At 47.2% G+C, this 142,265-nt stretch overlaps 3 protein-coding genes and 1 non-coding gene across 18 annotated transcripts in view; 2 read left to right on the plus strand and 2 right to left on the minus strand.

The window, feature by feature from the left end:
• Nucleotides 1-2,271: 2,271 nt before the first annotated feature.
• Nucleotides 2,272-106,429, minus strand: RBM6 (RNA binding motif protein 6). Of its 11 annotated transcripts, none has more exons than XM_066245337.1 (24): nt 106,247-106,429; nt 105,196-105,301; nt 102,302-102,401; nt 102,010-102,157; nt 81,815-81,921; nt 75,552-76,836; nt 73,789-73,878; nt 72,150-72,219; nt 62,369-62,442; nt 26,794-26,868; nt 22,473-22,533; nt 20,472-20,753; nt 19,759-19,919; nt 18,071-18,168; nt 17,022-17,064; nt 16,797-16,878; nt 16,459-16,544; nt 14,947-15,093; nt 13,554-13,649; nt 12,163-12,420; nt 9,354-9,428; nt 7,361-7,458; nt 3,672-3,801; nt 2,272-2,510 (listed from the first exon to the last, which is right to left on the minus strand). In XM_066245337.1, the coding sequence occupies exons 5-24, from the start codon at nt 81,856-81,858 to the stop codon at nt 2,385-2,387; spliced, it is 3,381 nt and encodes a 1,126-aa protein (XP_066101434.1). In that variant the 5' UTR covers nt 81,859-81,921; nt 102,010-102,157; nt 102,302-102,401; nt 105,196-105,301; nt 106,247-106,429; the 3' UTR covers nt 2,272-2,384. The 11 variants fall into 11 exon arrangements, with proteins under 11 accessions (XP_066101434.1, XP_066101430.1, XP_066101432.1 ...); XM_066245333.1 differs by having other exon boundaries at nt 105,088-105,301; XM_066245335.1 differs by lacking the exon at nt 102,010-102,157 and having other exon boundaries at nt 105,088-105,301.
• LOC136314875 (U1 spliceosomal RNA) lies at nt 7,982-8,137 on the minus strand. The gene has a single exon (XR_010727445.1). It is a non-coding gene; the product is annotated as a U1 spliceosomal RNA (small nuclear RNA).
• A 6,285-nt stretch (nt 106,430-112,714) lies between the features above and the next one.
• On the plus strand, nt 112,715-123,332 carry MON1A (MON1 homolog A, secretory trafficking associated). Its single transcript, XM_066245110.1, has 6 exons — nt 112,715-112,991; nt 119,094-119,224; nt 120,294-120,779; nt 121,356-122,121; nt 122,830-122,977; nt 123,073-123,332. Exons 2-6 carry the CDS (start codon nt 119,107-119,109, stop codon nt 123,211-123,213), a joined length of 1,659 nt encoding a protein of 552 aa, XP_066101207.1. The 5' UTR covers nt 112,715-112,991; nt 119,094-119,106; the 3' UTR covers nt 123,214-123,332.
• A 3,305-nt stretch (nt 123,333-126,637) lies between these two features.
• MST1R (macrophage stimulating 1 receptor) overlaps nt 126,638-142,265 on the plus strand; it is a 15,894-nt gene continuing 266 nt past the window's right edge. Inside the window, exons 1-20 of one of the 5 annotated variants that reach the window (XM_066245188.1) lie at nt 126,640-129,192; nt 132,799-132,987; nt 133,067-133,195; nt 133,380-133,550; nt 133,844-134,004; nt 134,352-134,517; nt 134,631-134,767; nt 135,178-135,339; nt 135,832-135,925; nt 136,081-136,293; nt 136,390-136,536; nt 136,616-136,778; nt 136,944-137,045; nt 137,124-137,327; nt 138,380-138,460; nt 138,593-138,774; nt 138,869-138,978; nt 139,180-139,345; nt 139,745-139,881; nt 141,744-142,265. The exon at nt 141,744-142,265 is cut by the window's right edge and continues 265 nt beyond it. In XM_066245188.1, coding sequence (XP_066101285.1) covers nt 127,954-129,192; nt 132,799-132,987; nt 133,067-133,195; nt 133,380-133,550; nt 133,844-134,004; nt 134,352-134,517; nt 134,631-134,767; nt 135,178-135,339; nt 135,832-135,925; nt 136,081-136,293; nt 136,390-136,536; nt 136,616-136,778; nt 136,944-137,045; nt 137,124-137,327; nt 138,380-138,460; nt 138,593-138,774; nt 138,869-138,978; nt 139,180-139,345; nt 139,745-139,881; nt 141,744-141,999 — 4,209 coding nt within the window. In that variant the 5' untranslated portion in view covers nt 126,640-127,953 and the 3' untranslated portion in view covers nt 142,000-142,265. Of the gene's footprint in view, nt 129,193-132,798; nt 132,988-133,066; nt 133,196-133,379; nt 133,551-133,843; nt 134,005-134,351; nt 134,518-134,630; nt 134,768-135,177; nt 135,340-135,831; nt 135,926-136,080; nt 136,294-136,389; nt 136,537-136,615; nt 136,779-136,943; nt 137,328-138,379; nt 138,461-138,592; nt 138,775-138,868; nt 138,979-139,179; nt 139,346-139,744; nt 139,882-141,743 lie in introns of all 5 variants that reach the window. The other 4 variants (XM_066245187.1, XM_066245186.1, XM_066245185.1 and 1 more) reach the window with 4 other exon arrangements.

A 142,265-nucleotide genomic window follows, 5' to 3' on the forward strand; every position in this document is an offset into this window, starting at 1 on the left:
CTTAATAACTTGGTGCCTCTGCTGGGCAGCTAACAACCTGGGTCAGTTAAGTGGCCTCTATGGGCATCTTCAACAAGGAAGCATTTGAGGCCCAGCAAGACAGAGCTGGAAGGAAAACCTGGTCTGGGAAGCTCAGGACAAACTTGGACCAGCCTCCAAAGTGTTTTGAGACCCACTCAGGGAAGGTCAGACAGGAAGTACTAGTACTGACGGGTAGCGGCAGAGCACTGGTTAGACCAGAAGGGATCAGGAGCGCATCTGCCCAGGGCTGAAATACTCCAGGCGCTCTTCTGTGACGCTGGCATTAGTGGTAGCAAGGCCCCGAACCTGAGGCTCTGGATACCTAAGCCAGCGTGCTCCTGATGTTTGTTTTCCCTTTTGGAGGGATAAAAAGACTTTATTAGAGATTAAGAAAAAGGGATTATATCTAGACACAGCATGCAATTTTTAAAAATTTTTTTATTTATTAATTTTTAGAGGGAGAGGAGTGGGGAGGAGCAGGAAGCATCAACTCCCCTACATACCTTGACCAGGCAAGCCCAGGGTGTTCTAGGTCGACGCTTTACCCACTGTGCCACCACAGGTCAGGCAGCATGCAATCAATTTATATTCACATTTATCATTCCCATTGCTGGAAGTGTCTCCTCCTTGGAGTATGCCTGCCTCTCCTTACATCTCCCAGCTTTCACTGCCCACCCCCTCCAAAATGCCAAGCCCCACCTCCACCTTCCTTTTACAGAGTCCTTCTTGATCCTGCCTTACACTGGATCTGCCCTTAGACCTGGGGTTGGCAATCCACAAGCAGTGGACCAAGTTTGGCCTGCAATCTGTTTTTGTAATTCAAGTTTTTTTTTGAAACACAGCCACAATTACTTATGGATTACTGTCTGTGGTTGCTTTCTTAGTACAACAGGGATATTGCCTACGTACTGATTCTGTCTCTTTACAGCAAATGTCACAAACTACCGCCTTACATCAAGATGCTCTTCTAAACATGCAGCTCTTTTTTTTCCCTGAAGCTGGAAACGGGGAGGCAGTCAGACAGACTCCTGCATGCGCCCGACCGGGATCCACCCAGCATGCCCACCAGGGGGGCGATGCTCTGCCCATCTTGGAGCTTCGCTCTGCCACAATCAGAGCCATTCTAGCGCCTGAGGCAGAGGCCACAGAGCCATCCTCAGCTCCCGGGCCAACTTTGCTCCAATGGAGCCTCGGGTATGGGAGGGGGAGAGAGACAGAGAGGAAGGAGAGGGGAGGGGTGGAGAAGCAGATGGGCGCTTCTCCTGTGTGCCCTGGCCGGCAATCGAACCCGGGACTCCCGCACACCAGGCCGACGCTCCATCACCGAGCCAACCGGCCAGGGCCCCAGCTCCTTTCTTAAGATATATTCTTCCCTATGATGTCGGAAAAGTACAATTCTTAGTACTACGTTACCTTGAGAAATTACCTTTAGTTTCAATAGATTCATAGGACATAGTCCTTTAATTGCAAAGATATTTTAAAAACTGTGAAATGGTATGAGTGATATGGTGAGAAATTTAAGAAAGATTTGAGAAGGGCAGACACCTCTAGAGAGTTTTAGGCATGGAGGGAGGGAAAACCAAGGCAACTGCTAGAGAGATGTGGGATTCTGAATGTGCCAACTACTTGTGGTGACAACAATTTGTGAAACACTGAGTAGCCAGCAGGCCCTCAGAAAAAGAGCTGATATAACTGCCCATCCCCCCACCAATGGGAAAGTCACAAGAGGACTTTCAAAGGTCATTAGAGTAGGAAACCAACACATGGAACTAGTTCAGCCTTGGCAGTTAGCAAAGAAATAGAAACAAACAATAATGAGATAGTATTTTTTTAATTGATTCCAGAGAGAGAGAAAGAGAAAGGGAAAAAGGAAGAGAAAAGGAAGCTTCCATCTCTTGTTCCACTCAGTTATGCATTCGTTGGTTGCTTGCTATATGTGTCCTGACTGGGGATTGAACCTGCCACCTTGACATTTCAGGACAACACTTTTATCGACTAAGCTAACCGGCTGGGGCCGAGAGGGTATTTTCATTAATTAGATTAAAAAAATAATTTTTCAAGTCTGACAGTACTCACACAGGGCCGAGTTCACGGTCATTCACACAGAGATCAGGCAGTTCCTCCAGGGCTCACTCAGCATTCTCCCTTCAGCATCAGCTCACACAGGCCAGGCTGGCACCCAGGCCCGTCCTGCCTATCATGAGCGCCGCCCCACCCGGCTATGGGAGAAAAATGTAACAACCCCAAAACTCACATTGAAAAAAGTTTTATTTAAAAAAGTTCTAGCAGCAAGAGTAACAAAACAAAAGGAGAGACGGACAAACAAAACAAGGAGGTTGTGTCTTATGGGACTTCTCCCTTCTTTACTCAAGTTCTTTGTATCGTGCAAACATGACTCTTCGCACAGCATCTCGGTAAGTCTCATTGGACTGTCTCTTGCTGGTTTTCCCTGGAGCCCCCACATTGGGCCCCCTTGTTCGGCCTTCAGTCTGTAAAAGAAAGGCAAACAATGAGGCGGGCTCTGCAGCCACCCCTCTGGGCAGATCTTTGAATTAAATTAGCCTCGGCACTGGTCTTTGAATACAAGCATTTCTGAACGAGCAAGGAGCAGGACAGAGGCAAATTTGTTAGATGTTTAATAAGCAAACACCCAAGATGAGTGCGGAGGGCGATGATGCCATGATTTCAGGATACAGAATGCAGCACCAGAAATATAAGAAGTCAGTCTCCTATAGTTGGCAATTTCAGAGGGGACTAAGTCAACAAAATGGGCAGTGTTTCCTCTTATCACCTTCTTTTCTCCTCCTGAAATCTGAGGGGCAAGACTCTTCCTGGGAGTCAGGACTAACTTCATGCTTCTCAAATTTCAGCCATCAGCCCTGGCTGGTTAGCTCAGCGGTAGAGCGTCGGCCTGGCGTGCAGGAGTCCCAGGTTCGATTCCCGGCCAGGGCACACAGGAGAAGCGCCCATCTGCTTCTCCACCCCTCCCCCTCTCCTTCCTCTCTGTCTCTCTCTTCCCCTCTCACAGCCAAGGCTTCATTGGAGCAAAGATGGCCCGGGCGCTGGGGATGGCTCTGTGGCCTCTGCCTCAGGCGCTAGAATAGCTCTGGATGCAACAGAGCGACGCCCCAGAAGGGCAGAACATCGCCCCCTGGTGGGCATGCCAGGTGGATCCCGGTCAGGTGCATGCGGGAGTCTGTCTGACTGCCTCCCCGTTTCCAGCTTCGGAAAAATGAAAAAAAAAAAAAAAAATTTCAGCCATCAGAGCCCCTGATGACAGATTCTCTCAGAGACGCCTTTGTTTCTCTGACTGCAGGTTCCCCAATCTTCACCAAATGATGCTTCAGTCTCAAACTGCCTAACTCCCACAATGCCTCACCTCTTACCCCTTGTAAGAGTAAGATGAGCCCCATTCCAATCTCTCTCCCCCCTTCCCCCCCCACCAGACTGCGAACGCAAGCATGGCTAGCTACAGCCCAGTAGCCAAGCCCGAGGGCCTCCTCAGCTGCCAACAGTGGAGAAAGCCCAGCTAAAAGGCAGCGACACAGCTCGGGGCCACAGAGTGCAAGTTATGTCTATTCGGGGCCACAGAGTGCAAGTTATGTCTATTCCAGGTTCCTGCGGGCCCAACGGGATGGAAAGCATTTCACCTCTTCTGGCGAGGCCAGTCCAGGATGGCCATATCCGAGGCCCGCTCCCTTCTTCCAACCAGCAGCCTGTTGGGCACAGCCTCCTTTGCTGCTGTTGTCAATACCTTCTTTACCAACAGATTTACGATCACTGCAAAAAAGCAGACAAACTTAGATACCATCACCTTCAAAGTGACCTGTTTGTGAGCCTAATAAAAACTTGTCCTCCTGACTCAAGATTTGCCTCCTCTTATTAATATTTAATGACATCTTCAAGTGTCTGCCATCCACGTGACAGGTTCTTTCCTGGGGATACAGAGATGACCAAGAGCTGACCCTGTTCACAGGGAAGGACACGAGAATAATAATATGTCAACAGCTGCTCATGGCACACTGAAGAGCTCAGCCATGGTGGCAACAGCAGCTACCTGCTCCTGAAATACAGCAGGGGGAACACACACTGTGAAGGCCATCACCGAAGAGAACGGAAATTCCAACAGGATGGCACATCTGAACCGAGTCGGACACATGAGGAGTCTGTGAGCTAGGAAAAAAGCACGGGAGAAAAGCAACAGCAGGGAGTAGTGAAAAGAACACGGTCTGCCAGGGAGAGGGGTGGCTGGAACGGAAAAAAGGCCGTGCGGGCTGGGCTGAAAATACTTGAACATCACACGAAATCACGTGTGGACTCTGGACTTCATCCTTCAGCAAAGAAAGTCTCTGAAACCTAGGCCTCCCTCCACAAAAAAACGAGTTTTAGGAGCAGAAGTCTGCGTACAAAGGTCACTTTGGTGCTGGGTTGAGAATGGACTGAAGACTGAAGAGCAGAGGTTGAGATTAGGATTCTGGTTTGGAGGTGAGCTAGGTAGCAGACCCAGGCTTAATCAGGGACGTGGCCACTAATGCTTGGGGCATAGAGGAGGAAGACTGAGTCAGACTAGGCAGATCAGGACACAGTGATGTTACAACGCTGAAACAGGAATACAGCAGGGTGTTGTTGTTGTTTTTTTTTGTTTTTTTTTGTACTTTTCTGAAGCTGGAAACGGGGAGAGACAGTCAGACAGACTCCTGTACGCGCCTGACCGGGATCCACCCGGCATGCCCACCAGGGGCAACGCTCTGCCCACCAGGGGGCGATGCTCTGCCCCTCCGGGGCATCACCACCAGAGCCACTCTAGCGCCTGGGGCAGAGGCCAAGGAGCCATCCCCAGCGCCCGGGCCATCTTTGCTCCAATGGAGCCTTGGCTGCGGGAGGGGAAGAGAGAGACAGAGAGGAAGGAGGGGGTGGGGGCGGAGAAGCAAATGGGCGCTTCTCCTATGTGCCCTGGCCGGGAATCGAACCCGGGTCCCCCGCACGCCAGGCCGACGCTCTACCGCTGAGCCAACTGGCCAGGGCCTGTTTTTTTTTAATATATTGCTCGAGCCAGTGACCTTGGGTCCAAGCTGGTGAGCTTTTGCTCGAACCAGATGAGCCTGCGCTCAAGCTGGCGACCTTGAGGTCTCAAACCTGGGTCCTCTGCATCTTAGTCTGACGCTCTATCTACTGCGCCACTGCCTGGTCAGGCTACAGCAGGGTTTTTGTTGTTTTTTCTTCGAGAGGGGGGCGGGGAGAGGTGGGAAGCATCAACTTGTAGTAGTTGCTTCCTGTATGTGCCTTGACCAGGCATGCTTGGAATTCTGAACCGGCGACCTCAGTGTTCTAGGTTGACACTTTATCCACTGTGCCACCACAGGTCAGGCTATGGCAGGTTGAACAGAACTGGACTGGAGTATAATGTGGAATACTGTTATCAAGTAACTGTTTAGTGTGAGGGGCCTGAGAGGTGGCCAAGAGAACACACCCAGGAGTCAAGTGAAAACAGTGATTTTGAGCTCGGGAAATAGAACTGATTTAGAATGGAGACTTAGTGGTGGCTGAGGCTGTGGGTGCCTTGGATAGTGCAGGTCAACAGGGTAAGTAAGGCACTGGGGGCGGAGTCCTGGGGAAGGTCCGGAATCACGCAGAAAGGGGAGAGCAGGAAAGGAGACGGAGGAAGAGAGCGAGTATCCGGAATCACCCAGAAAGGGGAGAGCAGGAAAGGAGACGGAGGAGGAGAGAGAGTATCCGGAATCACCCAGAAAGGGGAGAGCAGGAAAGGAGACGGAGGAGGAGAGCGAGTATCCGCAATCACGCAGAAAGGGGAGAGTAGGAAAGGAGACGGAGGAGGAGGGCAAGTATCCGGAATCACCCAGAAAGGGGAGAGCAGGAAAGGAGACGGAGGAGAGCAAGAAGAACGTAGCATGGAGAGCAAGGGGAACAGAGGAGGGTCTGCTCTGCACCAAGAACAACCGACACAGGGCAAAGGTGTCCATTCTCCTCCGGGCTGTCCCCTGCACCTTTGTCCTGGTCCAGTATAGTTCAGATTGCAGAGTGGCCCAATGGGATGTTACAGTGATTAAGTGGTCCCCTTAACACTTCTTAAAAATGCAAGTAGAATAGACTAGAATATAAATATCAGTTTATTTATTGCACACAGTAAGAAAGTATTTTTTTCATGAATATTTCTTTTTCAGTTACACACACATACAGTTACAGAGACATGAATTCAAAAATGACTTCTTATGACCTGGCCAGGCGGCCCAGTGAAGCACCATCCCGGCACATCGAGGTTGCAGATTCATTCCCCAATCAGGGCATGGACAGGAAGCAATCAATGAGCACTGTATACAATTAAATGGAACAACTAAGTGAAACAAGTTTCTCTCTCTACCTCTCCTCCTTCCTCTCTCAATCAATGGAGGGGGGAAAGAGTGGAGGCAAGAAACCTCTTATTTGTGGGCTGTAAGCAGTAAGCTGAGGTGCCAGGCCGCAGCCCACAGCCCACCGGCTCTGCGCAGGGTGTTCTTCGTCCTCACCGCCCTCTACCTTCCAGGCGGTACACAAGTGACCTTGGCTTCTAGTTCTTTCACTTACTAGCACAGAGATCTGCTCAAGTCTAACTAGATCAATGCCTTGCTTATAATCATTTTATAACCTCCCCCACCCGAAGACAAGGTCTTAGCATGGCACTCAAGGACTATGAGCTTCACAAACTGGCCTCTGGCCGTTGGGCCAGCCTCATCTCCTGTCATTCAACCACAGTCCCGTGTTTAGTGCCATCGAGCTACTCAGAACTTCCCAAATGGGTCATAACTCCTCTCTTTCATTGATGGTGTATACAGTTCCCTCCAATTGAAATGCCTTCCTGTCTCCAGCACATTTCTGCATCTGGTAGGTAGCATCCCCTGAGCCTCCTTTATTCTGTGTTCACACTCAAAGATAATATACGTCCTGCCCACCTGAGTATTCCTTGCACTTAGTGCAATATCTGCAGTGCAATGGGTTAGCAACAAATTCCATGTAACTGCGCTCACGACCTGGAGACTGGCTCCCTGCAGACAAGCACAGGAAGCTAGAGATCATACATCTCTACCCACCAGCCAGTGAGTGACTCATTCGCCACGCCAGCACTGGCTCTGAGCAGCTAAGCAGCCAGCCCACCTTCTGTGCAAACACACATATTCCCTGTGGAAAGACAGGTGGTCAAAGGCTGGGTGACCCTCATGCAAGTCCACAGAGCCTGCTCTGGACATCCGGACGTCCGTGAGACAGAAAGCAGCAGCACAGGCGGAGGAGGAGGTTTCTCCATTAGGGCTCGAGGCCTATGCTGAGTCAAGAGTTCCTGGCTTACCTGTCAGTTTCTCTGGAGTATTTAATTCGTTTTCTTTCTGGAGAGTCAAAAGATTGGAGCTTTTCTCTGCGATCGTTTCCTTTTTCTTTAAACTTGCCCTGTTGGTAAGCAGAACAGATCTGAGATTTCTATCTAAGGGGTGGAGAAGGGGAGATGCTTTACTTTATTTCTGATATTTCTTCTAATGTGACAGGAGTTCAACTGGAAGGCTAAGTAAGGTCCCCGGTTTGAAGCCCTGAACTCCTGGAATCTCTAGCTCCTTCACACATCTTCCTGAGAAAGCAGTGGCTTCCCAGACGGTCAATTGGGAAGAGTAAGCTTCCCCATAGACCACTATAGGCAGATTCCAAACCATTACTTAAGACCTGTGCTGGGATGGAGCAGCCTGAGGCTGGGTAGGTGAGTCCGGTGAACTGTGTGGTCTGGGTGGCAGGCCCATTTGGCTCTCAGAGGAAGCCACCTCCCCTAGCAGCTTTAACAGTAAAAGATGTGATTTCAGCAGCCCTATCCAACATTGCTTCATGGATTTTAAAAGCTGAGCAAGAAAGATGAATGCTATTTATTTGATCTACTTGGAGACTCTTAGTACCACCTTTTATTTATTTATTTTTATTTTAATCTTGAGCAAATGCAGTCCCCCACTACCACAAATTATGCAGTCGAGTTTCCCACATTTGGGGAAATCACAGGGGTCAGCACATCCGGAGTGCAATGGATAAGCCTTGCCCTGGGAAAACCACCTTTGTGATCATGGTATCTCCCCTGCCAGGTAAGTATATTAGTACCACCTTTTAAAAATATATCAACTTTGTTAAGGTGTCATTTATAAATAAAATACACCTGTTTTATTGTCATTTGTTGAGTTTTAAGAAATGTATACATCATCTTTTAGGGCAGGGGTCGGGAACCTATGGCTCGCGAGCCAGATGTGGTTCTTTTAATGGCTGCATCTGGCTCACAGACAAATCTTTAATAAAAAAAATAACATTAGCCTGACCAGGCGGTGGTGCAGTGAATAGTGCGTTGGACTGGGATGCAGAGGACCTAGATTCGAGACCCTGAGGTAGCTAGCTTGAGCGCAGCCTCATCTGGTTTGAGCAAAGCTCACCAGCTTGGACCCAAGCTAGCTCAAGCAAGGGGTCACTTGGTCTGCTGTAGCCCCATGGTCAAGGCACATATGAGAAAGCAATCAATAAACAACTAAGGTGTCGCTGCCTGACCAGGCGGTGGCGCAGTGGATAGAGCATTGGGCTGGGATCCTGAGGACCCAGGTTCGAGACCCCGAGGTCGCCAGCTTGAGTGCGGGCTCATCTAGTTTGAGCAAAACCTCACCAGCTTGGACCCAAGGTCGCTGGCTCAAGCAAGGGGTTACACAGTCTGCTGAAGGCCCGTGGTCAAGGCACATATGAGAAAGCAATCAATGAACAATTAAGGTGTCGCAATGCGCAATGAAAAACTAATGACTGATGCTTCTCATCTCTCCGTCCCTGTCTATCTCTTTCTCTGACTTTGTCTCTGTAAATAAATTAATTAAAAAAAAACAAAACAACTAAGGTGTCGCAAAGAAAAACTGATTGATGCTTCTCATCTCTCTCCGTTCCTGTCTGTCTGTCCCTATCTATCCTTCTCTCTGACTCTCTGTCTCTGAAAAAAATAAAAATAAAAAAATAAATAACTTTAAAACTATAAAACATTCTCATGTATTACAATCCATTCATTCCCTACCGCTCATGTTCATGGTTGCGGGTGGCTGGAGCCAATCACAGCTGTCCTCCGGGACAACACCAAATTTTTATTGGATAATGTGTAATGTACACGAGTCGTTGTATGGCTCTCATGGAATTACATTTTTAAATATGTGGCGTTCATGGCTCTCTCAGCCAAAAAGGTTCCTGACCCCTGTTTTAGGGCTTTTTCATCCTCTGTTTTCAGCACACCCTAGAAATTCTCCACCAGAAAGCAGAGCCAAGGCAGTAACAGGTCTAAAGCTTACCTCACGTTCCCTCCTCTCCAGATAGGCGAGCTCCTGCTCTGACTGTTTTATCTTCCGGTGGATTTCCAGGTTTTGCTGAGAAGAGAAAGAGTTCTGAGTATAGGTCTAGAGGTCCTGGAAATGCCTTCAAGCCTCTCCTAGTAGCTGCTTCAAGATAGCAGCTCCTTTCACTGACCATCTCTCCTAAGTGAACATCTCTCCTGCAAGCAACAATCCCTAACTCATCTTACTTTAGGCTCAGCAATGGGAACCCAGGTTCTTTTTTTTTTTTTTTTTTTTTTTATTTTTCTGAAGCTGGAAACGGGGAGAGACAGTCAGACAGACTCCCGCATGTGCCCGACCGGGATCCACCCAGTACGCCCACCAGGGGCGATGCTCTGCCCCTCCGGGGTGTCGCTCTGCCGCGACCAGAGCCACTCTAGCGCCTGGGGCAGAGGCCAAGGAGCCATCCCCAGCACCTGGGCCATCTTTGCTCCAATGGAGCCTTGGCTGCGAGAGGGGAAGAGAGAGACAGAGAGGAGGGGGGGGGTGGAGAAGCAAATGGGCGCTTCTCCTATGTGCCCTGGCCGGGAATCGAAGCCGGGTCCCCCGCACGCCAGGCCGACGCTCTACTGCTGAGCCAACCGGCCAGGGCCCCTGGTTCTTTTCTATTCTCATTCATGTATTCATTCATTTTTCTTCTTCTTTTCCAAGTGAGAGAAGGGGAGACACAGAGATAGAATCCTGTATGTGCCCCAATTGGGATCTACCCAGCAATCCCCGTCTGGGGCCGATGCTCTGCCCACCTGGGGCCATGCTTGCAACTAAGCTATTTTTAACACCTGAGGTGGAGGCTTCACAGAGCCATCCTCAGTGCCCAGGGCCGATGTCCTCAAACCAACTAAGCCATGGCTCTGGGAAGGGAAGAGAGAAAGAGAGAAAGGGAGAAGGAAAGTGGAGAAGCAGATGGTTGCTTCTCCTGTGTGCCTTGACTGGGAATCAAATCTGGGACATTCACATGCTGGACGATGCTCTAATAGTGAGCCAACCAGCCAGGGCCTGGGAACCTAGGTTCTAATGCTGCCTTGTCCCACATATTAGTTACATGATATGGCACAAGAGGAAAATTTACTTCTATCTAAAAATTAAAACACACAAATCTGGTTTGTATCTCTTTACCTAAGATAAAAATTATGGAAAAGCACCTGACCAGTGGTGGCACAGTAGATGAAGTGCCAACCTGGAAGGCTAAGATCCCCAGTTTGAAGCCCTGAAGTCACTGGCTAGGGCACACCTAATGTGACAGGAGCTCAACTGGGAACTCCTGGAATCCCTTGCTTCTTTACATTTACACACTCTTCTTGAGAAAGCAGTGGCTTCTCAGACAGCTCAATTTGGGAAAAACAAATGATCCAAATCAACTTATTCTTTTATTTTTATTTTATTTTTTTCTTTAAAATTTTATTTATTCATTTTAGAGGGGAGAGAGAGAGACAGAGAGGGAGAGAGAGAGAGACAGAGAAAGAAGGTGGGGAGGAGCTGGAAGCATCAACTCCCATATGTGCCTTGACCAGGCAAGCCCAGGGTTTCAAACCGGCGACCTCAGCATTTCCAGGTCAAAGCTTTATCCACTGCGCCACCACAGGTCAGGCCATCTTATTCTTGAACAGGGAAATTGTCCACATGATCAGAAAGCTCACCAGCTTGAACCCAATGATCGCTGGCATGAAAAGCCCAAGGCCCCAGGCTCGAGCAAGGTGACAATGCCTTGGCCCTAGTCAATGCATGTATGAGAAACAATGTACAACTAAAGTAAAACTACAAGTTGATGCTTCTCACCCTCTCTCCCTTCCTGACTCTCCCTCTCCCTCTAAATAAATAAGTAAATAAAAAAAAAAGGAGTGTTGGGGGACGAGGAATCTGAGCACAGCAGTGAAGAAAACCAGATGCCCACACGCTCTGCCTACTACCACCACGACCACCACCCACCATCTTCAGATACTATTCAATTTCAAGCCCCAGAGAAACATGAAAAGGAACTCCAAGGCCCTGAAGGAAGACTGCTTGCTGTAAGAGCAGTTCCACCACACAGTGCCCTCGGGCACACAGAACACAAGAACTGTGCTGAGGAAAGAAAAAGTGCCAGTCTACTTTCTCCTGCCTCGGGGCCAGTTCAGTCAGTGGGTTACCAGACCTCCAGCTCCTCTTTCTTGACTACTTTTTATCCTTTTTGCCATTTATTGGCATTTTCATCTGCAAACTGAAACTTCAATGTTAGTCTGATGACTCAGAATTTGAAAAGGTCAGAGGGAGTCGGGAAGCAGTCGCTGCAGGGACTGTCAGGGCGCCCCAGAGTCCTAGAAGCTTCGCAGGGCCTCCAGAGGCAGCTGAGAAAAGAGGGCGCCCATCACCAAGAGCAGAGCTTCTCAGCTTTTCTCCACGTAGACTGAGTTTTCTACTGAGAGAAAGTCTAAGTCCAATCCCCTCACCTGCCCTCGCAGCATCTGCTACAGGAGTCTGAATAAGACCCAGCAAGGGGGCCTCCTACTTCACACCTCCTCCCATCCTGAGCACAGGCTCAGTGTCTGGGGCCCCAGCCACGCTGCTTGACTTGGGTCTGAGGTTTTTGAAGGTGGGCACAGCTTTAATATAAAGCAACTCCTGAACAAAACATGGAGAAGCAACTTGTTCTTAAAGAGGACTGATTTAAGTATAGGAACTAGGGATGACACAGACTGAAGAAGAAGAGAATAAGCTTTTTTATTCCCTGAAATGCTCAGCGATGGTGGAAGTCAAAAGCTTGAAAGGTCAGGGCCCCTCCCCCTAATACCTTGTGCAGGTCTGAGAGCTGCTGGTGTTTGATCAGAACTTCTTTATTGGGAAACTGCCTTCTGCAGAGCAGACAGGCCAGTTTGTTCCAGTCGGTAAGTTTGTCTTCTTCGTTCTCCTTCCTGGTCAGCTCCTCCCTCTGTGGGGGCTGCGCTGGGCGAGGCTGTGGAGGGGGCTGCTCCTCCTCGTCCTCCTCCTCATAGTCACTGTCACCTCCGTATTCCCCCAGGAGGCCAATCAGAGGGTTTACCACCTTTGGCTGGAAGAAGATCGTCAGGGATTAACACCAAACTCAACCTATATTTTGGGGCTGTCTTCTGGATATTCTGATCTGGGTATCTCATTTCTTCTTTCAGTCTGAATAATGAGCTGTGTTCAGTACCGGCGCACTGACCACACTGCTCATCTTCCAGATGGAGGCAACATGGTTAGAGTGTGACTTTTCTCCTTTGCTCATTGGGATATAAACCAAGGAAGTTCCCTTAGAAGTGACTCTAGCAACAGAATGGTGGAGAGAAGGACGACGAAGGGGAGATGAAGAAAAATGTAGAAAAAGAGTCACAAAGTTATAAGTTACAAAGAAGAGACAGCCACCATCTCCAAGTCACTGTGACCAAGGATAACAGGAAAGAGAAATTTTATAAAGCTGTAGTAACCCCTAGGGATCAGGAGACAGACTAAAAGCAACTGAAGGCCAGCACGCAGGTAAACAGATGCGGCTTCTGAGCAAGGGAAAGGGAAAGGGAGAGGGAGGCCAGCATGGATGTGTCACAATGAACTGAGTTAATAATGCAGAGCAGGCAGAGTATTCACCAGAAGCTTCTAGGAAACTAGAAAGCAATGATGCAGGGTCACCTGCTTATGAGCAACCAAAAGTAAAAAATAAAGCAGGTTACTACCATTATGTATTCGTATTTAATCTGAATCATGTGATTAGATTGAGATCATCACTTTAAGGTGTCTAAAAAATGGGTACCATTGTTAGCACTGTTCATTCTGGCCAGACAGGCAAACTAGGAAAATGACCAAGCACCCACTCTACATCTAAGAGATTCTTCTGCAGCACCAAGAAACAGGAAATATCAGGGCCAGAAAAAATGGGTTTCCTTGGTCATTTAGAAGAGAAGATTTAACAAGACTAAGATGATAATTTACAAAGGGCCAGGCATTCCCTGGTCTGGCAGAAATGGGGCAGGTTAGAGGGAAAGAGGACAGAAAACTGCCTCTGAATCTCTTTATATCCCTATTAGCAAACAGTGTATCACAGGCTTGTACTTGTTCATGAGACACAGAGAGCTGAAGGACCAACATCAAAGTGAGGCGTCAGCCTTGGAACTTCCTTTCCCACTGGGCCAGCCCCAGCCCTGGCCCAGGGCACCAGCTTAGCCTTACCGGGGAAGGACTCTCTTCCTTCTTCACGATTGGAGGCAGGGGCTTCTTAAAGACATCCTCTAGCGGGGCTATCTCCTCACTAGCATCTTCCTGAAACTGATAAAATCCAAAGTAATTCCCAGATGATACTCATAAGTTAGGTGAAGAGTTGTTATGATTTCAAAGTTAAAAACAAACAGAAAACCTTTAAACATATAACATTTAGTATATACTGAGTGATTGCTATATGCCAGGAATCAGATGAGACATTTATACACATTATCTTTTTCAGCCTTTATTATAACCCTCCTAGATAGGCATTAATATCCTCACTCTAGAAATGATTGAGAATATGGTTTGACAATTCTTTGGAAAATAAAATAATTTGATTTCATGCCAGGTGATGCAAAAATGTTCATTAGCTTTAATATTGAAATTTTATCTTAAGGTCTAGCCAGGTAACTCGGTTAGAGCAGTGGTCCCCAACCCCTGGGCCGCGGACCGGTACTGGTCTGCAGAGAAAGAATAAATAACTTACATTATTTCCATTTTATTTATATTTAAGTCTGAACGATGTTTTATTTTTAAAAAATGACCAGATTCCCTCTGTTACATCCGTCTAAGACTCACTCTTGACACTTGTCTCGGTCACGTGATACATTTATCCGTTCCACCCTAAAGGCCGGTAAGTGAAAATATTTTCTGACATTAAACCGGTCCGTGGCCCAAAAAAGGTTGGGGGCCACTGGGTCAGAGCATCATCCGATATACTCAGGTTGCGGGTTTGATCCCTAGTCATTGGCACCTACAAGAATCAACCAATGAATGCATAGGTAGCTGGAGCAACAAATTGATATTTCTCTCTCTCTCTAAAATAAAAATAAATAAATACATAAATACATAAATAAATAAGCTTAAAATATTTTATCCTAAGAAAATAATTTAAAAGGAGAAATAAAATGCTAAGTGCTGTATATTATCTATTATGACCAGTATAAGGTTAGAAAGAAAAAACAAACGACGCCAGAACGATGAACATAACAAGAGTACAGTTCTACTGTTCACTTCCACCTAAAAGGCATTAAAATAACAATTTTAAAGTATTACAGAAACATGGAAGAATACGATCAAACAGAAAGTGAATAAAGAACAGGAAATAGCGTCCTCCGCTATACTCACACCTGTAGGACTGTGGACACAGAGTCACACACTGAGAACGGAAGGGAGGAGGCAGAGCTGGGTGCTGGCGTTCGAGCTGAGTCACTGTGTCCCACCACCCATGGGTTCCGCACTGGGAAGAGGCAAAGGGACTGCCTGAACTTGACACCTCAAACCCAGACATCCTTTGCTGGGATCCCTTTATTTTTGTCTGTAATTACACACTAAATAGACAGCAGGTCACAAATTCCCTCACCCTTGTCACTCCTCGGTCTTTCTTCTCCTTGCCATCCCTTTTAGATGTTTCCTTCTTGTTACTTGACTTTCCCTGATTGGGTGGTTTCTTTTCCTTGCTCTCTTCTTCCTCGGGTGAGCCAGGGTCCTGGGGCACATAGACTTCTTGCTGCAATACAGTTGGAAACAGTTAAGTCTACAGAATATTTCTTTTTCTGTAGATCCAGGTCTAAGGAACATAGTTCCTTTCTGGGGGAAAGAACAGTTCTCGCCTGACCAGGCGGTGGCCACAGTGGATAGATCGTCGAACTGGGATGCGGAAGGACCCAGGTTCGAGACCCCAAGGTCGCCAACTTGAGCGCGGGCTCATCTGGTTTGAGCAAGGCTCACCAGCTTGAGCCCAAGGTCGCTGGCTCGAGCAAGGGGTCACTCAGTCTGCTGTAGCCCCGGTGGTCAAGGCACATATGAGAAATCAATCAATTAACAACTAAGGAACCGCAACGAAGAATCGATGTTTCTCATCTCTCTCCCTTCCTGTCTGTCTGTCCCTATCTGTCCCTCTCTCTGTCTCTGCCAAAAAAAAAAAAAAAAAAATTAAAAAACAGTTCTCTTACCCCTAAGTCTAAGAAGGACCACATCAAACAATCAAAAACCCACTCCAGGGCCCAGGACACATCCAGGCAAGTCACTGGACCTTTTTTCAAGACCAGCTCTGTTCTCACCTGTAATGTCACAAGGCATTGATTTTCCACATAGGCAACAGTTAATATAACGGTCAGCACCTTTCAAATCCACCTGAATAAATACAACTCAATAGACGATCTGGACTTTTTTTTTTTAATTATTTTTTTTCTATTTATTCATTTTAGAGAGGAGAGAGGGAGAGAGAGAGAGAGAAAGGGGGGAGGAGCAGGAAGCATCAACTCCCATATATGCCTTGACCAGACAAACCCAGGGTTTCAAACCAGCGACCTCAGCGTTCCAGGTCGATAGTTTATCCACTGTGCCACCACAGGTCAGGCTTTTTTTTTTTAAAGTAAGAGACAGAGAGAGACACACACAGAGAGAAGAAGGGAGAAAGATGAGAGGGCTCCAGCCAAGCCAGTGACCTCTTGCTCAAGCCAACGACCTTGGGCTCAAGCCAGTGACTATGGGGTCATGTCCATGATTCATGTTCAAGCCACTGACCTCACCACTCAAGCTGGTGAGCCCGCACTTAAGTCATGAGCCCGCACTCGAGCTGGCGACCTTGGGGCTTGAACCTGGGACCTTAGCATCCCAGGTCGACACCACTGTGCCATCACAGGTCAGGCAAAATCTGAACTTTTTAAAACATCAGACTAGACATGAAGTACAGATAGCCAAAGCAGCTGCCTGGAATGAAGAAATACTCAGTTTCTATAGATTTAAACTTTTCCAACTTATCATGTAATGAGCAATCAGAGAATCCAGGGGATAAAATCTTCAAAGCAACAAACAATAGGTACTCTTCTCAAAAGAATCACTGACAAAGTAAACAAAGCCAAAAACTCACCTGGGTGTTGGGGTCATAGTAAGTTCCCGCCAAGGGGTCATAATAGTAGCCAGTAGCAGAGTCATATATGTAGCAGTCAGATGATGCTACAGGGAATCAAACGAGAGGCAGTCAGTCCCTGCCAATGAAGCCCTTGCTGGGGACTCACCAAGAACAGCCCGAGATGAGGCTGGCCAACCTAAACAGCAGCAGAACCCGCAGGTGGCGCTTTCTCTGAATGAGCACTTCTCTTGCCAACATTGTGACCACAAAGATTTTAATTAATGAGTAGTCAAGCCAAACACAAAATAAAACAAAACAAAACAAAACCACACGATATAAATAAAACTTTCACTCACACTGTTGTCCTTGTCGATTTGAATCTGAAGACCAGTCTGAATTTCTGCTGCCTCCCCTCCTATCTCGGAAATATTTTTTACCCTATCACAGAAAGGCAAGTTAAGATAGTGGAACTTCCGATAGCCATTGACCTTAACAGTCACCCACTGGAAAGAATTCACAATCACTAGTCCAGTCACTTCAGGGCTTTAACAGAGCACTCCTCCCGAACCGCTGAAGCCTACCTGATGATAGTGCATGTGGTCAGAATGGTCCCCAGAATCATTTCTGCAACAAACAATACAACATGTCAGGCGCCTGCTACCAAATGTTACTTGAGAAGTGTCTAAACCTATAGATTGGCCAAGAATCTCTTTTCCCCCTATTTTTCAGGGAAGGGAACCAACCCCACAGTGAGCAGGCCTGGGGCGCAGACTCTTGAGTGGAGGAGCAGTGGGCCTTCTACAGAGCCATCTGTTGGAGCAAAACAGCAATTGAGTTGAGAGTGCAAGAAGCAAATGGTCTCCATCCCTAGAAGCTGGCCTTTCTTTCTTTCTTTTTTTGTGTGTGACAGAGACAGAGAGAGAAACAGACAGACTGGAAGGGAGAGAGATGAGAAGCATCAATTCTTCATTGTGGTACCTTAGTTTCTCAGTGACTGTTTTTTCATATGTGCCCTGACCGGGGGGGCTATAGCAGACTGAGTGACCCCCCCGCTTAAGCCAGTGACCTTGGGTTCAAGCTGGTGAGCCTTGCTCAAACCAGATGAGCCCGCGCTCAAACTGGCAACCTCAGGGTTTTGAACCTGGGTCCTCCACATCCCAGTCCGATGCTCTATCCACTGCGCCACCGCCTGTTCAGGCCTAAGCTGGCCTTTCTGATGCAGCCATTTCCCAGTTACCACTCCTGGGCCACAGTGAGTGAAGGAGTAAAGAGGAATTAGATCTCCTAGTGCTATGAGGGCCTGAAGGTCAGGAAAGTGGGAAGTCAGGACAGTATTTTCTTAGAATTGCAAGTGGCAAGGCTGTATCAAGATTTTTCTGCATATCCAAGAGTGTAGCATCACTGTGGGACCTTAAGATACCAGGCAGTCAACAAGGAAAGGACTAAAGTACCTAGTACTTACATTTAAGGGGAAAAAACCTGGAGTCAGAACAAAGCAAGCTTCAGAAAAAGAAAACACACAAGGGCAGGCATCACGTCTTACTACCTCTGCCTCTCCAACCGGGAAGAGAAGTTTCCTCCCAAAACCTTGAGTGGAGGCAGCACAAAGGACCCCGCCCCTGTGCCTTACCTTTGTTTTCCAGTGGCCAGATTCACAGCTACCATCTTCCCATCAATGCTAAATGGTGGGTCAAGGTTCTGCAAGATCTTCACTACGCGAAGAGCTTCCTGGGGAACCAAAGACACGCATGAACCCAAAAAGAGAAAAGGCCGTGTCCTCTGAAAGAGACCTGAACAAGGATTTTCCTTTCTTTTTTCTTCTTTTTTTTCGTGACAGAGACAGACAGGAAGGGAGAGAGATGAGAAGCATCAATTCTTCACTGTAGCTCCTTAGTTGTTCATTGATTGCTTTCTCATAAGTGCCTTGATCAGGAGGTTCCAGCAGAGCAAGTGACCCCTTGCTCAAGCCAGCAACCTTTGGGCACAAGCCAGCGACCTCAGGGTTTTGAACCTGGGTCCTTTATATCCCAGTCCGACACTCAATCCACTGGGCCAACGCCTGGTCAGGCTCTTTCTTTTCTTTTTAAGATTTTTATTTGTTTTAGAGAAGAAAGGGGAGAGGGAAAGTGTGGAAAGAGAGAGAAGCAGGGAGGAGCAGGAAGCATCATCTCCCATATGTGCCTTGACTCAGCAAGCCCAGGGTTTTGAACCAGTGACCTCAGCATTCCAGGTCAACACTTTATCCACTGTGCCACCACAGGTCAGGCAGATTTTCCTTTTCAAAAGAAAAAATATTACTAAATATTATGTTCTAGTCATAACTGGAATAGGACAAATAACACTGGCAAAAACAGGCACTTCTTTTTTTGTGAGAGAGAGATAGGGAGGAAGAGAGATGAGAAGCATCAACTCATTGTTGCGGCACCTTAGTTGTTCATTGATTGCTTCTCATATGTGCCTTGACAGGGGGGGTGGGAGAGCTTGAGCTGAGTCAGTGATCCCTTGCTCAAGCCAGCGACCCCATGCTCAAGCTGGTGAGCCAGAAACAACCACCTTTCAATGAAGGGTTGATCGGAGTGGTCAGAGTAGTCTCTGTTTCTTTTCTAATTGGAAAATATTTTATTGTGATAAGCATCCCTTTTTCTGAATTACACAGATTTAAGGTTTGTTTTGGAAAAGAAGACAGCATAATGAACTCAGATTCATGATTCTGCTCTTTGTTTTTGGTCAGTTTCTGGTATAAATTTCAGAGATTCAAGTCCTTTTCTTTTAGGCTTCTACTGTCCTCGCATCAGACCCAGTTTACAAAGTCCCTTGTGACTTTTCAGTGTGAAATCTAAGAAGTACCAATGATTTTTATTACTCTCTTCATGTTACTTCCATAGAAAAAGGCCCCCCAGTTAAAAAGTAAAGCCACAAAAATTAATAAAGGCAACATTCTCAGAAAAAAGAGGAAGTGTCCTGTTAACATCAAGTATAAAACCATCTATGGTTGGGCCAAACAAGTTTGAGAAATCTGAAAATTCACAAAACTCCTAAAGGGCTCAGTACTCAGACTCTTCACAAGTGACTGAGCTCTCATTATTTTAACTGTAAATTGTAAATGCCACAAGACAAAAGTAGACTTGGAAAACCACTCAAGAACTCTAATTTTTAAGGGCACTTACTTCGGTAATGAACATTAAACCCAAAGGAAAGAATAAGAGGGGTTACAATACCAGGTAGCGCGTGAATCCCATGGATAAAGAAGCCCTTCAACCTTCTGGAGGTTTCTGTAGCCAGCTGTCCCTAGGCCACTATGAGGTGGAAGAAACTCACCGCGTGGGAGTCCAGGTCAATGAAGCCATAGGTGTGGCCCATGGGGCCGGTTCTGTTCTTGATGATGCGGACGTTGGAGGTACTCAGGCGGACGTAGGGCTCCAGCACTTCCACAATCACCTCACGCGGCGTAGAACGATAGATGCGTTTGAGCATGATCGCTGAACAAACCAAGCACGGTTAATCTCTGAAGTCCCAGAGCCTGAATGTCTTTTTGTAACTGCAGATCACTGCAGATGCTACTTGCTCTAGTGAGGCTGGTTCTATAACAAAATGCTAGTCAAATAAACACCTCCTACTTTTCTTCACAATACTTAGAAATCTAAAATTAAGCCTTGCTGCACTTGAATAGCAACTTGCTATTTGGAGGACAAGGATTCCTTCAACGAGCACAGCAAGGCCCAGAAAGAGCAGAAACCTCTGAGATCGAGCTGAGCCGCCGAGCAGTTTTATGAGGGTTGGGAAGCGGCGGTCCCTAGCCACAACACGGGCCAGCTATGCTCCCATCGCAGTGGTCAGTCTGGAACATGTCCCAACAAACCACTCACTTCTTTTTTAAAACATTTTATTTATTGATTAATGAAAGAGACAGAGAGAGAGGAAGAGAGAGAAAGAGAGAGAGAGAGAGAGAAGCATTCATTTGTTGCTCTACTGAGTCGCGCATTCCCTGGTCGCTCCCGCATGTGCCCTGACCGGCAGGGCACACTACTTACTTTTACTTTTGCTCTCCCCATCCTGGCGTGTCTCCCCAGACCACGGCTCCTTTTCTCGGTCTCTTCGGAAGCTGAGCCCTTCCCTTCGAGAAGGAGGCGGATACCTTTCTGCTTCTCTCTTTTGATGCCCCAAGCATGGTTCTTGGCCTTCTTCACGCTTCTTGAGATCAGGTTCCTTATCAGTGGACCTTGGGGGCTGGTTGGGTTGTTTTTCTGATGGTGCTGATATGGATGTTTTCTGAGGCTGAGGGTAAGTTATTAATTCTTGCTTGGCCTCTGTCACTAGAAAAACAGAAACAGAATCTCTAGCAGGTTTTATACAAAAAACACTACTGCTGTGATTCCTCCTTATCTGCCATAAAATATTGACATTGCAATGCTTTTATAGTCTCAGAAGTACCTACAAAGGAGTTCCCCAACTGATTACAGGCAAAGCTAATGAGCCAGCACATGAAATAGTTCACAGAGAAAATTATCCAAGTAACTAAAAATTTTAATATTATAAGTATTCTTTCACTTCCCAAACATTTAAATATAAGAAATCCTTCACGAGACCCTGGACCTGACTATTATAACCAATAAGAACAGATTCCGGGACAAAATTACCAAAAATATGACCCTTGCTATATAAGTCATATGTCTCTAATACATGTCTAAGAGACTCACTTCTCATAGGGTGACAACACAAGGACAGTTGTCTCAAATTCTCTAAGACCACAGGCCCCCTATCTCTGGCAAAGCTAAGAAAAGAGTTATTTGCACACAGCTCATTTATACACAAATAATTATAACAGGCTCAAGTCATCCAAAACGATTCATTGCAAATCTCTTTCTACAGGAGAATAATCTGTCCAGCTAGTTACGGGCATATTTTTGTTACTAATTGTTGGGAGGGGGGGTGTTCCACAGAAAGCCAAGTGGATCAAAAGGAGACATTCTTTGAGAGCAACATAGAGATTAGTAGCAGCAACGGGCACCCTGTAAGTTCTATGCTTACAGATTATAGTCATCTCAGCCATCCTAGTGGTATGATACCCAAGGGTTTCCATAAACCATCTGTTAGACTGAGAAAGTAGTCTTTCTTGAGAGAAAATACATAATTTTGCCTAATCTGAAGTCATAAAAACCTCAGTAATTTACTCACCTTCCCATATGTTGGTTTGGTCTCTAGAGCATGCGTTCTCCAAAGATTTTCACGCCTTTCCCACAGCCTTAGCTAGAGTAGAATCCATACTACAGGCCATAAACCCAGCTAAGAAATTCTCTGTAGGCATACTACATCCCAGCCATAGAGCTGGCAGGCTGTTCGGGAGGCTCCCTGGGTCCTGCACAAGACCGCATTTCACTGTCACGCCTAGCTTTCCTCAAGGGATAACATCAGGAACACATGCATAACAGCCATTGCTACAGGACTGTGGTTATGGATGCCTTCGACAGTATCTTTAAGGATGTCTAGCTAAAGGTTCTCTGGAAAAATTTACTTCAAAGTCAAGTGACTGAGAAGCTGGTAGAGTTATTGCTCTATAAAATAACAAATGCCCTCAATCCTGATTGTTTCCTCTTGCTTATATTTTCTGTTACTTCAACAAATGTTCTTCTATTGAAGACCCCGAAATGTTTACATAGAGTGTAAATGAGAAAATAATAGTAAATGATTCCCGGCAACGTTAAAGAAGTGTGTAGGGGGGAATGTTACATGGATTAATGCCATGTAGACTCTTTCCCAACCTAAACTCCTTAGATGCATCCTAAATCACAATACTACTGACCTCGATTCAACCGCCCGTTTGGCCACCTCAGTCTGTGGAGCCCATCTCTTCCCCCTGGTGGGACTTCGAGATCCCACATCACTTACTAACACTCCACATAAGGTTAGATGCCACACTGCACTTTTAAGAACTTGACAGATGAACTTAGGGACGCCTGCTCTAAAGCCAAGGAAGGTCTGAGGTTGGTTCTGCTCAGGTCATAAGCACAAGCACGGCCCCCAGCCCCACTCACCTTCCCGGGGGCCCTTGCAGAACGAGCACGAGGAGCGGTGTCCGGCGGTGCTGGCCTTACACTGCGAGGGGAAGAAAGAATGCCGTTTGACCAGAAGGATTTCTTTTTTTTGGGGGGGGGTATTTTTCTGAAGCTGGAATGGGGGAGAGACAGTCAGACAGACTCCCGCATGTGCCCAACCGGGATCCACCCGGCACGCCCACCAGGGGGCGACGCTCTGCCCACCAGGGGGCAATGCTCTGCCCCTCTGGGGCATAGCTCTGTTGTGACCAGAGCCACTCTAGCGCCTGGGGCAGAGGCCAAGGAGCCATCCTCAGCGCCCGGGCCATCTTTTTTTTTTTTTTTTTCATTTTTCTGAAGCTGGAAACGGGGAGAGACAGACAGACTCCCGCATGCGCCCAACCGGGATCCACCTGGCACGCCCACCAGGGGCGACGCTCTGCCCACCAGGGGGCAATGCTCTGCCCATCCTGGGCGTCGCCATGCTGCGACCAGAGCCACTTTAGCGCCTGAGGCAGAGGCCACAGAGCCATCCCCAGCGCCCGGGCCATCTTTGCTCCAATGGAGCCTTGGCTGCAGGAGGGGAAGAGAGAGACAGAGAGGAAAGCGCGGCGGAGGGGTGGAGAAGCAAATGGGCGCTTCTCCTGTGTGCCCTGGCCGGGAATCGAACCCGGGTCCTCCGCACGCTAGGCTGACGCTCTACCGCTGAGCCAACCGGCCAGGGCGCGCCCGGGCCATCTTTGCTCCAATGGAGCCTCGGCTGCAGGAGGGGAAGAGAAAGAGAGGAAGGAGAGGGGGAGGGGTGGAGAAGCAGATGGGCGCTTCTCCTGTGTGCCCTGGCCGGGAATCGAACCCGGGACTTCTGCACGCCAGGCCGATGCTCTACCACTGAGCCAAACGGCCAGGGCCTTGACCAGAAGGATTTCTAAAACCCCTACGTATACCCAGCACAGTAACAACTGCCCCAAATGAAGGAAATAAGCCACATCCCAGATCACCTTCAAGTCTAAGAAGTGACCGGTAAGCTGCTGTTTGAGATCTGCCTCTGACAGGGAGTCTGGACTTGGCAGCAGCCCCACATGCCTTTGCCTCGGACAAGATTTCTACAGGAAATAAACTTCACTAAGAAAACTGAACTGTTGCCTGACCAGGCGGTGGCGCAGGGGATAGAGCGTCGGACTGGGATGCGGAGGACCCACCCAGGTTCGAGACCCTGAGGTCGCCAACTTGAGCGCAGGCTCATCTGGTTTGAGCAAAGCTCACCAGCTTGGACCCAAGGTTGCTGGCTCGAGCAAGGGGTTACTCGGTCTGTTGTAGCCCCATGGTCAAGGCACATATGAGAAAGCAATCAAAGAACAACTAAGGTGCCACAACAAAAAACTAATGATTGATGCTTCTCATCTCTCTCCGTTCCTGTCTGTCCCTATCTGTCCCTTTCTCTGACTCTCTGTCTCTGAAAAAAAGGGAAGGAAGGAAGGAAGGAAGAATTGGGCCTGACCAGGTGGTGATGCAGTGGATAGAGCATTGGACTGGGATGCGGAAGACCCAGGTTCGAGACTCCAAGGTCGCCAGCTTGAGCGCAGGCTCATCTGGTTTGAGCAAAAGCTCACCAGCTTGAGCCCAAGGTCGCTGGCTCCAGCAAGGGGTTACTCGGTCTGCTGAAGGCCTGCGGTCAAGGCACATATGAGAAAGCAGTCAATGAACAACTAAGGTATTGCAATGAGCAACGAAAAATTAATGATTGATGCTTCTCATCTCTCCGTTTCTGTCTGTCTGTCCCTGTCTATCCCTCTCTCTGACTCTCTGTCTCTGTAAAAAAAAAAAGAAAAGAAAAAGAAAAAGAAAAAAAAAAAGAAAATTGGACTGTTAAATGGTTTATAGGATATGGCTGCCCCAAAGTCATTGCCACTTGCAGTCTGCCCCCAGAATTTGGTGCTGACCTGGTTATGACAGCCCCATGCAGGCCCCATTCAGGCTGGAACTGAGAATTCAATGATCAATTCCTTTCTCAAACACTGACTTAAAAAGGAGCAAGGAAGGAGGAGGAAGATACACAGGTCGTGACTTTGGCAGCTATTCTGAGGATGTTAAAAAGAAAAGGAATGTTCACTAGCCTGGAATAAGGGAAGAAACATTTTGCAATGTGAATGTAATTCTTCTAGTCTGAACTTATGAACAAAAAGCAAGCACACTGCTCAATCCCAAAGCTCCTGAAGTCTTGTCACTAAGCTTCCAACTGCTATGATGACGGGGAGTTGACTGGCAGAAAACCAAACAGTAGGACCCATGAAGAGGATGCTATCTGAGTAGGGCTCTGCAGGGTGAGTAAGAGTATGCCAGACAGAAGACAGGTGAGAGCATTTATAGCAGCAGCTAATTAAACAGCACATGCCATGGTCCAGGCCTACATGTTGTCACTTACAGAGTCAGATGATTATTATCTCTCCATTAAAAAAAAGTTTAGTTACTTATCAAAGTTTTTTTATTTATTAGTTAGAGAGAGAAAAAGAAATATCTATTACTGCATGTACCCTGACTAGCGATTAAATCCACAACCTTTGCGTATCAGGATGACACTCTAACCAACCGAACTCTCTGGCCAGGGATGATGTAGATCAGGGGTCCCCAAACTGCGGCCCCCTGAGGCCATTTATCCGGCCCCCGTCACACTTCCAGAAGGGGCACCTCTTTCACTGGTGATCAGTGAGAGGAGCATAGTTCCCATTGAAATACTGGTCAGTTTGTTGATTTAAATTTACTTGTTCTTTATTTTAAATATTGCATTTGTTCCCGTTTTGTTTTTTTACTTTAAAATAAGATATGTGCAGTGTGCATAGGGATTTGTTCATAGTTTTTTTTATAGTTCGGCCCTCCAACGGTCTGAGGGACAGTGAACTGGCCCCCTGTGTAAAAAGTCTGGGGACCCCTGATGTAGATGATGAGTCTGAGGCCTGCAGAGGGTAAGTAACTTGAGTAGGGTCATTGTAGTCAATTATTTCATTGTTCCCTTCTCTGTAAGCGTATCATACATGTGGCCCTGCCCACTGCCAAGTGACTGTGCTGCCTTCCTGTAGAGTGAGTGCACTTCCCCTATCCACTGTCAGCCTTGGCCATGTGTCTTGCTTTGGCCAATGGAGTGCAAGTGAACATGACCTACCAGGTCTGGAAGAGGCTTTAAGAGGCACAGCTTGTGGGAATGAACCTCTTGTTCTTTCCCTTAGCCAGGAGAACACCAGTCCCACAAGAGGACTGTTGCTTCCATCTGTGTCCCAGAATGAGGTCATGGAGCAGAACTCTTAGCAATGACCCAAAACTCATGACCTGTACTTGTGGGAGTCTGGGGCCAATGCTCAAATCAACTGAATTATCCTCAGTGTCTGAGGCCAACGCTCAGACGAAATGAGCTATCCTCAGCGCCCTAGGCCGATACTCAAGCTACCAGGGAAGAGAGACAAGTGGGAGAGGGAGGGGAAGAGTAGCAGATGGTCGCTTGTCATGTGTGCCCTGATGGGGAAGCAAATCCAGGATGCTGGGCCAATGCTCTATCCACTGAGCCTACAGGCCAGGGCCCATAAATTTTTCCTTAAAAAAAGTTTTTTGATTTTAGAGAGGGAAGAAGAGAGAAAAAAAATTGATTTGTTGTTCCACACATTTATGTATTCAGTGGTTGATTCTTGCATGAGCCCCGAATGGAGATAAAACTCACAACCCTGGTGTATGGGGATTATGCTCTAACTAACTGAGCTATCCTGTCAGGGCCTATAACTTTTTCATAATTATTTTTGAAATTAAGTAGCAGCAGTGAAAAATAAATTATATTTTCATGCTCAATTCCAACCAAACTGGATTTCTAATAGGAGCATATAGCCTGAAGTCTTTGAATATGCCATTCCACAAGAATATGGCATTGAAGATAGTTAAATGCCTGTGCCCGGGTACCTGAAGTTCCATATCCTTAAAAACTCCCGCATATCCAAAAAATGCACACCTTTCACAGAACCAGCCTTTCCAAAGGCCCCTTTGCAAACACCAATCCTCTGTGACCATCCCCAGGAAGAGCACCTGGGGAGAGGTTAAAAATCAGGGACTGTTACTCCAAAAACTGTTTCCAATTGCAGGCCCAGAACCCTGCGTGTCCAGAGGCAGTAGCTGGGAAACAGGACCTATGGATGACCCTTTCCTGACCTCCAGTTCATCTGAAGTGACCGAGGAGGAAGAGCTTTGCCTTCAGCAATGCCTGCTAGCAGGCAGCACTCCTGGAGACACAGAGGAGCAGGATGCCAGAGCCTTATGCCTAAGGAACGAAACCTTTGGCACTTACCCGTTTGCAGTACCAGAACTCCGGGCCTGGTACATACTCAAGGGTGACCTCTTTGTCATGGATCATTAGAGTTCCCTGTAAAGACAAAGACAGAGGCCATCAACATCAACCCTCAGAGAACCAGAGAGACAGGAAGGCACACACAGCCCTTCCAGTCCCCAGGCTGAAACATTTTACAGAGTCAGCTCATTCATCAACAGGAGCAAATGGCTGTTGTAGCCATGGCTGAGCGAGCGTAAGCTTAAGGCAAGGGGGAGGGAGAAGGTGTTATCCATCTTCGGCCTTGGCTCTCGTGGGCTGAGGAGCTGTCCTCGGCAGGTGGGGCCCAGTCAGCTCCTCCAGCACAGGCGGTGCACCCCCACGTGCGCCCCAGCAAGCCCCCCGCCTGGTTCCGGAGCTAGCAACTACCAGAAGCCAAATCTTCCTCCCGCAGCCCAGAGGCAGCAGTTATCTTCTCTTCTGGCTAACTCAAAACTCCCTGGAGGGGGAGCAAGGGCTCGCAACCCCGGTGCCTGAAGACCTCCGCTGGTGCACAGCAGAAGCACCAGGGGAAAGACAACACAGAAGACATGGAGAGAGAAGGAAGGTGAAAGCTTCACAACAGGTCACAGCCTTTCATCAGGACACTGAATGGCTGCTGGCGGCGGCCGGGGCATCACTCTGGCATGGAGCCAACAGAGTGAGCCACCATGAGATCTGAGAATCAACCACTGGCAAATGAGCACTTTGGGAACATCTGGCACAGGAGCAGGTGGGGAAAAGGGCTCAAGCTGGCAGTCACAGAGCTCCTTTGCCTCTGCATTTTGGACAAGTCACTAAATCTATTTCATATCGAGAGAAAAATGTTTACTTAATCAACACCAACCAGCAGATGTGTGTTAAGAGGAAACAGTATCTCTGCCCAGTGACAGAGACCCTCACCCACACTTGGAAGTGAACTAGTCGAGGCCACGACTCTGGAACTAGCCCCTGTGGGGTCGTGCTCTGTCCTCAAGGGTCCCTTGTCTCCTCAGACTGGGGTCCAAGTTACACATGGCTTTTCCATGCAGCTGGACCTCAGTTTCATGCTTGAATCCATACATCTGTCCAATAATGCTTTACCTCTCTGCTTTTACACCAAGAGTCAAGAAAGATGCACAATAAAATTCTTGTTTAGTCAAAACCGAAGGAAAACTGCCTGCCTCCCTAGGTCCTAGAATCTGGTCTCTGAGAAACTGTTTCCTGGCTCACTGTCAAGGCTGGAGGGAGGTGAAACTAAGCATCTGCTAACATTTATTAAATGCTTACTCAGAGCCAGAAACTGTTAGTTTGCTATTGTACTGAACCCCCCTAAATGATCACATAAGTAACATTATCTCTACTTTATAGATGAGGAAGCATGTCAGAGGCAAGGTCTCCCAGCTAGTGAAAGGGCCAGGTTCACACCTGGGACCACAGAGAAGGGACCTCCTGCCCCACTCACCACCCCTTGGTCAGTAGGTCAGCATTAGGGGGAGGAGCCAGCCCAGAAAGAGAAAGCTCTGCAGGCAGGGAGGGTCAAGGGGATGGCACCCCACCAAGCCCAACCTCAGGATGGGACCTTTCCGCCTAGAGGCAGTATATCACAACATTTAAAAACCTGGAGGTCCCTAAATTTGAATCCTGCCTCCACTCCACCTTTGGCAAGGTCCTTAACTTTTTCACACTTCAGTTTCCTCACCTTTAAAGTAGGGAGGACAGGAACTCCTTCATAAAGTGGTTATGACGATTAAGTAAGTTAACTCGTGACAGGGTACACAGTGAAGGCTCAGTAAGCACATTTAGACCCCTCTGTCACAGACTAGGACTAGCACCAGCAGGCGACACTAGGCAGGGCCAAACAGCTCCTCTCTCCATCTCACTTGCTGGCCAGATACTAATACTTCACAGCTGCTCTCACCACTGAGGGACTACACTGTCCCAGGGAGTGGTCACTGTGTGAGAACCTGCATCTCTATGACAGTACTTAGTGTTTAGCTGTCAATTGCTGGGCCAAGTCTTAGCATCCAGGCTAAATCTTCCCGGCCTTTAATTATCAGTACCAAGCACAGTACCTGGTACTGAAGAGGACTTATTAAGTGCTTGTGAACAAAACACTGAATGGACCAGCTATTCCTGCGAGATTGGCATGCGCAGTGCACAGCGGCTCGGGAGGGAGTACTGCCGTCATAGACCCCCTTGTCCACCCAGCCCATAAAACATGTGGCCTTCCACCTGATCACTGAACAGTGCCGCTGGAACTAGTCACTACTGTGACTTACAGTCAACTGCAAATTCTCATTTCACCATTTGGCAGCATCCACAGATTCAGGAATTTCTAAGGCAAGGAGCGCTTTACACTTCTCAGGTTACGGATACACAGTCCAGGGGCTGGGGACAGCCTCCCACTGAAGGCAGAAAATTTCCCCAGCCAGAAGTACTCGTCGGCATGTCAACTGTGAGATTACCTTCACCTCACGTATTACAGAGGCAACGATTTCTCATTCCTCAGGGTCCCTGAGAACGAAGGCACCCCTTTCTTTTCAACCTGCACATGGCTAGACATAAGGCTGCCAGAGACCAATGCTAAAGAGATGAGATGGTTTCAACGTCACTGTTGTCTTAATAAGAATAAAAAGACACAGGAACAACCTGGATGAGAACAATCGGCTCATCTATGATGTCATTCCCCAGCGGCCCCGTATCCAGGCAGCCCGGGCAGCCCAGGCACAGGGTGACATTCCCGACACCCCTTCCTGTCACTGCAGTGCCCTTTCTCCAGACTTCGCAGAGCCAGGACCTGCCCGTGTCTCCCGGGGAAGCAACCTGTGGGGAGCCGGCCTAACAAACGGACAGGATGATTTCATCACTTTTTGGTCGTCCACTTTTAATTGTTGACTATCTACCATCTTCACACATTTGACTTTTTATTCACCATTTGACTTATTGGGTAATTTATTAAGCTACTAAAGTAAAGGTACCATGAAGACCACAAGTCTAATTAAGCTAGTGTGGCTTCTTCCTAAAGAGGCGCCATACATTTCAAGGTAAAACCAAAGATAACACATTCTCAGTAGAGTGAGATTAGGTTTACATCAGATTAAAACCTGCTAAAATCCTCCCAAGCCCAAAGCCCTCAGCAGGCAGTTACATACAGGTGTTCCTAAGTTCATCTCAAAGGGTCTGAATGTGAAGCCGCAGAAAGCTCAAGACAACGCGGCACAGCGGTCCTTCCTGGAAACCCCCCCCCCCCCCCCCCCCCCCCCGGCAGGGACACTGGAGAGGCGCACCCCGGGGTGTGAGGGCTGCTGCCCTAACAGCCCCATTTCCCTTTCCCTTTCCAGCTGCTGCTCCTGCAGACTTCATACCTCCACATTGTGACTGTCATCCTTGAGAAAGACTTGAGTCAGAAAACGGAGACTCTACCCTATGCTCAAGCTGGCTCATGACCAAGGCCAGGGATTCTTAAGGTGCTGGGGAGGTATAAGAGAAAACAGGACAGAACATCTCTGGCCAGGAGCTTTGCATCTTTGTTAAAGATCTCCAACACAAGCATAGTCCCAGCTAAAACTTGTACTGAGAATACGGTTGCTGTGTGATCGAACACAGCATCTCATTAAAGCATGGAGAGAAAGAGAGAGAGAGAGGCAGGGAAAAAGTATGTACGCCTTGAGAATACAACTCATACTGAAAAATCAGCACTCCCTCCTCCCAGATTTGCGCTTCTTCCAAACATAGGATGGGAGAATCAGGTTATTGGTGGCTGAGAACTGGTACTGTTTATCACAGATAGTGATCTTTCTTCACAAAGCAATTACAGTTTACAAAGGCATTCTTCACAAATGTCATCTCAGGCAGTCCTCACAAGTAGGGCATATATAGAACTTCCTTCCACATGGGAAAGTATGGCTGAGATACTCGGAGAGGCCTACCAAAGATTACAGAGCTGGTTAGCAACTTGCAGAGGACTAAAGGTCAGGTTCTTTCTTTTTTTCCACTGATTTTGAGAGAGAGAGAGAGAGCAGCAGCAGCAGCTATTGTTAAATTTAGTTGTGCACCCACTGATCAGTTCTCATGTGTGCCTTGGCCAGGGCTTGAACCAGCACCCTCAGGATTGAGGCAGCGACCCTGGGATCTCAGACGACATTATATCCACTGTGCTAAAGTCAAGTTTTTTTTCACCATATTGCTTTTGTGTTTTTAAACTTTCAGGGAGTCAGCCAACTCATAATACTTGCCACACCCGAGGTGGCTTCTGATAAAAAGACACACAAGGTAAAGTCTAAAGAAATTCACGGCCTGACCTGTGGTGGCGCAGTGGATAAAGCGTCGACCTGGAAATGCTGAGGTCGCCGGTTCGAAACCCTGGGCTTGCCTGGTCAAGGCACATATGGGAGTTGATGCTTCCAGCTCCCCCCCCCCCCCCCGTCTCTCTCTCCTCTCTCTCCCTCTCTGTCTCTCTCTCTCCTCTCTAAAAAATGAATAAATAAAAATTAAAAAAAAGAAAAAAAGAAAAAAGAATGAGAAGAAGTATGTGCTTCCCATTGCATGCCAGGCCCCAACATTAAAAAAAAAAAAGAAAGAAATTCACAAGCAATGGACACATAGGGAGTTTTTAGAGGAACCACCATAAAGCCCTGCTCCTTGATAGCTTTGCCAATCCCCAAATTGACCTGCTCAAGGCGGTCTTATGTTCTTAAAGCACCTACAATTCCTTTAGGTGCTGTGCCTATGACAAAGAGGGCTGCTAGTAAGGAACTGCTACCAGGCAGTTCAACATCATGAAAGAAAGAATAAAACAAGAGGAACAAAACAACAGACTAAAAACATGTGTCATTCTTCTTAACATAAGAGTAGTTTTCATAGAAACCTTTTGCAAAGCAACCAGGCTCATTCTTTTTGGTGCAAGGGTATGTCATATTTCAAACATTTTCTAAAACTCAGCATTCCCAAAGGCCAAATCCAAAATGAGACAAAGAGGAAAGGAGAAGGAAGATGTGGAGAAGCAGAGGCCGGAAATCATGAGGGAAGCACACAGAATGCTCTTGTGACAACTCTAGCTCTACCCACCGACCTCCGCACCCGCTACTTAGACTGGCCTTGCACCCAACAGGATCAGAGCTGCCCCCTGAGCAGCCAGGAGATCAGGTCCTGATGGGATTGCCCCTGGAAACAGAACCTCACTTCAGGGTCCAATTTTTTTTATAATTTTTTTATTTTAAGAAACAGCGACAGAGAGAGTCAGAGAGAGGGATCGATAGGGACAGACAGACAGGAATGGAGAGAGATGAGAAGCATCAATTATCAGTTTTTTGTTGCGACACCTTAGTTGTTCATTGATTGCTTTCTCATATGTGCCTTGACCATGGGGCTACAGCAGACCAAGTAGTTGGCTCGAGCTAACAACCTTGGGTCCAAGCTGGTGAGCATTTTTTTTTTTTTTTTGCTCAAACCAGATGAGCCCACACTCAAGCTGGTGACCTCGGGGTCTCGAACCTGGGTCCTCTGCATCCCAGTCCGACGCTCTATCCACTGTGCCACCGTCTGGTCAGGCCAGGGTCCAATTTAAGGTTGACGGGCAAGAAGACATTCCCTTCTTGGCTGCTACTTATCTTGAAATATCTTTTCTTGTCCAGACGAAAACACACAAACATTTTCTAACCTCCTCCTTAACATTTTTCAATATCTGACCAGTTTATTTGTCATTTCATAAGAGGACACAACCAGCATCTTGCTAAAACCTTATTTGTGCTCTTTGAAGCAATATGGCTGGCCTGTTTCACTGAGCCTCACCCACTGGCTCAGAGGGGGCCAAAGTCAGGGTATCAAGATGAACTCTGCTCCAGGAACATAATATACTCTAGACCAGGCCCTGGTCATACAGAGACTTGATTATTTTAAAGGTATCTGGTGCTGTGAATATACTCCACCCACTCTACCACTTGCCAGACTTTTGTGAATTTTTAAAAAGATTTTATTTATTGCCCTGGCCAACTGGCTCAGAGGTAGAGCCTCGGCCCAGCGTGTGGAAGTCCTGGGTTTGATTCCAGGCCAGGGCACACAGGAGAAGCGCCCATCTGCTTTTCCACCCTTCCCCCTCTCCTTCCTCTCTATCTCTCTCTTCCCTCCTGCAGCCAAGGCTCCACTGGAGCAAGTTGGCCTGGGCGCTAAGGATGGCTTCATGGCCTCTGCCTCAAGCGCTAGAATGGCTCTAGTGCAACAGAGTGGCACACCAGATGGGCAGAGCATCACCCCCTAGTGGGCACGCCAGATGGATCCCAGTTGGGCATATGCGGGAGTTTGTCTGCCTCCCCGCTTCTAACCTTGGAAAAATTCCAAAAAAACCCCAACCAAGCACACAAACACAAAAAAGATTTTATTTACTAATTTTAGAGAGAGGAAAGACAGAGAGAAAGATAGGGGAGTGGGGAGCAGGAAGCATCAACTCGCAGTATTTGCTTCTCATATGTGCCTTGACCGGGTAAGCCCGGGGTTTTGAACCTGCAACCTTAGCGTTCCAGGTCAACACTTTATCCACTGCGCCACCACAGGTCAGGCCAGCCCTTTGTGTAGGTCAAAGGAAGTGACCAGTTCCTCCAGAAAACGCCTCTTGCCATAATAAAAGAGTATCAGTGATGTGTCTTGAAGATAATCTCATTAACTTAGGTCCAGACTTAGGAAGAACAGACTTGTCTACCCAGGGATCCAGATGATTCTCCCATTCTAAGAGTCATATGAGTAAAAAACAAAGATACAAAATATAAACAGACATGTAAATAAATGAGTAAGAAGATAAGTGAATAATCAAAACAGCGAAAGGTTTCTTTCTTCTTTGAAATGTTGAGGATGCATTGCAGACTGAGACTGCCCAGGGAGAGAAGGGCTCAGTAAACTGCTTCACCACAAACATCTTCCAATAAAGAAACGATTTGCAAGCTCCAGCTAGTAGTACTTAGAATACCCAAACAACTCTGAACCACTCAAGTGCAAATATTTTTGAAACTTGCAGTTTGTTATAACTTTATATGTTTTAGAGCAGTGGTAGTCAACCTGGTCCCTACCACCCACTAGTGGGCGTTCCAGCTTTCATGGTGGGTGGTAGCAGAGCAACCAAAGTATAAATAAAAAAGATAGATTTAGCCCTGGCTGGTTGGCTCAGTGGTAGAGCGTCGGCCTGGCGTGCAGGAGTCCCAGGTTCGATTCCCAGCTGGGGCACACAGGAGAAGCGCCCATCTGCTTCTCCACCCCTCCCCCTCTCCTTCCTCTCTGTCTCTCTCTTTCCCTCCCGCAGCCAAGGCTCCATTGAAGCAAAGTTGGCCTGGACGCTGAGGATGGCTCCATGGCCTCTGCCTCAGGCGCTAGAATGGCTCTGGTTGCAACAGAGCAACGCCCCAGATGGGCAGAGCATCGCCCCCTGGTGGGCGTGCCAGGTGGATCCCGGTCGGGCGCATGCGGGAGTCTGTCTGACTGCCTCCCCGTTTCCAACTTCAGGAAAAAAAAAAAAAAAGATAGATTTAACTATAGTAAATTGTTTTACAAAGATTTATTCTGCCAAACAGCAAAAATCCGACATAAAGTACTTGGTAAGTAATTATTATTATATGCTTTAACTTGCTGTAACTCTGCTTTATAAATTTTATAACGTAAAGTTACTTCCCTACTTTATAAATCACCATTACTGTGGAATTGGTGTGTGGTTAGAAAATGTTACTACTAACAGAGATACAGAAGTGGGCGGTAGGGATAAAAAGGTTGATTATCCCTGTTTTAGAGCAATGTTTCATCCAGTGTTTATAAGGACCTCAGTCCAGTTATGACTTCCCTTGTTAATCAAAACTTTATTTCCCAACAACAATATGACCTAATTCTCAGTGGAAGTAGATTATACTTGAACATATGTTACTGATAATCCTCTGAATTCCCTTCAGAGTTCAGGTTTCTATAACCTCCATTTAATTTCATTTTCTCATTTCTCAGATGGTTTCAATCACGCCATAATGAAATCAAAGTATTCATAAATTAGAACACAGAAACAAGATACAGCTTGTTCTTTCCTAATGATTTTCGCAGATAACCCTAAAATAGCTGTGGGGTATGCAGGGCAGAGGTTTTCAATTCCAGTTAAAAGAGATGCTCCTTCCATGGCAATTAGGACAGTATCTCTCCTCCATAAAGGCAAGGCAGCCCGTATGACACCCTTTCGTATTTAGAAATGACCACTGTTCTAGCTCACCTGGCTCTCTGCTCCTGGAAAAAGTGACCTCTAAATTCAACACGTACACACATTTCATTGTCCAGGTCTAAATCAAGTCACTATGGCAGAAGGGAGTTTCTAAAGTCAGTGTGGAAAATCTAAAGCTTCTTAGTTTGCTGTGTTTACTGAATAATGTAAGCAAACCATTTCTCTGATTTCTTTTTCTTTCAGAGCTGATGGCGGGAGGTGGCAGGAACAGCCAAGGGCACTGCAAGGCCCACCAGTCCTTGTGCACCGCACAGGCCACCCTGCTGAGCCCGTCACGGAGCCCGCAGTGTGCTCCCCAGGCCTCCCCCAAAGAACCAGCAGCTCCTCTTTTGGCCTCACCAGTGAAAAAAGGTTATATCTATTGGCTCTTTACTTACTACCTCCCACCCAACAACCTTAGCTCTCTTAAAGGCTCTCTATGAACTTTGCTGGCTTCAACGTCCTTGCTTAGACATTTCAGAGAACCCTGCTGACATGTTCTCTACAGAAACAGCTCCCTAAAAAGATGAATAAAATATAGAACTACCATACCCCTGAACGCACACTGTTCAACCACCATTTCAGGGAGGTAACCACTCACCATTCTTTTCTTCTTAGGCAAAAAGCTATAGACCCAATGCCACTCTGACAGAAGCTACAAGACTAAGAACGGAAGCTTCAAGTCAGGAAAGGTCCGCTGGATGGGAGGTTAGGTCCCTAAATTCCCACTTGCAAGTAACACAGAACTATCAAATTTCAACCCCTAATAAAAATAAGTGATGGCATTTCATATTTAAGACGTGCTCAATTTATCATTTTATTTTATTATTATTTTTTGTATTTTTATGAAGCTGGAAACGGGGAGAGACAGTCAGACAGACTCCCACAGGCGCCGGACCGGGATCCACCCGGCACGCCCACCAGGGGCGATGCTCTGCCCACCAGGGGGCGATGCTCTGCCCCTCCAGGGCGTCACTCTGCCGCGACCAGAGCCACTCTAACGCCTGGGGCTGCGGCCAAGGAGCCATCCCCAGCACCCGGGCCATCTTTGCTCCAATGGAGCCTTGGCTGCGGGAGGGGAAGAGAGAGACAGAGAGGAAGGGGGGGGGGGAGTGAAGAAGCAAATGGGCACTTCTCCTATGTGCCCTGGCCGGGAATCGAACCCGGGTCCCCCGCACGCCAGGCTGACGCTCTACAGCTGAGCCAACCGGCCAGGGCCCTATCATTTTATTTTTTAAAGCTAGTATCTTTTTTTTTTTTTTGTATTTTTTTGAAGTTGGAAACGAGGAGGCAGTCAGACAGACTCCCACATGCGCCTGACCGGGATCCACCCGGCACGCCCACCAGGGGGCGATGCTCTGCCCATCTGGGGCATTGCTCTGCTGCAACCAGAGGCATTCTAGCGCCTGAGGCAGAGGCCATAGAGCCATCTTCAGCGCACGGGCCAACTTTGCTCCAATGGAGCCTTGGCTGTGGGAGGGGAAGAGAGAGACAGAGAGGAAGGAGAGGGGGAGGAGTGGAGAAGCAGATGGGCGCTTCTCCTATGTGCCCTGTCTGGGAATTGAACCTGGGACTCCTGCACGCCAGGCCGATGCTCTACCACTGAGCCATCTGGCCAGGGTCTAAAGCTAGTATCTTTTTAAAAAGATTTTATTGGCCTTGGCCAGTTGGCTCACTAACAGAGCATTGGCTTGGTGTGTGGATGTCCCAGGCTTGATTTCTGGTCAGGGCACACAGGAAAAATGACTACCTACCTGCTGCTCCACCCCACCCCTCCCCTTTCTGCCAACATGGCTTGACTGATTCATGGTTTGAATGATTTGGGTGAGTTGGTTTCGGGCGCTGAGCTGAGGATGGCTTATGCCCTCAGGCACTAAAAAGAGCTTGGTTTCAGAGCAATGGAGCAATGCCCCAGATGGGCAGAGCATCTTCCCAGGTGAATTCTGGGCACATGCAGGAGTCTCTCTGCCTCCCTGCTCTCGCTTAAAAAAAATTATTGGCCCTGGCCGGTTGGCTCAGTGGTAGAGCGTCGGCCTGGCGTGCAGAGGTCCCGGGTTTGATTCCCGGCCAGGGCACACAGGAGAAGCGCCCATCTGCCTCTCCACCCCCCCCTCCTTCCTCTCTGTCTCTCTCTTCCCCTCCAGCAGCCGAGGCTCCATTGGAGCGGAGATGGCCTGGGCGCTGGGGATGGCTCCTTGGCCTCTGCCCCAGGTGCTGGAGTGGCTCTGGTTGTGGCAGAGCGATGCCCCGGAGGGGCAGAGCATAGCCCCCTGGTGGGCGTGCCGGGTGGATCCCGGTTGGGCGCATGCGGGAGTGTCTGACTGTCTCTCCCCGTTTCCAGCTTCAGAAAAATACAATAAATAAATAAATAAATAAATAAATAAATAAATAAAATTATTGATTTCAGAGAGAGGCAGGGGAAAAAAAGAGGGAGAAGCAGTCATATGTGCCTTGATTGGACAAGCCCATGTCCCCGCACTGGCGACCTCAGCATTCCAGGCCAACAAGGTCTCATCCACTGCATCACCACAGGCCAAGTAGACATGGCCAGTTGGTTCAGTGGTAGAGCGTCAGCCTGGCATGTGGGAGTCCAGGGTTCAATTCCCGGCCAGGGCACACAGGAGAAGCGCCCATCTGCTTCTCCACTCCTCCCTCTCTCCTTCCTCTCTGTTTCTCTCTTCCTCTCCCGCAGCCAAGGCTCCACTGGAGCAAAGTTTGCCCGGGCACTGAGGATGGCTCTGTGGCCTCTGCCTCAGGCGCTAGAATGGCTCTGATTGCGGCAGAGCGAAGCCCCAAGATAGGCAGAGCATCGCCCCCTGGTGGGCATGCCGGGTGGATCCCAGTCAGGTGCATGCAGGAGTCTGTCTGACTGCCTCCCCGTTTCCAGCTTTGGAAAAATACAAAAAAATAAAATAAAATAAAATATAAAAAAATAAATAAATTAGTCCATAATAAGGAAGCAACATTTGCTGAGCTACAGTATCATGGCCGCCACTACTGCAAATATGTATAGAGAATGAGGGAATGATCTCAGCACAGGGCAGAAATCTCTGGTAATCCAGGAGTCTGGGAGAAGACAGAGCCAAGAGGTCTCTAACAATACCCCAACTGGAATCACCGCCAGTGCTACGAAGGCATAGCTCACATCTGTCCAGAAACACTCCTGATCAGACCTCAACGCCCTAGAAATCTAACACAGGTTTATCTCTTATATGCCTTTAAACACTTTTGAACCATCTGGTGTATTAAAAGGCACCCCTCGCCTAGCCTGTGGTGGGGCAGTGGATAAGGCATCGACCTGGAATGCTGAGGTCACTAGTTTGAAACCCTGGGCTTGCCCAGTCAAGGCACATAAGAGAAGCAATTACTACGAGTTGATGCTTCCTGCTCCTCTCCTTACCCCCACTAAAACCAATAAATAAAATCTTAAGAAAAAATAAAGCACCCTCATATTTGTTTGAAGGTTATCAAAGTAACAAAGTGATCACATAATTGAACATTTATCTTCTTTTAAAACTAGGAAAAACACATTTTAAAAAGTGAGAGCCTTCAGCAATGTCAAGAAGGTTCTAGAGGTTTGTGTATATAGAACAGACTGCACCTCCAGATTTTCTGTGCTAATTCCATCTCTGTATTCTGTCCTGTGTGTCAGTGCAAATCAATCTGAGGTTCTGGAAGATGGTCAACATCATAGTACAAAACTGGCTCCTCTCAAAAAGATTTCGATTCAATATGCTGACATTATTTCTTCTTGTGCAAAGACTTCTAGATCTTATGGGTTTGAAATGCCTCTACCCTTTTCCCTACCATCTCCTCACTCATCAAAGTCACTAGCCAGAAGAGGATATGTTTTCTTTACTCAACAACAAATATGTTCTCTTGGCTGACAAGGCATGGGAGGGTTTAGCAGTGTTCTCACGGAAATTGTTTTACAGCATGAGGACAAAAAACAAGTACACTTTTTTTTTTCTTTTTTCCGAAGCTGGAAACGGGGAAGCAGTCAGACAGACTCCCGCATGTGCCCGACCGGGATCCACCCGGCATGCCCACCAGGGGGCGATGCTTTGCCCCTCTGGGGCATCGCTCTGTTGCGTCCAGAGCCATTCTAGCGCCTGAGGCAGAGGCCACAGAGCCATCCCCAGCGCCCAGGCCATCCTTGCTCCAGTGGAGCCTCGCTGCGGGAGGAGAAGAGAGAGACAGAGAGGAAGGAGAGGGGGAGAGGTGGAGAAGCAGATGGGCGCTTCTCCTGTGTGCCCTGGCCGGGAATCGAACCCGGGACTCCTGCATGCTGGGCTGACGCTCTACCACTGAGCCAAACGGCCAGGGCCTGTATTTTTCTGAAGTTGGAAATGGGGAGGCAGTCAGACTACCGCATGCGCCCGACCGGGATCCACCTGGCACGCCTACAAGGGGGCGATGCTCTGCCCATTTGGGGCATTGCTCTATTGCAACCAGGGCCATTCTAGCGCCTGAGGCAGAGGCCATGGAGCCATCCTCAGCGCTCGGGCCAACCTTGCTCCAATGGAGCCTTGGCTGAGGGAGGGGAAGAGAGAGACAGAGAGGAAGGAGAGGGGGAGGGGTGGAGAAGCAGATGGGTGCTTCTCCTGTGTGCCCTGGCCGGAAATCGAACTTGGGACTCCTGCATGCCAGGCCGACGCTCTACCACTGAGCCAACCGGCCAGGGCTTACAAGTACACTTTTAAACAAATAAAAAGCATATATCTCTACCTGAAATTCTTATCAGGAAACATACAGAATGGGAAGAGTTCTTTTTTTTATTGATTGACTTTAGAGAGAGAGGAAGAGGGAGAAGAGATAGAAGGAGAGGGATAAAGAGAGAGAGAAAGCAAGAGCAACATGGGTTTGTTGTTCCAATGATTTATGCATTCACTGGTTGATTTTTGTATGTGCCCTGACCTGGGACTGACCTACAACCTTGGCAGATCAGGATGACGTTCTTACCAAATGAGCTACCTGGTCAGGGCCGGAAGAGTTCTTTAATATTGCTGTAGGTGAAGAGAGACAAAAGGAGCGAGATAGTTTATACAGAGGTCTTGAGAGTTCACTTAGTAGTTCAGATATAAAGTTCACTGTGAGTTGCATATACAGTGGACAAAGCTGGATGTGACCCAGAGAGGTGAAAATGACAAACCGCACTAAGAAATGTGACAGGGCCCTGGCTGGACGGCTCAGATGGTAAAGCATCGTCCCGAAGCACAGAGGCTGCGGGTTTGATCCCCAGTCAGGGCACATGCAGGAACAGATCGATGTTCCTCTCCCTCGCCCTCCCCATCTTCGTCTCTCACTAAAAACCAATGAATTAAAAAAAAAAAAAAAGTGAGAGAGCCCAGAAATAAGTAAGATCAAGATATATTCTTCTCCTTGCTAAGATAAGCCTGGCAGAAATGCTGGTGCTTTCAGACAGGAGGCGTTCTACTTCTGTCCTCTATAAATCTTCTATGTTTATATATAATAAGATTTAGAACAACTCATGCAGAAAAACTGCACCTAAAGCGGCCCATGTAAAACATGGTCTTCACCATTCTCTAACTTTTCCAGTTCCTGAATCTGAATCTATTGCATTGTACTTGAACTTCAGACACTGATACCAATGCTGGTCTGCCCCACAGCACGTGCTTGAGCTACTAGTCATCAGTCCACGTATCATTTTGAAAAATATAAAAACAGAAGTATTCATTTTTATTAGTAGTAGTATAGTTTGGAGAAATAAACTCTATAACCTAAAAGAATTTGGAATCTGGTTCTTTTTTTTATTTTATTTTATTTATTCATTTTTAGAGAGGAGAGAGAGACAGAGAGAGAGAAGGGGGGAGAAGCTGGAAGCATCAACTTCCATATATGCCTTGACCAGGCAAGCCCAGGGTTTCGAACCCACGACCTCAGCATTCCAGGTCGACGCTTTATCCACTGCGCCACCACAGGTCAGGCTGGAATCTGGTTCTTAATTTGGAAAAGTAAGCGACTCCTTCTGAGTAGTCTTCCAATGCCTATTGGCTTCTCTTTCCTTGGAAGCAAACCGAATTGAACTGGGTAAATGGCTGCCTGGAATAAAGGATTTTCCCAGCCCTCCCTGCAGTTAAGTGTGGCTATGATTAAATTCTTCTTCTTTTTTTTAAAGATATTTAACTGATTTTACAGAGAGCTGAGGGTGGGGGTTGGAGTGAGAAGTATCAACTCATAGTTGCCTCACTTTCTTTGGAATGAACCCAAGGTTTTGAACTGGTGCCCTTAGCAGTTCAGGTCAACGTTTTATCCACTGTGCCATCACAGGTCAAGCAAAAACCCCTGAATGGGGGAATTTTATGATATGTGAATTATACTTCAATTAAAACAAAGAAAACAAAACAAAGCAACAACAATCAAAAACCTCTCATGGCTGGAAGGCTATAGCCAGAAGACAAAGAAATTCAGTTACTTCATCCTTCCCTCTGCCGAATCCTGGCCACATACCCTGCCCCTGCATCACAGCCTCATAGTGAGCTCTCTGCCTCCAGCCTGTTCCCACGCAGACTACTGCCACCCTCATCCACCTTATCAACCCCAATTCTTGCCCAAAGCTTTGGTTCCTGGTGACCAGAAATAACTAAAAATTAGAAGACTCTAATTAGAAGGGAACATCCATTTTCCCAACAAAAAGAATGGCTGAAAAGCAGACTGACAGACTTTGAATGAATCAACTTTTAGGGATATGAATGAAATTACATTCTAAGACCCCCCAGTGGATGCCTGAAACTGTGGATACTACAAACCCTATATATATATATTTTTTTTTCCTATATATACATACCTACAAAAGTTTAATTTATAAATTAGACACAGTAAGAGATTAACAATGACTAATAAGAAAATGGATTTTAACAATATATTGTAATAGTTCCGTGAATGTCACATTATTATGTAAAATAAGGGTTACAGAAACACAAATACTTCAATACTATATCAGTTGATCTGATAACTGAGATAACTACTGAGTGACAGGAAGGGGGGGTAGCACATACAGTGTGGAGATGCTGAACAAAGGGATGACTCATCCCAGGTAGGAGAGAGCAGGATAGCATGAGACTTCATCACATTACTGAAAAGTACCAAGTTTAAAACTTATGAATTATTAATTTCTGGTATTTGTCATTTCATATTTTCAGACCATGAGTTACTGAAATTAGTGAAAGTGAAATCACAGATATAAGGGGGATCGACAGCTATTGAATGAATGCATCTAGGCAGTAAGCAATGAAAGTTTAAAAACTACTAGGTGACAGACTGAAGACACATAAAATCCAACAAGGCCATTCACAGATATATACATACAAGAGAAATAACAACTCTGAAACAGCCTCAAATGGAAAAAACCCTGACATTTCCTTTAGCAGAACTAATGTGCATATTGATAGCATAACATTGTGATACATATATTCCTATAAGGAAGATCACGCAACAATGAATGAACACATTTTAGTTATACACTAGATGAATTTAAAAAATAATACTAGGCCCTGGCCGGTTGGCTCAGTGGTAGAGCGTCGGCCTGGCGTGCGGGGGACCTGGGTTCGATTCCCGGCCAGGGCACACAGGAGAAGCACCCATTTGCTTCTCCACCCCCACCCCCTCCTTCCTCTCTGTCTCTCTCTTCCCCTCCCGCAGCCGGGGCTCCATTGGAGCAGGGATGGCCCGGGCGCTGGGGATGGCTCCTTGGCCTCTGCCCCAGGCGCTGGATTGGCTCTAGTCACAGCAAAGCGACGCCCCGGAGGGGCAGAGCTTCGCCCCCTGGTGGGCAGAGCTTCGCCCCCTGGTGGGCGTGCCGGGTGGATCCCGGTCGGGCACATGTGGGAGTCTGTCTCTCCCAGTTTCCAGCTTCAGAAAAAAACATAAAATAAAATAAAATAAAAAATAATACTAAGCATAAAAGTCAGATAGAAGAATGCATCCTGTGTGATTCCATATACATAAGACTCAAGAGCAAGTCAAAGGACTCCACAGTTTAAAATTAGGACAGTGACTACGTCTAGGAAGGGTGGAAAGAATAAAACCAAGAGAAACCGGAGGGACTTCTGCATATGAAGCAGCATTCTATTTATGACCTTGGGTGGTGGTGGAGCCCTCATGAATATTAGTGTCCTAACAGACAACTGAGAGATGATCTTTTTCTCTACCATGTGAAGATACAGCAAGAAGGCAGCCTTCTGCAAACCAAGGAGAGGATCCTCAGACAGAAACCAATTGGCTAGTACCTTGGTCTTGGACTTTCCAACCTACAGAACTGTAAGAAATAAATGTCTACTTTTTTTTTTTTTTTTTTTTTTTTACAGAGACAGAGAGAGAGTCAGAGCGAGGGATAGACAGGGACAGACAGACAGGAACGAAGAGATGAGAAGCATCAATCATCAGTTTTTTGTTGCGCATTGCAACACCTCAGTTGTTCATTGATTGCCCTCTCATATGTGCCTTGACCGCACGCCTTCAGCAGACCGAGTAACCCCTTGCTAAAGCCAGTGACCTTGGGTCCAAGCTGGTGAGCTTTTGCTCAAATCAGATGAGCCCGTGCTCAAGCTGGCAACCTCGGGGTCTTGAACCTGGTCCTCAGCATCCTAGTCCGATGCTGTATCCACTGCGCCACCGCCTGGTCAGGCAAATGTTTAAGCTACCCATTCTATGGTATAATATTTTTTTTTTCTTTTTTTTTATTTTTTTTTTATTCATTTTAAAGAGTGGGGAGAGAGAGAGAGAGAAGGGGGAGGAGCAGGAAGCATCAACTCCCATATGTGCCTTGACCAGGCAAGCCAGGGTTTTGAACCGGCAACCTCAGTGTTTCCAGGTTGACGCTTTATCCACTGCGCCACCACAGGTCAGGCTCTATGGTATAATATTTTATTATAGCAGCCCAAGCTAAGACAACAGGTATATTCAACTGTTGGTAATTCATTAAACATTACTTTACGATGTATTCTTTTCTGTATGTATGCAATAGTTCCCCCTAAAAAGGGGGGGGGGATAATGCTAAGGTCAATGGTTTGAAACCCCAGGTCTGCCAAGTCAAGGCACATACAAGAAGCAACTACTACCAGTGACGTTTCCTGATCCTCACCTCCCTTCCCTCTCCCTCCTCTCTCTCTAAAAGTCAATAAAAATCTTTTTAAAAATACACAAAATAAGCCTGACCAGGCAGTGGTGCAATACATAGTGCATCGGCGTGGGACCCACGTTCAAAAACTCAAGGTCGCCAGCTTAAGCATGGGCTCATCCATTGTAAGTATAGGCTCACCAGCTTGAGCATGGGGGTCACCAGCTTGAAACCTAAGGTTGCTGACTTGAGCCCAAGGTCACTGGCTTGAGCAAGGGGTCACTGGCTCGGGCTGGAGTCCCCTCACCCCACCCCATCAAGGCATATATGATAAATCAATCAGTGAACAACTAAGGGGCCTCAAGTATAAGGCCCTCTCATCTTTCTCCCTGCCTGTCTCTCTCTTGCTAAAAATAAAATAAAAAAGAGATTCTCTCTTTTCTGAGGGATAAATTCTTGGGAAACCCACCTCATATTCAGGTAATATGCCTGTTTTTCCCCAGTGATTTGAGAGAAAGAGAGAGAGAGAGAGAGAGAGAGAGAGAGAGAGAAGAATCAACTCGTTGTTCCACTTAGTTGTTCCATTTAGTTGTACACTCATCGACTGCTTCTCGTACATGCCCTGACCAGGGATTGAACCCACGTTCTTGGCACTGGGACACCACTTTATCCACTGAACCACCTGGCCAGCACCTAATATACTTATTTTCAATATTACAAAAAGTTTAACAGAGCCTTGGCTCAGTGGTAGAGCATCGGCCTGGCGTGCAGGAGTCCTGGGTTCGATTCCCAGCCAGGGCACACAGGAGAAGCGCCCATCTGCTTCTCCACCCCTCCCCCTCTCCTTCCTCTCTGTCTCTCTCTTCCCCTCCCGCAGCCAAGGCTCCATTGGAGCAAAGTTGGCCCGGGTGCTGAGGATGGCTCCATGGCCTCTGCCTCAGGCGCTAGAATGGCTCTGGTTGCAACAGAGTGATGCCTCAGATGGGAAGAGCACCCCCCCCCCCGTGGGTGTGCCGGGTGGATCCCGGTTGGGCGCATGCAGGAGTCTGTCTGACTGCCTCCCTGTTTCCAACTTTGGAAAAAAAAAGTTTAACAGATATTCCATAGTATCTACCTTAAGACTAGACAGGGTAGCTAAGATGTCCTGTTTTTTTTTTTTTATAATTTTATTTTTTTAATGGGGTGACATCAATAAATCAGGATACATATATTCAAAGATAACAAGTCCAGGTTATCTTGTCGTTCAATTATGTTGCATACCCACCACCCAAAGTCAGATTGTCCTCTGTCACCTAGGATGTCCTGTTTTTATTTCACTTATAGCTGAATATATATCAAGAACCAAAAATTTATAAAAGAAATACAAATAACTAGTAGTCAAATGTAAAAAATGTTCTATCTCATTAATAACCTAAGATAAAAATATTAAATCATTGCCTTCTTTGCTACACCAGCAAGTTGTTTCTAAATACTATGAAATATTTAAATACACAAGAAGTTAGAGAGTTCAGTAACAAACATCCATGTACCATCCAGTACAAGCATTCTGTTATTAACACCTGGCACTGGATGGGTTGCAGGGAAAACAGGTACTCTAAAACACCAGTGCTAAAAGAATAAGTCAAAAAATTTCTGGATGGCAATTTGACTACATTTATGAAGCCATAAAATGATTACCACTTAATCTGGCAAGTTTATATGAAGGAATTAACTTAAAGCAGTAATTAAGGATATCTATAAGGATATTCATCACAGCATTGTTATTTAAAATTTTTTTAAATTTATTTATTTATTTTAGCAAGAGAAGAAGGGAGAGAGAGAGAGAGAGAGAGAGAGAGAGAGAGAGAGAAAGGAACATAGATCTGCTCCTGTATGTGCCCTGATCAGCGATCAAACTGGCAACCTCTGCACTTCAGGATGATGCTCTAAGCAACTGAGTTATTTGGCCAGGGCCACAGCATTGTTTAATAAAGAAAAAAAGCCTCAGAATGTCAAATAAAGAACTAGTTAAATCATGGTAAAATATACTATGGAGCATTACAAATAGTTAAGAAACAACAAAATATGAATTACTAATATAAAAAATGAAACAGGGGCCATCACTACTGATTTTATGAACACTAAAAAGATAAAAATAGGCGTTGGCCGGTTGGGTCAGCGGTAGAGTGTCGGCCGGGCATATGGAAATCCCGGGTTTGATTCCTGGACACACAGAAGAAGCGTCCATCTGCTTCTCCACCCTTCCTCCTCTCCTTTTCTCTATCTCTCTCTTCCCCTCCTGCAGCCAAGGCTCCAATGGAGCAAAGTTGGCCTGGGTTCACTGAGGATGGCTCCATAGCCTCCACCTCAGGCACTAGAGTGGATCCGGCCGCAATGGAGCGACACCCCAGATGGGCAGAGCATCGTCCCCTAGTGGGCATGCCAGGTGGATCCAGGTGGGGCACATGGCAGGAGTCTATCTGCCTCCCTGCTTCTAACTTTGGAAAAATACAATCAATCAATCAATAAGATAAGAATATTAAGAACAAGTCTGTGCCCACAAATTTGATAGCCTAGATAAAAAGAATCAATTCCTAGAAAAACAATTCTGCCAAAACTCACACAAGAAGAATAAGAGAATCTGGAGAGGCCTGCATTTATTTTAAAAATTGGGTCCATAATTAATAATCCTCCAAAACTAAAAGCAACAGGCCCAGTTTGGTATACCAATTATGCCTACAAAACAATTAATGAAAAATGATACTAATTTTCTACAATCTCTTCCAGAAGATAGAAGTAGAAGGATCCATTCCTAACTTATTCTATGAGGCCAGCATCACCCTAATACTAAAACCACACAGACATTACAAGAAAAGAAAAAAACCAGTATCTACTATAAACATAGATGTAAAAATCTTCTATAAGATATTAGCAAATGGAATCTAACAATATATTAAAAGAAAAAGGATAAACCATAACCAACTGAGACTTATTCCAGGTATGCAAGGATGGTTCAACTTTCAAAAATCAATCAATTTAATCCATCATATCAATAGGCTAAAGAAAAAACACCATATGATCATACCAATTGATGCAAAAAAAGAAGCATTTGACAAATCCAACACCCATTCAGCAAATTAGGAACAGCTAGGAACCTTCCCAATTAGATAAAGAACATCAGGGGGAAAACCCTACAGCTGGCAAATAAACATATTAAAAGATTCTCCACATCATATGTCATCAGCAAAGTGCAAATTAAAATGAGATACCACTACACTCCTACCAGAATGGCCAAAATCCTAAACACTGATAACAAGAAATGCTACCGAGGATATGGACCAACAGGAACTCCCCATTCATTGTTGGTGGGAATGCTAAGTGGTATAGCCACTTTGGAAGACAGTTTGGCACTTTCTTACAAAACTAAACATACTCTTACCATGTAATCCAACAATCCTGCTCCTTGGTATTTACCCAAAGAAGTTGAAAACTTATGTCCTGACAAAAAACCACATAGATGTATTTTATAGCAGCTTTATTCATAACTGCCAAAATGTGGAAGCAACCAAGATGTCCTTCAGTAGATGAATGGATAAGTAAACTGTGGTCCATTCAGACAATGGAATATTATTCAGAGCCTAAAAGAAAGAGAAAATGGGGGGAAGGGGAAGCTACTTAGCTGTGAAAAGACATGGGGAAACATAAATGTATTTTACTAACAGAAAGAAGCCAATCACTTTTTTTTTACAGGGACAGAGAGAGAGAGTCAGAGAGAGGGACAGATAGGGACAAACAGACAGGAATGGAGAGAGATGAGAAGCATCAATCATCAGTTTTTTGTTGCGACACCTTAGTTGTTCATTGATTGCTTTCTCATATGTGCCTTGACCACAGGCCTCCAGCAGATCGAGTAACCCCTTGCTCGAGCCAGCGACCTTGGGTCCAAGCTGGTGAGCTTTTTGCTCAAACCAGATGAGCCCACGCTCAAACTGGCGACCTCGGGGTCTCAAACCTGGCTCCTTCCACGTTCCAGTCCGACGCCCTACTCCCTGCGCCACCACCTGGTCAGGCAAGAAGCCAATCACTATTAAATGCATGTGACAGAAGTCAATCTGAAAAGACTACATACTGTATGATTCCAACTATATGACATTCTGGAACAAACTATGGAAAGAGTAAAAAACTCAGTGGTTGCTAGGGGTGTGGGGGGAGGGAAAGATGAACAGGTAGAGCACAGAGGATGTTAGAGCAGTGAAACTACTCTGTATGACACCACAATCCCACTATACATTACATGTCATTAGAAATTTCTCCAAACCTGCCTGACCAGGCGGTTGTACAGTGGATAGTGTCGGAATGGGATGTGGAGGACCCAAGTTCGAAACCTCAAGGTCACTGGCTTGAGTGCGGGCTCATCCGGCTGGAATGTGTGGTTGCTGGCTTGAGTGTGGGATCACAGACATAACCCCATAGTTGCTGGCTTGAGCCCAAAGTTGCTGGCTTGAAACCCAAGGTCGCTGGCTTGAGCCCAAGGTCTCTGGCTTGAGCAAGAGGTCACTTGCTCTGCTGTAGCCAACCGGTCAAGGCACATATGAGAAAGCAATCAATGAACAACTAAGGTGCTGCAACAAAGAACTGATGCTTCTCATCTCTCTTCTTCGTGTCTGTCCCTATCTGTCCCTTTTTCTCGCTAAAAACAAACAATAAAAAACCCAGCAATGAAGAGACTACTAGAGATGTCAACTTCTTCTTTTAACCTGTGTTTTCCTTATTTTCCATAATAGAATGAATACCAATCCAGTTTTTCACAGGGATATGAATGAACAATTCTGACACTACTTTAGTCATATTCTAGGAGAAAATAAGTAAGTAAGTATACTGTGGATAATAAAAGCTAGGATTTTTCACTGTCAGCAAAAGAAGTTACAGATAAGGAATGGGATAAAGCTAGAATGAACTCTGTGACATTAGACTGAAATAGGAGTTATCATCATGTAATCATGGTTTTATACATACAAACACACACAGATATGCATGTTTGTATATACCATATATTTTTAGTTTTGCTCACTAAATAAAATAAGAAGGGATAGCTTTTCCTTACAGTAGACTTCTAATAAATAGAAATTATGGAAATAGAAAATTATCATTAGACATACCCCAGAGTAATAATTCTCAAACACAGAACCATCAATGGATGCTAAAATTAAGTGAAAAGATGCTAAGAAATAGGACATTTATATATCTCAGAGTATGTCCCCACAAGATACTTATTAACTATAATTAATTATACCTAAAATAATAGTTTTACAATGGCGAACCCTGACAAACACCACCTTAACCAAGTGGTCTTCTTAGCTAACATCATTAGTAATGGAACAAAACTACATGCTACCTGATGATGTATCTATCAGGAAAGACACCACATCACTCCCAGGGCAAGCTGAGCCACCTTCTCTTTGACTAACTTCATCACTTGTCTCCTTGTATCATGGTTTCTCAACCTTGGCACTACTGACATTTAGGGACAGATAATTTTTCATTATGGGGACTGTCCTGTGCATTGTAGGATGCTTAGCATCATCCCTGGCTTCTATCCACTGATGCCAGTAGGGACAACCAAACATGTCTCTGGACATTGATAAATGTCCAATGGTTGGGGAGGGGGGGAGAGGATGTCAAAACTGCCTCCCTTCTTCCTCCACCCACTGTTAAGAACCACTGTCTTACAAAAAAAATTATCAGGCCAGTGGCATCTGTTCCCCTTTCTCCTGGCTGCTACTTCTTGGTCTAGTGCTGATTAGCACATAGTCTCTCTTTGTGTATCAGGCATCCAAATGCCAGCTCTCTCAGGAGGGAATACATTTGTTGGTTTTTTGAAAAGCTAGACTAAAACCTCACAGTGCCCAGGAATAGAAGGTTTCATTCTGGCCCTATTTCCCACTCTCCAACCTCAACCTCAGCCCCTGCCTAGCAGGGACCCTCTTGGAAGCACTGACAAGATAGCTTACGTTCCAATCACCTTTCAAAACATCCTCTCAACCCACCAGAAGAGGACCTCCAACTACCAACACAGGGTGTGGTGGGAGGACAAGTTAAATGATGCCTCTTTTCAAGAAAAGGGATCATTGCTATTCAAAAATCTCTACATTCAAATGCAGTAAAAAGTTAACATCTGGGCCCTGGCCGGTTGGCTCAGCGGTAGAGTGTCGGCCTGGCGTGCAGGGGACCTGGGTTCGATTCCCGGCCAGGGCACATAGGAGAAGCGCCCATTTGCTTCTCCACCCCCCCCTCCTTCCTGTCTTTCTCTTCCCCTCCCGCAGCCAAGGCTCCATCGGAGCAAAGATGGCCCGGGCGCTGGGAATGGCTCCTTGGCCTCTGCCCCAGGCACTAGAGTGGCTCTGGTCGAGGCAGAGCGATGCCCCGGAGGGGCAGAGCATCGCCCCCTGGTGGGCAGAGCATCGCCCCTGGTGGGCGTGCCAGGTGGATCCCGGTTAGGTGCATGCAGGAGTCTGTCTGACTGTCTCTCCCCGTTTCCAGCTTCAGAAAAAAAATAATAATAATAAAAAAATTAAAAAAAAAAAAAAGTTAACATCTGGGGAAGCCGAGTGCAAAGCATACAGGAATTCTTTGTACTATGTGCAACTTCACTTTAATCAAGTCTAATACCATTAAAGAAACCAGATCCCCAAACAGGACTCGTATTAGAGTAATGAAGATGTTCTAAAGCTGGATTATAATGGTGGTTGTACAACTTGGTAAATTTACTAAAATCTTTGAGTTATACACTTAAAATAGTAGAACTTTATATAAATCATAAATTATCACATCTTTTTTCCTTTAAAAAAAAAAAAAGCCTGACCAGTGCTGGCACAATGGATAGAGCATCAACCTGGGACACCAAGGCCCCAGGTTTGAAACCCTGAGGTCGCCAGCTTGAGCGTGGGATCATAGACATGACCCCATGGTCGCTGGCTTGAAGCCCAAAGGTCGCTGGCTTGAGAAAGGGATCATGGCTCAGCTGGAGCCCCCTGGTCAAGGCACAAATGAGAGAATAAGAAGCAATAAATGAACAACTAAAGTGCCACAACTACGACTTGGTGCTTGTCATCTCTCTCCCTTCCTATCTCTCTCTCTCTCCATCAAAGAAAAGAAAAGAGAAAAAAGAGACAGAACCCCCATGTTCCCTTGTAGTAGAGGTCAGACATGACAACAGTGTCAGTGCTGCTAGAAAGAAGCTTCCAAGAAAGAGATATAGGGAGGGAACCTACCCTGCATTAAGTCAGTGGTCAACAATTTCGGGAAACCAGGAAAGAGCCACACTGGTATTTACAAACCATCTGGTTACAGGAATATTGCCTTTAAAAAATAGCCCAAGGGCCTGACCTGTGGTGGCGCAGTGGATAAAGTGTCGACCTGGAAATGCTGAGGTTGCCGGTTCGAAACCCTGGGCTTGCTTAGTCAAGGCACATGTGGGAGTTGATGCTTCCAGTTCCTCCCCCCTTCTCTCTCTCTGTCTCTCTCTCCTCTCTAAAATGAATAAATAAAATTAAAAAAAAAAAAATAGCCCAAGGACTTCTTAAATGGCATTTTTATGCTAAATCTACTTCAAAATAGACCTTTCCTTTATTTTTATTTATTTTATTTTATTTTTTACGAGAGACAGAGAGGGACAGACAGACAGGAAGGGAGAGAGATGAGAAACATCAATTCTTCATTGCGGCACCTTAGTTGTTCGTTGATTGCTTTCTCATATGTGCCTTGACCAGGGGCTCCAAATGAGCCAGTGACCCCGTGCTCAAGCCAGTGACCTTTGGGCTCAAGTCAGTGACCATGTGGTCATGTCTATGATCCCACGCTCAAGCCGGCAACCTCGAGCTCAAGCCAGTGACCTCAGGGTTTCAAACCTGGGTCCTCTGCGTCCCAGGCCGACACTACTCACCATGCCACTGCCTGGTAAGGCCTTTCTTTTATTTTTTAACTATGTGGATACTAATGCAGAAAGCTCACTCAACTATACTAGCTACTGTGCATGAGGCATGTGGCCACTTCAAATGTGACTTGTCACCAACCTCATCTATCACCTTTCAGAAGTTTAGCTTGTATATTCTTCTGCAGTAAGTAAACACCATAGCAAAGAAATATACATCTTCGGCCTGACCTGTGGTGGCGCAGTGGATAAAGCGTCGACCTGGAAATGCTGAGGTCGCTGGTTCAAAACCCTGGGCTTGCCTAGTCAAGGCACATATGGGAGTTGATGCTTCAAGCTCCTCCCCCCTTCTCTCTCTCTGTCTCTCTCTCTGTCTGTCTCTCCCTCTCCTCTCTAAAATGAATAAATAAAAATAAATAAATAAATAAAAAATTAAAAAAAAAAAAAAAAAGAAATATACATCTTGAGATAAAAAAATTTTAATCTCTAGCTTCCAGGCAAATTGATAGAACACTTTTTCTTTCTTTTCCTTTTGTAACTAAATCTTGTGTTTTATTTTAGATCTGGACGGGACTCATTCCCAATGGGCTGGACCCTGAACTAATTTCCATGCTAGGATTAAATACTTAAAAAAAAAAAAACAACTGAAAAATAGTTCACATGTTATAAAATTCACTTTTTTAGAGTACTTTACACAATTATGTGGGTTTTAATATATTCACAAGGTTGATGATTCACCATCATCACTATCTAATTCTAAAATATCTTCATCATCCCAAAAAGATGATCCCATAACAGTCACTTTCCCTCCTGCTCTCCCCCGCCCCTAAGTGCCTGGTAACTAATAATCTACTTTCTGTGATAGACTTCTTTTGCTCCTATATATATTCCTCTGAAAAAAGCATTTATACAGATTGAACATAAATTTCACATGACCACAGATTTTGGTAAAATATCCACCATTAGTATACAACATTAGCATTTCTATTCTCATCATGTGAAATAAAAAATAATTACTAATCCAGGTAAGCTTACTCATGATTATCAAAGGCACACCATCAATATAATTAATAATAAACATACACAGCCTGACCAGGCAGTGGCACAGTGGATAGACCGTCGGACTGGGATGCGAAGGACCCAGGTTCGAGACCCCGAGGTCGCCAGCTTGGCGCGGGCACATCTGGCTTATGCAAAAAGCTCACAAGCTTGGACCCAAGGTCGCTGGCTCAAGCAAGGGGTTACTCGGTCTGCTGAAGGCCCGTGGTCAAGGCACATATGAGAAAGCAAATAATGAACAACTAAGGTGTCGCAACGAAAAACTGATAATTGATGCTTCTCATCTCTCTCTGTTCCTGTCTGTCCCTATCTATCCCTCTGACTCTCTCTCTGTCCCTATTAAAAAAAAAAAAAAAAGAAACATGTACATATTATAGATACATTTTATTCTGTGTAATACACATCTAGCTCATATATAAATAAACTAGAGGGTACAATAACAACACCTGAACCCTTGGCCCTGTGAAGAATGAGACACTTTACCATATTATAACCTAAAAGTTCAACTCGGAGAAGAGGTCTAACAACATCCAATGCCACCTGTAGCCTAAGAAAATTCTGTGATAGGTCCTTCGCCCTCACATGCCTGATACCATGCCTGTATTCCTCAGATGCTGTCAGGACAGGCTAGCCAGCCTCCTTACCTTTCCATCCAGACATCCCAGTGTCACAGAAGAGGCAGCGGGCAATAGCACCACGTGACCACTGCCAAAGGCCCTGCTGCCCCCCAATAAGTGCTACTGCTTTTCAGGCCTCTCGGATTCCCAAGAGGCAGTGAAGCAGCCAGGAAGGGGAGGACAACCAAGCAGAGTCCACTGTTCTGGAATCGCTTTCACTGTTGACACGCACCACTTGCTAGCCGTTGTATGAAGCACACCAAATACTATCCATTAGGTACACTAATTTCACAACCACTCTGAGGCAGGTACAATGGTTATCCCTCCGTTTTACAGACAAGGAAGCAGATTCAGAAGTTACAAAAAGGCTACGAAGTGATGAAGTAGAATTCTAAACCTTTCTGTAATCCTAACCCTGTATTGTCTGGAGGTGTAGGAAGTCATAAACCAAAGTTATAATCAAGATCACAAACTGAACTGCGTCTTTGTATAACCCCTGGGCTAGTTAATTAGAATTATACATACTCTGTTTCTTCAATAACTATCTATAATCAAGTTCCAAAAGGCCACAAAGACTGAAAATTAGCACTCTATACAATCCTATTTTTATAAAAAGGCATGCATTACCTAAAAATACAAGTTGAAAGAAGTATGACATCCAAGGTCAAGGTTAAACTATATAGACACATTTCCAATCTAGAAGAAATTAAGAACTAAATCATTTCAACCCACAGAAATGAACCGCAACATGTATATCAAAAATAATTATAAACAGTATTACGGGGACACATTGGAAGTTCCTTATAACACTGCCAAATGACGTGTTGGTTTTTCAAAATCAAGAAAATTAAACTGAATCCAGCTTAAAGCACCTCTTATAATCACAGGATAGAGTCTGAGATATGGCAAAGCCAGGGTACACCTGTCAGAGCTGAGGGTTTTGAAGCCACAGGCTAGATTTCCAGTGTGCTCTGACCATACTCCATGCCTGTGTCTGATGCCTCTCCTCTCTTTCTCTTGAGAGAATTTACGATTTGAAGGCTAAGGCAGGAGACACTCCTAGAGAGGCCCCGGTATCAGTCCCAGTCAGCAGGCTAAACGAGAAGTACTGCGGACAGAAATACATACACTCCTGGATAACACCTCATCCTTTTTTAGTCATATACCCAGGAAGCCGAGCCAGACTGGAGCTGCTGTTCATTTAAGACTATCTTACAGGTATTTAACTCATTGACTCTGGAGTCTAGAAGAATGAGAGCACACCAAGACACAGAGACATTAAGTGGTATGCCCAGGTTCCACAGTAGAAGGTGACAGAGCTGGGATATAGCTATAGCCCCAGGCAGTGCGCCTCCAGAGTCCTTATTTAATTACAGTACACTGCCTCATGCCTGGTCACGACTGGGCTACTGTATAGATAACCAGACTGCAAAATCAAATCACCAATCCTTCCAATTGTTTTTTTTTTTTTTAATTTTTATTTATTTACTTATTTACAGAGACAGAGAGGGAATCGGAGGGATAGACAGGGACAGACAGACAGGAATGGAGACAGATGAGAAGCATCAATGATTAGTTTTTCATTGCGCGTTGCGACTTCTTAGTTGTTCATTGATTGCTTTCTCATATGTGCCTTGACTGCGGGCCTTCAGCAGACTGAGTAACCCCTTGCTGGAGCCAGCGACCCTGGGTCCAAGCTGGTGAGCTTTTGCTCAAGCCAGATGAGCCCATGCTCAAGCTGGCGACCTCGGGGTCTCAAACCTGGGTCCTTCCACATCCCAGTCCAACGCTCTATCCACTGCGCCACCGCCTGGTCAGGCCCTTCCAATTGTTTTTAATTCTCCTGAATATCCCAACTCTCTAAACAGCAAGAATCTTCAATAACTGTTAATTACCAATTTTAGAATGCACCCCCCCCCCTGCCACCGGGGGCAATCAGGAGAAGGTACTGAGACTGAAAATTCCAGGAGGAATGACATGACTCTCTTCAGTGAAGTCGTTTTGAGGTGAGGGTTTAGGCAACTTTGCAGGAATTTCTAAAGATTTTGTTGTTCTTGTTACTTGGAATGCAGTTAAATACTGAAGTGTTTCATGCAGTGTTGCTACAAACTTGAGTGAGATTTTAACACTGGGTCTTTACCCATTTTTCCATCATGGCCTCACAGAAAATCAGTCAACAAAACTCTATCAAGGGGATAAGGCCCTAACCCAGTCATTTATTCTCTGAGGACATAGCAGTATTTATACTGCTAACAATAGTCTTCCCAGACCCCCAAGCAAGCTTTCCTTAGTGATCTCATTTGTATCACAATGACAGATCCCACCTAAGATGTGGCTTCCTTCACATACATACCATCAGACAACTTGGCCATCCTGGTATCCCCAAGAACTCAAACCTTCTTAACTTTGTTGACACAAAGACACTATTTCATAAAATTTCATGTACTCTATAACCTTTATGTTTCCACACCAGAAAAGGCCAGCATCTCATGAATTTTCACTTTGGGTGATAACAAAATCCTATTCCTTGCACTTTATGAAGTCAGCTGATTCTGTCATACAACCAAGTCCTCTTTAGCTATAGAAGGCCACTGATGCTAAGAAAGTTGAATAAAAATTCCAGTAAGAAGTTAATTCTTCTCCTAGGGTTATCTTTTATTTATTTTTCGACAGAGAGAGAGAGAGAGTCAGAGAAAGGAACAGATAGGGACAGACAGACAGGAAGGGAAAGAGATGAGAAGCATCAATTCTTCACTGCAGCTCCTTAAGTTGTTCAATAATTGCGTTCTCATATGTGCCTTGACCAGGGGGGCTACAGCAGAGTGAGTGACTTCTTGCTCAAGCCAGCGACCATAGGGTCATGTCTATGATCCCATGCTCAAGCCGGTAACCCCGCGCTTAAGCCAGATGAACCCGCGCTCAAGCCGGTGACCTCGGGGTTTCAAACCTGGGTCCTCCGCATCCCAGGCCGACGCTCTATCCACTGCGCCATTGCCTGGTCAGGCTCTTAGGGTTATCTTTTATAAGAGAATTTTAGTGACTGTTTGGCCAAATATGATTAGGTAACAAACATCACATCTGCAAATTTGAGAAAATAAAATGCTAATTCTTGCAGACCAAATGACAACAGTTTGAGAGACCAAACTCTCAGAACTGGACAACCACTGAAAGGGACTGAGTAACACAATGCTTCTTACTCCCCTCCAAAGTCCCAGTGCAACAGCTCAGCCAGCAAAAGGAGATAATATTCACCCTCTACCTCCAGGGACTTGGACAACAGAGAAAGCCAACCGTATATGAAACAGCTAGAAACAACCTTCCCAGCGGGGGTGGGACAAAGGCCCTGCCTCACAGTGACTGCTGGCTGTCCACGTCTTCCTCGACAGAGAAGGTGAAGGGAGGAGCCACCAGCCTTCTGTTAGAGATCACTTCTCCAGACAGACAGCCTCCTGAGTGATGCCCTGGGGAGTCCCCCTGGCTCCGTACTGACCAGAGTGTCTTAGAGTTTGATGCCTCCATGGAAGCACAGGCAAAGGGCTGGAGGGGCCTTAGTTACCATCTCGAACCTCATTAAGGCATATATAACCCATAATATTAGACAAAGGAAGCTGGCAGACCTATAAATATCAGTCAATAATAAATAAAAATGATTTCACATCAAGAGTTAAGGTAGCAGAATTATAAAAAAAAAACTCAACCCAAACCTCCTGAGAGGCATTCTCATACAGACTCTGCTCAGAGGCGGCCAGCAGAGGGTGACTCACAATCTGTACCAATCTGGTCTGGAGTAAAACCTGAGGGAAGGAGAGTGGATGAACAGACAGGGACATTCACTGCCCACAAACACTTGGTCTATGCACTCAAAGGAGTAGGGACTTCTTTCTTCAGTCTTATGTTTTACAGATTTTGAACTACTGTGTTCTTGGGAGATTGATCCACATCCATTTCTTTATAGAATATCCAGAGAGGAACATTTAATTTTCCCAGAATTATGACTGGAAATTACCTGATATGAAGAAAGGGGACAGGGAGGAGATGATTGTCTTATTTCAAATGCTTACGAGGTGCCAAGTGCTATGTAAAATGTCTGTATACATTATTCACCAAGAGTCACTACTCAAACGTAATGTCACTCCTCAAGAAGCTTCCCTCCCCCGCAAGCTGCTCCATCATGCATTCTCGCAACCCCGTTCGTGATCTCTGGTGTTCAGCACTACCATATGTTATTTCAAATTTGTCTATTTGCTTATGCCCTCACTAAAACAGGAGTTTTACAATTTCTCTTGTTTACTGCAGCATCCCCAGCATCCAGAAAGGCGCCTGGCACACAGCAGGCACCAGTGAATGTGTGCTCTCATCTAACCTGCACCAGAGCCCCATGGGGCACTGCTAACACAGGGAACTGGGATTGAGGGAACTTGCCAGAGACCACCCAGCAAGTCACATCTGACTGTACAGCCTACCCTCCTCTTTTCTATGGTACTTACAAATTTCCCTGCAGATCCCATCCTCAAAAAACTTTCCATCCAAATGATCTGCACACAGCCTGAGCTGCGGTAAAGGTTATTAAAGGGATGCTGCCGGGCTGTAAAGTCTACATGGTTCGGCGCGGCTGTGCAGCGGTGCTCGCAGCATGCCCCTGGTCCCGGGTCTGGGGGAAGAATAACAATCTCGGAAATGGAGTTGACTGAATAAGGATACGGCAATGTCTTATTAAGGAATAACTCTGAAAACTGAAAATTATATCACAAAAATTTAGAGTTGTTTGAGAGAATGCCCTATGGGATACATGAGTACCACATAATCTCTGTCACCTTTCTTAGTCTGAGATTATACGGTCCTAGAAGACAGAGCTGTCCTTACTTGCACTCTTGCACAATGCTTTATGGTACCCTATGCATGAGAAAGTCAGAAAATTCTGTTTCACACCTGGAAGTAGCTTGAGCCTGCTCCTGCTTTGTTCTGCTGTCCCATTCACTGAACAAGGATCATTCACCAGGGACCTGGAGTCCCTACGAGTGTTTCCAGATTGGGTGGGAAGGTTAGAGAAAAGATATTACTCGTATAATTGAATATTTTTCAGATGTGGCTCTAACAGAAACCCTGACTAAGAGTAAACCTTGCCTGACCAGGTGGTGTAGTGGATAAAGTGTCAGCCTACAATGCTGAGGACACAAGTTCAAAACCCCAAAGTTGTCTGACCAGACGGTGGCGCAGTGTATAGAGCGTCGGACTGGGATGCAGATGACCCAGGTTCCAGACCCTGAGGTCGCCAACTTGAGCGCGGGTTCACCTGCCTTGAGCAAAAGCTCACCAGCTTGGACCCAAGGTCGCTGCCTCGAGCAAGGGGTTACTCGGTCGGCTGAAGGCCCGCGGTCAAGGCACATATGAGAAAGCAAGCAATGAACAACTAAGGTCTCGCAAGGAAAAACTGATGATGATTGATGCTTCTCATCTCTCTCCATTCCTGTCTGTCCCTGTCTATCCCTCTCACTGACTCTCTCTCTATCCCTGTAAAAAACAAAACAAAACAAAAAAAACCCCAAGGTTGTTGACTTGACTGTGGGCTCATCCAGCTTGAGCATGGGATGACAGACATGACCCCGTGGTTGCTTGCTTGAACCCAAAGGTCACTGGTTTGAAGTCCAAGGTCATCGGCTTGAACAAGAGGTCACTGGCTTGGCTGGAGCCCCCCAGTCAAGGCACATATGAGAAACTAATCAATGAATAACTAAGGTGCCTCAACTATGAGTTGATACTTCTCATCTCTCTCATCTGTCTGTCCCTGTTTCTCTCTCTCTTGCCAAAAGAAAAAATGAATAAACCTTGTTTTTAGTTCTTATTTGTTTTTAAGTGAGAGGAGGGGAAATAGTGAGACAGACTCCCACATGTGCCCTGATTGGGTGCCTGGGGCCGACACTCAGACCAATTGAGTCACTGGCTATGAGAGGTGAAGAGAGAGAGAAGGGGAGAAGAAGGGGAAGAGAAGCCGACAGTCATTCTCATGTGTACCCTGACCACAGATTGAACCTGGGATGTTTATATGCCAGGCTGACGCTCTATCCACTGAGTCAACTGGCCAGGGCCTAAACCAGGGGTCCCCAAACTACAGCCCACGGGCCACATGCGGCCCCCTGAGGCCATCTATCCGGCCCCCGCCGCACTTCCAGAAGCGGCACCTCTTTCATTGGTGGTCAGTGAAAGGAGCATAGTTCCTATTGAAATACTGGTCAGTTTGTTGTTTAAATTTACTTGGTCTTTATTTTAAATATTGTATTTGTTCCCATTTTGTTTTTGTTTTTTTACTTTAAAATAAGATATGTGCAGTGTGCATAGGGATTTATTCATAGTTTTTTTTTTATAGTCCGGCCCTCCAACGGTCTGAGGGACAGTGAACTGGCCCCCTGTGTAAAAAGTTTGGGGACCCCTGGCCTAAACCTTGTTTTTTATTTATTATTTATTTTTTTGTATTCTTCTGTAGTAAGAAGAAGGGAGGCAGACAGACAGACTCCTGCATGCGCCCAACCAGGATCCACCTAGCATGCCCACTATGGGGCCATGCTCTGCCCATCTGGGGCATTGCTCTGTTGTAACCAGAGCCATTCTAGCACCTGAAGCAGAGGCCATGGAGCCATCCTCAGCAGCGCCTGAGCCAACCTGCTCCAATGGAGCCCTGGCTGCAGGAAGGGAAGAGAGAGATAGAGATTAAGGAGAGGGGGAAGGGTGGAAAAGCAGACGGGTGCTCCTCATATGTGAGGCCAGGAATCGAATATGGGACTTCCACACGCCGGGCCAGACACTCTACCACTGAGCCAGCTGGCCAGGGTGGGCCTAAATCTTGTTTTTAAAGAAGGCTGTCCTAGTTCTATTTGGCACTACTCTTTAGGGAGCTGGATGCTTTAGACACGATTTTTTGTTGGGATGGAGAGAAGAGGTAGTTAAGGCACAATACTGCTTTTTTTTTCTATTTTTTTTTTTCAAGATTTTATTCATTTTAGAGAAGAGAGAGAGAGAGAGCAAGAGAGAGAAAGGGGAGGTGGAGAAGGAAGCATCAACTCCCATATATGTCTTGACCAGGCAAGCCCAGGGTTTTGAACTGGTGATCTCAGTGTTCCAGGTTGACGTTTTATCCACTGCGCCACCACAGGCCAGGCCTGCCTTATTTTTTTAGATCAATGATTACATAGCTCTGATAGAAATCAACACTCCACTAGGAGAAACACACAGTTGGGAGAATGGTACAAAAGAAATGGAGCCTACTCTGACTCCCCCATTTATGTTTCCACCAGTCACACTATTGCTTAGTACAGTGGCAGAGGACTTAAAGACTATTCACTGATAAGAACAAGATGATTATAAATTAAATGAGTGTTCTTATATTAAGACAGACTGTCAGAATGAAATAGATCATAAGCATACAGATTGGGACCTTCATTCTTCTCTTCTAATACTGGAAGGTAGCACAATTTCTGACACATAATCAGTGTCTGTTAAATGACTGATTCCATGATGGATATTGAACAGTCAACAAGAACTGTCAAGGGGATATGGTCCTATCCTGGTCATTCTCTGAGGATCTAGCAATATTTATACCACTAACAATGAAGATAGTAAGTCAAGTTTCCTCTAATTAGTGCCTCTCCCAAAAGATTTAGAGCATGTCCTCTCCATAAGGGAAGAACATTGAGCAAAGAAGGGGAAAAGTTCAGTGTAGTGTGCCATTCTGAACGGAACAAAGCTGATAAAAGGGCCTTCCATAAAAGAGGAAACGCTCTCAGGCAATATGACTCTTCTCCAGCAGAACCTTCTCTCAAGATTCCAGGTGCACAGTTAATAGGCAGTGGGGACATAAAAATCAAACTACATTGCTAAGCTTCTTTCTCCTATTTTACAGTTGGAGGAACTAAGACACCACTAAAAAAAAACAAAAACAAAAAACACCCACAAACCTTTCCCTAAGGAAACACCAGGACCTGAAGGATTCTATCTGTTTTATAATTCTTCCCAAAACTACCAAGCAGGGTTTAATTAAAAACCCAGAATACAGATCTAGGTGGCAAGCTGAAAACATCTAGGCGTTTCAAACATACATACAGATTCAGATTCACCAGCTTTGACTGAATGCCGCCAAGAACTTGAGTACGAAACTTCAGTTTGCAAAGAACAATTAATGCAATAAACAAAACAATCCATGCCTCTCTCCTCCCTGATGGCTCCCGTAAGAAAATAGCACATGCAGGCAGGACCCAGGTGCCACAGGAGCTGCCATCTACGGTCTTCACCCTACGTCTGGATGAGAATACTGACCCAGACCTCCTGTGCTAGGTAGTTCCTTGAGATCACAGACCCTCAAGGGTCCCCAAGGACCATCTTTGCATCAGGACCCCCATCTCAGTCACACTCATGGGGAAGCGCTCCAGATCAGTCACTTTTTTCCATCTACTGCCTTTGGAACACAGTCCAACTACAACTGGGCTCTGGTTTTTAAAAGACACTCTGAGCCATTAACTCTTCCAGAGGAACATTCCCAGCCTCTCTGAAAGCTTCTCCTCACAACAGCTTTTTGGTTGGTATGTGGTGTGCTTCAAATACAGGTTTCTGGTACCTTTCCGAAGTGTCATCATTTGAAACCCCCCCTCCCCATACATAAATAAATATCCTTCCAGCATCATTTGACCGAAGTATAAAGCAACCTGGTTGGCCTCCATGCATCCGATGGCATCTTCCAAGAGTGAAAACTCCACGCAGACATAGCCATAGTCGTAACCTGGGGACAGCATTTAAATACAGACGGGAGTGGTGTTAGTGCCTTGCAAACACAAAAGACACTTAAATCCCCTGTTTCTGAATCCCTTAAACACAGCCCTCCCAGCTAGCCCCTCCCTCCCCTAAACTAGACAAAGCTACTATCCCCCAAAAAAACAAAGTACTCAAGGAAAGTCTGGATGTTTCTGGACTTTGAGAGTCATTCCAAAAATGACTTTTTCTATTAACCATGAAGATCCTCTGCCCTCTTTAGCACTGATGATCTGGAGAGGGTAATCCCACTGAAAGTTCAAGTGGGAACCCAAAACATTTAAACCACAGGCTGAATCTTCTGAAAAAACAAAGTCAACAAAAATAGAAAAGTATCTAGAAAAAGAAAGAATCCCAAGAGAGGAAACAGAAGAAATTATCCCAAAGCTATGCTAATAGTCACCACTTTTCAAGCAGAAACCACCTTCAAAGACAGAAGTGCTGACAGACTGGGGCAACTATTCTGTTTGGGTACCACAGGAGGCTTCTGGTTGGCAGGGGACAGACCCTTTCAGGTCTCCTTTTTTCCTTGTTTCAACTCAAGTCATAAACCAGCTAAATCTTTACAAAAAGGAAGAAGGTGTAAAAGCAGAAATAAGTACAAAGAGCTGGGTCCAAGTTTATGCTCACGCACAAAGCCTGGCAGTGGGGTAGGCTGGGGGAGAGACAACTGTTGTTAGCAATCAACACACACTGAAGAATTGAACGTACCATTAGTTAGACGCCCTCTCCCCCCTCCTGATCAGTATCACCTGTGGCTCTAATGACCCATTAATTAGACTGCGAAGTCATGGGATTTACAAACTGCTGAACTCTAACCCCAACCTCCCCTATAACAGCCCTGCTATACCAGCATCTATCCACAAAAATACATTTGTTAATGCAACGCCCCACAAGGGGTTTCCACACTCCCTTCACTGCCTCACAGGACAGATACACTCATCTTTAGGAGCAACACTGTACAAATGGAACAGCAAGAAAAAGAAGCGATTTGTTCAGATGAGAAATAAAACCCAGACTGACCAGTGGTGGTGCAGTGAATAGTGTCAACCTGGGACGCTGAGGACCCAGGTTCAAAACCCTGAGGTTACCGGCTTGAGCCCAGGGGTCAGTGGCTTGGCTGGAGCCCCCCCTCAAGGCAAGTGTGAGAAGCAATCAATGAACAACTAAAGTGATGCAACTATAAGTTGATGCTTTTCATCTTCCTCCCTGCCTATTTGTCTGTCTCTCTCTCGCTAAAAAAAAAAAAAACAAGAACAAGAAGAAGAAATAAAAGTCAGGGGAAAAAATCCAACACAAAACCTAGGACAATTCTGAGCACAAAGTATATATAAAACTGTCATCATTGACTCAACGTATCAAGGGCCAGAAAACAAATAAAATATTAATTAAAATTTTAATTTAAAAGAAAAATCTTTTAAAATTTTAATTAAAATTTAAGTTAAAAAAAATTCCATTGCTAAGGCAATGGAAAATATAACCTAAAAAGTAGTTGAAAGTTGGCCCTGGCCAGCTGGCTCAGTGAATAGAGTCTCAGCCAGAGTGTGGCCATCCTGGGTTCAATCCTCGGTCAGGGCACACGAGAAGCAACCATCTGCTTTTCTTTCCTTCCCTCTCTTCTTCTATCTCTCTTCCCCTCTCATAGACAGTTGCTTGACTGGCTTGAGCGTCGGGCTTTGAGGATAGCTTGGTTGATTTGAGCATTGGCCCCAGACAGGGGTTGCCAGGTGGATCCTGGTCGGGGCATGTGCAGGAGTCTATCTCCCCTCCTCTCACTTAAAAAAAAAGTAGACCAACGTAGGTAAAATGGGTTGGATTCCTTGTCACATGGAATGAATGGCCTGCAATGTCATTATAATAGTAATAAAGCTATAACTTAAGATTTGTTAAATACTCCAAGTTTTCCCTGGCCGCATAGCTCCGTTAGAGCATCCTCCTGAAGTGCAGAGGTTTGCTGGTTCGATCCCTAGTCAGGGCACATACAGGAACAAACTGATGTTCCTATCTCTCCCTCTCTCTCTCATTAAAATCAATAAGTAAAAATGGAAAAATATACTCCAAGTTCTTTATGAAAGTTGTAACAACGGTTCAGGTTGATTCTTGCTTTGAATTTCAGGAAATGACCAGGAAGAATAAAGGAAAGCTGCTAGATAGCTCCAATTTTCTACTTGATTTCACAGCTTTGACCATAACCCCTGCAATTTCCATTTCAACTTACCACAAAAATCAGCCTCCTCTGATTAGTAACTATTTGAAGAAATAAAATTACTTTAGAGATATAATGTGTGTATTTGTACATATATTATTAACAAGAAAAATTGTTTTGTTATTTAATTCCTTTCAAAGTAGATTTGATAAAACTCAGTGCATATCTCCCACATAAAATATTCTGCACTGCCTGACCAGATGGTGGCGCAGTGGATAGAGCATCGGACCGGAACACAGAGGACTCACGTTCAAGACCCCAAGGTCACCCGCTTGAGCACAGGCTCATCTGGCTTGAGCGCGGGGTCATTGGCTTGAGCGTGGGATCATAGACATGAACCCATGGTTTCTGGCTTGAGCCCAAAGGTTACTGGCTTGAAGCCCAAGGTTGCTAGCTTGAGCCCAAGGTCGCTGACTTGAGCTAGGGGTCATTTGCTCTGCTGTAGACCCCCCCATCCCATCAAGGCACATATAAGAAAGCAATCAATTAACAGCTAAAAAGACTAAGGAGCTACAACGAGGAATTAATGCTTCTCATCTCTCTCCCTTCCCGTCTGTCTGTCCCAATCTGTTCCTCTCTCTGTCTGTCACACACAAAAATAAAATCATTCTGCAGTGTGTAAAGGGCTCTGTGTGTTCTTGGGAAACACTGTAGAACAGCAGGAGCAACTAAGGTGCCTTTTATCATCAAATATCTACTGCAAACACTCAAATGCATGTCCACAATCAGAAAAGGTAGCCACCGAACAAGCAGAGGTCCTCTCAAGTGGGTTGATAACAACTACATAACTCACTGAGGGAGTGTCCAGGAGTGTGGAAAGCAACCCACAGCTGCCAAAATGAAAACGGAAACTAAGACCAAATTGGCAAAGCCCTGAGTTTCCTTTCTTACAGAAGTAACTACTGTGGCCCAGAGAAGCACAAAGAACCTATAGACACACAGAGAAAAGGGGTTCATGACAGCCTGAGTGGTGGTGGTGCAGTGGATGGAGTGTCGACCTGGGACACTGAAGTCCCAAGTTTGAAACCCCAAGGTCACTAGCTTGAGCCCAAAGGTCGCAGGCTTGAGCAAGGGGTCAATGGTTCAGCTTGAGCCCCCCAGGTCAAGGCACAGATGAGAAGCAATAAATGAACTAAAGTGACAATGCTTCTCATCTCTCTCTTTAAAAAAAACACACACACACAAAAAGATTTCATAATCACATTCATACTTTGCTAAAAAACAAATATTTTGATACTAAAGTCACTGGGAAGGAAAAAATATGAACTACAGGAGACATTAAGAGTATCAAATATGCCTGACCAGGCGATAGCGCAGTGGATAGAGCATCGGACTGGGATGTGGAAGGACCCAGGTTTGAGACTCCGGGGTCACCAGCTTGAGCGCGGGCTCATCTGGCTTGAGCAAAGCTCACCAGCTTGGACCCAGGGTCGCTGGCTCAAGCAAGGGGTTACTCGGTCTGCTGAAGGCCCGCGGTCAAGGCACATATGAGAAAGTAATCAATGAACAACTAAGGTGTCGCAACGAAAAACTGATGATTGATGCTTCTCATCTCTCTCCGTTCCTGTCTGTCTGTCCTTATCTATCCCTCTCTCTGACTCTCTCTCTGTCCCTGTAAAAAGTAAAATAAAATCCAAATTAAAAAAAAAGAGAGCATCAAATATTATCTTTATACAGCAATCCTGCAATACTGTATGTTGACAATGTACTTCAGATCTTTATTTATTTGTTTGTTTGTTTTGAGAAGATAGAAAGGGAGCACTGGAGGGACAGACAGGGACAGACAACCGGAAGGGAGAGAGATTAGAAGCATCAACTTGTAGGTCCAGCACCTTAGTTGTTCATTGATTGCTTTCTCCCATGTGCCTTGACTGTGTGGCTGCAGATGAGCCAGGGACCCCTGACTCAAGCCAGTGACCTTGGGCTCAAGCCAGTGATCATGGGGTCATGTCTATGATCTCATGCTCAAGCTGGTGAGCTCATGCTCAAGCCAGTGACCTCAGGGTTTTGAAGCTGAGTCCTCAGCATCCCAGGCTGGAGCTCTATCCATTGAAGCCACCACCTGGTCAGGCTAATATTAAATTCACAAGCCTAATATTCTAATTTCTTCTACCCACAACTTTAGCTACCAAATAAGAATAGAAATTTAAGTTTAATTATATCTAAAACTTAAAAAGGAAAAATGTTTACAAAGGCACAATCTTGATCCCTGGCACTCTGTGTATCCAAGACTTATGGATGTATACCATAAGGATTTTCAGTAATTAACAAAACTGACGATGAAAGTAAGTAATATTTACATAGCCTTTGCTGGTGCAAGGCTATAAAAATGTTGCATACATTAATTGAATCCTCATAAGCCTACCATATGAAACAATTATTACTAACCTCATTTTACCCATGGGGAAGAAGGTAAAGAAAGAAGGGTAATTTGTTCAAAATCACCTCAATAGTTAAGTAGTAATATATGGCTTCAAAATCAGGCTGTTCAGATTCAAACTGATGCTATTAACCACTATACTGTATAGCTTCTCGGCTTCTCACCCTTAATAAGATTCTAGACCGATACAAGTCATTTGAATTCCAATCTCTCCAGTGCCCAATAATGGAATTCCACATGCTTGCACACAGATAAAACCATGTATATCGTTAAGAAATATTAAAATTTGCAGCACAAAAAATTCCTCTTACTATAAAATACTGATGTCAGAACCATTGTGAGTGGGCCTGAGTATGCATGTTAGAAAGTAATCACTCTCATGGGCTGATTTACACTGGCTATTAAAATTCTCCTGAAAATACAAAAACCTGCCTGGCCTATGGTGACGCAGTGGATGAAGTATCCATGTGGAATGCTGAGGTCACTGGTTTGAGGCCCTGAGCTTGCCCAGTCAAGGCACATATAAGAACTACTGGCCCTGGCCGGTTGGCTCAGTGGTAGAGTGTCGGCCTGGCATGCAGAAGTCCCGGGTTCAATTCCCGGCCAGGGCACACAGGAGAAGCGCCCATCTGCTTCTCCACTCCTCCCCCTCTCCTTCCTCTCTGTCTCTCTCTTCCCCTTCCACAGCCGAGGCTCCATTGGAGCAAGGATGGCCCGGGCGCTGGGGATGGCTCCTTGGCCTCTGCCCCAGGCGCCAGAGTGGCTCTGGTAGCAACAGAGCGACGCCCCGGAGGGGCAGAGCGTCACCCTCTGGTGGGCGTGCCGGGCGCATGTGGGAGTCTGTCTGACTGTTTCTCCCTATTTCTAGCTTCAGAAAAATACAAAAAAAAAAAAAAAAAAAGTAACTACTATGAGTTGATGCTGCCTGCTCTTCCCTTCTCTCTCTCTCTCTTCTTCTCTCTTTAAAATCAATAAATAAAAACTTTTAAAAAGAAAGAAGACAAAAACCCAAAAGTCTTATTGTGAAGATGGCTATAATAACAATATGGTAACATACTTGATATAGTATACTTAATATATTTTAAAAGCTTGCCTAACCTGTGATGGGGCAGTGGATAAAACGTTGACCTGGAATGCTGAGGTCGCTGGTTCAAAACCCCAGGCTTTCCTGGTCAAGACACATACAAGAAGCAACTACAATGAGTTAATGTGTCCTGCTCCTCTCACCCTCCTGCCTTTCTCTCTCTAAAAATCAGTACATAAAATCTTTTTAAAAAAGTACAACCAAATGCATACAAGATAAAATGCACTGTTTTAAGGTGTACAATTCAGTGCCATTAAGTATACACACCATGTTATGCAACCATCACCACCATCTAGTTCCAGAACATTTTTTCTCCACAAAAGAGAATCCCATACTCATTAAGCAGTCACTGCCCCTCTCCCTCTTCTCCAGCCCCTGACAACTACCAACTTCCTTCCTATCTCTATGGATTTGCCTATTCTGGACACATCATATAGATGGAACCACACAATATGAGGTCTTTCGTGTCTGGATTCTTCCACTGAGCTTGTCTTCAAGGTTCACCCCAGTTGTATCATGTACCTGTACTTCAGTTCTTTGTACGTCAGTGTGTGGCCTTTTGAGTCTACTTTGTTTCACTCGGCATGCCTATGTGAGTCATCCATGTTGGCACATGCATGAGTAGTTTCTTCATTTTTATCATTGAGTCCTATTCCATTGTGTTTATATATGAGTTTGCTTGTCCAGTCACAAGAAGACATTTCATTCCTGATACTTTTCCCAGGAATTTAACCCGATAATTTACAAGGAAGGAGATTACAATATATTTGAAAATGGCAAAAGAAAAACTCAAACATACATAACATATGTAGGTTCACCATCCTTTAAATGCAATGCCAAAATTAAAAAATCCTTTAAATATCAAGTTTTTTGGTAAATATTCAATTAAGTCATCAGGAGACAACTCCTGAGCTCCACGACACTAAGTCTCTTTATAGTTGTTTCAATCCACTTAGTGAGAGTACCACACATTTTGCTACAGATATATTATGTCTGTCTTACATCCCACTGAGAGAAATAATTCATGTATGATCTATGTATCACATTACCTTTCCATGTTCAGAAAAACTTATAAAATCATCTGGCCCTACAGATTTTGGACCAAAGTTGTGGCCACAGCTCTAAATGAGACAAAAATTCAATTGATAATTACTTGAGTCAGTGAACAGGGATTAATATCTCTGTTACAGACTGGCTCCCCACCACATCAACTCAAGGATGAACTCGACCTCAGAATACCCTCCTATAAACAATATCCATCCTGCACCGGTCTTCACAGCCCTAAAAACTACCATTTCTAAAATTACCTTTTCTACTAAAATTCACATACAATCTTCTTAAAAGTATGTAAGACAGCACTGCTCGGCCACCTAAACCACCCCTAATGCTCCTCACCTCAGAAGAGATCACAGCTGCTCTCAATATACATCACAGACACATTCATTCCACGCATACTGGGGACCTGTCAGTGTCAAGCAGAGCAACGGGGCGGACCAAGACCAACAAGGTTCCTGCTGTTGGGAAGCTAACTCTCTAGTTGGAGGACTAAGACACACAAAACCACTGAGAAAAATAACAGGGACAGGTCCTATGACAATAAACTAAGATATAATGAAACATGACTGAAGATTAATTTTAGATTGCAATGGTGAGGCAAGGCCTCTGAGAATTGAAACTAAAGCCAAAAACTAAACCCTAGAAGACAAGTGAGGATCGGAGGGAAGAGCAGAGTGAAGGCCTAGACGGAGAAAGAAGTCTGTCCTGGTCAAGGACCAGAGAAAAGGCTGGTGTCGTTGAAGCAGATTACGAGAAACAGAGAGCAGTACAGGATGAAGTCAGTCAGTCAAGGGCCAGCTCATGCAGGACAAGAAGATGGGAATTTCTTCCAAGTGAGACAGAAGGCCATTAGAAGATTTTAAGCATGGGAGTAATATGATCTAACTGGTATTTTCAAAAGTTCACTCTACTTGCCAAACAAAGATATTATACGGATAACATGGGACTAGTAATCCAATCCTTTCGTTTAAAAAAATCTTTAATACATATCTACATTAGTATATTTAATACATTATCACTTCATATATTAAAATGCTAAAAACGGACTGCATGTCTTGAAAGGCATTTTTTTAAACTAATGTACTGAATAATTTTACATGTGTATCAATGACTTTGGTTAGCCAATTATGATTTTAATGGCTACCACAGCCAGCAAATTTAAGAACTTCCTTTGTGGACCCTATACATTAATATAAGTTTTATTCTGCTAATAAATATGACAATATAAACAGAAAGTCAGAAAGTACTGAAGAAATGAAAAGTTTAAATTGCTGTTGCCTGACCAGGCGGTGGCGCAGTGGATAGAGCATCGGACTGGATGCAGAAGGACCCAGGTTCGAGACCCCAAGGTCACCAGCTTGAGCGCGGGCTTAACTGGCTTGAGCAAAAAAAAAAAAATCTCACCAGCTTGGACCCAAGGTCACTGGCTCGAGCAGGGGGTAACTCAGTCTGCTGAAGGCCCGTGGTCAAGGCACGTGTGAGAAAGCAATCAATGAACAACTAAGGTGTCACAATGAAAAGCTGGTGATTGATGCTTCTCATCTCTCTCTGTTCTGTCTATCCCTCTCTCTAACTCTCTTTCTGTCCCTGTAAAAAAATTTTTTTAAATAAATAAATAAATTGCTGTTAAACATCAAGACATATCTATTTTCCTAAATGTACCAATACTTAATGAAAGCAGTGCTCCAAAAAAGGTCAAAACTGAGGTTACTGTCCTACCCCAGTTAAAAAGCAACCATAATCTATAAACTCTAGTTTAGTTCCCAAAGATAACGGTAAATCAAGAAAGTATGTGTAAGACATGGGCAAAAAAAAAGAAAAAAAGCAAACAAACAAAAAAATAGTGAGTGTGCAAGAATAACAAAAGAACTCTGTCTTGTCTCCACAAATCCAGAGGTGCTTTTAAAGTAAAGAAATGATTAGCTTTCTGAGAAATAATGCTTCTGAGTTTGTTCTTAAATTAGAGAAAAAAATATTTATGGACTTAATGTAAGTTTATGTCAGCACCAAATTATTTCAAGAACAAAAATTAATTTTTTTGTGATTGTTTACCTCTGCAGAACCAACGTGAAAAAGCTATCTAATTAATACAAAAATTTTATTCCTTATTAAACTATATCCTCAAAAATATGACATGCTCTTACTTAAAGAGTTCTTTACCTTGGATTATGAAATCTAAATTCTATGAAAAGATTAATGCTCTACTTCCTTCAATTTAAAATTTTACAAAGTAGGTCACTTAAAGATTACCTTTATTTTTACACCATTTCATATTATGTAGTCCTAAAAATATTGGTGAATATCTTAAGTGCACGGCACTTCCCTTTTGACTACATTTCTTGTAGTAAAATCTGAAGAAACTGACAGAACTTGGTACTCTCAAATATTGCAGGGTATTCTGAAACATTTAATCTGCAGTTCAGACTACAGAACAGAGGTCAAAGAAAAAGTTCTTCTGAATCTATTTATAGATTTCAACAAGCCAGCTGTTGCAGGATTCTGTTCTCAAAGCAAGACTGAAAATTCAAGAAACTACCGATTTGTACAATTTTTCTTGGAAAATTGTAAATTTCATGCTGAAGCACTAAATGCAAACTTTTACATACAGTAAGTTTATTAAATCCTACTAGTCTCCATTGCAAACATTCCACCACCATGAAGAACATAAATAGCAAGATTAATGATTTAATTATACAAAATATATTCAGGGACAGATGCTGCAACACTCACTTTAAATCGCAAAGGCACTCAGATGAACAGGAACGTGCATCCTCATCGCCTGTGTGGACAAAACATCCACGAAGAACCACAGCTAAGGCTAAAGCTGGCTGTTACTTGAAGGCACCAACAGGGGGCTTCTGAAAATCTTAACTGTGGTTTCTTAAAATTCTTCTGAGTAGCACACAACGGACCCTTCCTAACCCAAGGCCACAGGCACAACAAGAAACTCACCTGTGTTACACTCCTTCAACTGCAAGTCCTTTACGGGCATGTCATCAGGAGTCCGAAAGGCATTAAGAATCTGCAAGAATATGGTATTTTACAGTAACGTTACAAACATAATCAAATACTGAATATTATATTTTCCCCACTGGTTTTTTACTCCACAGAATTTAAAGCTATGATTACTTTATAAATGCAAAATAGCTTCATAAAGGAAAAAATTTAGTCGGCATAATTTAAAGCTATAACTACAAATGCACTTTGGCATTCAAAAACTATTGAATAAATGGAACATAATTATCCAAAAGTCCCCAATTATATAGAAAAGGCAGAAGAGCATAGCTGTCACAAGCTTGAACTCAAGTTCTGACATCAGGGCGCCTGCATTCTGGGCCCCTCCTGCTCACCTGCTGTGTAACCTTTGAGTGCCTGGCTTCTCATCTATTCACAGAAGATGATATATATACACTAAACTTACTCCAGCCCAGAGCCATGGCACTCAACTCTCCCAGCCTGCTGCTCAGTTCTTCCCCGCACCATCTGGACTGTTCTCTCACTGCGTGCAGTGCTGGGCTCAAATGTCACTTCCTCAGTGTTGGCCTGCTCTAACTACCTGATCTAAAACTGTCCCTAACCCAGTGATGCTCTAAAGTTTTACCTCAGTTTTCTTCAGAGCATTTATCACTGCCTGAAATTGTGATCTGCCTTGTGCTTACTTTTTCATTATCCATGGAAGCAGTGACGATAACACTCTCTGCTGTATTACTCAAACCTAAAACAGTGCCTGGCATGCAGCAGTGCTTAATATTTGAAGTGAATGGATTAAGAGTGCCTATTCATAGTATACTGTAATATTTAAATGAGCGAATGCTTGTAAGTATCATGTAAGGCCTGGCACAGGATAAGCACTGTTTGCTTTTGTTGTAATATTCTGACCAAATTCTTCCATGTGTTCAGCCATAATTTAGTCAAGTCAGTCCTTTAACACTGAGGAGTTTGGAGGTTCCCAATTTTTACTACTGTAAATAAACTGCATCTTTATGTATGTAGTTCAATCAGCCCTTTTGGATTATGCCCTAATGTAGGATTACCAGGTCTGAGGACAGCAATCACTTGTCATAATTTTTTTTTTTTTCATTTTTCCGAAGCTGGAAACAGGGAGGCAGTCAGACAGACTCCCGCATGCGCCCGACCGGGATCCACCCCGCACGCTCACCAGGGGGCAATGCTCTGCCCCTCTGGGGCGTCGCTCTGTTGCATCCAGAGCCACTTTAGTGCCTGAGGCAGAGGCCACAGAGCCATCCTCAGCGCACGGGCCATCTTTGCTCCAGTGGAGCCTTGGCTGCGGGAGGGGAAGAGAGAGACAGAGAGGCGAGTACCTTGGCGAGTACATGCATAACCAGTGAAATCAGAATAAGTGCTATCATGGTACCAACTTCCTGGTTTAGCTATTGTATCTGCTATAGTAATACGAGGTGTGAACAATGCCAGGAGCTGGGTGAAGAATACCCAAGGCTTTCCTGTATGTTTCTTTACACCTTCCTGGGGATCTGTAATTTTTCCAAATAAAAGTTAAAAATTTTTTTTAACTGATCAAAAAAGAAAAAAAAAAAAGAGAGGAAAAAAAAGAAAAGAAAACGACACTTACTTCTTCTTTCGTGGCATTTTCAGGCACCCCACATAATTGAATAAGCTTGCTTGGTTTCTCTTCACTTGGGCCAGTCCTATAATCTTGATCCTTGAACCCAGAATAAAAAATTATTTCAGAAATAAATATGTTAGTGCAAAATAAAACAACATAAAATACAGGTAACTCAGGATCAAAAATCAATGTGATTGACTTGCATCATATGAAGTTATAAAAAACTAATCTCTTTTTCTGAGATCTAAAATTTGATCTCAAATCATTAGAATACAAATGTGCTAAGACTTAAAAACAACAACTAAAATATTCTTGAAACTACAGTTTTTATTTTTTCAGATAATTTTTATGAGTTTATTTGAGCCAAACTAATGACATGTGTTGGGGAGCAAGATCTCAAATGCTCCATATTTCTTTTCTTGAATGGGAAGGAAGGAAGGAAGGGAGGGAGGGAGGGAGGGAGGAAGGGAGGGAGGGAAGGGAAAGAGAGAGAAATAAATAAATAAATAAATAAATAAATACATTTTAGCCAGATGGCAATTCCAGAGCAAAGTCAAAAAGTATCATCTTAACCATACAACTCAGTATAATTCAGACCATCCTGCATTTTTAATATTCATGGAAGTCTCAGTTCCAACTGATTTCTCTCCATTTCAAAGTTTTATCAAGGATTTAACTTTTGAGAAAGTCTCCTAATACTAAATGACCACACTTCCCAGTTATGTTTACTTCCCTGGCATAACTGTAAATAGTGCCCTCTTTTATTCTTGAAAATGTTCTAAATAGCCTGACAAATTGGTGGCACAGTGGATAGAGCGCTGGACTGGGATGTGGAAGGACCCAGGTTCGAGACCCTGAAGTCACCGGCTTGAGCGCGGGCTCATCTGGCTTGAGCAAAAAAAAGCTCACCAGCTTGGACCTAAGGTCGCTGGCTCGAGCAAGGGGTTACTCGGTCTGCTGAAGGCCGTGGTCAAGGCACATATGAAAAAGCAATCAATGAACAACTAAGGAGTCCCAACGAAAAACGGATGATTGATGCTTCTCTTCTCTCTCTATTCCTGTCTGTCTGTCCCTATCTATCCCTCTCTCTGACTTCTCTCTCTGTCCCTGTAAAAAAAAAGAGAAAATGTCCTAAATAAATTAAATGTTCTTAAATAAATTATACAGTCAATCACCTCGAATATACTCAAAATCCATTATTTGGTTACTATGTCTTAGGATTACTGTCCTAAATAACAGAAATCTGAGTAGAGATGGGTAAAATCTATTTTAAAAAATAAAATTTTCATTGTCCAATTGCAAATATAATTCTCCTAGCTTGGAGTATATGTATATTAGATTATACAGAAAGAAATTCACCATTTAAATCAATTAAGTTAGCTGCAAGAAGATACTTGTGACATTAATATCACCTCCTTATGACTATGGAGATTCCTAAATAAATTTAAGTAAGAAAAGGAACCCCAAACAGTCACAAGGTCTGACTATGCAAATGTTAAGAGAATCAACTCATACATACTTTCAAAGTAAATTATCCCAAGGCATTTAATCAGTACCATAATGCAAAATATTGAAGAGACACACATTAAAAATATAATTTGAGCTCAGGAACTTTTCTCTCGAGATGTACATTCCATTCTTGAGTACACATTTTGCTTTTTAATGGTTGTACAAGGGGAGACCCAGGACTAGTGGTCTTGGACTCTACACTTCATCCCTCAGAAAAGCCTTATGAAAAAGCAAAGAAGCAATTCACACCATTAACATACCTGAAGCTCCTGTTGGGCATCTCGCAAAGTTTTGCCCTCTGGAAAAGACTTGCTCTGGCCATAGCCAAATATCTGGCTTCCTGGCAGCCTGAGGTCCACATCACGGTACTCCATGCTTCTGTAATCAGTGTCTTGCCGGCCAAGAAAGTCCAGACCACCTTCTTCTTTAAATAGACCGGAATTAGAACTCTGCTTTTCACCTCCACAAGGTTGTGACTTGTCTTGGTCTTGACGTGGACTTGGGCTGTTCTGAAAGTCTGACGAAGACTCATGCTCATAGGCTACACCTTGTGTTTCTCCTCTTGATTCTGAATGCTCAAATTCTCCTTTTGGAATGCCAAAAGCAGGCCTTTCTGCTGTATGGTCATGTGTGGATTCTTCTCTCTTGTTCATATTCATACCAGAATGTTCTCTATCTTGTGTAGAGGGCTGAATGTAATCCAAAATATTTGGATCCACAGAGGGCATCTCCCTACCCTTAAATTCCATACACGTTCCCATCTCTCTGCCCCTAAAGTTCTGGTCAGTCCTGGGCCGGTATCTACCTCTGAAATCTGAATGTGGTGTATCCCTGTCCCTAAAGTCTAGATCACTAGGACCTGAACCTCGGCCTCTAAAGTCCAACTGCGTTCCGTCTTTGTCCCTGAAGTCCAAATCAGATACATCTCTATTCCTAAAATGAGAACGGGACTGATCTCTGGTCCTGAAATCCAAATTTGATAAATCCCTTCCCCTAAAATCTGCATGGGATCCATCCCGGCCTCGAAAATCTAAATCATAAGGGCCCCGGCCCCTGAAGTCAGGTGGAGGGGCATCCCTACCTCTGAAGTCAACAGTGTGAGCTTCCCTGTCTCTGTAGTTCATGTGACATGTTTCCCTACTTCTGTAATCCATAGGAGTACCATTGCCACCCCTATAGTCCATAGGTGGTCCTTCTCTATCCCGAAAATCCCCAGAATGTATGTCCCTACCTCTGAAGTCCAACTGTGATGAATCTCTGCTCTGGAAATCAGAGGGTGAAAAATCTCCCCCCCTGAAATCATGTCCAGATACCTCCCCTCCTCGATAGTCACCAAGCAGTCCGTCTCTAGCTCCATAGCTGAAAGAATGCTCCTCTACATTTGCAAAGGGAGGCCCCGAATGCCCCTGGAAATCAAAGGGAAGTGAATCTCTGCCAGGAAAGTTGCCAGAGTGTCTCTCTTGAGCATGACTCTTAAGGGGAGGAGGAGGAGGAGGAGGATAATCCCTGTTCCACCCGGGAGCAAACCTTTCTTCTTGGCTCCCACTGTAGAAACAAAGACAGTGTTATTTATATTGTCCAGAGAGTTTGAAATCTACACACCAGCATATTCTTCTCTAATCACAGCACATTCTTCTGTTAATATATATATTTTTTTGGCAGAGTTCTGTAACAAGGTCCTAGATCTGCAGAAAACAGCAAAGTTTTGCTATTTTAGGACGAAGTGGCGGAGTCAACTTTTATGCTCCCATTTCAGAACACGAGGAAAGTCAACACAAGGTTTTCAACATGACTGCTGCAGAAAAAGCTTTCACCCAGTCCTGCAACAGGGAAAATCCGCAACACCAGATAAGCTACCAATGGTGATATACTACAGAAATTTCCATTTCCTACAGCCAGGGAACTTAGAATTCCAAGAGCAACATGATGATTCCTATACATTAGAAAAATCAATGCACTGTAAATTTCTTACAGTAAGTTTCAGGAGGTGTCCTCATTGCTGCATACAGGAGGAACATTCCAAAATATATGATTACAGCTTCAGCACAGACACCACCCAATCAGAATGGATGCAGGCCCCAAATGAAGAAACACTGGCTATAAATAACTAGTAGGAGCACACCAGTGTACACCAGCTAACTGCTAGCCCTGGCTGCATTTAAATCCCAGTTCTAAGTGGCTCCACCCAAAGGCACTCTCACCTGGTCCTTACTATCCTACCAGCCAAAGGTAGCACAGAAGGCAGCATGACTCATGCCACAAAGCATGTGTAAATTGACTAAGCCAAGCCACAGCATTCAGGAGTTTAATGCTGAAAGGGACTTAGAGAGAGCATTAGGCCTTCAAGCATTATTCCCAGGTCCAAAAATGAAGAAGCTGCTATTCTACATTCTAATGCCTCATGCTCATTTTTCATGGTAATAAATATATTTAAAAATAAGTATAATACTAAATTCACATTCTCAGTTTACAGAACTCAAGCGATAAATAAGAACTGGCCCGGCCCTGGCCTGTTGGCTCAGTGATAGAGCGTCGGCCTGGCGTGAGGGGGACCCGGGTTTGATTCCCGGCCAGGGCACATAGGAGAGGCGCCCATTTGCTTCTCCGCCCCCCTCCCTCCTTCCTCTCTGTCTCTCTCTTCCCCTCCCGCAGCCGGGGCTCCATTGGAGCAAAGATGGCCCGGGCGCTGGGGATGGCTCCTTGGCCTCTGCCCCAGGAGCTAAAGTGGCTCTGGTCATGGCAGAGCTACGCCCCGGAGGGGCAGAGCATCGCCCCCTGGTGGGCAGAGCGTCGCCCCTGGTGGGCGTGCTGGGTGGATCTTGGTCAGGCGCATGCGGGAGTCTGTCTGACTGTCTCTCCCTGTTTCCAGCTTCAGAAAAATACCAAAAAAAAAAAAAAAAAAAGAACTGGCCCAATCTTTTATACTACCTAACTTCTGCCCTTTGCCTAATCTCCAGGTCATTTTCCATTGTCTTGGCTTCGATAAAGTTTAGGGAGTTGAAATAGGCAATTAGGTACCCAGAATCCTGACTGTGGAGAGACATGAGAAAGGAAAACATGAAATGATCTGAAGCATTATCTGCTATTTAGCAGTAAAACAAAAATACTAAGAGATCAAGTCCAACTCAGTTCTCTCCTCCCAAAATATATATGTTCTATTATATGACCCTTCTGAATGCAGACTACACATTATACTAGAAAGATTCAAAGGACAACTGACTCTGGGTCACTCAGTTCAAGAGAAACAGTTACAATGCCAAACCCTTTATTAAAATAATAGGAATTTAACAACAGCAACCTAAACATTAGAGCGTGGCAGATTTAATGAATTTTCAGAACTTGATGACTTCTGTTAGCTCCCATTAACATCAGTTATGTCTATGTGGTTCATCATAAGAACAACATTTAAGCAAGCTTAAATGTTTTTCATAAGTAATACAACTTAACACTAAAATTAAGACATTACCACTAACTGTAATATCTCCCATATTTAAAATCATTCAAATCTCAATAGTTTGCTTAAAGAAAGACTTTAGCCTCAGCAGACACAGGACAAGTGCTGAGGAATCTAAATCTACATGTCTTTTGATCAAAACACATCCAACACTGTCTCAATACTGTCCTAAGGATTATCTTACCCTCTTAAATTGAGATCAAATGGTTCTAGAGTAACCTACTGTATTAGGGTTATTAGAACTATATTTTATGCAGAATGGTAAAGAAACAGTTCTATTCATATAAAAGAGCAGTGGCTATGAAAATAATTTTTAACTCAATAAAAAATTTTTAGGAGGAAATGTTGTTAAAATAAAATATAAAATCATTTTCCTGCAAGGTACCTTTTTAAAAAACCCAAATTAGTTCCCCCATGTCTCCCTTCTAGTCAAAGATCTTCAAAGAGTAGCATGGGACAACTTATAAACTAAAATTAAGGTGAGGAAATATAATTTTAAATGAGAAATTGGTCAAAGAAAAAAATGTTATGAAAAATTTTAGAAAGTTAGGCAACAGAGCTCACGTTACCTAACATTCCTAAAGGCTTACCTAAACCACCTAAATGGGTGAATTTCATAAGCAACAGCTTATGATTTTTTTACTCGCAAATATGAGTAAAAAGAATACATTACAGCTGCTCTGCCTGGGGAGTAGCCAACTTTCTCATGGCTTCTCCAACTAAGTTCATTCTCACTTTAAACTCAAAAAAAAAAAAAAGAATAAAAGAGAGGGAGAGAAAGAATATATATATTACAATCTAAATATATAAAAATGTTAAAGTACAAGCCCAGTGATCTGGACTGGAGATGAGCAAACTTTTTCCATAAAGAGCCAGATAGCAATTGCTAATGTTAGTCTCTGTCACAACTATTCCCTACCACTGTAGCATGGAAGTCACCGTGGACAGTTTGTAAATCAATGATAGTGGCTGTGTTCCAACAAAACAAAAATCAGCTACGGGCTGTAGTTTGCTGCCTACTGATCCAGATCCTAATATTTTGAAAGAAAAAATATAGCCAGTAGCACCAGCACTGCTTTAATTTAAAGATCAATGAAAAGCATGGTCTGTGGTGGCAGTGGATAAAGCCTCGACCTGGAAGTCTGAGGTCACAGGTTGGAGGCCCTGGGCTTGCCAGGTCAAGGCACATATGACAAGCAGTCAATGAGCAACTAAAAAGTGAAGTGGCGCCTGACCTGTGGTGGCGCAGTGGATAAAGCGTTGACCTGGAAATGCTGAGGTCGCCGGTTCGAAACCCTGGGCTTGCCTGGTCAAGGCACATATGGGAGTTGATGCTTCCTCTTCCCCCCCCCTTCTCTCTCTCCCCCTCTCTCTCCTTTCTAAAAAATGAATAAATTAAAAAATAAAATAAAATAAAAAAAGTGAAGCGGCTATAGCTGATACTTCTCGCTTCCCTGCCCCTCTCTCTGTAAAATCAATAAATAAAATCTAAAAATAAAAAAGTAAAAACATAACTATAAAAATTACTGAACAGAAAGTAAAGACCCTATCATTTAGTACATATTTATGAAACACTAGCTTTACTAAATACTAGATGGATTTTTTAAAAACTCGATTCTCTAAATTTTTCATTGCCCCCCCCCCCGCAAGCTTCAGAACAATGAATGGAACATCTACTTAATTTACATAATCTTGCAGACTACCAATCAGAAAGGAAATTTACTAGTAACAGAAGTTTCAATTGGAGTATCAATGTTTTTTAATGTATAACTTTAAGGTCAAATTTCTTGGTCATATACTAAGTAAAACTACCAAAATCACATTCCTTTAGCATTTTAATAATTGTAAACACAAAGCAAAATTTTTTGTTTTTGTTTATTTTTAAATATTTTTTGGGATTTTTTTTTTGAGATTTTGTTTATTCATTTTATAGAGGGGAAGAGAGAAAGAGAAGAGGGGGAGGAGCAGGAAGCATCAACTCCCATATGTGCCTTGACGCAGCAAGCCCAGGGTTTTGAACCCATGACTTCAGCATTCCAGGTCAATGCTTTATCAACTGCGCCACCATAGATCAGGCCACAACACAAAAGTTTAAAAGACTAAATATTATCATCAGTGCTTACTATACTGACTATAAAAAATGAGCTCCCTTCAGATTTAAAATATAACCCATTTATAACTGAATGGTACCACCTTCTCCACTTCTCTTTGCACCCAGTATTGCCTAAAACTGAACTGTAGCTTAGAAAACTACACACAGTAATTTTTCTTTCTCAGAACTATTCCTGGTAGCTGAAAATCAATGTGCCACAGGCAAGACACAACTCTGGATTCTAGACATAAATTAGTGACCTTAACAAAACCTTTATGTACATTTATAAACACTTATGCTAGCTTTCCTCATTAGTCAAGTATGTATTACTTTGCTAAAAGAGGTTAGATAACCAATAAATAATTGAGGGATATTTTTTAATGTTTAAAAAAATGTGATAAAACAAAACAACTGGCATGCTGGTTATTTTCTCAAAATTACTTCAGAAATGACTAGAAAAAATTTTTGGCCCTGGCCAGTGGGCTCAGTGGCAGAGCATCAGCCCAGCGGGTTCAATTCTGGGTTAGGGCACACAGTAGAAGCGCCCATCGCTTCTCCACTTCTCCACCCCTTCCCCTCTTGCTTCTCTTTCTCTCTCTCTCTCTCTCTCTCTCTCTCTCCTCTCTTCCCTCCTCCCACCATGGCTCAATTGCCCCAGGTGCTGAGGATGGCTCCATAGCCTCTGCCTCAGGCACTAGAATGTCTCTGGTTGCAATGGAGCAACGCCCCAGATGGGCAGAGCATCACCAGCTAGTAGGCTTGCGGATGGATCCTGGTAGGGGTGCATGTGGGAGTCTGTCTCTGCCTCCCCTCCTCTTGCTGAATAAATTTTTTTAAAAAGGAAGAAAAAAATTATTAAGTATTTTTTAAACACCGGTGTTATTTCTGCGTAAAGAAAATATTCCCTTTTATGGTCTAAAAAGTGTTTTACTATATCATTAAAATATTAACAATTCCAATGTTCAAATTTCACTTACCGAAAAGGTCCTGTTCTGTTAACAGCTCGAGAATCCCCCCACATCTCTATGTCAAGAGGGCCCAATAAGTAGATCCTTTTGCTACCAAACTCTCGTTACAGCAGTACCTGTACAAAACAAACCACAAAAAAATAAGTACGTTAGAGCATGAAGTAAAGGCTAAACTAATTTCCTCCTGCCTGACTTGTGGTGTCGCAATGGATAAAGCATCAACTTGGAATGCTGAAGATGCCAGCTCGAAACCCTGGGCTTGCACGGTCAAGGCACATACGTGAGCAACTGCTAGGAGTTGATGCTATCCCGCTCCCCCCCCCCCCCCCCCCCCCCCCGTCTCTCTCTCTTCCCTCTCTCTACAGTCAATAAATAAAATCTTTGCATTTTTTTTTTTTTGCATTTTTTCTGAAGCTGGAAACAGGGAGAGACAGTCAGACAGACTCCCGCATGCGCCCGACCGGGATCCACCCAGCACGCCCACCATGGGGCGACGCTCTGCCCACCAGGGGGCGATGCTCTGCCCATCCTGGGCGTCGCCATGTTGCGACCAGAGCCACTCTAGCGCCTGAGGCAGAGGCCACAGAGCCATCCCCAGCGCCCGGGCCATCCTTGCTCCAATGGAGCCCCAGCTGCGGGAGGGGAAGAGAGAGACAGAGAGGAAGGCGCGGCGGAGGGGTGGAGAAGCAAATAGGAGCTTCTCCTGTGTGCCCTGGCCGGGAATCGAACCCGGGTCCTCCGCACGCTAGGCCGACGCTCTACTGCTGAGCCAACTGGCCAGGGCCAATAAATAAAATCTTTACATAATTATAATTTCTTCCTTCTTGGTTTATGAGGGACCACATCAGGGATATTTTTGGAAGTCACTTTTAAACATTTATATAATAACTTATAACAAAAACCAAATATATTTTAATTAAAAATGTATACACCAGGGCACCATAAGCTTCTCAGTGTACTAAGAATATTTCACATTTACTAAATATTTATTAATTTTTCTAGCAGCCATTCTACCTTCCTTTTTAGAAATAGCATCTTAGCATTAACACCATTCTCAGTCCTACACCATCCAGCCTGGCCAACCAGAATAATCTATTACCTACCCCCACCCCAGTGATGCTTTGAAGATGGGCATATAACCCAAGTCAAACTGAGACGTCATAGGCAAGACCTTTGCTACTGCTCCTTAAAAAGAGGCAGTTCCTGACCTTGGATTTGGCAATGGTTTCTTAATGACACCAAAGTACAAAAGGAACAAAAGAAAAAACAGATACAGTATACTTCATCAATTTCTTAAAAGGTTTTATTTATTGATTTGAGAGAGAGAGAGAAAGGGCAGGGGGGGAGCGGGAAGCATCAACTCGTAGTAGTTGATTCTCGTATGAGCCTTAACCAGACAAACTCAGAATTTCAAACGGGCAGCCTCAGCATTCCAGGTGGACACTTTATCCACTGTGCTACACAAGGCAGGCCACTTTGTCTATTTTTAAAACTTTGATGCATCAAAGTACACTATCAAGAAAGTGAAAAGATAATCTAAAGGTCAGTAAAATGGCAGATAAGGAAGTTCCAAAGTCTAGTTCCTTCACAGAAAACATTAAAAAACAAGCAGTAACTAACTGAATCATTTTGATGGAACTTTAGAAAACAGACAAAGGTTGATAACAACCAGGCAAATGCTCAGACAAGAGAAAGCCATCTCTCCCCCTTAAAGGGAAACCGGACTTGCAAAGTACTGTGTACATCTGTTTTAATCTGGGGGGATATCTGAAGGATTGAGACAAGATGCTTGTTTCTATTTTACCTAACACAACTCAGGGGGGAGGGGAAGAGGCTGTAGGCTCTGCTAATAAAAATGACAAAGCAGGCCCTGGCCGGTTGGCTCAGTGGTAGAGCGTCGGCCTGGCGTGCAGAAGTCCTGGGTTCGATTTCCGGCCAGGGCACACAGGAGAAGCGCCCATCTGCTTCTCCACCCCTCCCCCTCTCCTTCCTCTCTGTCTCTCTCTTCCCCTCCCACAGCCGAGGCTCCATTGGAGCAAAGATGGCCTGGGCGCTGGGGATGGCTCCTTGGCCTCTGCCCCAGGCACTAGAGTGGCTCTGGTCGTGGCAGAGCGACCCCCGGGAGGGGCAGAGCATCGCCCCCTGGTGGGCGTGCCAGGTAGATCCCGGTTGGGCGCATGCGGGAGTCTGTCTGTCTCTCCCCATTTCTAGCTTCGGAAAAATACAAAAAAAACACACACACACACAAAAACGACAAAGCAGATTACAGAGTCACATATACAGAGAAGTTGGAGTGAAAAGATTTTGGGAAATTAAGACATTCCAAAGCAATATGTATATGGGAAAATTTAGAAGCCACAGGAATATCCAGGTAAGACACTTGACCATACAAGACCTAAGACCTTAAAATTTTACCTTGGGCGCCTGACCTGTGGTGGCGCAGTGGGATAAAGCGTCGACCTGGAACACTGAGGTTGCCGGTTCGAAACCTTGGGCTTGCCCGGTCAAGGCACATATGGGAGTTGATGCTTCCTGCTCCTCCCTCCCCTTCTCTCTCTCTCTCTCCTCTCTCTCTAAAAATTAATAAATAAAATATAAAAAAAAATTAAAAAAAAAAAATTTTACCTTGGGCTAATCCCTAGGGTTACAGAAAGCCTAGCTATGTTTTGAAGGAGTGCCCTAACACAGAACCAATCTGTGTTAATCTGCAAAAACAGAGAGTTTATTTTCTTTTCTTATGTGTTTGTTGGTGTGTTTTGTTTGTCTGATCTCCAGGCATTCAAGAAAATCTTGCTTAGCCTGACCAGGTGGTGGTGCAGTGGATAGAGCGTCGGACTGGGATGCAGATGACCCAGGTTTGAGACCCCGAGGTCGCCAGTTTGAGCGCGGGCTCATCTGGTTTGAGCAAAAGCCCACCAGCTTGAACCCAAGGTCACTGGCTCCAGCAAGGGATTACTCAGGTCTGCTGAAGGCCCGCGGTCAAGGCACATATGAGAAAGCAATCAGTGAACAACTAAGGTGTCGCAACGCGCAATGAAAAACTAATGATTGATGCTTCTCATCTCTCTCCGTTCCTGTCTGTCTGTCCCTGTCTATCCCTCTCTCTGACTCACTCTCTGTCTCTGTAAAAAATAAAGAAAGAAAGAAAGAAAGAAAGAAAGAAAGAAAGAAAGAAAGAAAGAAAGAAAGAAAGAAAGAAAATCTTGCTTAAAACATTAAATGAGCCCTGGCCGGTTGGCTCAGCGGTAGAGCGTCGGCCTAGCGTGCAGAGGACCCGGGTTCGATTCCCGGCCAGGGCACACAGGAGAAGCGCCCATTTGCTTCTCCACCCCTCCGCCGCGCTTTCCTCTCTGTCTCTCTCTTCCCCTCCCGCAGCCGAGGCTCCATTGGAGCAAAGACGGCCCGGGCGCTGGGGATGGCTCCTTGGCCTCTGCCTCAAGGCGCTAGAGTGGCTCTGGTCGCAACATGGCGACGCCCAGGATGGGCAGAGCATCGCCCCTGGTGGGTGTGCCGGGTGGATCCCGGTCGGGCGCATGCGGGAGTCTGTCTGACTGTCTCTCCCTGTTTCCAGCTTCAGAAAAATAAAAAAAAAAAAAAAAAAAAAAAAACATTAAATGAGCAAGAACTATAAAACAAAAAAAGAAAAAGAAAACCACCCTACATCAGTGATCACACATAACAAGGAGCAAGTCTTTTCAAAACTAGTTTAGAAAAAGTCTAAAAACAATCAAACAAACAAAAAAACAAATCAGCAAACTCCAAGAAAGGGGGAGAATCTGATTTCCAGAATCAGCACATTATAATAGTCAAATGCCCAATTTTCAACAACAACAAAAAAACCTGGCCTGACCAGGTGGTGGCGCAGTGGATAGAGCGTTGGACTGGGATGCAGAAGAAACCAGGTTCAAGACCCCAAGGTTGCCAGCTTGAGCGCGGCTCATCTGGTTTGAGCAAAAAGCTCACCAGCTTGGACCCAAGATCAATGGCTCGAGCAAGGGGTTACTCAGTCTGCTGAAGGCCCATGGTCAAGGCACATATGAGAAAGCAATCAATGAACAACTAAGGTGTCGCAATGAAAAACTGATGATTGATGCTTCTCATCTCTCTGCGTTCCTGTCTGCCTATCCCTATCTATTCCTCTCTCTGATTCTCGCTGTCTCTGTAAAAAAACAAACAAACAAAAAACCAAACCTGTAAGGCATACAAAGAAACAGAAAAATATCACCCCTTCAAAGAAACAAAATAAATCACTAAGCTCAGACATCAGACTTACTAGACAAAGGCTTCATAACTGTCTTAAATATGTGTAAGAACTAAATAATAACAGGGACAAAAAAACTAAAGAAGATCAGAAGAACACTGTATAAACAAGATGAGAATACCAACAAAGAGAGACAGAAATTTATAAAGGAAACAAAAATTCTGGAGCTGGAAAGTATAACCGAAATCAAAATTTAAAAAGTTCACCTGACCTGTGCAGTGGGTAAAAGCATCGACCTGGAACACTGAGGTCGCTGGTTTGAAACCCCGGGCTTCCCTGGTCAAGGCACATATGGGAGTTGATGCTTTCTGCTCCTCCCTTCCTTCTCTCTTTGTCTCTCTCTCTCTCTGTCTCCTCTCTCTAAAATGAATAAATAAAATCTAAAAAAATAAATAAATAAAAGTACTTCTCAATGAAAATGTGTCCCTTGTTTAAAAAAAAATTTTGTATTGCGGATGTTTTGTTATATTGTGGGATTTTGTGGTATAGAGGTTTTTAAATATATTTATTATTTTTATTACTTTTGCAGTAAAATAAGCTGTAATGCTCTTCTTGGCTGTGCAGTACATTCATCTCATCATCGCCTTCATCGTCATTAGTACTGTACAGCTAATTCATGATCATCTTCATCATTCAAGTTGTAGTATATTCACTGGTGAATACCCATATAGAATTTTATATTGTTAAAATTACATAGGTTTAAGAGTGTAGAAAGTGTTTAAGAGTACAGGAAGTGTTATAAGAGTGTGAGAAAGGTTTATAAGAGTGTAGAGAGGGTTTAAAAAGCCTTAAATATATATATAAATAATAAAATAAAAATAAAGTCACTACTTGACAGATTTTTGCCTATTTTGAGGGGTGCTGGTATGGAGCCAGGGCCATGTTTGGTAAACAAAACTGGCAATGCAGGATAAAATGAACGCCCCCCCTTAAGGCTTTAATGCTGAAGCTCATCAGACCCCAGCGAAGATATTAGTTGATATACACAAGACAGGAATCCAGAAAGAATCTAATATCACCAAACTCTGAAAATAAGTGGCACTAAAATATCAATTTCATACACGAGCATGGCTGGCAGTAAACATGCAAGTGGGAGTGGGAGGGGCCTGCCACCTTACCACTCCAGGTCCCACTCCCCCCAGATGCTACACAACAATGAGTAGAAGGACCCCGTGATGAGTTCTGAAGGATGTGTGCCCGAGTGAAGCCGCTGCAGGTACACATCTTTTTTTGTAAATTTTATTTATTTATTTTAGAGACAGAGGTGAGAGAAAGAGAGAGAGAGAGAGTAAGAGAGAGCGAAGGGGGGAGGAGAGAAGCAGGAAGCATCAACTTTCATATGTGCCTTGACCAGGTAAGCCCGGGGTTTTGAACCAGCTACCTCAGTGTCCCAGGTCAACATTTTATCCACTGTGCCACCACAGGTCAGGCCAGGTGCACATTTTGGTGGTAGTAGTAAACAGTCAAATGAGAGTTTGCAAGGTTGAAGTGAACATGGTTCCCCACGAATAGCAGTGATCAAAGGTCGGCTGGTCTTGAAAGATGGCAAGCTCCACATTAAGCTACAGGCTACATTCCCAGTGATGCCCTCATATATAAAGTCCTTTACGACTTAGCTTTTCAATCACACCTCCAAAACCCCAAGACTTTGGTTTCCTGGAAGCTGACCAGTTTGGGATAAAGCCTCCCCATTGGTAGGTCTGAACCCTTTACAGTTGGAACTAGGATGATAGCTGACTATTTTCAAGCCTCCTCCCCCTTTCACTCGTGATTTATAAGATTATTCTTGGCGAATGCTCTCACTCTGGTCTATCCTACACAGATCCAAGAATTTCACCTCTAGGCTCATAATACCAATACCCTGGGCAATCCCTTCTTTTCAATCACAACTTCAGTTCCAAAAACCAACAAAGCAGAACCAGGGGCCCTATTCTACTAGCGTTGGCTGCAGTATGCAGCAGCTTTATTCTGCTTTTAAACACTCAATTTTTTTCCAAAATAAAATGCTTTGGGCCCCACAGGACACTCAGTTAAGATCAAGGGGGCACCAACAGGCAAAAGGTTGTTTCAAATACCAAGCCAACTAAGCTCTATGAATTTTTAAACAGTAGAGACTTTAAAAAGCACTATTGGAACTGGGATTACTAACTGCTGGTACACTCCTGTCCCCACCAAAAATTCCCATTAAAAGATTTGAAATGTTTTCATTACAACTACAGGGCCTCAAGAGTCTACCCCAGAGCTGAAGCAGGGAGCCTGCATATCACAGACTTCTCTGGATGCAGCAGCAGATTCCTGGGCCCCCTCTCCAGAATCATGGCCTGATTCCCCTGCTGAGGCACAGGTTCTGCCAACCATCCTATCACAGTCAAAAGTTAACTGAAAATGGATCAGACATAAATGTAGACACTAAACAATAAAGCTTCTAAAAGAAAACAGAGGAGAAAATCTTTCTAAGCTTGGTGTCAGCAAACACTCTTAGAAAAGATCCAGAAAGCATTAGCCATAAAGGAAAAAGATTAAAAGTAAACCCTGACCTTCAAAAGACACTATTAAAAAATGAACAGGCAAACTATTGAACGAGGAGTAAATATTAGCAACACATACTTGATAAATGCTATTATTAGTCCTAAGGAAAACAGATTAAAACCACAAGAGTACACACTCTCTACACTGCTAAAATTAACAAGATTCACCAAATCAAATACACATGAATTTCCAGCAACCAGAACTCTCATACATTGCTGGAAAGATGGTAGAATAGTACAACCACTTTAGAAACTGATCTGACTAATGTTACCCTACGGCCCAGTAATTCCATTTCTAAGTATTTACCCGAGATAAATGAAAACAAAACACTTGTAAAAATATGTTCACAACAGTTTTATTCATAATTGCTTTAAAAAATGGAAACAACACAAATATCCTTCAATAAGATACATACACCGGTGTCCTGAAGGGTTTTCCATCACTAAGGTAGTGCACTTTGGTGAATTTCAAATGGGGAGGAGCCTTTTTGTTTTTTTTTTATTTTTATTTTTTTTTTGTATTTATTTATTCATTTTAGAGAGGAGTTGAGAGAGAGAGAGAGAGAGAAGAGGAGCAGGAAGCATCAACTCCCATATGTGCCTTGACCAGGCAAGGGTAGGATTTGAACTGGTGACCTCAGCATTCCAGGTCGATGCTTTATCCACTGCGCCACCACAGGTCAGGTGGGAGGAGCCTTTTTGGAAGAGTAGAGTAGAGCAGGGGTCCCCAAACTACGGCCTGCGGGCCACATGTGGCCCCCTGAGGCCATTTATCCGGTCCCTGCCGCACTTCTGGAAGGGGCACCTCTTTCATTGGTGGTCAGTGAGAGGAATATAGTTCCCATTTAAATACTGGTCAGTTTGTTGATTTAAATTTACTTGTTCTTTATTTTAAATATTGTATTTGTTCCCGTTTTGTTTTTTTTACTTTAAAATAAGATATGTGCAGTGTGCATAGGGATTTGTTCATAGTTTTTTTATAGTCCGGCCCTCCAATGGTCTGAGGGACAGTGAACTGGCCCCTGTGTAAAAAGCTTGGGGACCCCTGGAGTAGAGGTTACTAAGAAACTAGAACTGGAAAAGTAGCCTGACCTGTGGTGGCGCAGTGGATAAAGCGTCAACCTGGAAATACTGAGGTTGCCGGTTCAAAACCCTGGGCTTGCCTGGTCAAGGCACATATGGGAGTTGATGCTTCCTGCTCCCCCCCCTTCTCTATAATAAATAAATAAAATCTTTAAAAAAAAAAAAAAAAGAACTGGAAAAGTAGAATCAAGACCCATTCTCTTTTATCCCCCCACTGACAGAGAGAGGAAAGGATGGGTGAGGGATGGGGAGAGAAGGGGGGGAGAGGGAGAAGGAGGAGAGGGGGAAAGAAGGGGGAGAGGAGAGAAAAAGGAGAGGGGGAGAGAAGGAGGGGGAGAGTGAAAGACAGACAGACAGACATCAACTCATTGTTCCACCTAGCTGCTCCATTTAGTTGTGCACTCACTGGATGCTTTTAATATGTGCCCTGACCGAAGATCAAAACTGCAGCTTTAGTGCGCTGGGACAATGCTCTATTCACTGAACAACCCCGCCAGGGCCCATTCTTTTTAAAATTACATCTTTTGCCTGACCTGTGGTGGTGCGGTGGATAAAGCATCAACCTGGAAACACTGAGGTTGCCAGTTCAAAACCTTGGCTCGCCTGGTCAAGGCACATATGGGAGTTGATGCTTCCTGCTCCTCCCCCTTCTCTCTCTCTCTCTCTCTCTCCCTCCCTCCCTCCCTCCCCCTCCTCTCTAAAATGAATAAATAAAAAAATAAATAAAATTACATCTTTTTAAAAATTGTTGTAAAATATACATAATATAAAATTTCCTATTTGCCATTTTGAAGTGTACCATTCAGTGGCATTAAGTACATTTACATCATTATGCAACCATCACCACCATCCATCCACAGAACTTTTTCATCTTGCAAAACTAAAACTCTATATTCATTAAAGAGTAACTCCCCGTTCCCCTCTTGACCTAGCCCTTGGCAAACAACATTCTAATTTCTATGACTTTGACTACCCTCAGTACCTCTCATGATACCAGTGGAATCATACAATATTTGTCTTTCCATCACTGGCTTATTTCACTTAACATATTGTCTACATGGTTCATCCATACTGTAGCATCTATTAAAATCTTGTTCACTTTTTAACAGTGAATAATATTCCACTGTAATGAATACAGATTTTGTTTAGTCATTCACTGATGGACACTTGGGTTTCCATTTCGTAGCTATTGTGATTAATGAATATGGTGGACAAATATGAGAACATTTCAACTCATATATATATATATATACACACACACACACACACACACACACACACACACACACTCAGAAGGAGGATTGCTAGATCATACAGTAATTCTATCCTCAAATTTTTCAGAAACCACCATTCTGTTTTCCACAGCAGCTACACAGTTTTACACAATAGAACATAAGTTCTGTCATGACTGAATTTTTTTTAATAGCTTAAAATATATTTTTTTAATTAAGAGAGAGAGGCAGGAAGAAACATGAGAAGCATCACCTCATAATTGTGGTACCTTAGTTGTCCATTGACTGCTTTCTCATATGTGCCTTGACTGGGGGCTCCAGCTGAGCCAGTGACCCCTTGGTCAAGCCAGTGACCTTGGGCTTCAAGCCAGCAACCATGGGATCATTTTGATGATCCTGTGCACAAGCTGGTGTCCTCGGGATTTTGAAGCTGGGACCTCAGTGTCCCAGGTGATGCTCTATCCACCACGCTACCACCAGTCTGCCCATTGGTTGCTTCTTGTACGTGCCCTGACTGGGACCAACACTCACAACCTTGGTGTACAGGGCCATGTTCTAACCAACGGAGCTACCCAGCCAAAGCTGTTATGGATTGAATTCTGCCATGCCTGCTACCACAGTCCCTAGCCCCATGTCAAAGCCCTAGCCTCAAATGTAACAATATTTGAAGATAGGACCTTTAAGAAGGTAATTAAGGTTAAAAGAAGTCATAAGGGTTAGGCCCTAATCCAAAAGTACTGGTATCAGAGGAAGAGACACGAGGCATGCACGCACAGAGAAAAGCCATGAGAAGACAGCAGGAAGACAGCCTTCTGTAAGCTGAACGAAGCCTCCCCAGAAACCAAGGCTGCTAGCACCTTGATCTTAGACTTCAGCCTCCAGGCTGTGAGAAAATAATTTTCTATTGTATTAAGCCAGTACTTTGTTATGGCAGCTCTAGCAAAATAATATGGATCAGACATACTCGGTTCCAATTTCTCTACATCTTCACCGACCTCTGTTTTTCTGTTTGTTCGGGTGACAGCCATCCAGCAGGTGTGAAGTGACACCTCAATGTTTCTGGTTTGCACTGCCTAATGTTGATGATGTTGCGCATCTTCTCACTCGCTTAGTGGTCATTTGAATAGCCTTCTTTGGAGAAATGTCTGAGTCTTTTGCCCAGAAGTTTTCTATGTATTCTAGATATGAAGCCCTTATCAGATACGTATTTTGCAAATATTTTCTCCCATTCTATGGGTTGCCTTTTTATGCTGTTAAAAGTGTTCCTTGATGCAGAAAGTTAAAAAATATTTTTAGTTGATTAATTCTAGAGAAACAGACAGAGGAAGAGAAAAGGGAAGGAAAGAAGGAAGGGAGGAAGGGAAAGAGGTAGAGAAAGAGAAGCATTCATTTGTTGTTCCCCTTAGTTTTACATTCACTGGTTGCTTCCCATTGTGCCCTGACCAGGGATTGAACTCACAACCTTGGTGTCTCAGGACAACACTTTAACGGACTAAGCTAAGTGGCCAAGGCCTCAAAAATGTTTAATTTTGATGTTCAATTTGTCTATTTTTCTTTTGTTGCCTGTGCCTTTGGTGTCATTCAAGAGATCATTGCCAAATCCAATACATGATTTCTTCTAAAAATTTTAATAGTTTTAGCTCTTAGATTTAGCAGCAAGATCAATTCTTTGTGTGTGTGTGTGTGTGTGTGTATTTTTCTGAAGCTGGAAACAGGGAGGCAGTCAGACTCCCGCATGCGCCCGACCGGGATCCACCCGGCACGTCCCCCAGGGGGCCATGCTCTGCCCATCCGGGGCGTCGCGACCAGAGCCACTCTAGCGCCTGGGGCAGAGGCCAAAGAGCCATCCCCAGCGCCCGGGCCATCTTTTGCTCCAATGGAGCCTCGGCTGCAGGAGGGAAAGAGAGAGACAGAGAGGAAGGAGAGGGGGAGGGGTGGAGAAGCAGATGGGAGCCTCTCCTGTGTGCCCTGGCCCGGAATCGAACCCGGGACTTCCGCACACCAGGCCGACGCTCTACCACTGAGCCAACCGGCCAGGGCCGCAAGATCAATTCTTAAGAGTACTTTATTTTAGGCCCTGGTCGGTTGGCTCAGTGGTAGAGTGTCGGCCCGGTGTGTAGAAGTCCCGGGTTCAATTCCCAGTCAAGGCATACAGTAGAAATGACCATGATCATCTGCTTCTCCATCCCTCCTTCCCTTCTCACAGCCATGGTGAGAATGAGCAAGTTGGTCCCAGGTGCTGAGGATGGCTCCATGGCCTTGCCTCAGGTTTAGTTGCCGAGCAACAGAGCAGCAGCCCCAAGTGGGCAGAACATCAGCCCCAGACGGGGGCTGCCAGGTGGATCCCTTTGGGTGCATGTGAGTCTGTCTCTCTGCCTCCCTGCATTGATTAAAAAAAGTAGTTAGGTTAAGTTTTGCACATTGATTCTTTTAAAAATATAGCCTGACCAGGCGGTGGAGCAGTAGATAGAGCGTCAGACTGGGATGCGGAAAAATCCAGGTTTGAGACCCCAAGGTCGCCAGCTTGAGCGCGGGCTCATCTGGTTTGAGCAAAAAGCTCACCGGCTTGGACCCAAGGTCGCTGGCTCCAGCAAGGGGTTACTCGGTCTGCTGAAGGCCCACGGTCAAGGCACATATGAGAAAGCAATCAATGAACAACTAAGAAGTCGCAACGCGCAACGAGAAACTAATGATTGATGCTTTTCATCTCTCTCCAATCCTGTGTGTCCCTGTCTATTTATATATATATATATATATATATATATATATATATATATATATACATACACACACACACACACACATATACATATACACACACACACACACACACATTCCATATTCTCCTTGGAATGCTTTTGGTCCTCATACATGCCTTGAGTGAAGGGTCCCAGATTGGAGCCTGTAGTTTGAAGAGCCTGACCTTACCTTGCTATCACTTACCTCCTTTTTTGCCTATATTACCACTCTGCTAACTGCTTCCTTTTCATTTGCAAACACATTCATCTCTCATGCAAAATGCACACACACACACAGAAATAGAAAGCCTTTGAATAATAGTTGAACAAATAAATAAATGTCCACCAAATATTGTTAACCCTCCAGGGCTCTATACTGTTCCCTAGCATTGTTCCAGGTTTTTTGTTGTTGTTTTTAAGTACTGATTTTAGTAAGAGAGGAAGGGAGGGAGAGAGAGAGAGACAGTCAGACAGGAACATGAATCTACTCCTGTATATGTCCTGACAGGGGATCAAAACAGCAACCTCTGCACTTCAGAATGATGTTCTAACCAATCCAGCTATCCGGCCAGGGCCCCCAGCATTGTTCTTGATGCACATGCCATCCCTGGGTACTATGGACTGAATGTCCGTGCCCCCTTTCAAAATTCATGTGTTGAAGCCCTAATCCAGTGGTCCCCAAACTTTTTACACAGGGGACCAGTTCACTGTCCCTCAGACCATTGGAGGGCTGCCACATACAGTGCTCCTCTCATTGACCACCAATGAAAGAGGTGCCCCTTCCGGAAGTGCGGCAGGGGGGCCGGATAAATGGCCTCAGGGGGCTGTTTGGGGAAGCCTGCCCTAATCCCTAGTGTGATGGTATTTGGAGGTAGCAGCTATCTAAAACCAAGAGGATCCTCATCAGGAACCAAATCAGCCAGCACCCTGACCTGAATTTCCCTGCCTCCAGAACTGTTAGAAATAAATTTCTACTTTTTAAGCCACCTTGTCCAGTATTTTATTATAGCAGCATCTCATCCATTCCCAATCTAACCACCATATCTACCATCTCCATAATTTCTACAGCTCCATTTTTTTAAAGATTTTATTTATTGATTTTCGAGGGGGCAAGAAATATCAACTCACAGTTGCTTTACTTTAGTTGTTCACTGGTTGCCTATCATACATGCCTTGACCGGGCAAGCCCAGAGTTTTGAACCTCAGCATTGCAGGCCAATGTTCCACCCGCTGTGCCACCACAGACCAGGTACATCTCCACTTCTTGCCTAGACTTCTCCTAAAGTCCAAATGCCTACCAGAAACTGCCACTCAGCTAGCCCATAGGAATCTCAAACTCGTGTACTAATTTGTACTTTGACTTTATTACTGTAGGGAGACATTTAAATACTTCATTAGAGCTACCTTTCCTTTTCCATTTATTTGAGAGAGGGGAAAAGGGGGAGAGAAAGAGAAAGAGAGAGAGAGAGAGAGAGAGAGAGAGAGAGAGAGAGAAGCATCAACTCATTGTTTCACATAGTGTTCCACTCAGTTGTGTACTCATTGATTGCTTCTCGTATGTGCCCTGGCCAGGGGTCAAAACTGCAACCTCTGGTGTGTTGGTTTGATGCTTTAGCCACTGAGCCACCAGGCCAGGGCTGCTTTTTCTTATTAATAGATATATCCCAGGTTTTAAATATTCTTATGCCTTGCTCCCTTACACCATCAAATTAGTTCCTAGTTCAAGAGTAAGCTTTGTAAAGCAGTACAGTGTGGAGGTGAAGGGCTAAGAGAACACTTTCTGGACATACTCTGCTTGGGTTCCGAGCTAAACTGCATGGAGACAAATCTTGGCTTGGACATACTATACCTTAAGCAAGTTACTCAATGCCTCAGTTTACTTATCTATAAAATCAGGATGATGTCTACTTCATAGAGTTATCAGGATAAAATGACAATACAAATTCATTAATTGATGTCTGGTAAATAAAACACTCAGTAAATGTTAGTTACTACTATTTTAAGGGTTTATTTCAAAATCACTGGGATGTGGAATATACCCCCATTGATACAGCCTGATTTTGGCTAAATGACTGATATTAAAGTTTGATTTGCCAATTAGATCATACAGCAGACATTTTTGATAAATCAAGTTAAATCTGCAGCTCCAAATTAGACACATATATTTTTAAAGCATGTATGCAATACACATTATGTCTAAAAAATAAATCCTTCGTAGTCATTTAAAATAATAATGTTAAACCAAAAAGCCCGTCAATAGATGACTGGATAAAGAAGATGTGGCACATATACACTATGGAATACTACTCAGCCGTAAGAAATGATGACATCGGATCATTTACAGCAAAATGGTGGGATCTTGATAACATTATACGAAGTGAAATAAGTAAATCAGAAAAAACCAGGAACTGCATTATTCCATACGTAGGTGGGACATAAAAATGAAACTAAGAAACATTGATAAGAGTGTGGTGGTTACGGGGGAAGGGGGAAAAGGGGGAGGGGGAGGGGCACAAAGAAAACTAGATAGAAGGTGACAGAGGACAATCTGACTTTGGGTGATGGGTATGCAACATAATTGAACGACAAGATAACCTGGACTTGTTATCTTTGAATATATGTATCCTGATTTATTGATGTTGCCCCATTAAAAAAATAAAATTATTTAAAAAAATAATAATAAAAATAATAATGTTAAAATGCTAACTTAAAAATGTACAAGATGGAGCCCTGGCCGGTTGGCTCAGCGGTAGAGCGTCGGCCTAGCGTGCGGAGGACCCGGGTTCGATTCCCGGCCAGGGCACACAGGAGAAGCGCCCATTTGCTTCTCCACCCCTCCGCCGCGCCTTCCTCTCTGTCTCTCTCTTCCCCTCCCGCAGCCAAGGCTCCATTGGAGCGGGGATGGCCTGGGCGCTGGGGATGGCTCTGTGGCCTCTGCCACAGGCGCTGGAGTGGCTCTGGTCGCGACATGGCGACGCCCAGGATGGGCAGAGCATCGCCCCCTGGTGGGCAGAGCATCGCCCCATGGTGGGCGTGCCGGGTGGATCCCGGTCGGGCGCATGCGGGAGTCTGTCTGACTGTCTCTCCCTGTTTCCAGCTTCAGAAAAATGCAAAAAAAAAAAAAAAAAAAAAAAAAAGTACAAGATGGGCCTGGCTTATGCTGGTGCAGTAGATAAAGAGTCATCCTGGAATGCTTTCTCACATGTGCCTTGACCGGGGGGCTACGGCAGACCGAGTGACCGCTTGCTCAAGCCAGTGACCCACGCTCAAGCTGGCGACCTTGAGGTCTCGAACCTGGGTCCTCCACATCCCAGTCCGACACTCTATCTACTGCGCCATTGCCTGGTCAGGCTCGACCTGGAATGCTGAGGTCACCAGTTTGAAATCCTGGGCTTGCCTGGTCAAGGTACATAGGTGAATTGATGCTTCCTGTTCCTCTCCCCTTCTCTCTCTCTCTCCCCCTCTCCTCTCTAAAATGAATAAAAAAAATATATATGGACAAATAAAATACATTTTTAAAGACATGTACAAGACAGTAAATAAGTTTATCAAAACTTTAAGGGAGAAATTTTAATTTTTCAGGTGGCCCAAGAATAAAAGGGTTTAAGACCATTGACCTAGTGCCTGGGTTTGAATCAAAAGTCCACTTTTCGCCTGACCAGGCGGTGGCGCAGTGGATAGAGTGTCGGACTGGGATGCGGAAGTACCCAGGTTCGAGACTCCGAGGTCCCGCGCGGGCTCATCTGGCTTGAGCAAAGAGCTCGCCAGCTTGGACCCAAGGTCGCTGGCTCCAGCAAGGGGTTACTTGGTCTGCTGAAGGCCCGCGGTCAAGGCACATGTGAGAAAGCAATCAATGAACAACTAAGAAGTCGCAACGCACAACGAGAAACTGATGATTGATGCTTCTCATCTCTCTCTGTTCCTGTCTGTCTGTCCCTGTCTATCTCTGCCTCTGTAAAAAAAAAAAAAAAAAAAAAAAGTCCACTTTTCTAGGGCCCTGGCTGGATGGCTCAGTGGTAGAGCATCGGCCTGGCATGCAGGAGTCCAGGGTTCAATTCCCGGCCAGGGCACACAGGAAAAGCGCCCATCTGCTTCTCCACCCCTCCCCCTCTCCTTCCTCTCTGTCTCTCTCTTCCCCTCCCGCAGCCAAGGCTCCACTGGAGCAAAGTTGGCCCGGGCGCTGAGGATGGCTCCATGGCCTCTGCCTCAGGCACTAGAATGGCTCTGGTTGCAACAGAGCAACGCCCCAGATGGGCAGAGCATCGCCCCCTGCTGGATGTGCCGGGTGGATCCCAGTAGGGCACATGCGGGAGTCTGACTGCCTCCCTGTTTCCAGCTTCAGAAAAATACAAAAATAAATAAATAAATAAAATAAAAAAAACAAAAGTCCACTTTTCTATCTGCAAACCTTGGTAAATTCTTTTAACTTCTATATGCCTCACAGCTCTCCTATAAAATTAGAATAATAATGGTACCTACCTCATCTGATTACAATATAAAGTTAATGAGTCATGCATAAGAAGCAATCACATTCGTAGCAACATTATTCATAATAGCCAAAAACTGGAAACAATCCAAATGTCCCTTAAAAGATAAACAAAATGTAGTATACCCACAAAAAGAAACGCAACATAAATGAAACTTAAAAAAAAATGTTGCCTGACCAGGCAGTGGTGCAGTGGATAGGGCGTCGGACTGGGATGTGGAGGAACCAGTTTCAAGACCCCAAGGTTGCCGGCTTGAGTGCGGGCTCATCTGGTTTGAGCAAGGCTCATCAGCTTGAGCCCAAGGTCGCTGGCTCGAGTGGGGAGTCACTTGGTCTGTTGTAGCAGCCCCCCCCCCCCCCCCCCGTCAAAGCACATATGAGAGATCAATCAATGAACAGCTAAGGAACTGCAACAAAGAATTGATGTTTCTCATCTCTCTCCCTTCCTGTCTGTCTGTCCCTATCTATCCCTCTCTCTGACTCTGTCTTTGCCACAAAAAAAGAAAAAAAAAAAAGAATTGAATGAAACAAACATTAAAAAAAAAAAAAGCTGGCCCTGGCCGGTTGGCTCAGTGGTGGAGCGTCGGCCTGGCATGTGGGAGTCCCAGGTTCGATTCCCGGCCAGGGTGCATGGGAGAGGCGCCCATCTGCTTCTCCATCCCTTCCCCTCTCCTTCCTCTCTGTCTCTCTCTTCCCCTCCTGCAGCCGGGGCTCCATTGGAACAAGGTTGGCACGGGCACTGAGGATGGCTTCGTGGCCTCTGCCTCGGGCGCTAGAGTGGCTCTGATTGCGGTGAAGCGACACCCCAGATGGGCAGAGCATTGCCCCCTGGTGGGCGTGCCAGGTGGATCCTGGTAGGGCGCATGTGGGGGTCTGACTGCCTCCCCGTTTCCAACTTCAGGAAAAAAAAATTAAAAAAAAAAAAAAAGTTACAAGTAACAAAGACAGATGCAAGAAACTATCAATTGTACAATTCCAATCATATGAAATTTCCAGAACACATAAAACTACAAGGAGCAGATTTGCCTGACCTATGGTGGCGGAGTGGATAGAGTGTTTGACGTGTTTGACCTGGGATACTGATGACACAGCTTTAAAACCCTGAGATTGCCAGCTTGAGAGCAGGCTCATTCAGCTTGAGCAAAGGGTCGCCAGCTTGAGTGCAGGATCTCTGATATAATCCCATCGTCACTGGTCTGAGCTCAAAGGTTGCTGGCTTGAGCCCAAGGTCACTGGCTTGAGCAAGGGGTCACTGGCTCCGCTTGAGCTCTCTGGTCAAGGCACATATGAGAAAGCAATCAACAAACACTGAAGAGACACAACTACAAGTTGATGATTCTCATCTCTCTCCTTGCTTGTTTGTCAGTTTTTCTCTCACAAGGGAAAAAAAAAAAAGAGATTAGTAGATACTAGACTTGCAGTTAATGTGGGAAATGTGGGCCTGGCCTGTGGTGGAGCAGTGGATAAAGCGTTGATCTGGAACGCTGAGGTTGTCAGAAACCTGGGGCTTGCCTGGTCAAGGAACATATAGGAGCTGATGATTCTTGCTCCTCACTCCTGCTCTCTCTCTCTCCCCCCCTCTAAAATGAATGAATATAAAACAGAACTAAGTAATGTCTTGAGACATTGGATACATTCTGAATCTGAAGAGTGGTGATGACTGAATCAAACTAAACACTTGCAATGGATGAGTTTTATGATCTGTAAATTACACCTCTAAAAAGTGTTTAAAAATTTTCAACCAGCCTGACCAGGCGGTGGCGCAGTGGATAGAGCGTCAGACTGGGATGAGGAAGACCCAGGTTCAAGACCCTGAGGTCACCAGCTTAAGCGCGGGCTCATCTGGTTTGAGCAAAAGCCCACCAGCTTGAACCCAAGGTCGCTGGGTCCAGGAAGGGGTTACTTGGTCTGCTGAAGGCCCGCAGTCAAGGCACATATGAGAAAGCAATCAATGAACAACTAAGGTGTCATAATGAAAAACTAATGATTGATGCTTCTCATCTCTCCATTCCTGTCTGTCCCTGTCTATCCCTCTCTCTGACTCACTCTCTGTCTCTGTAAAAAAAATAAAATTAAAAAAAAAAAACCCTTCCCTTAAAAAAAAAAAAAAATTCATATGGAATTTTAAAGAACTCAAAAGCCAAAACAATCTTTTTTTTTTTTTTTTTAACAGAGAGAGAGTTAGAGAGAGGGATAAATAGGGACAGACAGACAGGAACGGAGAGAGATGAGAAGCATCAATCATTAGTTTTTCATTGCGACACCTTAGTTCACTGATTGCTTTCTCATATGTGCCTTGACCAGGGGCAATAGCAAACCGAGTAACCCCTTGCTGGAGCCAATGTCCTTGGGTTCAAGCTGGTGGGCTTTTTGCTCAAGCTGGCGACCTGGGGTCTCGAACCTGGGTCCTCCGCATCCCAGTCCAATGCTCTATCCACTGCTCCATCGCCTGGTCAGGTTAGCCAAAATAATCTTGAAAAAGAACATAGTTGGAGGACTCACACCTCCCCATTTCAAAATCTATTACAAAGCCATATAATCAAGTGTGGTATTGGTGAAAGGACAGACATACAAAACAATGAACTGAGAACTCAGAAATAAACCCTCACATATATGGTCAAGTGATTTTCAATAGGGTGCCAAAACCATTAAATGGGGAAAAGATAGTCTTTTCAACAAATGATCCTAAGAAAACTGGATATCGACGTGCAAAAGAATGAAGTGCAAGCCTTACCTAACAGCATATACAAAAATTATCTCAAAATGGACCAAAGACCTAAAGTAAGAGAAAAAACTCTTAGAAGAAAACATAAGGGGAAGCTTCATGCATTGGATTTGGCAATGATCTCTTGAATGACCCAAAGACACAGGCAACAAGAGAGAACAGACAAATTGAACTTCATCAAAATTAAAACCTCTCCTGTATCAGAGAACACTATTAACAGCGTAAAAAGGCAACCCACAGGATGGGAGAAAGTATTTGCAAGTCATATATCTGATAAGGATTTAAAATCCAGAACATATAAAAAAATTCCTAGGCCTTGGCCGTCTAGGTCAGTGGATAGAGGGTCAGCCTGGCGTGCAGACATCTGGGTTTGATCCCCAGTCAGGGCACACATGAAAAGCAACCATCTGCTCTATTCCCCTCTCACAGTCAGGGGCTCAACTGGTTTGAGCATCAGCCCCAGATGCGGGTTGCTGGGTGGATCCTAGTCAGGGTGCATGCAGGAATCTGTCTGCGTCTTTATTTCCCCTCCTCTCACTTATAAAAAAAACCAAAAAAACTTCTAGCCCTGGACAGGTAACTCAGTTGGCTCAGTTGGTTAGTGTCATCCTGAAATACTGTACTAAGGTTACAGGTTCAATCCCCAGTCAGGGCACATATAGGAAGCAGCCACTGAATGCACTATTAAGTGCAACAACAAAGGAATGCTTCTCTCTCTCTCTCTTTCTCTCTCCCTCCCTCCCCACCCCTCTCTCTCACTCCCCCTATCTCTGTCTCTGTCTCTCTGGGGGGAAAAAACAATCAATAAAAAAATACTGTACACTAGAATCTATGTAAACATAATAAATAAAATTTAAAAATACTGGCCTGACCTGTGGTGGCACAGTGGATAAAGCGTCAACCTGGAACATTGAGGTTGCCGGTTCGAAACCCTGGGCTTGCCTGGTCAAGACACATATGGGAGTTGATGCTTCCTGCTCCTCCCCTTTCTCTCTCGCTCTCTATTCCTCTTTCCCTCTCTCTCTCCCTCCTCTCTGAAAAATTAATAAAGTCTTTAAAAAAAAAGTTTTTAAAAAAATTTAAAATACTGTAAAAAAGAGGTCCCCGGTTCATATCCGGGTGCCCCCTCTCCTAGCCACTACTTGCCTGACCTGTGGTGGCGCAGTGGATAAAGCGTCGACCTGGAAATGCTGAGGTCGCTGGTTCAAAACCCTGGGCTTGCCTGGTCAAGGCACATATGGGAGTTGATGCTTCCAGCTCCTCCCTCCTTCTCTCTCTCTGTCTCTCTCTCTCTCCTCTCTAAAAAAAAAAAAAAAAAAAAAAAAAGAATTTTAAAAAGTAATAAAGTTTGAATACATGCTATGACATGAATGAACCCCTAAAAACATTATGTTAAGTGAACTAAGTCAGAAAAAAGGACAATATTGAAACGACTCCACTTACATGGGGTTCCTAGAACAGGCAGATTCACAGACACAGAACAGACGTTACCAGGTGCTGGAGCAGGCAATGGGAATTATTTGCTTTAATGGTTAGTTTCTGTCTGGAGTGAAGCAAAGATTTAGAAATAGTGGTGATGATTATACCATACTGTGTGTGTAATTAATTAACACACGGAATGCTATACTTGAAAATGGTTTAAATGGCAAATTTTATTACAATATATGTAACAAATATATTTATCACTATTTTTTAAAACAAAATTAATAATATAGAAAAACATGACTTATACACCTTAAATGGGTGAATTGTATGGTATGAATTATATCTCAACAAAGCTGTTTTTTTTTTCTTTTTTTTGTATTTTTCTGAAGCTAGAAACGGGGAGAGACAGTCACAGACTCCCGCATACGCCCAACCAGGATCCACCCGGCACGCCCACCAGGGGCGAAGCTCTGTCCACCAGGGGGCGATGCTCTGTCCCTCCGGGGCATCGCCCTGCCGCGACCAGAGCCACTCTAGCGCCTGGGGCAGAGGCCAAGGAGCCATCCCCAGCGCCCAGGCCATCCCCGCTCCAATGGAGCCTTGGCTGCGGGAGAGGAAGAGAGAGACAGAGAGGAAGGGGGGGGGTGGAGAAGCAAATGGGCACCTCTCCTATGTGCCCTGGCCGGGAATCGAACCCGGGTCCCCCGCACGCCAGGCCGACGCTCCACCACTGAGCCAACCGGCCAGGGCCTCAACAAAGCTGTTTTTTAAAAAAAGGTAACAATAGGCCCTGGCCAGGTAATTCAGTTGGTTAGAGCATACCCACAAGCCAATGCTGCCAGTCCCATCCCTGGTCAGGGCACATACAAGAATCAACCAGTGGCCCTGGCTGGTTTGCTCAGTGGTAGAGCGTTGGCTTGGTGTGCGGGAGTCCCGGGTTCGATTCCCAGCCAGAGCACACAGGAGAAGCGCTCATCTGCTTCTCCACCCCTCCCCCTCTCCTTCCTCTCTGTCTCTCTCTTCCCCTCCCGCAGCCAAGGCTCCATTGGAGCAAAGTTTGCCCGGGTGCTGAGGACGGCTCTGTGGCCTCTGCCTCAGGCACTGGAATGGCTCTGATTGAGGCAGAGCAATGCCCCAAGATGGGCAGAGCATCGACCCCTGGTGAGCGTGCCGGGTGGATCCCGGTAGGGTGCATGCAGGAGTCTGTCTGACTGCCTCCCCATTTCCAACTTCGGGGGAAAAAAAAAAAAAAGAATCAACTAGTGAATGCATAAATCAACCAGTGGAACAACAAATAGACTTTTCTCTCTCTCCTGCTCTCAAATCAATTTTTTTTAAAAAGTTAACAGTAGTATCTAATATTTAGTGAACACTTTTTATACATAAGGCTCACATATATTATATAAACCTCAAAACAACCTCTGAGGTGGCTACATTTTTTTTTTTTTTTTTAGATTTTGTTTATTGATTTTACAGAGAGAGGAGAAAGAGGAATGGGGAGCAAGAAGTATTAACTAATAGTTGCTTCACTTTAGTTGTTCATTGCTTGTCCTATGTGCCTTGACCAAGCAAGCCCAGGGTTTCAAACCTGAGACCTCAGCATTCCAGGTCAATGCTCTAACCACTGCACCACCACAGGTCAAGAATAGGTGGCTACATTTCTTAACCTCATTTCACATGAGGAAACTGAAGTTAAATAATTCACCCAACGTCACAGAGTTAGTGGAGTCGTCAGGGATTCAAACCCTATCAAATTCTACAGCTCCTACAGTTATTGAGTCTGCTATACTGAGTCAGTATGACAGGAAGGTTTTTAAAGGCACTCAATAGATGCCCATTAACTAAGCGAATGAGATGAACAATGTATGGTGGGAGACCAGTAGGAAAATTAAGTCTAAGTATAGTACTGGGTGTATAATTAGAGTAATGTATTGAAGAAATGATTTATGATCTTTAAAATTTCCAAACTTTCAATAGTTTAAATCTTTTTTTTTTTTTTTTTTTTTTTGCATTTTTCTGAAGCTAGAAACAGGGAGAGACAGTCAGACAGACTCCCGCATGCGCCCGACCGGGATCCACCCGGCACGCCCACCAGGGGCGACGCTCTGTCCACCAGGGGGCGATGCTCTGCCCATCCTGGGCGTCGCCATGTTGCGACCCTCCTGGGTGTCGCCATGTTGCGACCAGAGCCACTCTAGCAGCGCCTGGGGCAGAGGCCACAGAGCCATCCCCAGCGCCCGGGCCATCTTTGCTCCAATGGAGCCCTGGGTGCGGGAGGGGAAGAGAGAGACAGAGAGGAAGGCGCGGCGGAGGGGTGGAGAAGCAAATGGGCGCTTCTCCTATGTGCCCTGGCCGGGAATCGAACCCGGGTCCTCCGCACGCTAGGCCGACGCTCTACCGCTGAGCCAACCGGCCAGGGCAATAGTTTAAATCTTAATAGAACTCTGAACTAAATTATTAACATCAGCACACACAATAAACACTGGCAGAAGAGTATAATCTTGCCCCCAAGTATTTGCAATAAATCAGTAGAGTTCATTTAGTAATCTTTCCCCCTTGACAGTTCTTCTCTGAAAGGCTCTAAGAACTTAGGATACTAAAGGCAACAAAAACCCAAGTCTAGTAACAGAATTCTGTAAAGAGGGTGCTATAGATGTTCAGGAAGAGACCTAGTACCTATCCTATAAGTTAGGTACCTAGTCGAGTGTTAATTCATAAGGTTCTGATTCAACTTTTGTGTTTCACCAAAAAGGTAACACACCATTAGTTACTGTATACAATGCCAGTCCTACTATATCACTCACCTGTTCTTTACACCGCTCCCTACAATCCTCACAAGTTTGCTGATGTTGACATTATTAAACCATTCACACTGGTGGCATTACTCAACAGGAAGTTGAAAACTAACAAACCTAGGGCACAATCCAGAGTTCAGAAAATGAACCAGGTGACCAGGCGCTTCAGAGTCTACTGAATTCCTTCACTTAGATCCAGTAACTCTGACCTTCACAAGCAAACCTGGAATATGCAAAAAATACAGTTACCCTCACAGTTAGTGCACCCTACAAAACAAGGCCCTTTCTATTTAAAAATGCACTGCCAGCCCTGACCGGATAGCTCAGTTAGTGGTTAGAGCATAATCCCCATATGCGAAGGTTGCAGGTTAGATCCCCAGTCAGGGTACTTGCAGGAACATATCTGTGTTTCTTTCTCTCTCCCTTTTTCTCTCTCTAAAACCAATAAATAAATTAAAAAATAAAAATAAAAACGCACTCCCAGAGTTGAACACAATAGCAAAACATCAATTCTCAAGTTAAAAGAAAAACTAATTTGCAACGCCGAAAAGAATCTCAAGAGTGAAGACAAGGAAAGACCCCGCTCCTCTCACATTCGCCCAACGGGCGCAGAACCCACCAGACCACTCCCCCGCCTCCACGTTCGACGGCCCAGGATGCCGGGACCTGAGCTCTCGCGCCCTGTAGTCCCGATGAGCCCACTCGTGTCTACCCAGATGTGAGAGCGAGGCTACGTGCTAGGCACAGAGGGGCTCCTTCTCGAGCGATGCCTCAGAACTGAATCAGATTCCTGCAAAAGCAGGAAAAAGGTAGAAACATAGGGCCCGCCTGCGGCTCCGCAGATCAGGAGCACCGAACCGCAACCACGCGCCAGCCCCCGACTCCGCAGCCGGCGGCCGGCAGCCCCGAGGCGGGACCGGTAATTCTACCGCCCTGCCGGGGCCCGCCCCTGACCCGCGACCGTTCCGGGGCGTTCCTCCCGTGGGCGGCGCCTCCCTCACCACACCAGCACTTGGCTCTCTTCTTCCTGAGCGAAGTCGCGGCCGCCCCGCGACACCAGAGCCACAGCTTCCAGGCCGCGCGGGCCCTCGACGTCCCGGGTAGCCTGGCAGGCCGGCTTCTTTCCCGCAGGCTCCAGAACGCCCTCCCTCAATCCCCGGACCCTTACCGAGGCAGCGCGGCCTCCGCGGCCCGCTCCTCCTGATCCTTAGCCGCGGCCACCGACCCAGCGTCGCGGAGACCGGAACTTCCTCCGCGCCGGCTCTCTGCCTCCACAAAGGCGCGGCGCCGCCGCCTTTAGCGCTCGGGCCGCCGGGATATGGAGTATAGCGGCAGGTTGCGCTGACTCCGCTCCCGCCGTGCCCTGCGCGTGGTTGGAAGGGGGGGGCGTTGCCCACGGGGGCGGGGCATGAGGGCACGCTTCTCGCCGGCGTCCAATGGGAGGGCTCGCTTTCCCGCCCCTACCGGATCTGCTGGAGGTTGCGGTTTGGTCTCTCGCCTGCGGCCAGTTGTCTTCTTCCTCACTCTGAGTTGAGCAACGCGTGTGTAGTGTTTTGGCGACTGGTCTGCAGGTTTGCCATCCGCCAGCAGCGCGTATACGACCCTGGCCTGCCTAGCTCGAGGCTGCCTAGTTGTCCGTTATTGTGAAGGAAATGGAAGGGAGCTTTATTTGGTTCCAGGGAAGGGGCTGTTGGCCTCCCAGTCCAGGTCAGCCCTTTTGCCCAAGACCGAGAAAAGGTGCGAGAGAAGTACTTGAATTAGAGAAGCGGTAGTCACAGCCCCATTTCCTTCTGATAGGTTGTCAGGATAGGTATCCCTAGCTCAAAAATATGAAACGCCCTGGCCGGTTGGCTCAGTGGTAGAGCGTCGGCCTGGCGTGCAGAAGTCCCAGGTTCGATTCCCGGCCAGGGCACACAGGAGAAGCGCCCATCTGCTTCTCCACCCCTCCCCCTCTCCTTCCTCTCTGTCTCTCTCTTCCTCTCCCACAGCCGAGGCTCCATTGGAGCAAAGATGGCCCGGGCGCTGGGGATGGCTTCTTGGCCTCTGCCCCAGGCGCTAGAGTGGCTCTGGTCGCAGCAGAGCGACGCCCCCTGGTGGGCGTGCCAGGTGGATCCCGGTCGGGCACATGCGGGAGTCTGTCTGTCTCTCCCCGTTTCCAGCTTCGGAAAAATACAAAAATATATATATATATAATTTATATATATATAAAACAAATATTTGGTATGTTAAAAGTTCATAGCTCTACCTCTGAAGGAAAATCCACCCTGCTTCCACAGGGCCTTGCTAGCTCTCACGCAATAAATCTGGCTAAGAGTGACTTGGCCTGACCCCTGGTGGCGCAGTGGATCAAGTATCGACCTGGGATGCTGATGTCCCAGATTTAGGTCACCCGGTTGTGTGCAGGCTCACCAGCTTAAATGCAGGGTCGCTGGCTTGAGCCCTCCAGTCAAGGCATGTCTAAGACACAATCAATGAACAAATACAGTGCAGCAACTGCATGTTGATGCTTCTCATCTCTCTCTCTCTCAATAAAGCTGATAAAATTTTTGCCCCAGTGGAGATGGGAGGTGGGGGCGGTTATTGGAGACAGACAAATTAACATATACAAATTCTGCTGAAATGAGTTTAGTTTCTCTAGTGAGGGAGACGGAAAGCTGTTGGAGGACTCTAAATAGAATATGACTTGCCTTCCATGTTCATAGGATCCCTCTGTCTGCAGTGGGGAGAATAGGTTGAAGGTGGGAAGGGCAGAAGCAGGGCATCCACTTAGGAGACTTGCAGTAATACAACTACAGAAGGATGGTACTTGTGTAGTGTCAGTGGAAACAGGAGACAGACTGGGATAAGGGAAGAGAGGGAAGAATGTGGGAAGAGCAGTTTTGGTAGAAAGAGAAGGAGCTCAGTTTGGGGTAGATTAAGTTTTCCAAGTCTAGTAGACAAGTGAGACTTGGAGTTGGCACTTGGATACATAATTCTAGAGTTCAAAGTAAAGGTCGGCATTAGAGATGCAGATCTGAGAGGTATTAGCATGTGTCTGGTGCTGGTGTCTAAAGCATTGGACTTGGGTGAGAAGGCCAAGGGAACAAGGGAGTATATGTATAGCTAGATCAGAGTTCCAGCCCTGAGTCCCTGGGGGCACATCAGTGCTAAGAGTTTCTAGGGAAGAGGAATAACAAGTACAAAGAACTGTGGGTGTTTTGACTTTGCTTCCCAAACTGGGCTATTTTTGATGCAGTGCTCCCTTATCAGATAGTACTTTATCCTCTAAAAAGGTAAACCACATTAAGGAACTACTTATTCTTACCTATGCCCAATGTCCTTGAGTAATAGTAATTGCTACCCTTGATCACACTATATGCCTGGGATTGTTGTAGCATTTCATTATCTCGTCTAATCTTCACAATAACCATATGGTACACCCTTTATAGTTAAGGAAACCAAAGCCCATAAAGACTAAGTAATTTGATCACAGCAGAAAAATAGAGGGTGGGGGATGCCAACTTAGGTCAGTACTACTCCAAGGCTCATGCTCCTGACTACTTTCCCCTTTTCATTAAGGTAATTATTGAGGGTTTTCAGAAGAAGCATCTGTCCGTTAAAGTTGTGAGAGAAAAAAAATCTGCAGGCCCTGGCCAGGTAGCTCAGTTGGTTAGAGCATCGTCCTGATACACCAAGGTTGAGGGTTCAGTCCCTGCTCAGGGCACATACAAGAATCAACCAATGAATGCATTAAAAAAGTGGAACAGCCTGACCTGTGGTGGCGCAGTGGATAAAGCATCGACCTGGAAACCCTGGGCTTGCCGGTTCGAAACCCTGGGCTTGCCTGGTCAAGGCACATATGGGAGTTGATGCTTCCAGCTCCTCCCCCACTTCTCTCTCTCTGTCTCTCCTTCTCCTCTCTAAAATGAATAAATTAGAAAGAAAGTGGAACAAGAAATTGCTGTTTCTCTCTCTTCCTCTCAAAGATCAATTAAAACATAAAAATATGGGGAACAACAAGAGGTTTGTGAAGATGACATGCTGGATCCATGAAAATCATGGGCAGGCCTACAAAACAGAAAGCTAAAGTTCTGAGGAGCCCCCAGCCTGGAAGGTACAAGATAGCATGTAGTGTTGTTTGTGGCAAAGTCCAGAGTGCGCAGCAGCACTGTGCAGGGCAGCACAGCCATCTGAGACCTCGAGAAAAACCCAGGGCAGAGGTCGCCCTCAATTTCAGTGTAGGGCTGAGACGGGGACAGCATGCTGCATGGAGGTGCATGGAACAGCAAGGAAAATCAAACAAGTGATTTCAAACTTTTTCTTCATCCCAGAACCATGGAGTGAATTAACCATGAGGCGATAGAGTGATTTAATCACTTCAGAGAAAACATGAGCAGTATTGTTGTTAATTCCTAATTTTACATCTTTCAGCTGTTCTCCCAAAATAAAATTGTTTGGGAAAGCTTTATGTTTTCCTGTTAATATTGCTTTGCATTTAAGAAACTGCAAATTCTGCAGCAGTGGTTCCTTGCCCTGGCAAATCACCTGGGAAGCTTTTAAAAAGATACTGCTGGCCCTGGCCAGTTTGCTCAGTCAGTTAGAGCATCGTCCTGAAAACGACAAGGTTGCTGCGGGTTCGATCCCTGGTCAGGGTACACATGGGAAGCAACCAATGAATGCACTACTGAGTGGAACAACAAATGAATGCTTCCCTTTCCCTGCCCCTCTCTGTCTTTCTAAAAATCCATCAATAAATTAAAAAAATAAAATGTCCTAGCCAGAGAGCTCGGTTGGAGTGTCATCCTGAAGCACAGAGGTTGCCAGTTTGATCCCGTCAGGACACATGCAGAAACAGCTTGATGGTCCTGTCTCTCTCTAAAAAAAAGTAATAAGTACATAAATATTTAAAAAAAATTAGAAGAAGAAAAGATACTGCTGCTTGAGTCCCATCCCAATCCAATTAAATCAAATTCTCTAGGCAGTGTCCAGGCATTAGTGTTTCTTTGTAGTTCCTTCCCTAGGTCGTTCTCTGTGCAGCCAGAGAATTACTAATTGAGAATTACTGTTCTAGAGCTTCATACTATTCTACTAAAACGTGGCTAGAAACAACAGACAGGACCTGTTACACACTTTTCACTAAAGAAGTTAAAGGCCTGGACTATGACTGCAAACTGTGACCTGCCCCAAAACCCCCTTCTATGGCTTCTATGACCTGCAAAGAGGAACAGTAATCTCCGAAGCAAAAATTAAGAGAGGAGGGACGTCACCTTTGAATGAACCTATAGAAAACTGAGGAATATTTTCTATCTTCATTAAGATGAAGCATTAGCCTGACCAGGCAATGGCGCAGTGGATAGAGCGTCGGACTGGGATGCCGAGGACCCAGGTTCGAAACTCTGAAGTCGCCAGATTGAGCACGGGCTCATCTGGTTTAAGCAAAAGCTCACCAGCTTGGACCCAAGGTCGCTGGCTTGAGCAAGGGGTTACTTCTGCTGAAGGCCCACGGTCAAGGCACATATGAGAAAGCAATCAATGAACAATTAAGGTGTCACAATGCACAACAAAAAACTAATGATTGGGGGAAGACAAGATGGCGCTGGAGTAGGCGGACGTACCAACATCTACCTCCCAGATCCAAAGTGGAATACAAACTAATTTTTAGAACTATCATCTGGAAAAACCAACTTTGGACTAAACTAAGAGGACTCTTCAACCAAGGAACACTGAAGAAGCCACACCGAGACTGCTTAGTGTATCCCAAGGTTCTCTTTACCATGCCACAGTCGCAGAGCTCCAGGGAAAAGCACCCTGGTTTCATCTCTCCAGGCAGAGGAGAATAGAAGCTCCATATCCACACATGCTGCAAATGGCTTCTCCAGTCTACCTGAATCATTACCAGCTAGAAGCAGCGGTCACTGGGACTTGGACATGAGCTGCAAAGTATAGAATGGTGACAACAATTCCAGTGCCATGCGGACTTTTCCTGGATGTGGACTTTTCCTGGACTCCTGCTCCCTGTGACAGATCCTAACAGACTGAACTGTGGTTGGGTTGCATTTTTCAGGGATTCGACATGGTGATGGGGTCAACTTGGACTTGGTGAACATGTTAAGGGCACTACTCTTTTATGGATTCTTGCTGTATTGGCCAAGAGTTTGCTTAAAGGCTTTTAATCACTGTAAAAAAAAAAAATAGAAGGCTGGATAAAGAAGAAGGGGCACATATACACCATGGTATACTAGTCAGCTAGAAGAAATGATGACATCGGATCACTTACAGCAGATTGGTGGAATCTTGATAACATTATGCGGAGTGAAATAAGCGAATCAGAAAAAAACAAGAACTGCAGGATTCCATACCTTGGTGGGACATAAAAGTGAGACTAAGAGACATGGACAAGCCCTGGCCGGTTGGCTCAGCGGTAGAGCGTCGGCCTAGCGTGCGGAGGACCCGGGTTCAATTCCCGGCCAGGGCACATAGGAGAAGCGCCCATTTGCTTCTCCACCCCTCCGCCGCGCCTTCCTCTCTGTCTCTCTCTTCCCCTCCCGCAGCCAAGGCTCCATTGGAGCAAAGATGGCCCGGGCGCTGGGCATGGCTCTGTGGCCTCTGCCCCAGGCGCTAGAGTGGCTCTGGTCGCAACATGGCGACACCCAGGAGGGTCGCAACATGGCGACGCCCAGGATGGGCAGAGCACCCCCCCCTGGTGGGCAGAGCGTCGCCCCCTGGTGGGCGTGCCGGGTGGATCCCGGTCGGGCGCATGCGGGAGTCTGTCTGACTGTCTCTCCCTGTTTCCAGCTTCAGAAAAATGCAAAAAAAAAAAAAAAAAAAAAAAAAAAAAAAAAAAAAAAAAAAAAAAAGAGACATGGACAGGAGTGTGGTGGTTACGGGGGGTGGGGTGGGGGGAGGGATGGAGGGAGGGGCAGGAGGGGGAGGGGTACAAAGAAAACTGGATAGAGGGTGAAGGAGGACGATCTCTCTTTGGGTGATGGGTATGCAACAGAACTAAATGACAAAATAACCTGGAAATGTTTTCTTTGAATATATGTACCCTGATTTATTGAGGTCACCCCATTTAAATAAATATTTATTTAAAAAAACCCAAAAAACTAATGATTGATACTTCTCATCTCTCCGTTCCTGTCTGTCCCTGTCTATCGCTCTCTCTGACTCTCTCTCTCTCTCTCTGTCTCTGTAAATAAATAAATAAAGGAAACATTTTGAATAAAGATATTGTCAATTTTAAAAAAAGTAGCTAAAGGATGTTTTTTGGCCTATATCCTTTACAGCCAGTGTGGCCAGGCCCACTAATGACATTTATAAAGCTCCCCAAACTTGCACTGTTCTTCAACCATCAGTGAAGGAAACAATACCAACGTCTCTTTCTCTCCCTTGAATCGTAAACCTCTACTTGGCCAGGGTGGAGGGGCCGGGTATCCGGGTCTCTGGTCCACTCGGGATGGGGGCTCGGAGGAGGCCGTGGGCCAGGCCAGGAAGCAGGAAAAGGCGGTGCAGGGTGAGACAGCCCCGGTGCAGGGTGAGACAGCCCCTGTCCAGATGACATCCCGCCCGGGGTTCTGCCAAGAACCGACGCCCCTCCCCTCTCCCTCACCCGGGCCGCCTCCGGTGCCGAGAACTGCGGACTACATTTCCCATAATGCAGTCTGGGGAAGGGCGGGGTCAGGCCAAGCTGCTGAAGCCGGGCCTCTGCCGGGAGAGGCGGGCGAGGGCGGTCTTCCTGGGCCGGCGGCCGGGCGAGGGGCGGTGGGAGGGGGTGGTGGTCCGCGCTGTGGCCATGTCTGTGTCCACAGGGTGTCGTGGCCCCGCGAACCTGCACCTTCAGTCTGGGCCCAGCCGGACACCAGTGCCCTCCCGGGGGCCCGGCAGAGGGCAGTGACCGACAATCTCTATGCGTCCTGGGTCCCTCGGAGAAACAGGTGAGTCCGACTGCCAACCCACGTGGCCTGGGGGCGCCGAGACTGGAGAGCTGTCATCTTGGAGGGAGGGGCTTGAAGTCGGTAGGGGGTAGGGGTGAGGGTTCTGCAGTCTATGCTGCAATTTGCGGTAGGAGGACTGGCGCTCTCTGGGTTCCCTTAGCCGGTTGGCTCCCAGCTGAGAAATACAAAAGGCGACGCCTGGAACCCATCCTTTGGCTGGGAGGGCGAAGACATGTAGGGGGCAGTGGCCAGGTAGGATCCGCCCCCCAACGCACACATTCCGCCAGCAGAGCCCTCAGAGATCGCGGAGATGACTGTGGGCTGAGCGGTGTATCTCCTGAAAGCGTCTTGGGGCTTGAGACTTTGCTCACAAGGGTGTTCTGGCTCAGATAACTGGGCTGCCCCTCGTACTGGGTGAGCCTCCCTTTCTGGGCTCGAGTTTGCTAGGGCAGGGTGAACAGCCTTTGTCCGAGAGGGGAGTGGCTACCAGCAGCGATTAGTACTAGGCCACGCTTTCAGCACGGAGTAGGCGTCCGGCTGAAGCACCTACTGCACAATCTCACCTGAGCCCTGTCTGTCACCCACCCATTGGATGCCGGCACCAATTTCCTAGGAGGCCACTCCTCAAAAGGTCAAAGCTGGAAGGAGACTATCTAAGCAGGAAGAGGGAGCCGGTAGGGAGGGGCCCTTGCAAGGACCTCCCCACTTCGGGCGGCACCTGAGGGAGGGAGGCACACTAGAATAGCTGATTGAGTCAACCCGCTTGGTGACATTAGGCAAAGTAGCAAGCCCTGGAGCCTTCTAGAGAAGCTGCCTGAGGAGGAGCCCCAAGGGAGCATTTCGGACTTGTTGCAAGAGATCTCTCTTGCTTAAATGCTTCAAGCTCAGCCTCCCAGGAGATTCAGCTACACAGGTTATGGCTCCAGTGGGGGCTGCGATTGTTGTGAATCATGTACCACTCTGCCTGGTTTCCTGTGTAAGTGTCTGGAGAACCATTTGCTTCACCAGGGCTTCTGGCTGGATCCCCAGCTTGGCCTTGGAGATGCTGAGGTGGCATATAATCTCAGGTGGCAGGGGAACTGTGGTGCAGTGAACATCCACTAGCCGGGGCCAGCTGATCCTGCCCCCAGTCTACATGGGTACCACTCAGCCTGGCTTGGCTCAGTCACCTGAAGCACACAAGGGTTCAGTGGGTATTGGGCCCTCTGGACATGGTAAGCTTCTATAGAACTTGTTTGGGTCTTTGAGCCAGATGTGCAAGGTCACAGAGCAGGAGGAATATGTGGCAGACCAAGGAGTTCAAGTTGGGAGAGGCTTACAGGGACAGCAGAGAACTAACGACCTGTTTTTGCAACTCCGGAGCCCATGAGTAACCAGTTAGCCTGGAGAAACTCCTAGCACTAATCTCATAGACAGCTCTTTGGCCTCATATCACAGGTGGGTCACCAGACCAGAGCCCACATGGCTTCACAAGGTCAGAAACACATTTTCCCAGGCCAGTTCACTCTGGGCCTGGCTCAGAGTGAACAGACTCTCAAAAAAAAAAAAACTCATTTACATGGCAGAGACCACTGGATGGATCCGTGTGTAAGTACAGCTACATATGGTCTGAATGCTAAGTAAGAATAATCATGATGCATGAGTGGTGGCAACTGAATGTACGGTGCCTACTCTGCACCAGGGTAACTAGATTACATAGATGATCTCATTTCATTCTCCACAACCCAATGAATCTGTGCTGTCATTGTCCCTGTTTTATAGATGAGAAAACTGAGATATATAAAACCAAGCCGAGTTAATACATGTCCCTCTCCAGAGCCATTGCTCCTGAACACTTGACTACAAGGACAAGTCTTCTCCAAAGCAGGGGTCTCCAGAGACTACATTGTAACTGGGTGTTCTTTTACCTTCTCTCTTCCAAAGTTACTTCTCTGGCAAACATTAATTAGATTCCTCCTGAGTGTGGAGCTGACATTTTGAAATTTGTGTCAGTTTACAGGATGACTTTCAATGTAGAAAAATAAAGCAGGCCAAGGGGGTAAGAATGAGGAATGTTGTAGAAAGGCCACTCTGGGAAGGTAACACTTGAGCAGCAACCTGAAGGAAGTGAGAATCATGTAGATATCTAGCCCAAGCCATGGAACAGGTGAGGTCTGGGGCAAGAGAAAAAGCGGGGAGATGTGGTCCAGGCAGAAAGTTCAGCAAGGGAAAAGTTCTCAAGCAAAGGAATGCTCAGGGTTCACATTTACATTATACTTAAGGAAAGCTATGAAGTTGGTGTGGCTGGGTTTATGCAAAATGAGTGGGGGGAAAAGGGCAGGAGATGAAGGGTAAAGAAGTAATGGTCTAGCTCTGGCTGGTTGGCTCAGCGGTAGAGCGTCGGCCTGGTGTGCAGGAGTCCCGGGTTCGATTCCCAGCCAGGGCACACAAGAGAAGCGCCCATCTGCTTCTCCACCCTTCCCCCTCTCCTTTCTCTCTGTCTCTCTCTTCCCCTCCCACAGCCAAGGCTCCATTAGAGCAAAGTTGGCCCGGGAGCTGAGGATGGCTCCATGGCCTCCACCTCAGGTGCTAGAATGGCTCCGGCCACAACGGAGCAACACCCCAGATGGGCAGAGCATTGCCCCCTTGTGGTCATGCCAGGTGGATCCTGGTCGGGCGCATGTGGGAGTCTGTCTCTCTGCCTCCCCCAGCTTCTCACTTCGGAAAAATACAAAAGGAAAAAAAGAAGTAATGGTCTGGAGGATGGATAGCGTGGTGCCTGTGCAGCACCATCAGGAAATTGGCTCTTTCACTGATTGAGGTGGGACGCTTACAGAGTTTGGAGCAAAGGAATTACATGACCTGACTTCTGTTTCAAGAGGATCACTTTGAGTGCCTGTGAGAAGGACAGACTGCAGGGCAGAAGTGAGGAGACTGGCTAGAAGATGGTTGTAGCAAGCTCCGACCTAGGGAGATACCAGTGGCTTCAACCATTGTGGTGATGGTGGTGGAGGTGATAAGAAGTAGTCAGGTAATTGACGTGGACATTTCCCACTGAGCATCAGTAATCCATTCCACAAAAGTTGAACATTCTGTCCAGAATCACTAACTTAGTGCCTGCTTCCCATGATTTTTAAGGGGAAAAAAGTATAATGCTTTTCTCATCAACCCCAGAGCCTCAATTTTCTAAAATGACAGTAAAATACAGGGGAAATATATACCTGATATAGGCCCAATAAATTATAGTGTTAGGATATAAAATGCTTAAAATGTTTCCTCCTGGTCATCAGGCAACGTTTGTTGCTCTGACTCGGCCTCTTGTGGTACCTGCCGCAGACATGGTGCAAGTGAGCCCTTTTTGTTGGCACTCACGGGTCTTCCATTGGTTCTGTCTGGAATGTAATTTAAGGTTTTAAATGCACATATTTTGTTTAAAATGCAGATCAAATTTTGATGCTGTAAATATACATTTTTCTGTATAAACAGAAGTTGAATCAATACCTGTTTGTTTTATTAGTCAGCTATTGCTGTGTAACAAATGATCCCAAAACTCCACAGTTTAAAACAATAAATATGTATCCTCTAATACAATTCCTGCCTGTCAAGAATTTGGGAGCAGCTTAGCTACATGGTTTGGGCTCAGAGTCTCATGAGGTTGCTGTCATCCGAAGGCATGACTAGAGCGAGATGATCTGCTTGCAAGCTTGTTCACTCACATGACTGGCACATTGCTACTGGCCATGGGCAGGTCTCAGTTTCTTGCCATGAGTTTCTGTAGGGCTGCTTGTGTCCTCACAACATGGCTGATGGTACGACCTAGAGAGAGTGATCTAAGAAAGCAAGATAGAAACCACAATGTCTTTTATGACCTAACCTCAGAGTCAGGTGTCACTTTTCCATGATCCCACTGGTGACAGCCCAGCTCAGGGTGGGAGGGGAGTATACAAAGGCATGAATACCAGCAGCTGAGGCCCACTGGAGACCTAATGTAGGCTGGCTACCAGAGTTGGTATTAAAAAGCAAGAGGCTGCCTGACCTGTGGTGGCACAGTGCATAAAGCATGGACCTGGAATGCTGAGGTCACCGGTTCAAAACCTCAGGCTTTCCCGGTGAAGGCACATATGAGAAGCAACTATGAGTTGATGCTTCCTGCTCCTCCCCTTACCATTCTCTCTCTCTCTTCTCTCTCTAAAACCAATAAATAATATCTTAATTTTTTTTTTTTAATTTAAAAACCAAGAGGCATTCTGTGGGAAATGTTAAGGAGAGAGACATTTGGCTAGGTGTGCCTGGGTTCTGGAACAGAGCCGGCAGGACTTGCTGGTGGTAGTATATGAGGCATGGGGAAAGAGGCAGAAGGGATGATGCCAGGGTTTTTCACTGAACAACCGAAAAGGTGAAATTGTCTTTTACTGAGAAACTCTGGGCACAACAACCTTTTTTTTTTTTTTTTTTAATTTATTTTTTTTTTAGAGAGAGACAGGAAGGGAAAGAGATGAGAAGCATCAACTCATAGTTGCATCACTTTAATTTTTCATTGATTGCTTCTCATCTGAGCCTTAATGGGGCGAGGGGGTCAAGTCGAGCCAGTGATCCCTTGCTCAAGCCAGCAACCTTGGGCTTCAAGCCAGTGACCTTTGGTCTCAAGCCGGCGACCATGGGGTCATGTCTGTGATCCCACACTCACGCCAGCAACCGCTCAAGTTGGTGAATTTGTGCTCAAGCCCAATGAGCCCAGGCTAAAGCCAGCAACCTTGGGGTTTCAAACCTGGGGCCTCAGCATCCCCAGTCAATGCTCTATCCACTGCGCCACCGCTAGTCAGGCTTAAGAACAACTTCTTAAGGGGATGGCCAGGAACTCAGTTTTGGACATAAGACTTTGAGATCCTGTAAGACATCCAAGTACATGTGTGTGCCTCTAAAAGTCACAAGAAAGATTGGGGCTGGAAATAGAAATTGTTGATAGTTGTTTGTAATCAGTAAGGGAAGTTCTGGTGCCAAATTCAAAAGGTGCCAAAGTGTACTCTGAGAAAAGCCAGGCTCCAGCCTGACGACAAGCCTGTTTCCTCTGCTGTACTTCTTTCTTCGCAAGTTCCTATATATCCAAAAATTGCAATTGCTCAACTCCATTTTGAATGGAGGAATGTTCCTGGTAGGATGTGCAGTGAAAGGTATCAGGACAGTGAATTGTTCCAAAAAAAAAAATTGTTTCAGTTCCCAGCTCCAGAGCCTCCTTCCTGTGGTAACATTGGGCCAGGTGCTTACACTCTCCCAGCCTAGTTCCTTCATCTCTAAAGCTAGCCCAGTAGGAGCACCTGCCTAGGGAGCGGTGATGAGGAGTAGATAACTTAGTTCACATCAACTTCTTAGCATGCTACCTGGGCATTAAATACATGTTAGCTGCTGCTGTTATCAGTTTGTAAGAAAATATTTACATATATAAATATATATATTTATTAAGTGAGAGGTGGAGAGGCTGAAGCAGAAGCAGAGACAGACTCCCACATGCACCCCAACTGACTGGGATCTACCCCGCAAGCCCCCTACCAGGCGATGCTCTGCCCATCTGGGGCCGCTGCTTCATTGTTCAGCAACTGAGCTATTTTAGCGCCTGAGGTAAGGCCATGGAGCCATCCTCAGCGCCTGGGGCCAACTTGCTCAAACTGTCCAAGCCATGGCTCCAGGAGGGGAAGAAAGAGAGAAGCGGGAGAGGTGGAGAAGCAGATGGTCGCTTCTCCTGGGTGCCCTGACCGGGAATCAAACTCATGACTTCCACACACCAGGTCAATGCTCTACCACTGAGCCAACCGTTCAGGGCTATGTATATATTTTTAGAAGACTAGAAGAGAATATACTAAAATATGAACAGTGAAAGATCCTGCATGATGGAAAAATGACATTTTTTACTTTATACTTCTTTGTACTTTCCAAGTTTTCTTCAGTGAATAGATACCATGAACTCTTCCTTTTATGATGAGAAAAAGAACATACTTCATTTTTTCTTTTAGAGGGGAATACCAGAACCCATTACCCAGAGGTTTGAGTTAGCTGGGTCCTGGTGAGGGACACTTTCCTATACTTAACCACTGTTAATTATGCTAGTGTTCCTTGTCTGCCCCACAGGAGAGCCCACGGGATGGCTGCTGACATGCAGAGGAAGACAAGCAGCGATGGCTCGCTGGCTCCTTCTGACGGGCAGAGTGTGGAGAGAGCAGAGAGCCCCACCCCAGGACTGGCTCAGGGGATGGAGCCAGGTATGGGCAGGGTGTGCACAGCTGACAGCCTGAGCAGCTCCAGGGCGGTCAGGATTCCCATCCAGTCTTTCCCTCCCACTCATTCATGTATGTGTGCAGCTACTCGCTGGGTATTTGTTGGATGCTTGGGGTACTGCGGGGAACCAAGCTCAATCTGCTTCCGGCCTTCCTCTACACGTCACGTTGGGCCACTGGCCCTGAGCTGTCTGGCTGCCAGCCTCCTATTCTCTGAGTCGACAGTGTACCTGCCTGCCCCCTTCCCCTGCAGCTCTCAGCATAAATGCCACCACCACCTTGTGAGTTAGGCCTGCTTTGACCACGCTCTGTACAGAACACTTGTTATTTTGTAGTTTTATTTTTTTATGTATGTATTGCCCATCTCTCTCCACAGATTGTGAGCTCTTTGAGCACAGAGCAGTTGTATCCCCAATGCCTGGTACAGTGCCGAACTCATAATAGAGACCCAAAATATATCTGTTGAACTATTCTGTAAAAAACCAATCAGTAGAGGAAGAATGACATGGTCCCTAGGGGAGTCACAGGCTAGTGGGGCCGTTACAGTGGAGTGGGTTAGCTATGGCCTGAGCAGTCAGGGGCCATCTCCCTGGAGTGACTCACTGCGCACAGGTGAGGTGCTGGGCATGTGGCAGTGAACAGCCAGGTTCCTGCTGTTGTGGGGGAACCCCCTCATAGTTAGGGAGAAGGACAGTAACTGACAAGTGTCACAGGAGAAATTCAAGAGAGAGATATGATAGAATGCCTGGGGTTGGAGGTCAGGTGAGGAGGCAGCTAATGTCTTTGCTGAGAGCTGACAAAGAGTAAGCTACGCAAGGAGTTGGGAGTGCCTTCCAGGCAGAGGGAACAGCAGGTGCAGAAGCCCTGAGGTAGGTGAGGGGTGTTGAAGGTGTCCAAAGAGCAGATGGACCAAGGCCAGTGTGACTGGGATAGACAAGGGAAGAGCGATTCGCCTCATCAGGAAAGGCAGTCCAGCTGAAGTGTTGATGAGGCACCTTGGTGAGCTGGTCTGCCGGTAGCTACCGCTCCCGACACCAGTGCTTTTGGCTGGCAGGTGCCGGGCAGGAGGGTGCCATGTTCGTCCATGCGCGTTCCTATGAGGACCTGACTGAATCAGAAGATGGGGAGGTTCCCGGGGAGAGTCCCAAGGAGGGTGCTGGGCGTCCACCACCACTGCCTACAGACATGCGCCAGATCAGCCAGGACTTCAGTGAGCTGAGCACCCAGCTGACGGGTGTGGCTCGAGACCTCCAGGAGGAGATGCTGCCAGGAAGCTCTGAGGACTGGGCGGAGCCCCCAGGGGCATCCGGGAGACCGTCCACCGAGTCCACCGGGGAGGGGGACGGCGAGGGGGACGAGGAGGAGGCTGCGGAGTCCTGGCGACTGCACCAGAAGCATGTCTTCGTGCTCAGCGAGGCAGGGAAGCCCGTGTACTCCCGCTATGGGTCAGAGGAGGCACTTTCCAGCACCATGGGTGTCATGGTGGCCCTGGTGTCCTTCCTGGAGGCTGACAAGAACGCCATTCGTTCCATCCACGCAGGTGAGCCACCTAGAGGAGGGCTGGAAGCGCTCTGCTGGCCAGGCAGGTTAATTCATAGTCAGGTTTGGACTCCTGGGGGCCCAGAGGGATGGCATGTGTTGTGTGACCAAGGGCGGTCCCTCCGGTCACTGGACTTTAGGTCCTCATCTCAACCGGGAATAACAACATTGACTGCCTCATAGGGCTGTTGTCAGGGCCAAAGCTTTGTCCATGGACAGGATCAAAAGCCTGGAAGGTGACCAAAAAATGCCAGGTCCTGCGCCCCACCCAGCTCTTGCCATTTAGCACAAGGATGTGTGTTTTGCTAAAGTGCTTCCCGCCTTTCAGCTGGTGCCAGTCTGAGAAGCAAGTTGCAGGGCCAGGCCCGGATCCCTCAGGGGAAGGGGGCCGTGAGCTACTGGTTTTCTCATCATCCTGAATCCCCTACTGCGTGCAGAACTGTGAGGGAGGGTTGGGAGGATGTGGAAGGTGACAAGCTGCTGGGAGGAGGGGCTCCGAGACAGTTGGGTAAGGCCAACCTGGGAGGGCTTCCCGGGGCGGGGCTAAGCTGACATCCCACCCCCACCCCGCCCTCAGATGGCTACAAGGTAGTATTTGTACGCCGGAGCCCACTGGTGCTGGTGGCGGTGGCCCGCACTCGGCAGTCCGCGCAGGAACTAGCGCAGGAGCTCCTCTATATCTACTACCAGATCCTGAGCCTTCTCACAGGCGCGCAGCTGAGCCACATCTTCCAACAGAAGCAGAACTACGACCTAAGGCGCTTGCTCTCGGGCTCAGAGCGCATCACTGACAACCTCCTGCAGCTCATGGCGCGGGACCCCAGCTTCCTGATGGGGGCAGCGCGCTGCCTGCCCCTGGCGGCGGCCGTGCGCGACACCGTGAGTGCCAGCCTGCAGCAAGCGCGCGTGCGCAGCCTGGTCTTCTCCATTCTGCTGGCACGCAACCAGCTCGTGGCACTCGTGCGCCGCAAGGACCAATTCCTGCACCCCATCGACCTGCACCTGCTCTTCAACCTCATAAGTTCCTCCTCGTCCTTCCGCGAAGGCGAGGCCTGGACGCCCGTGTGCCTGCCTAAATTCAACGCAGCCGGCTTCTTCCACGCGCACATCTCTTACCTGGAGCCTGACACTGATCTCTGCCTGCTGCTCATCTCCACCGACCGTGAGGACTTCTTTGCTGTCTCCGACTGTCGCCGCCGCTTTCAGGAGCGCCTGCGGAAACGGGGAGTCCACGTGGCACTGCGGGAGGCACTGCGCATGCCCTACTACAGTGTTACCCAAGTGGGCATCCCGGACCTGCGCCATTTCCTCTATAAGTCAAAGAGCTCAGGACTCTTCACCAGGTGAGGGAAGGCCTGAGGGACACTACTCGAGGGAAAAGGGATTAGGTAGGGGGGCTGTTTGAGCCTGAGCCCTGATGCAGTGCTGAAGCTGATGTCCCCTCTGGGAACGGACATACGTACTGGGTCTGTTTTATAAGTACAGGACCCAGACTCCTTATCACCCTATTCCCCATGGGCATACACCTCTCTACTTCATTACCCAGATGGCTTGGACATGCCCAATACACCCAGGGAAGGAAGCTGGAACAGAAGTCTACCACGTTCCTTGCCCTGGAGCAACTTTGCCTTAGGGGTCACTTTGGTCTAGCCTAGGATGCAAAACTCCTCCCCTCCTCCAACAGGGGGGCTGGGGCCCAATGTGGTAGCTTCTCTTCTCCCTTCACTCCTTTTGGGTCCTGAGGATTCCCAGCTCACCCCTCCGCTTCAGACCTGTCATTCTGTCTTGAACACCTAAGCTCAGATTGGTCTTTCTAAGAGAGGGTCACCAAAAAAGCCATGAACTTGAGGGAGGGGAACAGGCCTCTGGTCTGGGTGGGCCCAGCCCTGTTCTGAAAAGTCTTCTGTGGTGGGGAGACAGTGCTCTATCCCAGGGAGCATTTGGAGGGTAAGACACATTGTGGAGTCGCCCTGGCTAGGAATAGGTGTTTCTAGATCTCCAGAGAAGGCAATGGAAGTCATGCCTTTGCAAACCCAATCCCCCATCTCCAGCCCGGAGATCGAGGCCCCATATAGCAGTGAAGAGGAGCAGGAGCGGCTACTGGGCCTCTACCAGTACCTGCACAGCCGTGCCCACAATGCCTCTCGCCCACTCAAGACCATCTACTACACAGGCCCCAACGAGAACCTCCTAGCCTGGGTAAGGCGGCCCTGGGACTTGGCCTCATCGGGGTCCTGGGCAGGGACCATCAGGGGTGTGTAACCTGGATGATCACCCTGTGCCCCCTCCTTTAGGTGACAGGTGCCTTTGAGCTCTACATGTGCTACAGCCCCCTGGGGACCAAGGCATCAGCTGTCAGTGCCATCCATAAGCTGATGCGCTGGATCCGCAAGGAAGAAGACCGCCTCTTCATCCTGGCACCCCTCACGTATTGATGGGAATGTGTGCGGGTTCAGCCATGGAAGCCATGGAACCCACAGGCAGGCTGGCCTCTATTGCCCAGGCAGTATGTGGGGACTCTGGGTTTGTGCGTGCATTAAAGTGCTTTGGAGAAGACACTTGTCAGGCCTTGTCACTGGTTCCGTTGCTCACCCACTGTCCCTCACATACCGACACCAGGTCCTCCTCCCTGGCCCCTGCCATGCTTCCTTGTGCACAGGGGCACGTTCACACTTGAGCCCCTCCCTCACACAGCATCAGGCCACATGAGCTCAGAGTCTGACCCTAGGCTTGAGCTTTCTTCATTCAGCAGAAGTCCTACCGCATGTAAACGTTTCTCCTGCACCCTACGGGCTTTGTCCCTGTAGCCCACTCCCATACCCAGCCTGAGCTCCTGGTGCCTCCCTCACATTCCTAGATGTGGCCCCTGTCCGTGTGCCCCAAAGGACTACCCAACCCCCCTGAAGCCCTGGCTGTGCTCTGCTCAACAGGCTGCTGTAGCTCGGCAGGGACAGAGCTAAGTCAAGTGGGGAGAGTCGAAGCCTGGGGTAGCTGAGAGCCCCAGGAAGCTCAGCAGTGAAGGTGCAGCTTTTTCGCTCTATCACGAGACCCTACTTGGGCAGACACAGTGGAGAAAGCCTCTACCTTGCTGGTAGGGAGGCTCTCCCAGTTCTGCCACAACCTAGGAACGAAAGACCTAGGAAGTGTTTATCGTAGAACCGTGTCCACTGAATATGGTCTTCAGACTGTAGAATGAATCACGCTCATGCGGTCTCTGAGAGTTAGGCCGAGATACTCTGCCACTAAAACCAACCCATGCTGGCGAATGTGTCCATGTGGGTGGCCTGGGCCAAGGGTACACTGGAATGATTCTACTTACTGTCCCAGGAAATAGCAGCACATCCCCTGTCCCTGGCCCCACCCTGGTCACATTAGAATGGATATGACAGCAGGCCATCTGCCTAGACTCCCAATGCCCCCAGGAGCAGCCACAGGCTTGGTGGGTGCTGCTCACCCTGCTCTCATGCCCTGGGTTTCTCTTCTGCCTATTTTCTGCTTCTGTTCTTGCCCTTGATCCTGGCCAAGTCTCCAAACCACTGCCTCTTGGGCCAGGATGGTGCCAGGCCAGCTGTCCCTGACTGCTACCAGTGTTCTGGTCAGCAGTCAGTCCCAAGGTACCCCTGTTGGCTGTCTTGATCCCAGTAGGGCTCTCAGCATCTCTTGCAATTCAGCACATATTCTGGGTGGGTGTGAGAAGTGGTGGTCACAATCAAATAAGCGTGTATATCTATTTATTTTTATTTTTATTTTTATTTTTTTCCATTTTTCTGAAGCTGGAAACGGGGAGAGACAGTCAGACAGACTCCCGCATGCGCCCGACCGGGATACACCTGGCACGCCCACCAGGGGGCGACGCTCTGCCCACCAGGGGGCGATGCTCTGCCCATCCTGGGCGTCGCCATGTTGCGACCAGAGCCACTCCAGCGCCTGGGGCAGAGGCCACAGAGCCATCCCCAGCGCCCGGGCCATCTTTGCTCCAATGGAGCCTTGGCTGCGGGAGGGGAAGAGAGAGACAGAAAGGAAAGCGCGGCGGAGGGGTGGAGAAGCAAATGGGCGCTTCTCCTGTGTGCCCTGGCCGGGAATCGTACCCGGGTCCTCCGCACGCTAGGCCGACGCTCTACGCTGAGCCAACCGGCCAGGGCTAATAAGCGTGTATATCTAGGACAATAGGCACTTAGGAGTGTGGGGATTATCTGGGGATCATGGAAGGGAAAACAGGTAGACAGGGAGGGTGCTCCTAGTGGAGGAACCGGAATTGCAAAGGGAAGGGCCTGGTAAAGGACCTGGGTATGACCGATTTACAGTGAAGCTAGAGAAGTCTTCAAGGCCTGAGGTTCTCAAACTCCAGGTAAAGTCTGGCTGCCAGACCCACTGAATGTGACAGGTACAGAGTGATGGGGTCTATTGTGGTTAGATCCCCCTGCTGCCACTAAGAGGCTGGCACTAGTTCTCTGGAGTATCGTTCAGTGGAGAGTGAGAGCCCAAAAAAGACAGTGGCTAACACTCCTTCAAGGTGACATGCCAGAGCAGTTGAACAGGTTGTAAGCTACATATGGGCCAGGCTTTGTGAGTTCACCTTGGAGGAGACTTGTACTGGGTACTGCAAGACCCCACTAGCTGATTCCCCGCAGGGCTTGCCGGCTCCCCAACCCCCTTCTTCAGAGCAAGCAGATGGGGGGGGCAGGCACTCCTGGGGACACCTGCTGTCAATGACCTAGGCTGCCTACAAATGGACTGGGGCAGCCAACAGGTTGGCCACAAGATGGCAACAGAGAACCAACTGTTAACTGCTGCACTTCTACCACCAAACAGGGTGGGCAGGGTGACTAAGGAGGGCCCCTGAAGTCTCCCTGAGTGTCCTTAGGAGGAATACAGTTCATAAGAACCCTGCTCTCTGCTCCAGGCCAAGAATGTTTCATTGCAGTTTTAGCCCTGCATGACTATCTTTAGACATGTTGACTGCAGAACACAGGAACCAAGCCATGATTTTCCATGTTTATTTATTCATTTCTGGACCAATTCTGGTTAAAGAAGGGAGTGCCTTTTATGTTAGTGACCTCAAGCACTGTAACCTCCGAGCACTGGGTGTGGCCACACGGTGCTCTTTCCTCCCTCTGTCACCAGGTGCCCAGCCTGGAGGTGAGTCCAGTACTGTACTAGGTATGAGGGAAGAGGGCTGTCAGATATCCAGAATAAACTATGCTGGGGTGAATGTAGCACAGGGTCTGTGACACCCAAAAATGGACCTGACACTGCCTAGATCAAGAAGGCTTCCTAGCCTGACCTGTGGTGGTGCAGTGGATAAAGCATTGACCTGGAAATGCTGAGGTTGCTGGTTCAAAACCCTGGGCTTGCCTGGTCAAAGCACATATGGGAGTTAATGCTTCCTGCTCCTCCCCCCTTCTCTCTCTCTAAAATGAATAAATAAAATCTAAAAAAAAAAAAGCTATTAAAAAAGAAGAAGAAGGCTTCCTGGAGGAGGTGCCACCTAAACTGCAAGAGGAGGAAGGGAAAGGGTGGTTCTAGGAGGAGAAACATGAAATTTGGGCTGGGTGGGGAGTAGAGCAGATACGGCTCCTAGGGCCAGGCCGAAGCCTGCTTGGTGGAGGGTCCCTCTCTCTCCCACTCCCTTTACTCTCCAAAGCCCTAGGAACCACGATTCATGGGTCCTCAGGCCAACGCCACCCTGTGAGGCTTCCTTTCCCTCCAGAGTCCAGGCAAGTTTCTATGTAAGTAATGTCCAAATCTGTAGAAAATTTTTATGAGTTTATTTGAGCCAAACTGATGACAAGTGCTAGGAAGCAAAATCTCAATGAATTGAGAAAATGTTCTGGTAAATGGCAATTTTTCAGTTTATTTTATACATTTAGAATCAAATGAAAAGTTGGGAGGGTTACATGAAACTCACTGATAGTAGATTAAGGGGGCAGGAAAAAGCAAGGGTGAGGGGAATCTCTGGGATTGGTTAAAAAGTAAAATGGAGAGACACAATCTTCTTTCACTTTGGTGGATACAGGATAGTTAATAATTAACAGGTACAACACTTAGAGATGGCATTTAGGGAACAAGTGAACAGTGAAGATCCTGTGTTCTCCTGATGTCTGCTGTGGTTGTGCCCTGAGGTGGTCTTAGATGCACAAAGACAATAGACAGGGTCACTTAAGGTAAAGATGAACCTTTGTCAAGAAAGCTACAGGCCTAGGTTGTAATTACCCACTATGACCCACTTGTAGTTAGGAATTTTTACATGCAGACCAACTTCTGTGGTTCCTTTTAGTCTCTGAGTTTGTAGGGCCCCCCCATGCTGGCCTCCCCTGAGCTTGTCAGGTTTAGTACATGGCCCTTTTTCATCCATATCAGTTACAGAGGGAAAGCCACTGAGGTCCAGGTGAGCAATGGCCAGAACAGACCTAGGTTGCCTTCCCTACCCCAGCCCCACACACATCCTCAGCCCTGGCTGGGTAGCTCAGTTGGTTAGAGTGTCCTCTAGATAGGACAAGCTTGTAGGTTTGATCCTCAGTCAGGGCACTTACAAGAATCGACCACTGGATGCATGAATAAGTGGAACAACAAGTTGAACCAGCGTTGAGGGTGTTGCTGCAAAATGGCACCAAGAGAAAAAAGGAACCAGGTGGTTTTCAAATCCTCCCTGGCACTGGGGCAGCCTCGCCCCCCACCTTGGCCCAGTGCATCGTTGGGGCCCGGATGGGACGGTTCGGGCCTACTTACCTCTCTCCAGGCTACTCCACACACACACACCCCTAGGCCACTGCGAGAAAGGCACCCAGGTTAAGAAGTAGAACTACCCAGGGCCGGCAGCGGCGGATGGGCCGGACGGGCCAAGCCTTCAACAGGCCCCGCCCACCTCTCCGTCCTAACCCGGCCCCGCCCGGCACCCTGCCGCCGACTTTGCTCTGAGCGCAGGCTACGAGCTGCACGGAGCTGGGGCGGCAGGTGAGGCGGCTCCTCTAGACCCGGCCGGTGTGTGTCCGCCTGCGCCAGGTGCTCAGACCCGAGGGCAGGGAAGGAGGGGGGAGCGTCACAGGAGCCCTGGGCGGGGATCCCCTGCCCGAGGGCTCTCAGGACCGGTGCTGGACGCTGGTCCCAATCTTCGGTTCGCGCCCAGCCAGGCTGTTGGCCGGCGGGAATCCCCGCGGGGCCCCAGCTGAGCCTTCATGGAGCTCCTCCTGCGGTCCTCGCAGCCCTCCCTGTGGCTGCTGTTGCTGCTGCTGCCGGTGGTGCCCGCGGCTAGCGGGTCCTGGCTGTGCCCGCGTATCCCCTACGCCGCCTCCCGCGACTTTGACGTGGGGTACGTGGTGCCCAGATTCTCGGCGGGCGGGCCGGTACAGGCCCTGGCGACATACGACGGCGGCGCGGACGGCGATGCCGTGTTCGTGGCCACGCGCAACCGCCTGTACATGCTTGGGCCGGACCTGCAGCTCCGCGAGAGCCTGGCCACGGGCCCTGCCGGGGACCCTGGCTGCCAGACGTGTGCGGCCTGTGGCCCGGGCCCCCACGGCCCACCGGGGGACACAGATGCGAAGGTGCTGGTGGTGCTGGAATCGGCACTGCCTGCGCTCATCAGCTGCGGCTCGAGCCTGCATGGCCGCTGCTTCCTGCACGAGCTGGAACCTGGCCACGCCGGCCTGCACCTGGCACCGCCCGCCTGCCTCTTCTCCGCCCCCCACAACCGGCCCGAAGACTGCCCCGACTGTGTGGCCAGCCCTCTGGGCACCCTCGTGACCGTGGTTGAGCAGGGCCATGCCTCTTATTTCTATGTGGCATCTTCCCTGGACGAGGAAGTGGCCGCGAGCTTCAGCCCCCGGTCGGTGTCCATCCGACGCCTCAAGGCCGACGCCTCGGGCTTCGCCCCCGACTTCCCTGCGCTGTCTGTGCTGCCCGTGCACCTCGCTTCTTACCGCATCGAATACGTGTACAGCTTCCACGCGGGAGACTTCGTCTACTTCCTGACCGTGCAGCCGGCTACCGTGGAGGCCGCTCCGGGCGCCTTACACTCGCGTCTGACCCGGCTCAGCGCCCTCGAGCCGGATCTGGGCGACTACCGAGAGCTGGTCCTCGACTGCAATTTTGAGCCTAAACGCCGGCGACGCGGGGCTTCTAAGGGCGGGCAGCCCTACCCGGTGCTGCGGGCAGCCCACACAGCTCCTGTAGGCAGCCGGCTGGCCGCTGAGCTGAGTATCTCCGAGGGCCAGGAAGTGCTGTTCGGGGTCTTCGTGGCCAGCAAAGACAAAAGCCCTGGGGTGGGCCCCAGCTCTGTCGTCTGTGCCTTCCCCATTGACCTGATGAACCATCTCATCGAGCAAGGTGTGCAGCGCTGCTGTGAGCCACCGATCCACCCGGGCCTCCGACGAGGCCTCGACTTCTTCCAGTCTCCCAGTTTGTGCCCCAACCCGGTGAGCAAAAAGAAGGGGCCCCCATCTGTGAGCAGTGTGTACGTGGCTGAATTCAGGCTGCGTTCCCTTCCACCACTGAGAGGGTCTGGGTGTGGGAGGACGGTAGAGGAGAAGTTTTTTTTTCCATCCAGTTCCTCTGATGCTGGGGGCTGTGTGAGGGAGTCAGCCAAAGGCCACACTGACCTCCCAGGTTAGCCCCTGCTGCTACCCCATGTTGCTCTCTCACCTATCATGGCCTCTGATTTTTTAGGCATTTTCCCTTGGTTATGCGAGAAATAGATTGCATCATAACTGCTTCTCTGCCAGACACAATGCCAATCTCTGGGCAGAATGAGCAGTGTCCTCTCCTATCTGCCCACCACACATACCCTCAGGGACAGACAGAGAAAAACAGCCTCCCCAACCCAGGCAGATACTCACAGATTTACAGAGACTTCCAGCCGCTTACCAACAGTTTTGCTTTCCCAGCAGAGAACTTGTTTTGTTTTGCTTGCCAAAGAGGGTGGGGCAGGGGTTGTGGAGAATGCTGCCCACCCCTGTTCCAGGGAGCTTCTGGGCCTGGAGGTTTGGGGGTTTATGAGGGAGTCTGCCTGGCTTGGGCTTCCCTGAAATACTCATCCCTGATCGACTGTTTCTCTGTGAGATGATTTCGAGAAGCCCCAGGACATGATGAGAAGGTAGTTAGGCACTAGTAGATTCTAGGAGGCTTGTCCTAGTCTTGTGCAAACAGCCATACACATCTAGGAGTGAGTAAAGGATTAGGAGGGCCTTGTTGGAACTGGTTCACCGTGCAGGAGTTCCAGGCTTTTCTCCACTACAGTCGGGACCCTGTCTCACTCCAGGCAGGAGGCCTCCCACCCCATGCTGAATTGGGGGCTCCTTCCAGCACCCACCCAGGTTTTCCCCAGCCATGGTGCCAGGGAGCTGAAACAGAGACAAACAGGACATTCCTTAAAAATGCTGAAGACAAAACCAAAACTAATTCCATGAAGCCATTGAAACAGCCCTATCCTAGGTTGTAAGAAATTAAACCAAGGAGAGGGGGTGAATGGCATTGGACGAGTGGTCTTCAGCACTGCTGACTCACAGTCACTGCTCTCAGAGTCTTTGGCTGCCCTGTGGTCCTGGCCTTGTTGTGACATTCGCCACCAACTCCTTTCCAGCTCCTGTGGATGGCCCGGTGTTGGGAGAAGTCACACACATGAGAAAGGGGAAGTCTCAGCTGAGCTCATCTAGGTTGAGGAGCCCCTAGAGCTGGGGCTCTCTTGTCTGGTCTGTGCCTTCTTCTCCTTCCTTCAGGGGAATCAGAACCACCCCCAACTTGGCTACTAGTCAGTGGGTCAGGAGACCCAGCAAGACTTGGCAGCGCCAGGCTCCAGGAAAAGTAATCTCAAGCCCTGCCCTCAGGCTGGCCCAGCCCCTGCTAGGTGTATGAGCCAGCCTGTATCATGTTTATCTGGTGACTGGGCATGTACCCTCCAGGGTAACACCCACTGTGTGCTCATCATAGCCGGCCACAGGAAGCCTGGGAGGCTCAGAGCTGCTGCCTGCCTTCCATGGGTTTGAGTCTGGGTTAGTCACTCTCCTCTGGGGGCACTGGACACTAAAGTGTTTTCAGGAGGACCTGTGGGCCCCTAGACAAGGCTGGGACCAGAGATAAGACTCTGGAACCCAGGGCAAGCAGGCAGGGGTGTAGTCCTGACTGGAGTAGGGCCTCTTTTCTACCCCTCAGCCCCACCTGTCCCTGAGTCATGCTGAAAACACGTGGCTGGCACCCGGCTAGGAACAAGCGCCTTTCCTTTCTCAAGTGAAGACAGAGTCCCAGTCCCTACCCACCCAGGCCACAGACCCAGAGTGCGTGGAGTTTCCGGGCCCAGCTCCACACCTGCTCCTAAGGCTCCAGAGCCGTGCTGAGGTCTGGATACTAGTTATACATACTTGGTCTGACGGGGGGCCCAGAGGGGTACCCTCAGAGCTAGTGAGGTTCAGTCCCAAGTCACTAGGACTTCTGAGCCCTGCCTGTACTTTGCAGTCAGCTCCAATATTGTGCATTCACACCCTGGCTTCCTAATTTCCAGAAGCTTCCATAGTACTACTCTGGAGCATTGAATACAGCCCCCAAAACACCCCCCCATTAAGAGCGGAGGAGAGCCTGACCGGGCGGTGGCGCAGTGGATAGAGCGTCGGACTGGGATGCGGAAGTACCCAGGTTCGAGACTCCGAGGTCGCGCGCGGGCTCATCTGGCTTGAGCAAAGAGCTCGCCAGCTTGGACCCAAGGTCGCTGGCTCCAGCAAAGGGTTACTCGGTCTGCTGAAGGCCCACGGTCAAGGCACATGTGAGAAAGCAATCAATGAACAACTAAGAAGTCGCAATGCGCAACGAGAAACTGATGATTGATGCTTCTCATCTCTCTCTGTTCCTGTCTGTCTGTCCCTGTCTATCTCTGCCTCTGTAAAAAAAAAAAAAAAAAAAAAAAAAAAAAACTTTAAAAAAAAAAAAAAAAAAAAAAAGAGCGGAGGAGAGGTTAGTAACTCCCAGCGCCTGGGACAAGGTTGGCACCCAGGGCTTCAGACCTTGGTTAATCCCTTTTGTACCCTGAAGGAGGGACAGGTAGCAGGGCAGGAAGATCTTTGTAGTCTCAGGGAGGGCAGGAAGGGCAGGAAGATCTTTGTAGTCTCAGGGAGAAGGACCATGTTACCAACCCTGTGCTGACCAATTAACCTCAGAGTTCAGCCCCTTTATGCTGGTAGAGAAACTGAGCCCTAAGAAGATAGCATCCGCCTGACCAGGTGGTGGCGCAGTGGATAGAGAGTCGGACTGGGATGTGGAGGACCCAGGTTCGAGACCCCGAGGTCGCCAGCTTGAGTGCGGGCTCATCCAGTTTGAGCAAAGGCTCGCCAGCTTGGACCCAAAGTCGCTGGCTCAAGCAAGGGTTTGCTCGGTTTGCTGAAGGCCTGCAGTCAAGGCATATATGAGAGAGCAATCAATGAACAACTAAGGTGTTGCAACGAAAAACTGATGATTGATACTTCTCATCTCTCTCCGTTCCTGTCTGTCTGTCTCTATCTATCCCTCTCTCTGGCTCTCTCTCTGTCTCTGTAAAAAAAAAAAAAAAAAAAGAAAGAAAGAAACAAAAAGAAGATAGCATCCGCTAAAGTGCAGGGCAGAACCAGCAGGGGGCAGGAGAGGACTCTAGTGGAGAGCTCAGACTTCCAACCTGCCTCCTCTCTTGGGGGGGCTTTAAGGCCTTTGAGAAGAAACCAAACCTCGCTGAGCCTGTTTCCTTAGCTAGAAAATGGAGGTGGTGAGTGGTTGTGAAGATACCATGGGTCGGGTCTGTAAGACTCAGTAACTTATTATCAGAATGGACATGGTGGGGTCGGACAAGGCGTAGGGTGAGCCGACCATCCAGCCTGGGCCTTCTCTGACCTTGCCACCTCTGAGAGCCCCACGGAGGGGGGAGGGGTGCAGTAACTGGCAGGCCTGGGCCCTTCTGTAGGCAGGCCAGGTGAGGGATGGGAGTTTGGGCTGCTGTGGTCACTGACAGAGGCCCCAAGGGGTTACTGGGTAGGATGAGCCCTGAGTCCTTCCCTGATTTTCCCCAGCCTGGCCTGGTGGCCCCCAGCCCCAACACCAGCTGCCACCACTTCCCTCTGCTGGTCAGTAGCAGCCTTTCCCGTGTGGACCTATTCAACGGGCTGTTAGGACAAGTGCAGATCACTGCACTGCACGTGACACGCCTCGACAATGTCACAGTGGCCCACATGGGCACAGCTGACGGGCGCATCCTGCAGGTAGGTCCCGCATGTCCACAGCCCATCATCCCTGGGTGCCCACCCCATCCCCAGTTTGCTTATGGCCGACTTGTCCCAGGTGGAGCTGGCCAGGTCTCTCAACTATTTGCTGTATGTGTCCAACTTCTCACTGAGCAACAACGAGCAGCCTGTGCAACGGGCTGTCAGTCGCCTTGGGAATTACTTGTTCTTTGCTTCTGGGGACCAGGTAAGGTGGGCCGGGGCAGGGCCTGGGACCAGGGCTGTGGGAGCACAGCCTCCCCATCCAGTCCAAGGAAGCATGGATACACAAGTCTCACCCGCCTGATGTACAAAGGGACCAGAGGGTGTGTGGGGTATAGGCCCCTCAACGCCTTCCAGTCTCCCCTAAGCCACCTTTCTGCCACTCCAAGGTCTTCCAGGTACCTATCCGGGGCCCTGGCTGCCTCCACTTCCTCAGCTGTGGACGGTGTCTGCGGACACAGCGTTTCATGGGCTGTGGCTGGTGTGGGGGCACGTGTAGCCGGCCGAAAGAGTGTCCCGGCTCCTGGCAACAGGACCACTGCCCACCTGAGCTTACTGAGGTACGGCTTGCCTGGCCGGGCACAGGTAAGGGTGAGACAAGCTGGGTCTGGGGTGGGGAGCAGCAGGCCTTCACGATGATCTTCCCCAGACCTGCGATGTCCTCAGGGAAGGCATGCTTGGCAGAAGAGATGGCAGAGACAAAGATTTGGAGGCAGAAAAGTGCTTGAGGGGACTAACAAGTGACTTAGAATGACTAGAGTGTGAGGCAGGTAAGGGGTGTGGCAGAAAAGTTTCAGGGAAGCAGACAGAACTGAGAGGCCCGGTTCACAAAGACTATCTATGCCCCCTCCAGTTCTATCCCCGCAGTGGACCCCGAAGGGGCAGCACACGGCTAACCCTGTGTGGCTCCAACTTCTACCTGCATCCTGACGGTGTGGTGCCTGAGGGCACCCATCAGGTCACCGTGGGCCAAAGTCCCTGCCGACTGCTGCCCAAGAACAGCTCAAACGCCAGGTACATCTGTTCCCGGTCTTTCGTATACCCAGTGGGGGCAACCAAGCAGCCCCTTCCCCGTGAGACTCTATCCTCTGCTTATTGGGGGGAAGAAAGCAGGGGGGAAGCTGTAATAGTCCGGCTGCTTTGTGTCTGCGGAGACATCTCTGTCCTTTCTTGAGCCTGCCTATGCCCTACCTATCTCTTGAGTCACAGGCCAGATAAACTTACTTTCTGCCCTGCCTCCCTAGAGGAAAGCATGGATGGAGAGAGGCCGCCCTGAGGCTCAGAGGAGCCTGTGATCTGTGGTGGGCATGCAACTGGGCCTGTGTGACCACTATCTGACCTTGAGTTGCTCGGTGTTCTAGCCCAGTGCCCCGGAAGGACTTCATAGAGGAGTTTGAGTGTGAGCTGGAGCCCTCAGGCATACAGGCAGCTGGGCCTGCCAACATTAGCCTTACTGTGACCAACATGCCACCGGGCAAGCACTTCCGGGTAGACGGCACCTCCATCCTGCAAGGCTTCTCTTTCGTGGTGAGGGCACCTTGTTTTGCCTGTGCACTTGGCCAATTGGGCAACACGGGCAGGGAAGGGTTTGGAGTGGAGGGTCTTCTACACCAAGCTAAACCTCTTTCATACCCTTTTAGGATCCAATACTGGAAGAAGTACAACCCCTCTTTGGCCCACGGGCAGGGGGCACCCGCCTCACTCTTAAAGGTCAGGGCCTATCCATAGGCACCAGCCGGGCTGTGCTGATCAATGGGACAGAATGCCCGCTGCATCAGTAAGTACTGGCAGGCAAGGGGGTGAGGCTATAGGGCCCCACTCAGGGGAGCCCTCACTGGGTGGGACTTGGATCCTGGTCAGGGCAGAGGGAGGAAGGCTCAGGCACATGGTCAGGTCCAGGAAGAAGGGTCTGTTGTCCACTTCAGTCCAGAGGTTGTTTGGGGATGGCCAGAGAGACGATCCTAGAGTCCATTGCCTCCAGCCAAGGCTGTGGGGAATCTATCTGTTCCCTCCTTCCCTTCCTGTAGGTCTTACCGGGACCGCCCTGCCTTTAGACAGACCCATGGAGTATGGGCAGGTGGGGAGATGACCAACAGAGGGACTGGGAAGAATTGGCACACTCCTGGAGGAAGTGGGCCTAGGCATCACCTGAATGGTGACACTGAGCCCAGTCCCCCTGTTCTGCAGGGTCAGTGAGGGGCAGCTTTTATGTACAACGCCACCCGGTGCTGCTTCGGCCAGCGTTCCTATTCGCCTGCAGATAGGGGGCGCTGAGGTGCCTGGCTCCTGGACCTTCAACTACCGGGAAGACCCCGTGGTGCTGGGCATCAGCCCCAACTGTGGCTATAGGTAAGTGCTACCTCCTTCCCTGCCCTGGTCTCCTAGGAGTGAGGGAGCTGCCCTCATTTTATTTTATTCATTATTCTTATTAATTTTTTCATAAGTGATAAGCAGGGAGGCAGAGAGATAGACTCCCGCATGTGCCCTGACCGACATCCACCCAGCGAGCTCCCCATGGGACAATGCTCTGCCCATCTGGGTCCATTGCTCCGTTGGTTGGCCACCGAGCCATTTTAGCACCTGAGGTGAGGCCATGGAGCCATCCTCTGTGCCCATGGCCATCTTTGCTCCAACCAAGCCATGGCTACTGGAGGGGAAGAGAGAGACAGAGAGAGAGAAGGTGGAGAAGCAGATGGGCACTTCTCCTGTGTGCCCTGACCAAGAATCGAACCTGAGACATCCACATGCTGGGCTGACACTCTACCACTGAGCCAACCGTCCAAGGCTGAGGAGTTGCCCTCAGAGAGCACCTCGAGCCCACCTCCCTGCTCTCCTCCACAGCGGTTCCCACGTCACCATCCATGGCCGGCATCTGACTTCAGTGCAGCGCCTAGTGCTGTCGTTCCATGATGGGCGTAAGGCAGTGGAAAATACGGTGAGCAGGCATTGGCAGCTGCCAAGTGTGTACTGGCCAGGAGGAAGGAAGGCTGGGCAAGTCCCCTGAGACCCAGCCCCATTCCATACTGAGCCAGGTAGACTGGGGTGGTCACAGGTGGGATGCCTGACTAAGCACTCTCGTGTGGGCCCCAGCAGTGTGAGGGGCAGCTCCCAGAGAAACATTGGTGCCGCCTGCCCAAATACGTGGTCCGAGATCCCCAGCCATCTGTGACAGGGCATCTGAGTGCCTGGGGGGATGGAGCTGCCCGCTTCACACTGCCTGGCTTTTGCCTCCTGCCTCCACCCTCTCCACCCGGCACTGGCTCGGCCCTACTGAAGCCCGAGGAGCACACCATTAAATTCAAGGTAAGTGTGAGGGATGGAGGGTAGGTACAGGCTTAGGGCTGAAGCCTGCCCACAGGAGATGGGGGCACTGGCCCGTCCTCATAATTGTCTCTGCAGTACTTTGGGCTGGGAGCTGTGGCTCACTGTGTGGATGTAAACGTGACCATAGGTGGTAAAAGCTGCCAGCATGAGCTCCAGGGGGACCTGGTGATCTGTCCCCTGCCCCCTTCCCTGCATCTGGGCAAAGACAGCACCCCACTGCAGGTAGGCGGTTCGGCTGACCCTTCACAGGAGACGTGGGTGGGGGGCTGCAGCCTGGGCCTGAGCCACCACCTACCCCCAGGTCTGCGTGGATGGTGAATGCCACATCCTGGGCAGAGTGGTGCAGACCGGCTCAGAGGGTGTCCCGCAGAGGATGCTCCTTGGTGTCCTGCTGGCTCTGGTCCTGCTTGTGGCTGTATTGGCCACTGCACTGGTCTTCAACTACCGGCGGAGGAAGCAGCTAGGTGAGCTCTCCATTCCTACCCTGACTCAGCCCTCGCCCTGAACAATGGCATCTCCAAGTCCCTATATCCTTTCTAAGCCTGGGCCTTGGGGGTCTGGCCCCACTTCCTGGGGAGGGGTCAGCCTTGAGGAGCTTGAAGAGGCTATCAGAGGCCTTCTCCCCACAGTCTTTTCTCCGAACCTGCATAACCCGGCATCCTTGGACCAAACCACTGGAGCCATACCTCTGCCTCGGCTCCGCTTGGGCTCTGACTACAGAAACAGCCTCGGTGAGACGGCGGAGGTGCTCTCAGCTGGGGCCACCCCCTCTGCTCCACAAGCCCCTCACTCCCTCTCCTCTGCAGCAGCGTCTACCGTGGATGGTCTGGATTCCGCCGCTCAGGCCCATGGAACGTTCTTCTCAGACAGTGGGGATGGATCCTGTGTCCCATTGCTTCAGACCGAGTCCATCCAGCTTGGGGACCTGGACTCTGCGCTCCTGGCCGAGGTTAAGGATGTGCTAATTCCCCATGAGCGGGTGGTCACCCACAGTGACCGAGTCATTGGCAAAGGTGCGGGGGCCAGGCAGGGCTGGGGCAGAGATGGAGTCTTGACGTGACACGGGCTCAAGGGACAGTTGGGCAGGACTGTCACCAGCGGTCTTACTCTGGTCTTCTCACAAACTTGTGCGACATTGGCCATACCAAGTAACCTCTCTGAGCCTGCAGCTGCTCATCTGTGAATTAGGAATTGGTTCTGTCTTTAGTAGGTTCTAGTACAGATCACGTGGCTCTGCCATCATGCAGCTACTGCTTTATTTTTTTTTTTTTGTTTGTTTTTTTTAATTTTTTACACAGACAGAGTGAGTCAGAGAGAGGGATAGACAGGGACAGACAGATAGGAACGGAGAGGGATGAGAAGCATCAATCATTAGTTTTTCATTGCGTGTTGCAACACCTTAGTTGTTCGTTGATTGCTTTCTCATATGTGCCTTGACTGTGGACCTTCAGCAGACCGAGTAACCCCTTGCTGGAGCCAGTGACCTTGGGTTCACACTGGTGGGCTTTTTTCTCAAACCAGATGAGCCCGCGCTCAAGCTGGCGATCTCGGGGTCTCGAACCTGGGTCTTCCGCATCCCAGTCCGATGCTCTATCCACTGCGCTACCGCCCGGTCAGGCTGTTTGTTTTGTTTTTTTAAGAGAGCGGAGAGGAGACACATTCCTTCATGCATCCTGGCAACTTCCGTCTAGGGCCGATGCTCAAATCAACCGAGTTATTTTTAGTACCTGAGGTTGATGCACTGAGACCAATTGACCTATCCTCAGCGCTTGGGGTCACACTTGAACCAATCAAGCCACTGGCTGCAAGAGGGGAAGTGGGAAATAAAGGGAGAGAGAGGGGGAGAGAAGTAGATGGTTGCTTCTCTTGTGTGCCCTGACCAGGAATTGAACCCGGGATGTCCATAGGCCAGGCCAACACTGTATCCACTGAGCCATGGCCAGGGCCTACTGCTTGTTTTTAATGTCAGATCGACCATTTGGTGCTCTGAGGTCTGGTTGTCAAAGAGGGGGTGTGGTGCGAGCACTGGGCACTGGGGCCCCCTCTCATCATCTCCCTTCACCAGGCCATTTTGGGGTTGTCTACCACGGAGAATACACAGACGAGGCCCAGAATCGAATCCACTGTGCCGTCAAGTCACTGAGTCGTAAGTGGGGCAGAGGCTGGGCAGGTCCTCATCCCCGCTGTATTACTGTTCCGCCGAGCCACCCTGAGCAGCACACCCTTCTCCATGCCCCCGTCAGACCCTGCCCCAGGCCTGACTCCCGCTGCTCCATAGGCATCACGGAAGTGCAGGAGGTGGAGGCCTTCCTGCGCGAGGGGCTGCTCATGAGTGGTCTGCACCACCCTCACGTGCTGGCCCTCATCGGAATCGTGCTGCCGCCCGAGGGGCTGCCCCGCGTGCTGCTGCCCTATATGCGCCACGGAGACCTGCTGCACTTCGTCCGCTCGCCCCAGCGGGTCAGGACTCAGCCGGTCCTGGGCTGGGAGGCTTGGGCAGTGGCTGGGGATGGATCTGCTCCCCGCTTGCTTACTGACCCACCTGTACCCCCAGAACCCCACAGTGAAGGACCTCGTCAGCTTCGGCCTGCAGGTAGCCCGCGGCATGGAGTACCTGGCAGAGAAGAAGTTTGTGCACCGGGACCTGGCTGCTCGGAACTGCATGTGAGGGGCCAGGGCAGTGGGGGTGAAGTGAGGGCACAGCATACCAGGGTCTATATGTCCTCCCCGCTCTGGGCCTGTTTTCCTGTCTGTCCAGTTCAGGCTTAGGTGGGACTCTTTGGTTCTGAAATCCTGTGAGGACCTAGAACAGGTGGGGTCAGGGCCTGGTGGGACTCGGTCCTGAGTGTGATTGCCCTCTCCCAGGTTGGATGAGTCATTCACAGTCAAGGTGGCTGACTTTGGCCTGGCCCGTGGCATCCTGGACAAGGAGTACTACAGTGTTCAACAGCACCGCCATGCTCGCCTCCCTGTCAAATGGATGGCGCTGGAAAGCCTGCAGACCTACAGGTTCACCAGCAAGTCTGATGTGGTGAGGCCCCACCTGCCCCGTGTCCACATGGCCTCGGTGTCCTGGGAGAACATCGGGCCTTGCCCCTCCAGCTCTGGATGATGATCTGAATGAACCCAGAGAATGTCCAAGCTAGCAGCCCACAGCCCATTTGCCCACTTCTTGGGTAGCAGCAGGCTGTGAACTCACTGGCTCCTCGACCCTGCACGCTCTGCCCAGCCCCGGCTTTGGATTGTCCCGGGTGGTGGGAAAAGACCTAGATAGGGAAGATGCTTGTGACATACTGCAGAATGGGCTCTGACTGGGGAGTGGAGCCCCCGTTTCTCACAAGGGGGCTCTGGGAAGTAGAAGACCTGGGGTGTCCACCTGCCTCCAGATTTGGGGTGAGAGTTGAGTGCCCTCACCTCCCCTCTCCCACAGTGGTCATTTGGTGTGCTGCTTTGGGAGCTGCTGACACGAGGTGCCCCACCGTACCCCCACATCGATCCTTTTGACCTGACTCACTTCCTGGCCCAGGGCCGTCGCCTGCCCCAGCCTGAGTATTGCCCCGATTCTCTGTGAGTATGTAGAGAATGGGGGGGGGGTGACTGGGCCCCAGAGCCAAGGAGGGGGCAGGAAGCCAAGTTCTTGCCTTACTCTCTGACTGACCCTCTGGTTGACCTGGAAAGGGACCCTCTCTGGGCCTAGTTTTTCCTCACCTGTGGACTGGTTCTGTCCCCATTCAGGACTGGGTGCTGGGAGGACATCATGGTTGCTATGGTAACAGCATTCCCCTCTCGGAGACTGGGTTGAGGCCAGTGATTTGATTTCCTGGAACTGTTCTCCCCCCACCCCTGCCAAATGGGGGGGCTGTTTTCCATCTCTTCACTCACTTAATTTGAAGGAAAGGTTCCATTAGCTCCCACACTAGCCCCCCCATCTCCAGATCAGATGTTTTCTTCACAGGATCTAGTTTCAGATTCTCCATTCTCGGAGGCATGGCAACGGCTGTGTTGTCATCGGTGCCTGTGGGGTGGGTTTGGTACCAAGGTTCATCTTCTTAAGCAGTGAGTGCCTCAGCTGTGCCCAGGTCTTTGTGGTTAGGACAGGAAGAACCAGGTCACGGCTCCTGTCTCAGGCTGCGCTCCAGAGGGGATGAGTAACCCTCTGCACAGCCCTGTGTGCCTTGGGTCTGGTCTCCGTTACTCATTCACTTCACTAATGCATCTGGGCTCAGGGCAGGGAAGTGAACGGCACCACCGAGCTGCCCTGCGCGAGACTCCCTGAAACAGACTCTGAGGTAGAGATTTATGTGCAGGGGGTGTTCTGGGAGGTGGGGGGCTAGGGAAGCAGGACAGGGCAGGTGTGAGGTTGGCTGCCATACAGATGCATCCGAGGCCGCTGCCCGTCCCACAAGGACTGCTAGAGCTGATAGCCCTTTGGAGTTTTACAAAATTAAGAACAAGGTCCAGCCTGACCTGTGGTGGCGCAGTGGATAAAAGCGTAGACCTGGAACACTGAGGTTGCCGGTTCAAACCCTGGGCTTGCCTAGTCATGGTACATATGGGAGTTGATGCTTCCTGCTCCTCCCCACCCCACATTCTCTCCTCTCTCTAAAATGAATAAATAAAATCTAAAAAAGAAAGAAAACAGGAGCCAATCTATAAAAAAAATAAAAACAGGGTCCAGGTCTTTGTATCAGATGTTATAATCAGTCACAAGTCACAGCTGTCCCTGAAGAAGGGTATGGGCTTGGGGGAGGCAGTTCTTTTCTGCCTAGGGCAATTCCTAGAGAGGACCCGGGCCTCGAGCAGTCCGCAGCCCTGGGAGAATGGAGGGGGGGTCTGGGTAGCACACCGTTATCCCAGGGTAAGTCCCTTCTCTCTGGGCCTCAGCTTTCCTATCTGTAAAGCTGGGCTGATACCAGGACCACCCTCAGAGAGTTTGAGAAGAATGTGAGATTATTATGTATAGGGCACTTAGAGTATCATTTAAGGCAGGGATGGCATTCCCAAAATAGAGGAGCTAGTATTAGGACCCACCAGGCAAACCACAGAAATCCTGCTTGGGAATGACGATGTCACTGCTGCTGCCTCACACGTCCTTGTCTCTGGGCTTTAACCCCCCTCTCACCACCTAGGCCCTCGCAGGCATTCTGTCACCTTATGCCCCAACAGCTTTGCGGTCAGAGGAGGACCCAGGAGGGCACAGGAGCCCAAGCTCTTAATCTCTAAGGCGTTTCGACCTCTGCCAGGGTGGGAAGGCAGGACTGGAATGGCGATCCCAATGATGAGCAGAGCAGCCCCTGATTGGGCTAGGCTAGGCGTGAGGCGTGTCCCCTGTTCTCGTCCCTGTGTGGCCTGCTAGGGCATTAACAGGGTGGGGAGCCCAGAGTCTGGGTGGTGGTATGCCCTGCCCCTGACACCCCCCCTCGCCGCAGGTACACAGTGATGCAGCGCTGCTGGGCAGCAGACCCTGCGGTGAGACCCACCTTCGGAACGCTGGCAGCAGAAGTGGAGCACGTGGCAGCGGCTCTGCGTGGGGACCACTACGTGCAGCTGCCCGTGGCCTACATGAACCTGGGCCTTGATGCCTCCAGTGAGGCAAATGCGCCCCCAGAAGAGTCACTGTCCCCAGCTGTACACAGGAGCGCTGGGCGGCCTCGGCCCCTCTCAGAGCCACCGAGGCCCACATGATCTCAGCCCCAGGCAGACCCTGAGGAGCTGGACCCGCAGAACCCTTCCCGGGAGTTAAAGCCAGGCTACTTCTGGGCTGTGCCACACCAAAGGGTGGCCCGAGTTGCCCTCTGCCTGTCCCTGTCCCTGTCCCTGACCCTTCAGGCTGTAGGAGCAGAACAAGGCACAGTGGCCCCTCACTCCACATGGGAAGCCAGTGAGAGTGATCTTTGACTCAATGAGTACTTAAGGAGCTCTTGCTGGCCACAGGGACTCAACTGTGATGA

Source organism: Saccopteryx bilineata, chromosome 10 (genome assembly GCF_036850765.1).
Source record: "Saccopteryx bilineata isolate mSacBil1 chromosome 10, mSacBil1_pri_phased_curated, whole genome shotgun sequence".
In the NCBI taxonomy this organism is placed as follows: domain Eukaryota; kingdom Metazoa; phylum Chordata; class Mammalia; order Chiroptera; family Emballonuridae; genus Saccopteryx; species Saccopteryx bilineata.

Coding starts and splice junctions, on each gene's coding strand:
- MON1A (XM_066245110.1), top strand. CDS start 119,107: ATGGCTGCTGACATGCAGAGGAAGACAAGCAGCGATGGCTCGCTGGCT. Junction 120,780..121,355: donor CATTCGTTCCATCCACGCAG/GTGAGCCACCTA, acceptor CCCCGCCCTCAG/ATGGCTACAAGGTAGTATTT. Junction 122,978..123,072: donor ACGAGAACCTCCTAGCCTGG/GTAAGGCGGCCC, acceptor CCCCTCCTTTAG/GTGACAGGTGCCTTTGAGCT.
- RBM6 (XM_066245334.1), bottom strand. CDS start 81,858: ATGTGGGGGGATTCTCGAGCTGTTAACAGAACAGGACCTTTTCG. Junction 76,837..81,814: donor AACAGAACAGGACCTTTTCG/GTAAGTGAAATT, acceptor TTGTTTCTACAG/TGGGAGCCAAGAAGAAAGGT. Junction 26,869..62,368: donor GATGCATGGAGGCCAACCAG/GTTGCTTTATAC, acceptor TTGTCTTTACAG/GGAACTCTAATGATCCATGA.